The 144,179-nt window shown below is 43.9% G+C and overlaps 9 protein-coding genes across 10 annotated transcripts; 3 read left to right on the forward strand and 6 right to left on the reverse strand.

The window, feature by feature from the left end:
- Positions 1-22,279: 22,279 nt before the first annotated feature.
- nectin3a (nectin cell adhesion molecule 3a) lies at positions 22,280-79,692 on the reverse strand. Its single transcript, XM_036536867.1, has 6 exons — positions 79,577-79,692; positions 37,946-38,293; positions 31,521-31,820; positions 29,515-29,632; positions 28,724-28,875; positions 22,280-23,393 (listed from the first exon to the last, which is right to left on the reverse strand). Exons 1-6 carry the CDS (start codon positions 79,668-79,670, stop codon positions 22,723-22,725), a joined length of 1,683 nt encoding a protein of 560 aa, XP_036392760.1. The 5' UTR covers positions 79,671-79,692; the 3' UTR covers positions 22,280-22,722.
- A 16,531-nt stretch (positions 79,693-96,223) lies between these two features.
- diabloa (diablo, IAP-binding mitochondrial protein a) lies at positions 96,224-102,190 on the reverse strand. 2 transcript variants are annotated; one of them, XM_036535939.1, is made up of 6 exons: positions 101,871-102,190; positions 100,756-100,885; positions 99,892-100,017; positions 99,413-99,523; positions 98,398-98,494; positions 96,224-97,284 (listed from the first exon to the last, which is right to left on the reverse strand). In XM_036535939.1, exons 1-6 carry the CDS (start codon positions 101,996-101,998, stop codon positions 97,082-97,084), a joined length of 795 nt encoding a protein of 264 aa, XP_036391832.1. In that variant the 5' UTR covers positions 101,999-102,190; the 3' UTR covers positions 96,224-97,081. The 2 variants fall into 2 exon arrangements, with proteins under 2 accessions (XP_036391832.1, XP_036391830.1); XM_036535937.1 differs by having other exon boundaries at positions 100,756-100,888.
- A 5,640-nt stretch (positions 102,191-107,830) lies between these two features.
- On the reverse strand, positions 107,831-108,700 carry LOC118783784 (odorant receptor 131-2-like). The gene has a single exon (XM_036537741.1). The coding sequence runs from the start codon at positions 108,698-108,700 to the stop codon at positions 107,831-107,833; it is 870 nt and encodes a 289-aa protein (XP_036393634.1).
- Positions 108,701-112,832: 4,132 nt separating this feature from the next.
- On the reverse strand, positions 112,833-114,723 carry LOC118783633 (odorant receptor 131-2-like). The gene is made up of 3 exons (XM_036537586.1): positions 114,687-114,723; positions 114,312-114,429; positions 112,833-113,930 (listed from the first exon to the last, which is right to left on the reverse strand). Exon 3 carries the CDS (start codon positions 113,910-113,912, stop codon positions 112,974-112,976), a length of 939 nt encoding a protein of 312 aa, XP_036393479.1. The 5' UTR covers positions 113,913-113,930; positions 114,312-114,429; positions 114,687-114,723; the 3' UTR covers positions 112,833-112,973.
- A 4,373-nt stretch (positions 114,724-119,096) lies between these two features.
- LOC118783785 (odorant receptor 131-2-like) lies at positions 119,097-120,065 on the forward strand. The gene has a single exon (XM_036537743.1). It carries the CDS (start codon positions 119,097-119,099, stop codon positions 120,063-120,065), a length of 969 nt encoding a protein of 322 aa, XP_036393636.1.
- A 4,265-nt stretch (positions 120,066-124,330) lies between these two features.
- LOC118783786 (odorant receptor 131-2-like) lies at positions 124,331-126,152 on the forward strand (the record flags this gene model as incomplete). The annotated part of the gene is made up of 2 exons (XM_036537744.1): positions 124,331-124,366; positions 125,229-126,152. Coding segments are annotated over 2 exons (960 nt in total), but the record flags the coding sequence as incomplete, so codon positions are not given.
- Positions 126,153-129,178: 3,026 nt separating this feature from the next.
- LOC118783787 (odorant receptor 131-2-like) lies at positions 129,179-130,180 on the forward strand. Its single transcript, XM_036537745.1, has one exon. The coding sequence runs from the start codon at positions 129,179-129,181 to the stop codon at positions 130,178-130,180; it is 1,002 nt and encodes a 333-aa protein (XP_036393638.1).
- Positions 130,181-134,203: 4,023 nt separating this feature from the next.
- Positions 134,204-135,142, reverse strand: LOC118783788 (odorant receptor 131-2-like). The gene has a single exon (XM_036537746.1). The coding sequence runs from the start codon at positions 135,140-135,142 to the stop codon at positions 134,204-134,206; it is 939 nt and encodes a 312-aa protein (XP_036393639.1).
- A 6,678-nt stretch (positions 135,143-141,820) lies between these two features.
- Positions 141,821-142,759, reverse strand: LOC118783789 (odorant receptor 131-2-like). The gene has a single exon (XM_036537747.1). The coding sequence runs from the start codon at positions 142,757-142,759 to the stop codon at positions 141,821-141,823; it is 939 nt and encodes a 312-aa protein (XP_036393640.1).
- Positions 142,760-144,179: the final 1,420 nt, after the last annotated feature.

A 144,179-nucleotide genomic window follows, 5' to 3' on the forward strand; every position in this document is an offset into this window, starting at 1 on the left:
AGTACTGTTAAGCCATGCTGATTTGGCAAGATAAGACAGTAAGGCATCATGACTACCAGACAACGTCTTTTGTATGCTCTACTGTACTGCGAACACGTATGCATGAAAAACAGCACAAAGGTGGAGGAGAAACGAACGCAAAAGGTGAAAATATCCTCAGCGCTTCAGCAAACAGAACTGTAAAGGCCTGTGGCAAACGATGAGAAAAGCCACACTGGCATTTACTGACAAAATGAAACCATGAACAAAGTTCACCTGAATTTGGGTTTTTTATTTGGCATGAAAATGACCCATCTGACCCAAAGTGCCACCCAAAAAGTAAGTAAGTGCTTAACCGAACCTGAAACCATGGAAAGAAACTGGTGGTGTGGAGTGACACCAGTGTGGCATAGTGGTTAAGGAGCGGGACCTGTGGTTAAGGAGCAGGACTCATAACCCAAAGGTTGCCGGCTTGATTCTCCCACTGGGACACTGCTGCTGTACCCTTGGGCAAGGCACTTAACCCACAACGGCCTCAGTAAATATCCAGCTGTATAAATGGATACCATTGTAAAAACCTGTAACTGATGCAAGTCACTCTTGATAAGAGCATCTGCTAAATGCCAATAATGCTAATGCTAATGCCTGAAACCCAGCTGGGACTGACAGCTCCCTGGGGGCACAGCACTTCACCTGGGCGGCCAGAGCAGAAAAACCCAGCTTTATAAATAGGTAATTCCCTGCGACCTGACGTCATGCCGACTCTGAAAATAAATCCCATAACGTTTACGGTGAAAGAGGCAGCGCTCGGTGTCTGTACAGTTTCACCCAGAGATTGTGACGTAGCGGAGGATGCATGTGACTGGGTCTGTGCTGCCTCACTATGTGTGGAAACAGTGTGTGGATGACTGAGTATGTAGAGGAGACCAAGCCCCCCCCCTTGGTTTCACTACAAGACTGCAGGCCTCAGCAACGGTGGGAAGCCCACCCCCCGCCCCCTTAACCCTACCCCCCCTCCCCCTTCCCTACCCCATCCCTACCCCCCGATCTCCACTAATGACTGACTCCCAATATTAACTCCATGATGCTTAAACCTTGGTGTAACACCACCACAACTTTGTAGATGAAAAAAAAACTATGAACTTTTAAGAGATGAAAAAAAACTGTACAGTCAGCAGCACAGCCCTGCGCTCACCAGGATCTGTAATTGCTCACACACACAAAAAGAAAAATGGCTGTAATGACCTCTGCCCCTCCTCACTGGAGTACTGCAGTCTTGGTTTGGGCGGGATGTAGGTTCTCATTTAAACTTGAATATGATTTTTTTTTCCCCCTTACCCTTATAATTAGTGACTCCACTCCTGTCCAGAGACTGTTTAATGACATCCAGCAATTCTACAAAAAGGGAAAAAGAAAAACACTGTGATCCTATTTTAAGCAACCTTTTACCCCCCTTCCTAATAATCTCAGGACCCAGAAATTTTCTGTCAATAAAAATGGACGAGCCGGAGCCAGACGGAGTGCCAGACGGTTTTTATTGCATTCTAGGACTGTGCAAGCAGACGGAGATGAAAACGCATCGTCACGACTACCGGGGCCCTGCTTTCTCTCTCTCTCTCTCGCTCTCTTGCCCCCAAGAATGACGAATTCGCAAATCCTCCGGGTCGCGCAGCCGGGGGTGAATTTAATAACAAACCTCGGAGTCCAGACAACATCGCGGGCGAGGCGAGGCGAGGCGTACGCGCAAACCAGCCGCGCTGCGTTCGCTCCGGAGCCGACAGAGGAACCAATCGGAGCCGGCGCTGGCTGAATGCGCTCGGATAACTCCGTGTCCGACCCCTCGAGGGACGACCGGAATCCTGATTTTCCATAGCCACTTTTAATAACAGCAGCTTTTCGGCTTTAAACACCTGTCTGGATGTCTTGAACATTCAGCCGCGCTCCCTCTCCTCCGCAGGCTTCATATTCAGCCAATACGGTGACAGGAGAGACAGAGCCGAACAGTAGCCCCTTAATCTGATGCAAACCGACCCTTCAATCTTTCATCTCTCGTGTTTTTTTTAAAGCAGGCAGAGCGAGCAATTTTCATCACGCTGAGAGGTAGTTTTTTCCTCTCAAAACTGCTTGATTGATCGCGATTTGTGGCTCTGAAACAAAACAGGCAGCGACACGGACACAAATGGATGTTGAGAGGCCCGATAATGAAGGATGACATAGTTGTAAGGGGCCGGAATGAAAGCATTTAATCATCAGCGCTCACAACGGCAGCTCCATCTGCCAGAACAATGTGATACTCCTCCGTTATTACAAACACCATAATATAGACATACTGTAGGAAACCCCCTCTGGAGCTGATAAATTATCTCAATTACGTCCAGCTGCTTTCTGACAGATCCCGCTCAGCAGTACATGAGTTCACACAATGTAAAAGCTCCCAGGTTTCAGGGCGAGAAAACTTTTATAAGGTTTATTACTTTGATTTACGTTCTGTCCAATAATGCAACCTATCTCTCTGAGCCGACTGGGAATATGTGTATCCCTCCAGCAGAATCTTGCAGCGATCTGATGGAGATACTGAAATCTAGTGAAAAGTCACACCTGCACACACACACACACACACGCACACACACACACACACACACACACACACACTTATGCATGCCTGCACACCAACCCGCGTGCATGCACACACCCACACCCACACTAAAACTCTAGATAAGATATCTAACGAGGTAACACATACACATTGACAGGATGGATCAGAGATGTTGCTGTCTCCCGGCAGGCAGGACACCTCAAACCCAGGTCCAGCAGGACTGCCTGAGAGCAGCATATAGCCAATGGTGATTATGGAGTGCGCCCCATGGTCCCTCAGAGCCGCTCAGAGTCCCAACAGACTGTGCACGAGCACTCACACACACTGGCAAAGCCACAGGGACCTTCAATTACCCTGATACGCCACTGCTGTGCTCCCATTGATGGCTGCGGTCACTCGCCACAGCTTATTAACTTCCCATTGAATTTACGGGCCTATATTTTATGATTTTTTTTATTTTAATAAGAAAGCTCCATCTGGTTTGCTAATCAGAGGCACTAATGGTTAGCTGGCAGTGGTACGATGGAGAGAAATTATTCTTTTTTTTTCTTCTTCAAGCAATTTGCTCCGCACGTCTCCCTATAACTCAAACAAACATCCCTGTTGTGCGCTAGCTAGGAGCAATCCTGACTCCATTCTGAGTCCCATCATTCTGGCTGGATAAGTGATGGCACTTGTGCACTGTAACAGACACAAATCTCTGTCTGTGTCCCTCAGGAACCTGTGACCTCCCTAGACAGCAATGCCTCACTGACACACATTCTGTGACATTAAGGAGTAGATTTATTTGAGGTTAGCAGGTTAACGGCCACAAAAATCACCACTGTGCTCAAAACAGTCAAAGGACATTTGTGATTGTTACTGTGACGGTCTTTGCAGCCACTGACCATGCGAGAAGTGTGCATTGCTGCAAAATTTTGGGACCAGAATGAATGAATGAATGATGATATACTTTATCACATTTATCAAACTAGGAAACTCTTTTTTGCAATGTAGCTCTTTGCTAGACTATCTTCAGATGTCCAAAGACGAGGTACCAACTTAGCAGTGAGGTGTGAGAAAAATCACGATCAAACAGTAACTATGACTGCAGCAAGGAAGAGGCAACACAATTAAAAACCACAAATAAAAATGTAAAGGACTGCTTTCTTTCCCTATAAGGATAACCCTTTTCTAATGACAGAAAGAGGGCAGCAGGACAGCGTGCACGTCCTCGGGTCACGCAGTTCTTGGCCGACCGAGAGCAACTGGAGACGGGCTGGAGCCTGACGCTGGCTGGAGGGCCGCCATACCTGCAGCAGCTGCGATCGCAGGGAGAAGGTCGCATCCACTAAGCTCCAGCGCATTCCGGAACACTCTCGCCACTGCTGCAGCAGACTCACCGTCTGCTTAATGCACTGTGCAATGCATCGTTAACTACATTACATTTTACATTGCGTTACAGCAGATGCTCTTATCCAGAGTGACTTACATCATTTAAGTTTTTTTTTGCGATGTCATCCATTTATACATCTGCATTACTGAGGCAATTGTGGGTTAAGTACCTTGCCCAAGGGTAATACAGCAGTGCCCCGGCAGGGGAGTCGAACCGACTACCTTTTGGTTAAGAGTTCCTGCTCATTAACCACCATGTTACACTGCTACCAGTGATGCAGATCATTGCCTGTGGTTCTGAATGCCATGCTGAGACAAAACCACACACACACACACACACACACACCTCTCCAGCACCAAAAGTTAACTGCAGTACTGCAGACTCCACTATTGTGGTTGACTGTATCCATGGAGCCAATGAGCATGCCCAGAGGAACAGGAAGCAGTGACACCATGTGAACATGCAGGCTCAGCATGCAGGTTATTTGTGATGCCCAAGGGGACCTTGCCAGTGAAATACCCTAAGCCCCTGACACAGGTCATGCTCAAGAAGACACACATCTTCGGGACGCTGGCTAACAATAAGTACAGAGAAGCATGGCAGAGAGGACAGTGCTGTAAACAATGTCCTTGCTTGAATAATTTTGCACCTACTGTATGTATGACAAATAATAATAACTCCTTGAACATTACTGTTGCCTTCAGCAAGTCCATTGCTGGTGTGTTACTGTCATTTATAATGTGAATTGTTTTTCATAAGGTGATAGCAGCTGCCTCTGGCCTGGCTGGATCCTGGCCCATGCAGAACCCATATTCACCTGCAGAGGGCTGTTACAACCTGGCAAGCTGGAAGTCGTTCTGGATAAGAGTGCCTGGTAAATAATTGCAATTTAATGTAATGTAATGCAACTGCTCTGTTGCTTCTGTCTATAAGCAACAGCTGCGGTCTTGTACAGATCAGCCACCCAGCAGTACATCAGATCTATACCCACTCAGTGAGCAGACGGAGACAGAGTGACACCGTGACTGCAGCTGACGCTGATGGCACAGAGCAGGTGGAGCGTGACTCCTCAGCACCCCGCTACGGTGACGCCGAGCCCGGCGATACTCACACTTTGTCCGTGTAGGCGGGCGGCCGGCTGCGGCCGCGGGGCAGGAGGAGGACGATGGTGAAGACCGCGATGACGAAGAGGGCGAGCGCGGCCCCGATCACAGCTCCGGCCACCGCCACCGATGAGGTCAGAGTGTCCCGGGGCAGGTCTGCAGGTCAGTGAGAGCACAGTGGGAAGAGGGCAGGCAAAATGCTCCGCTCCGCTGAACAGTATGGCACATTACATTACTAGCATTTAGGAGATGTTCTTATCCAGAGCAACTTACATCAGTTACAGCTTTTTACAATGCCATCCATTTATACAGCTGGATATTTACTGAGGCAATTATGGGTTAAGTACCTTACTCAAGGGTACAGCAGCAGTGTCTCAGCAGGGTATTGAACCGGCAACCTTTAAGTTACGAGTTCTACACTGCCATCGTACATTACTGCAGCCACAGGCAAAGGCTGCAAGTTTGATTCTCAGGTTAGGCACTGCTGTTGTATCCTTTGTGCAAGGTGCTTAAAATGAGCTTCATTGGTAAATATTCAGCCGTACACGCTGACAACAAGTAAAGATTTAATTTGTGTAAAATTCCCTGGATAAGAGCGTGCTAACGGCTAAGCAAATTAATTAAAAAAATTAAAAAAGGACATGATAACGTAGCAAACATAACAAACTGAGGCAACATCTGGTGTAACAAGGCGCAGCCTGCTGACAAGGCACAGAGCACTTTCACAGCTCAGGACAGTACTGCACACAGAGAGTCACACCGCATCAGGAGCCAGTGCAAACCACAGGTACATGCAGTGACTGGGGGAAGCCGAGCAGAGAACAGCACAGGGAATGTCAGGCATCAGACAGCAGTGATGAAATGCAATCTATTCAGCCAATAAGAGCTCATCCATTTTTATGCCGACTTCCTGAGGCACAGGTTAAGCACTCGCACACATTTCAAAATAGGATGAAGAAAAAAAAAGAGTGACTCTAGACGGTCGCACCACTGCTCAGTCCCAATGTCCCCTTCAAGTTCACCTGTTACACGTCAGCATCAGACAACAGATCAGATTCCAAGATCACATGTAATGAAAACTCATGCCGTCCAAATGTAACAATTTACTCTCCTCTATGTGTCTATTCGTTTTAATGGCCACGATGTTTATTCCCCTAAGTAAAACAGTTTGTCACCCTCTGACAGCCGCAGAAGTGTCCGTTTAGTCTCCTCTTTACACTCAGTGGCAGGGAAAAGCAGGCCCTGCCGGTCTCAGCCAGCGCACTGCGCTTAATCCCTGTAATTAGGACCTCACGCTGCTCGCCTTTAAAGACCTTAACCGCCTGTTTTATTCCTCCCTCTCCCTCTCCTTCTCACAGTTTAGTATTGCAGTCATTAGGTTTAGCTTAATTTGTGTTTTAGCTCTTTCTTTCTCTGCCGCGGCGGGCTCCCGTGCTGTGTAAAGCGAGCTCGCAGCGCTACCGTGCCGTTACTGGCGCTCCGTCCGTTAGATCTCGCGTTCCGTATCGATTACGTTGGGGAATTTCGGGCTGCGGAGTAGCATAAATTAATTACGGTTAATTAAACGCGAATGTGCTGGCATTTCACGGGCTCCGAATCATCCGTGTTACGCAACATCAAGCGTAATAGGAACACGGCGGCAGTTTCTTGTCATCAAGGGGGATGGAGAACAGCGAGTGCAGATGCTTATGAAGTGAGACAAATTGGCTCCCAAGGAAGTAACTGGACGGGGATGCAGGGTGGGGAGACTTTATTCATGGATATGATTATTTTTAACTGACAGCCGCAAGAGTTCAGGGGAGATATAGTCACGGGAAAGGCTGCTGGACCTGTAAAGAATACTTTCATTTATTTAGGAGAACATTTCTTTTACACACAGCAGTAAATACTGTCTGTGTTTACAACATAGCTATTCCCAGTTATGTGAATGAGAAGGGAGATGGACAAGTCAGAAACCATATCTTAGGTCTCTGCTCTATCCAGCTTGAGAGAAAAAGATCAAACTCACAGATACACTGCAAAAATGTGTGCCTCAGTGATGCTCAAGGATGGCACCGATTCTCTCTCCAGCTACCTGCCAAACCCTATTGAATGCACTTTTTATAAACCTGAACAAAACTGTCAGCCTGATGAATACAAGTAAAATGCAAAAACCTGCGGTAAGTGTGAGACAGAGCAAGAGAATGAGACACAGCGTTCACGCTCACATGCACCGGAGAGGAGACCCTTCCTGACTCCCTTCACAAAGAGAATCCTTGACGGCTTTTCAAAGGCAGGTGGCTGCTTTTAGTGTTTACTCGGTAGGAATCAAATCTGAAATGTTCATAACTCTCACATCTCACATGCACTTTCGACCCTTTTTCTGGTAAAAAAAAAAAAAACAACTCCTTTATACATAGCCCAGGGACAGTGCACAATTCCACCTAAGAGTTCTACCATTCATGGTTGTATCCACAGCTGCTTTTGAGACTTCACCTTCCCCTGCAACAAAGCCTACATTTTTTACTTTGTTACAGCTTGCGGACCCCACAGTCTGTCACGACAGGAGCAGACCTACTTTGGATTCAAACTTGCAACCCATGGGTCCAGTACTCCACGCTGCTGCCTGTACAGTGACCATAAGTCTCTGCTGATGAGCTTGTCTAAGAGGAGGCAGGGCGTTTTCCTGTAAATTGACTATTGACCTGGTTTAATTTTATTTTCACCGGCGAATAAATGTGCCAGTCAGGCCGAATGATGCCGACCCGTTTGTAGGTAATTCCTCTCCTCTTAATTGCCTTTCGTGCGACAGAGTTCATTTTCTTCACGTCATATTACAGCATATAAATGATGAGTTCAATTTAGTAAAAGCAATGTAACCGCTATTGAGACATATTTTAACATGAAAGTGGACATTAATATTGCACAAGCTTTAAGGGCACAGTGCAGGAAGCTTAATTCAGAAAATGGGCACATTTTCATTAGATTCTAATCTGTGTAGACATTAGCAGATCTTTACGCCAATAACATTCTCTGGTTTAGGCACAGAACTCAAAAAGGAACATTAGTGGACATGTTTTCGTTGCCCAGTTTTGTGATGTAAAGAAAGTTACAACAAGATTCAATAAAGAGAAAGGGAATTAACTACCTAGAGGTACAGATTAACCAGCAAATGACTTGATTGTTAATTAAGCAAAACAAGAGAGAACAGATTGAGAGTGATGATCACTTTAAAGGGTAACATCTCTGCCTCCTCTTTTCGGAACTCACAAGCCATAAGTGAACAGTGACACAACCTGTGTCTCTATATGAAGTTATATGTTCCATCCACCTCGGGGAAAAAAAGAGACCCCCCCCACCCCCTAGGGAAAAAAAGTTCTGTTCACCAAGGACAGGGAACAGATTGGACTCAATCAGAAGCAGCGTCCTGTGGCAGCAGACACACGCACCGTGTCACTTTCCCAGCATGCACTGCTCCTCAGCTGCCACTCTGCCCTGTCCTTGAGAGATGGCCGGGAGGCAGGTGAGGTAAACAGGAAAAAAAAAAAAAAAAAAAAAAAAAAACTCCGGTGCTTGCAATAACAGCACAGGAACCAAAAGGGCCCGCCCTCGCAGACGTGCGGTCGGCTCCGCAGACAGACGGGAGAGGAGGCCGAACAGATGGCGTTTGACACTTCCTCCTTTCTCCCTCCGCCTCCGTCTCACTCGGGTTCGTCTTTCTTGTCAGGGCAACTGCTGGCTGCCGTAAAAACCCGAGGAGACCCTGACATTCCGTTTGGTTTTGTTTTGAAGAATGCGTCTGTCATGTAACAGCCCCGACTGCCATTTGGTCATTTGAGAGGATGAATGCGTAGGTTCTGTCAGACTGTCATGCATCACCTGGCCTGCTGCACTGTAAGACAACACTGTCAACACAATATGAAGGAATGTGTTAAATCTGGACTGGCTGAAGGTTTATTTATAGGCCGCACCCTGGAGGATAGAGATGCTCTCTTACGTGCCCTCTCTTCCTAAGGGCCATCACCCATTTCCTCCTTTCTGACTATATTTTTGCTCCATGCTAACATTGCCCGCATGTAAAGTCTTGTGTAAGCAAAGAGCGATATGACTGTTGCTAGAAAGCCACTAAAACCTTCCCAACCATACAGCACAACTCATAAAAACCGCAGCATTGCAGAACAGAGACTTTACACGCTTGTCCTTCAGTTCATGTAGATGTTGTCACCACCCCCAGTAGACATTTGCATGGCAAGAAATAACTGAACAACAGAGTCATACTAAAATGACTTTGTCACAAAGTTCAATTAAGGTCATAATTCAGTTAATGAGATTCAGTCAACTAGACCCCACTCATGGATTCTCCCATGATTCCCTGTGCCATCTGACACTGATAATTGACCTGACGTGAGTTTTTCCCCATATATATTCCCTGGGGACACAGCGGGGTTTAGACAGTATTTAAATCCAGGATTATATCTGTTCACGAGAGATTTTGCATGTGTTTCCATCTTTTCCCTTAGGAGTAACTGTTCACATCACAGTTCTGTTTAAACCCTTCAGACCCGGACACTGTCCACCTTAAACACAGTTAGATACAGTCCTCAGAAAACACAGACAGACACAGGCCTGAAATACAGGGATTTGGCTCAAACGTGCAGAAAAACACAATCCCTTAATATTGTAGAGCAGATTAGCTTTTGCACACAGACCTGGAACACAGCAGTTAAACTCCTACTCACAGTAACTGTCCTGTTCTATATATGCAGAGTAACCTTAAAATCCACACTGCTGTACAGCCAGATACAGAGATTTTAAGAGGGATAGGATCTCAATCAAGATAATTATTTTACTATATGACTGTGTAAGAGAATCCTAGTTTCACATAGATAATAATTACAATGCATTTTATAATGTAGTTTTGTAATTTTACAATAATGTTCTCGCTTTAAAATTGAAAATCAGACCAAAATTAGCTTTAAACCTACTCCAGCAGCTATAAAAACAAGTATAATTGAGCACAGACAAAGACTTCAGAATGAAAAAGAAAGAAAGAAAGCAGAATGTCATCTGTACTAGAGACTGAACTATGATTTCTGCAACACACATCTGGGTGTGCAGTTTGGGTGGAGACTGTAAAATCATTCTTTTGTAGGTTATTAACGATGTCAATCATTTTGAGAGCATTTTCTCTGATTAATGCTTTTATTTAAAATTCCATCTCACAGAAACTTTGATAGGAAGCCCACAAGCCCACAGGTGATTACTGTTGGGTTTTCATGTGATAATATGAAGGTACACTATATGGACAAAAGTATTCGGACGCCTGACCATTACACCAACAAGGACTGTAATGACATTGTATTCAAATACATATACTTTAATATGGAGTTGGTCCCCCTTTTGCAGCTATAACAGCTTCCACTCTTCTTGGAAGGCTTTCCACAAGATTTTGGAGTGTTTCTGTGGGAATTTGTGCCCATTCATTCTGTAGAGCATTTGTGAGGTCAGGCACTGATGTTGGACAAGAAGGCCTGGCTTGCAATCTCTGTTCCAGTTCATCCCAAAGGTGCTCGATGGGGTTGAGGTCAGGTATCTGTGCGGGCCAGGCAAGTTCTTCCACACCGAACTTATCAAACCATGTCTTTATAGTTATTGCTTTGTGCACTGGGGCACAGTCATGCTGGAATAGAAAAGGGCCTTCCCCAAACTGTTGCCACAAAGTTGGAAGCATAGCATTGTCCAAAATGTCTTGGTATGCTGAAGCATTAAGATTGCCCTTCACTGGAGACAAGGGGCCTAGCCCAAACCCTGAAAAACAGGTGTGGCAAAATACTTTTGTCCATATAGTGTATGACTGAATAGTTTAACATGTTCTCCATATATGATGTGCAGCCCATATTAGCGCATAAGGCATAATTAGTTTAAGCATAACCCATGGTATAGCCAGTACAGTTCAGCAATCAGTCCAACATATGAACTTGAATCATATGAATCATGAAGTCATCAAATTTTGTAAAGTTAGACACAATATTTCAGCCAAACAAAACGAAAAGAGTAGCTGTGTTTTATCACACAGTGTAGAACTGAATCACAGACATTAAAAACACTTCCAACTCCATGCATTATGAGCAGAGGTGGCAGGTCGCCCACCCCAACTCCCCTCAGTAAATAACCACTGAACCTTCATCTCACTGCTTTGCCAGAAAATTCTCTGTTGTTTTCCTGACATTTTATTGAGCAATTCTATGTGGGTATAGTCGTAAAACGAAAAGTAACACATAAAATATTTTTCACCTTTCCCACACTCACACACACTGTAGCTCAGATTGAGTCTACCTCTGAAATTGAACTGAAATGGCCAGCCTCCGTATGTAACAGCAAAAAAGAATATCTGCTCAGATGGACACAGAGACCTTTGACTTTTAGTCGGATTGAGGGTAACATATGGCTGTAGAGGAAAAAAAAAAATCTCCTTTGATGACAATTTAAGATGTAAATTTGGGTTTGAGCCAAATCCGTGTTGCTCATTTCTCATCGTGCTTTAAAGAAACCCTATTTTTAACTAAATTACAGTAACTTAGCCTGTTCAGGTAGGTATCTACCATGTTACAGAATGAACTACATCACGCAATGTTGAAACTGAAAACCTCCATGGTTGACAAGGGCAGTTGCAATGTTGTTTTTAAAGGGTGCATTAAGGGTGTTGGGATATTAAAAAGACTGATCCCTAGCTCTTACTCAGATAATTCATTCTTTATCTCCCTCTATTCCACCTGAATGTATTTATTTTGTTTGTCTTCCCTTTTTTCTCCCTCCCCCAGGTCACGCTAAAGGACTTCCTTACATGTCATAAATTAATTTATAATGCAATTTACTGTATTTGTTATTTTAGATTGGTGTAACAATGATCAGCCGGTGAGACCCCGCTGTGGGTTCTCCCATGATTCCCCAGTGCTCTCTGACACTCTGAATGCGGTGGAGTTTTTTTTTTTCCATAAATATTCCCTGGGGACAGAGCAGTGTTTTGACAGGATTTAAATTCAGGATTATATGTGCTCCACCACAGGGGAACAATGGGGGGTGGGGTGGGGGGTGAGGTTTCACCATCCCGTCCCCCGTGAGACGACCGGCCACCCATTTTGCTCTGAGCCCCCTTGCATGCCATGGGACCAAATCAGAGCCAAATCCATAAGCTTGGCGTAAAACCTCATCTGTATTAACATACTGCTCTCTTGACTCCCATAGTCTGTGGGATTTTATCGTAGCGGCTACCAAACAGTTCCACATTAATGACCCGCTTGAAGGAGGGATGCTGGATAATGTCAGCGGTAAGCATCTGAGTGAATCTGCAGCTTCTGCACTGTGAGGGGTACACTGAACAAACTCAGTGACAAACATACTGAGGGCATTGTTGGCTCCCCTTCACACGTGTGTGCCCAGTGATGTCCGTCTCATTCTGAGGAACTGACAGACTGAGATTAAATAACAAACGTTACTCAACCCTCCATTAAAGGGAGTTTTCAGATCTGTAGATCTGCTGAGAACAGCAGCCTGACAGGGCCTAAAAGAGAGCCATCTTTTCAAGATATCGGAACAGAAGGGATCGATAACAGACTGTACAAAGCTGTTCTGAACACATCTACAGGACAGAAACGGAGCGGACAGCACTGGTGAAAACTCTGGACTTTCTTTGCGTTCAGTCTCATGGGAGACAAAGAGACAAAGAGCCCTTTGTCTCCGTGACCTTGTGTAGTATTTTCCATAACCCATTATCTTCTTCACAATAACAGCCCAAAGGATTCCTTTACAAAAGCTTGTATTTTCTTTTGTGAGATTTTACTAAATAATCAGGTTTTGTAGGTACATTATGTGCTCCAGATTCCCAGTCAGAGGCTTGCTTCGTCCCACGTTCTTTCTCCTTTCCCTATTATTCATAAGGCGTATAATTTGCCACACTCACATTGACTGTGAACATAGAAGTCCCAGAGGGACACGAACCCCAGTGCATCCAAAATAAAATCCCTGACAGGCTCTGGCATGAAGCAGGGATCGCCATGGCTCCCCTTGTGCCTTTCACTGCAGGAAGCTATGCATCAGACCTCGTCCATCTGCTAATCAACAAGCACACTCATCTGAAACAGCACTTTCCTCCTTTTTTATTTACATGCGCAAATGTGCTGATATTGGCATTGATATTAACCTCCGCACATACAGGGAAAACGCATTAAAAGAGCAGGACGCAGAAGACAAATAGAACTGTCAAAAACTTCAGAAGCTTTTGCCCAGAGCTCCTCCCCCAGGCAGGGTTATGGAGAGCATTTGGGAGAGTCATCCACAGAGACATCATCAACCCCCCCCAAACACACACACACACACACACACCCTGACCCCCTGCACCCGCCAACTCTCGCTCCCACGGGAAGGGGTGCTGCAGTGACCCATGCTGTAAAAGAGAGAGGGGGGGGGCTCTTTCACTGACAGAGGGGACGGGCCACGACACGGGTCAGACGGGCAGAGAGCAGAGAGATTTGCCACTCTGAGATACCACCTCTGCTCAGGGTGTCCTCTCCATTTCACATCATGCAAAGACAACGTCCCCCACGGGTTCGGCGCCAGGAGAAAATACAGAGGGGTGCGCTTGCAATCCATGGGGGTGTACAAAAAGTCATAAATGCTATGTAGACATTGGGGTACAAGGAGACAACTGGGGGTGCACTGAGGTCCGTCTGGGAGTGCAATGCACCCCTCAGCACCCCCATAGCGCCAGGCCTGGTCACCCATAGCATGACATGTTCACTGAAACTCGCTCCCTCCATCCTGTCCCCCTCCCTAAATGTTTTTTTCATATGCTCTTTTAGTTCTTTTAACCCCGAACCTGTAAGCTTGGGCAATTTGTCTGTATCACTGTGTTGGCCCTGGCCTTTGGTGTTCACTGCCTGTTGCTCTGGCCATGCTAATTGGCTAAGCATTGTTTGATTTCTTTTATTCTAGAGAGTCATGTGAAAATAGAAACATTAACCTCTGCATGGCTGGCTTGTGATGGAGGCGGTGTGTGTGTGTGTGTGTGTGTGTGGGGGGGGGGGGGGGGGGGGGGGGGGAGTTGGGTACAGTGCCGCTTAGTGCAGAGACCTAACCCTGTGTGTTCGGGTCATACAGGGCTAGACGCGACGGTTTAAAAAGAGCTCACATGCCTCGTACGTTAAAAACACAAGACCAAGGTACAGAGGGATGAATAAATCAGGGAACAAAGGCCGTCCAGCAGAGCAGTGCTTAAGCCCAAGCCTCATCATGCTTCATTGCAACCAGTAAATTATTTAGCTTTTCGGCCTAACAAAGGAATGTCACGTCACCTTCATACCAAAGACGGAGACACATGGCGCGTTCCACAGGGGAGACCGCTCGGGTAAATGGTACACAAGCTGTTTTATTCAAGGGCACAGATGTCTGGGGGGCATTGTAGGGTCTGAAACCTGCCACAAGCAAAAGTGGAGAATGCTGTATTTGGGCGGCTGGTCTGTGATGGGACCACCAGTACTGGGCACTCCAATACACGTTTGGCGACAAGACTCTTTTTAGCGCGGGACGGGATTGAAAACAAAACAAGGGGAGAGAGACGTGGCATCCCCTCCCGCGAACTCGCAGAGATGTTTACCCGCTGGCCTGCGCAAACACGCCGGTCTTGGCGGTGATGAATTAGGCAGGGGTCACCTGAGTCTCGAGGGGGGAGATGGACGAGGTGGGAGAGGATTTGGGAGAGAGTGCCATGGCCACTGAAGTGATGACAAGCGAGCTTTCTGTCCGACGTGCTAAGAGCGATTAAGGATTAGGTTTAGGTTTCTCTCTCACCCCCCCCCCCCCCCCCCCCCCCCCCCCCCCCCCCCCCCCCCCCCCCCCCCCCCCCCCATTCTCTTAATCTGGGCTAGAGGGGTCGGGCTGTCACCGTATCCGATAACAACGATACCTCCTAATACCTTTTAAAAATGCAGGTAAACAACCGAGGATCAGACACAGACAGACAGAAAGAAAGGGAGAAAGAGAGAATGAGATGGGTGGAGAGGTAATATGCGAACTGACAGCAACAGTTCTGTTAATCTTGCAATATCCTATGGGTTAAGTGCCAGACTCTTAACCTGATATCAAGATCTTCAACTCCTCCATTGTCAAAAGGTAACTCTAATACTCTAATACAATTTAGAGCATAGAATATAAAATACAATTTAGAGTTTAGACTCTAAAACTCTTAACAACTACTTCTTGATCAAAAGTCTTACCATCGGTATCTGTAACACAGAATGATTCCTGCCTCCCGTCCCCTAGGTTATGCTGCCATAATGTTAGCCTGCCGGGGTCTTTCCTTATTGCACACCTTTTTCTCTGCCCCTCCTCTCCTGCCTCTCTGTTCTACATCCCTGCCATTCTTATCATCCACTAACCACTGTTTTCTGTTTGCTTCCTATTCCCTGCTCCGGGCTCCTGTCCGGAGCTGTAGCCCAAGCGTCTCATCTCGTTTTCCAGTCCTGCTACCTCGCTGCCCTGCCCATCAAAGCCAACTGCATTCCAAGACCCGGACATCCTAGGAGACATTCTTATAATCACTCTACTGTTAACTGCTATTGTTTGTCAATAACAAATGTACATTGCATAATATTGTGTCTAACTCTATCTGCCCAGTGCCGGCCAGAAGCAGATGGGCCCCCCCATGAGCCCGGTTCTGCTCAAGGTTTCTTCCTGATAGGGAGTTTTTCCTTGCCACTGTTGCCTTGTTGGCTTGCTCTCAGGGGGTCTCAGGCCTGGGAACGTATGTAAAGCTGCTTTGTGACAACTTGTGTTGTAAAAAGCGCTATACAAATAAAAATGAATTGAATTGAATTGAATTGAATTCATTAGCCAAGCAGTGAAGTAAAAAATTAGGTTTTGATGGAAAAAAAGGCTTATAAAGCGAATGGAAATGTACAGGCCTCAACACATCACACGGAAAGGTCAGCCATCTTACCTCAGGGATCAAATAAATAGCGTGAAGAGGAACGCAGGAATGGAGCTTTGAAACTCTTTCAGGTGAGTGAGGAATTGGGGCACAGCAAGGGTCGGACAGGGGGGTTCAAGGACCCCCTTGGCGTGGACATGGTACGGACGACCAGGTAGAGGGACAGCGGGGCAGTCTTGTGGGTGGCCAGTGACCTTCCCATCAATCACAGTACAGGTGCGATAGACACACCCAGTTGCCCCAGGTCTTTTCGCTCCCAAGGTGATGGAGCAGGTGATGACTGGAATCTGCAGGGCACACTGACCTGAGGGGGCAGTAATGGGTGACCACAGGTGCGGAGGGTCAAAGGTGCTCAGGCTGTCAGAAAGAGAAATGAAGGCAGTGATGGAGATACCTGCTCAGGGGAGGGGTTTCACCCCACCCTGAGGGCAGGATCTCAGGTGGCAGGGTTTCTGTTCGGACCCTGTGTCCTACCCACCCCTGGGAATGTGCCTGATAAAGTCCTCTTACAACTGTTCAAATGAACAATAAAAAAAAAAATCCACCCATTATCTTTAGTGCAACATCTGGTTTGGGTTCTTTAATTCGATTTTCCTTCCAATCTGTCACTGCTTTGAGGCAAAACCACAGCGTGTCCAAGATAAGTCGTTCACTATAATTAAAGACAGGCTCAAATGTGTCTCATCTACATGGCCGTAATGAAAGCAGGCAGGCCATTAAAGACTCCTTCTCTTTTAACTGCAGTCAGATTGGCAGGATGTGTTTTATTTTGCCTGATTTCTTGCTCTGTTACCATTGTCCTTCACTAGACCCTTTAACCCGGTTCACCACGGTAATCTCCCTCCCACCTGCATGCGGGGGGCAGAGAACAAGCAGGTACTGGACGGCTTGTCTGAAGAGGTGGCCCTTGCAATGGTCGCAAGATGAGGCGGTTGCCATGGGGACACCATCAATGGCTGCCGAGGGGGGAGAGCTGGGCCAAGTTTTGGGTATGAGGGGACATCTGGAACACACGAAGGGTGATTTGGCTGTGTGAGCCTGGCGAATCGGGTAGCGGGCAGAAAGGCGAGTGGGGGAAACACAGCACAACAAAAGCGAGAGGAATTACAATGAGAGTAGATTGGTTCTATGCTCTCCAGAGCCTCTGTCTAAAGAATAACACACACATATACACACACATACACACAGATACAGGCAGAAGGCAAGGGCTGCCCAGCTAATTTTACAGAAAGAGAAATGGCAGCCAAGAGCCTAATGGCAGCTAAGGGGGTACTGTACCCCATATGGGTGTAACAGTTTACTAGGTCCATGGGTCAGTTCATACAATAGTGTTTCCTTATGGTACGGTTCGTATTCTGCTGCACAAACAGACATACAAATTATTCTCAAGAGTAGACTGAACATACATTAAACTTTAAGCTTGTTGTGAGCTCTTTTGTTCATGCAGTTTAGTATCATGCAGTATAGCAGAGGTGCTTCTATCCATACGACAAAAAACTTGTGCAGTTATATGTAATCACAAAAAGTACAGTATTCAACAAGGAGAGAGCCAGATTTGTGGTGTGTTAGTTCGCTAAACCTGCTACACACAAAGGAGAATCACGTTTCCAGCTAACTATCTGGCAGTCTGCCTTGGGATATAATACTAACAAGCGTCTTCTCAGTCACGCCAAATGGAACACAGCCTGTAAAGAAATCACTCACAGACAGCAAAACTGTGAAGGCTACCTTTCATGGCATTCGGAAGGTTTTGAGCTAGCTAGCTTGCATCCCCAACACAGCCTGCTAGTGAGGCAATATTGTCTTCCTCAGGGCTCTGCTAGAACAGCTTGCAGTCACAACAGCTATATCTGGGACATCAACAGCAGAGGTTGCAGCTCATACAGCAACAGTGTTGAAGGAAGGTGAAGTCTCATAGGGTAGGTTAAAGAGCACTCTGGACTTCATTTCCCATGAACACCAGGGAACACGCTGCCTGTTGAAATCACATTGTATTACTTTGCATACGACACACCATTCGATGAAACACTGCTTCAGGAGAATAAAGATGAAGTTGAAGCCCAACTTCAGATGACATAACTGGTTCACTCCTTTAAAAAAAAAAAAAAAAAAAAAAAAAGACCGGAGGATTGATGCCTCTACCTAAAGATAAAACACCCCAGAGATGGAGAAATTCAACAGCCACATTTAAAACAGACATGGAAACATAATGCAGCTGCCTGCAGTGCTTGCAAATGTTTATAGTGCACTTAGGTGTAACACAGCAGAAGACCTTCTCTGCCTGTTTTTGTTCCCAGTTTGTTCAGAGAGAAACTTCAGCCCTGAAACAAGTTATTCAATTGCTAACGTTTTACGTAACTGGTAGCAGGTGCACACAATGGCTGAGAGCACCAAGCCTGTAAACCGAGACCAGCTGGGTGTCAACACACCATTAACAATTATGTCAACATAATTACAGGTGATCACCTCCAGATGACTGTCCTCAACCACATCTGCACTGCAGTACCTGATACGATTACTCCTTTGGGGGTTTCAGCTGTTTTGTGTAACTTTATGGTCGTTTTGTGCTGACCGCCCCCCAACCTCACAAAAAAAACTTAAGCAATAACAATCAGAGAAATATGAGTCAGAGAAAAAAAATGGTGCTTTATTTCAAACAAAAGGTGTCATAAGAATGTGCTAATTTGTCCATAGTTTCCCATCCTTTTTTCCACTGAAGTTGATCTTTTACATTGCTCTTATGTACAAAATAAACAAGTGATCACATAAACTCTGGAGGAGTAATACAAAAAACAACAAAAAACAGAACAGGAGAACACCTCTTATTTAACATGGGGGTGGTGTACTGATGCTTCCCACTGTGAACTTTGCCAGGCCGTGTACAAAACAAAATACTTAATTAGCGGTGACAGAAAAAAAAAACCCTCAGCCAGCATATTTACAAAGAAACATATTTACTTCAGCTCTGGCCGCCCTTGTACTCTACAGCGTCTCCTTTTTGAATCTCCAGTGAAACTCAATCAGCTTTTCAGGTGCATTGTAACTTGGGTGTTACAAATGTCTGTGCAAGAGGATAAGGCATTTACTAACCTCTCTGTCTACAACATGGCTTTAAGGGAGAATAAAACACAAGCGAAGGTGCTCCCAAGTGGCTGAGGCAGTAAAGGCACCTGTTCTCAGTGCCAGCGGTGCCCTACAACCAGGGTTCAAAACTGGCTGTGTCATCCACCAGTGTGGATAAAGTCCAAGAGCATCGGAAGAAGGTGGCTTTGTTCAGCTGCTGATAGGGGGGGTAAGTCAGCCATTCCCTCCTCATGCTCTTCACTCAGCTGTGTAACACTTACTGAAACAGCAGGACCTGTCTATCCTCCACTCAGCGTCTGCCTCCCGGGGCATTGTGGGACTTGTAGTGTGGAAAGTAGTAGCACTGGCTTGCACGTGTAGCAGAGGATTGTGTGTACCTTTAACTGTGCCCTCTCTCAGGTGCAGGAACTATGGCGGGGTGATCTTAATGTGTAATTAATGTTCGTGAGAAGAAAAAGGAAAAATGTACAAAAAAAAAAACACAGGTCCCTATATTACAGTATTAAGGAGTATAAATATGATGTACTGATATTGACAGCAGAAATCATTTTCCAGAAAAAAGTGCATCCAGAACACCCTCCCATAACATTTAGCTAATTGGAGCATCTTTCTTCCCCTCTAAATGATAATGATTCAACAAATAAAGCTGATTTTTTTGTTTTATGATCCTCCCTTTTAAGGCATTAATCTAAAATCCCTGACCTCATTACACCACCAAAAAGCAGATACAGAAAATGAGCATCATTACTATTATTATGACTATGATTATGTCTCTTGTTTATCAGTAATTACCGAACAAATCTGCATGTTCTCCTTCCATAGTGCACCTTTCCAAACATGAAGTCAGCCTGTCGATCCATTTCAATTTTGCAAGTAAAAAAAAAACAAACAACAAAAGATACGATGCGGAAGGTGCTGTCCAGAGACGAAGGCAGGAAATAACATACTGAACCCGAAATCACTGACAACCCAGTCACACTGACAATGCTAGCCTTCCCTGTATGACTTACGCTCATACACATATTTACATACACGTGCACATCAATAGATAAAAAAAAAGGCACAAATTAATTTAATCTCTTTCCAACCTAAAGAATACATAACCTAAATACAAAATCAAGCATTGCCAAAAAATGGCAAGTCAGTTGTAAACAAATGCAACCTCTCACATCTGTAAGTATGGCATACAGTATATTTTTATCTGGATAAGTATCAACAGACATGACCTTCATTAACAGGTTACTTGTGAAGAGATATGCTTGCTGTAGCGTCCATTTATAACTGCTCATCACCCATGTAGCTCAGAAATGGTATGATGCTGACCGCCCCACAACATTTTAAAAACCTCTTTACATTTCTTCTTGTGTCTGCAGGCAGGAGACAGGAACTATCCCAGCTATAGCCAGGAGAAGACTGTCTCTGGGGTGGAGTGGAAGTATTCCTCTCTCTCTGGTGTAAGGGGACTAACAACAGACCAGACTCACATTCATTTCCACAGCCAGAGGCACGCGCGCACACACACGCACACACACACGCGCACGCGCGCGCACACACACACACACACACACACACACACACACACACACACACACACACACACACGACAGGGACCTCCAATCTGTTATACGCAAACCTATCAGGTGGTCTGGGTGAGTTTCTGAGCGGAAACTAAAACCATTAAATGTCGCACCAGTCATTTGACTGTCACTGACTCCACTTCCTAAAGGGTCTGCTCAGCATCTGAATGTTTAGAGCCGCTAAGCTGACATGCAAGAGCACATGACCGGTGGATCCACACATTACCGAGGCGGATCGCTAACTCAGTTCACAGAGTGAAAAATGAAAGGAAGCAGTTTAAGGTTTGAAGCGAGGGCCTGTCTTTGACATTGGGCTTGGGCTGCCCATTCAACAGATGTGCGATGCGTCTCAGATGCAAGCAGTTTATTCTGGGACATCTTAAACTTCTGGGCAGAGGGCTGGGAGGGGAAGGGCAGCTGGGGAAGAGGTAGAGGGGGAAAAAAAGAATAAAGAGCCAAATTAAAAAGGCGAGGGATGCTCTCTTCCCACACGAACCACAACAAACAGGCAAACCTCTGGCTGACGACCAGCAGCCTTCTGGGTCCACCACAGGCCCAGTTAACCCTTCTGCTGCCAGAACGCTCACACCGGCAGTGTTTTTTAACGTTCGCTTTACAGTCTCCCTCTTTACCCTACACGGAATTATAAAAAGATGTTTAAAAAAATTTCCACAGCTTGGCTCTCAAGGGGTTGCCTGAGCTTATACAGAGCTCCTCTGCTGGAACCAAAACCTTGACGTGGGGGTGGGCAAAAAAAAAAAAAACAGTAATTGAAATTTTGAGAGTATTCTGTGCACAGCTGGTAATAATTGTTGATGGTTACTATTTATGGCAGCCTCAGAAAGAATATTCTAGTTACAGTTAAGCGCTAAGGAGGGCTAACTCTCCCCTACCAGGAGTACTTGTGCACACTGGGCCACAGCGTCAGAGACGAGCCCCATTAAACTGTGAACTGTTGGCACAGAAGACCCGGGAATCTCATTTCTTCACTCAGCAGTGCTGTGAAGCGTGCAGTGAATCTCTGTGAGGATGGCTAACAGCATCCAGGCCTCGGGCTCCCAGGTAGCAGATGGTGAGGAGCTTCGGTCTGACCGTGTGGTGGCCACACCTGCCCTCCCTCTCCCTAAAACTCTGACCTGCTCCCATTCTCCTCCAAACACCAGAATCAAAAAGGGCGCATCGGTAGGAATTTCCTCTCATAGGAACAACAGGTCTCCACCTTCCTTTTTTAGTTAACGCAGTTAATGATGAAGTGACACGCAACATTAGTGCGTATGTAATTCTGCATTGTAAAAGAAAAAAAAAAAAAAAGAAAAAAAAAAAACATTCAAATCCCATATGTTATGTCAGGGATGTGAATAATGGTTAGAAACTTATCTGGTTAACCCCTTTCCAAGGTTACAAATCACCTAGACAACCTTTAACAGTAGCAGTTTAGCTCACTGCTTAAAGCATAATTCAACTGACACATCATTCACACCGTCTTGTTTTGTGAATATAGTGACAGTTTTCTTTGCTGACAGCGAGAAAATGAGAATACTGTGGCATTGTGAGCTCACCAGCAGAAGGAAAATGAGGGAGAAATTTTTGCTTTATCTCTCTGGAGTGTCTTCTTTTCTCTTTTGTTAACATTCCTATGTAACACTGATGCACCAGGCACATTACCAGCGTAGACAGGAGCTGCCCTGGCAGGATTGCGCTAACCACTCCCCGGTTAAGCTGAAAGATAATGATAGTCGAAAACAATTCCAGACAGCACTTGTCCCTTGAAGTGCCACATTGCAGTTCGAATCCATTGGCCTGGTTGTCCCTGGGAGCTGGAGGTACTGTCAAAGAGTTTGATCCATTAAATATGACCCTCTAAAGTTTTACCGAAAAAGTGAGGGAGGAAAAAGAAAAACCTGCCTTTTTCACTTTTTGTTTTGAATTGTCTTTTTTGTTCCATTGCATCTATTTAGTAATCTATTTATCCTTTTTTAGCATTGCGCAGTTCTGTAGTCATCATTTGTGTCCCTCCGCACGGAGACTGGTTTCTCCTCCCGCTCTCAGACGTACCACTCCCTGCGCGAGATCACGGACCCGTCCAGGTGGGACACGTAGTCGCTGTCGGTGCCGTTGTCATAGCAGTCCTCCGGCAGGTAGGGGGAGCCGTTGTTGACGGCGGGGGTGTGCACGGGAGCAGACGGCCCCCTCTGGTGCATGCCGTGGGGGCTGGGACTGTGGCGGTCGGGGAAGAAGCCGTCCTCCCTGGGGACCCGGCGGGTGCTGTTGGCTGCCGTGTCGCCCCACTCCTCCCTGTCCTTGCGGTCGGGCGGGTAGTCGGGGTAGATCCCGTCCCCCGCCGGCTTGGGCTTGAGGTCCTGCTGGCTGCCCTTTCCGTCACCGTATACCTCCTGCAGCTCGTGCGGCTGCAGCACGTCCAGCTGCGACTCCTTCTGCATGTCGGACGGGCCCAGGTACTGCTTGGTGTAGTAGTCACCCCGGAAGGTCCGGCGCTGCCTCATGTAGCACACCCCGCCCAGCACCAGCAGCAGCACCAGAAACAGCACCCCGCCCACGGCCCCGCCCACGATGGTGCCCAGGGTGCCGTCCGGTAGGGAGGCCAGCGTCGGTGAGCTGAACTGGGCGCGCCTCTTATTGGGCAGGGTGCTGGAGGAGGAGTCTGCGGAGGCAGGCGCGGGGGTGGTGGGGAGGGGGGCAGTGGTGGAGGGAGGATCTAATGGGAGGGAGGGGTGGTACAGGACGGGATGGGAAGGGGGGGGGGGGGGGGCGAGGGGGTGGAGAGAGAGAGAGGGAGGGTGGGAAAGAAGGGATGGACAGACAGAGAAAAGCACAGAATGTCAATGCCAACTAGGTCATTAAAAAGGGACTGATATGAATGCACACAGACCAAATGAACACAATACTGGACTTCATTTCCGTCTACAGGGACAACAGTTCCAGGTTTGCTCTCAGATAACTATCTCTGGCAAAAGATGTGAACATGATGGAAAAAATAAATAAATAAAGATAGAACGCTCACAATCTCTCACAAAACACAGCGTTATTCATAATTAAGTAGCCTATGCATCTACAGGGGAAACTGAGAAAAAGAAACCTGCAACTGTTGTTAAAATTACAAATGGGGAAGCATTTCTGCTTCTTCTTTGTCTCTGAGAGGCAAAGAGAGGGAGTGGAGAAACTGTGATAGATATCTAGACACAATTAGAGACATTGATTTCTATCAGAGCGCAAAGAGGAGGAGACAGGACTTTCTTGGGACACAAACACAAGCTAGTTGTTAGGAGTATGAACTAAGGAGAAAAAGGACAGTTCCTACAAGGGGGAGGAACTACACTGGAAAAGGAGGAGCAATGGCTGAAAAGGAGGTGGGGTTTCTCAGGAAAAGGGAGTGGCTTCTTGTCTGCCCCAAGACATATTCTCTTCAGAATTCCACATGAACACCAGGTAAGTATTTATCCACTTCCTGGGTGAGGTCTTTGATTTTTCTTAACCCTTTAAAGATCACTGACACCTTTTCCATTTTACATCAACAATGTCGAAGGGTATTTTTATTTGTGGTTGTCACCTTGAAAATCATTGTATGAACGCACTATGAGAGACACTGGAACTGGAGTCAAATACCTCGTATGTGTAAAAGCATACTTGACCAATAAAGTCTGATATCTGATACTGAGTATGCCAGTTTCAAGGAGATGGCTTAATCCGTTGTAAAAGATTAAAGAACAGCAGAACTGGGACACAGAAGAAGGCACCACAGATTCACGATTACTGATCAGCACAGTGTGTGTGTATGTATGTGTATATGCACAGGTGTATGTGCATGTGCGTGCACACATGTGCCTCGGCTCCCTGTCCTGCTGAGGACTCTGGGAAGTCACGCGAGAAGGTGAAGTGCGGGGGGATCGATAGAGCAGGCTGCTGCTTCAGCCTCCCGCTGAGCCGCAGACCTCCTCCTGACCCCTGCGGCCAGCCTACCTTCCACCTTCCCCGCCTGCTTCCAGATGCCAGGGAACAAAATCAGACCTCTCCGAGAAAAAACACACCCTGCGACCACGGGACAGCAACATCCAAGCAAGGCGTGGCCCACATTTGCACTCATTTACATTCCATTACTGCCATTTACCAGACACTTATCCAGAGCGGCTTCCATACGTAACAACTTTTGCAGATTATCCATTTATACAGCTGGATATTTACCGAGGGAATTTTGGGGTAAGGACACAATGGCAGTGCCCCAGCAGGGAGTCGAACCGGCAACCTTTTGGGTTACGAGACCTACACATTACCACTCCGCCACACTGCTGCCATTTGTCAGTTATCAACTGCTATCAGGCAGTCACTTCTAATGCATACAAGCATGTTTCTCTGCAGGTCTGCAGTCGACCGAGACAGCGAATACTGCAATTTAAAATGCACGGCCCCACTAAATAATGAAGGCAAAGGAGCGGGATGTGGGGGGAGAGGCAGCTCAAGGTCACCAGGACGGCAGTGTTGGGAAGCCGCACTCTCCCCCGGGGGGGGGCAAGACCTGCCCGCACCTGCACCCCTGTCCCAAAAGGGCCACGGAGACACCTGGGGGGGGGGGGGCTGCGCAGCAACAGGGAGCACCGAGCGACAGTTAGCGGAGAGACCCCCACGGAGAGACCCCCGCGGGGAACGCAGCGTGTGACACCGCGCGACCGAAGCCCACAGCTGGCGCACAAAAGGCTGGCTAATTGCTTGCCGGGAGAACTACCAGGGCAGAGTGTGTCGGGCAGAGTGTGTCGGGCAGAGTGTGTCGGGCAGAGTGTGTCGGCTGCTCACCGGGAGCGCTACCAGGGCAGAGTGTGTCAGCTGCTCGCCGGGAGCGCTACCAGGGCAGAGTGTGTCAGCTGCTCGCCGGGAGCGCTACCAGGGCAGAGTGTGTCAGCTGCTCGCCGGGAGCGCTACCAGGGCAGAGTGTGTCAGCTGCTCACCGGGAGCGCTACCAGGGCAGAGTGTGTCAGCTGCTCGCCGGGAGCGCTACCAGGGCAGAGTGTGTCAGCTGCTCACCGGGAGCGCTACCAGGGCAGAGTGTGTCAGCTGCTCGCCGGGAGCGCTACCAGGGCAGAGTGTGTCAGCTGCTCGCCGGGAGCGCTACCAGGGCAGAGTGTGTCGGGCAGAGTGTGTCAGCTGCGTCTTTGCTGAACACGCGACTCCAGCCTCACCCGCGCACAGATGGAGAGTGACAGCCTGGTCTGGGAGGCTTCCAGCTTTTTTATTTTTTTTTTTTTGCTGAGAAACAAGGAGGACAAAAAAAAAAAAGGAGCCACAGAACACTTCCAAAAATTGCCGTCAGTGTGTTTGGATACGGATCAAATGGAAGAAACGAAAATATATAGAGTCGAAAGGATCGCGTTTCCCCTTTTTCCATGCCTTCAGAGCGACGCTGTGGCCAAATGAATAAAGAGGAGAATTAAGGAGCTTATGTGAAATTGCTGTGCGTTCCCCCAAAGCAGCGTCTGCAGCAGGCCCCACACTGCGAGAGACCTGCCAGATCTTTAGGTTTGGCCACGGCTCCGGGGCGTCGTGTTGGTTTACCCTGTGCAGAGTCGCTCTCACCACCGTACGCTACTCCAGCAGAGAGACAGCCGGGGAGACGTACAGAGACGGCTAACACGCAGAAAGCTGGAGCTCGGGTGACGCTTTCTTAACATAAACCGTTCCCAGAACAAAGCAAGATGTGCTCATCCACATCAAAGCCTGGCAAAGTGACCTTAAAACCCCAAAACACACAAGAGCTATCAGAACACTAAAGCTGTGCCTAAATGACTACATGTTATTGTGCAAATCAGCAAAATAAACACATTCTTGTTCATCCTGGACTCGATCCCATGACTGACTACCCATAGGCAGGCCGAGCCTAAACCATGAAAGCAAATTTAATTTACAGAAAAACCAGAGAAACACACAGAAACAAATGTATAAAGTATGGCAAGTGTATAACGCCAGATAGACAGACAAACTGTTGAGAACACTACACAGTACCCAGACAGACTGAAAAGACAGGCGCAAACGAATTCTCACTTTGAAACACATGCACACATGTATGCGTGCTTGCACCCACATATGTACATACAAAACATACATTTCATGACATTATTGGCAATTAGCAGACACTCTTATCCAGAGTGATTTAGATCAATTACATTTTCTTTTTTACAATGTTATCCATTTATACAGCTGGATACTTACTGAGGCAATTCTGGTTTAAGTCCCTTACCCAGAGGAATTGGACTGGTAGCCTATTGGTCAGGAGTCCTGCTTCTTAACCACTACGCTACACTGCCGCCCCATAAACACTCGTGCATGCACACACATACAGGGGCACCCATCGAGTCGATGATCACAGCTCAATTTGACTGGCAGGGAAAAAAGGTAGAACAAATACAAGTGAACATGCTGGTGAATGTTTCACGAGCCGGGGGCCGTAATCTCCCCCCGTCAAGGTTGTGTGCTCTTGACTGACGGTCCTCGACAGACAACGCAACGTTAAACAGAGCGCGCTTTCATGGCCAGTCCTCTTACAGCAGGGCACAGAGAACTGGCAGCCGGTGGACGTCTGGGGACAACTGCCCCGGCTCCGAGCTCAGTTCAGCACGTACTCCACTGACAGGAAGGGACAACCATTGTTGACAAGTAAAGTCATTTAAAAACATCAGGCCTGGTTCCTAAAATGAGGTCAGCTTTCTATGCTTCGGTATAAATAATTGCCAAAGGAAGCTTAAAAATTAAAAACAAGACTCAAGCCCACGTTAACATGCAGTCTGGTAGACTTGTGAACGAATGTGGGTAATTATTAGTGGTGTGCAGTTCACGAACGAGTCGCTCTTTTTGAATGACTCTTTTTAGCGAGTTGTTCGTACCAGTTCACCAGCACAACTGAGTCGTTCCATTTTTCTAATTCAGCTGCTCCCAGTCAACTGCATGCAATCTGTCGGAAACCTTGGAAGCCGGTCACCTCTTAAGAAAATAGACTAATTACCTAAATTTACCCCAGTGAAGTAATTATTTTTAGTTTTTGTAATGCAAGCTAAAGGATCTGAATTTAGTTAAACCGCTTTAGTGTCTTGACCATCAGCCTTCTGCAGCTCTGTAGCCAGGAAGCTCGAGTTCGAAAACTCGAGTTCGAAAGCACGAGTTCGAACTTGGACAGCTCGAGTTCGAAAACCTGAGTTTGATGGTTCATGCAGTACACGAGTCTACCCGAACTTGTGGCTCAGCTTACGTGGGAACATTAGCAAAGAAGAAATAAATAGCTTTATTGAAAGTATACAAAGTTTGAGTAGTTATTTTTTTAACATTAGATTTGTATGCCTTTTGCATTCAGCGAGTGCCGTAAGCTGAAGAAACTAGTGAGGAAACGTACCAGAAGTGCAACAGGAGTCAAAACTCAAAACCGCGGTTCAGCTTCTCAAACTGTTCGAAAGAATCGGTTCACTAAAATGAAGCGAACTGCCCACCACCACTCTCCATTCAGCGGGGGAAACTGACTACAGCTGTCACACGAATTAAAAATCCCACTCGATTATAGGAGTTCCTCTCCACACGGTATCGCAGTGAGCGTGGAAACAGAGACTCCAGCACCTGTGGTCAGCAGCGCAAACCCAGCAGATAAATAAGTAAACACATCCACGCCAGTCACAGCTGCAGTCCCGAGCACGGGGCTGGGGGTGGGGTGGGGTGAGTCACGCTTTAAACGAGGGGGCGATTCTGTGCTGCGCTTTGCTCCGAGCCAGACCAACATCTGACGTCACCACGAGAGCAGGGGAGGTAGAGCGTTGAGGTGATCATCAAAGCGCTCCGCTGTACTCCCCCAGCCCGACACCACTGCCGCGGGCAAAAAGACGGGAGAAACAGAGGGGGGGAAGACAGACAGAGAAAGACATGGAGGGAGAGAGAGAGAGAGAGAGAGAGAGAGAGAGAGAGGGAGAGAGAGGGAGAGAGAGGGAGAGAAAGAAAGATGAAGAGAGAAAGAGGAGAGGCACAGTGGGAAAGGCCGGGGGGGGGGGGGTCTCTCCTCACCTTGGATGCGAATGTGCATCTCCCTGCTCCGCATGCCCAGGTCGTTGCGAGCCTCGCACCTGTATACGCCCGAGTCGTTAAGCTCCAGCGGGCGAGTGAAGACCAGGCTGTTATTCACCATCTCCACGCCCTCCGGCAGTGGCCCTTCCAACCTGCGGGGTCGGAATAAAATCGTCACTCTTCTCTTCTCTTCCCCACTCTTCATTACTTTTATGGTCATAATTCTTATGTTTGTGACACTCATCAACCTTTCCTTTTCCCTCTGAATAAGCTGCTTCTCCACTACTTTAAGAAAGCACTAACTACTCTTTCACATTTAGTGCGGGGTTACTTGGAAGGAGATGCAGCACAGTAGTCTCATATATTATATACACAGACACACACAATAATACTGTCTGATTTTAACCCAGGTTTTTGGGATTGGCATACAGGGTGAGAGGTAAAATGGTAGAAGAGGAACACTCAATTCTGAGAGGTTCTATGTCACACTGTCCAGCTCAATGTGTGGGGTGTAGCACGGGTTCGGGCTCAGTGTGTGGGGTGTAAGCACAGATTTGGGCTCAGTGTGTGGGGTGTAGCAGGGGTTCAGGCTCAGTATGTGGGGTATTCAGTGTGTGGGGTGTAGCAGGGGTGCGGGGTGTAGCAGGGGTGAGGGTTCAGTGTGTGGGGTGTAAGCACAGATTTGGGCTCAGTGTGTGGGGTGTAGCAGGGGTGAGGGTTCAGTATGTGGGGTGTAAGCACAGATTTGGGCTCAGTGTGTGGGGTGTAAGCACAGGCCCTGCGGGACCCACCTGCTCCAGCTGAAGTAGTGGGCCGGAGGGTTGGCGTTGGCTCTGCACTGCAGCCTGGCGTTCTCCCGCCCCACGAACCAGTTCCCGTCGTAACCCGACACCGCGATGTCCGGGGCGTCTGCAACAGACGGAGCACCTCCTGTTCAAACTCGCGAGCCTATCCAAAACCACCCAAACACCCCCCACCGCGTCCCAGCTGAGCTCAGCATTATCACCAAACACTGAAGATCCCCTGCACTTAAACCACCCGTTACAGACAAACCAAATCATGATGCCGTTTCCTGAGCAACGCCGCGAGAAGCGGTTCAGACACCCTGACTGGCTCTGATCTCGGCCTGAATCCCAGGCTTGATGAATCGGGTGACGTTGTCTCCTCACAGCGCCTCGAGCTGTTCCTCATTTCGCACATCTGCTGTGCTCTGCCTCACCAGCGGAGTCCTCTAATGGGAAACAGCGCGCAAAAGCACAGCACCTTCAGGGCCCGACTGAGGGGTTCCCAGGGCCCGGGTGAAAAATTAGGGTTTGGGGAGGTAACAAAGGAAACCGTAATGAAACCCAACAAAAGAGGGACAAAATTAGGACAGGGGCCTGGGCTTCAGGGGGAGAGATACACACGGACCGCCATGGAGGTTAGAGCCTCAGGGCTGTGATGTCACCCTCCACCCCTCCGAGGGTAATGAGGAGCTTTAAAGCGACAGGCTTTAAAGCGGCGGTTGACCTCAAACCCCCGGAGTGGCAACATCCAGGGTGCGGATCGGTTTTGAGACGTTCCGCAAGCAGGAACGACGGCAGCGTCACGGGTGAGGGGGAGGGAACTGTGTTCTTCTGCACGTTTTCAAACCTGTCGACCGTGTGGCTGGAGCTGGTGCGCTTTAACGAGCTGGGAAGCCTCCCTCTCTCTCTGTTTCTCTCTCTCCGTCTCCCTCTCTCTTTCTCTCTCTCCGTCTCCCTCTCACTTTCTCGCTCTCTCTCCCGCTTCCTCCTCTTTCTCCTTCTGCATCCTGTTCTTCCCACTGAGGCAGCTGCAACTCGATCATTATTTTTATAAAACGCCTTCATTAACCGGCACTATAACACTGCAAACGGAGACCGTCGCAGGGAAACACGCATTAATGACCATAACATTAAAATGACCGTTTAATGGGCCTTTTATGAGAGAGAGGGGAAGTGGGGACGTGGTCAGAGAGCGAGAGAGGGTGGGAGAGAGAGGGAGAGAGAGAGAGTGGGAGAGAGAGGGAGGGAGGGAGAGAGAGAGAAGGGGAGGGAGGTGATCTTGTTTTCGCATACTCTGCAGAGATAAAATAGGCATCTTTATGTAGCGTGCTCTCTGACAGAGGACTTAAAGGGCTGTCTCTAATTACCACGGCCCGCTGTCTGGACAGCGGCGTACTGAGGCGAAGCTGCAGAAGAGAACAGGCGTCCTCCACAACACGTGATGATTGGCCCGCTGCCAGCAGACCAGTCCTTTCTCATTTGTTACTTTTGGGCATTTAAGGTAATTTTACCACAGTGATGTAGCTGGTGTAAGCGATTCTTAATGGCCGACTCCCACACCCTCATCAGGAATGATAAATTCTGCAAATTTCTGAAAATAATTTTCATGCAATACTGAGATCCCTACCTGAGCGGGGGAATTAGGCCTGCCTTGAACCGGCTTCTTCCTGCACTGATATTTTGAAAGCAATTCCATTTACAAATGGGGAAATATCACTGAAAATGCTGCTATAGTGGTTAAATATTATATTGTAAGTGTTGCTTTCACAGAGGTTAAATATAGTATTGTAACTGCTGTTATAGTATTTAAATATTGTAACTGAATGTTTAATATCCCTGATGAGCAAAGTCCCATTCACAGATCACAGGATTTTGAGGAGACAGGGTATCCTATCCCACCCCCTGCCCCACCCGTGCCCTGCCCCATACCCCACTCCTTACCACACCCCTGCCCACCCCATGCCACACCCCTCCCCGCAATCCCCCGCCCCCTGCCCCGCCCACACACTCACACTGCACGTTGAGCACGTAGGGGATCCGGAACTCCGTCTGCAGGGCGGGGTGGCGCACCACGCAGGTGAGGGTGTGCCCCTGGGAGTGGCGGTTGGGCGCCCAGGTGTAGCGCACCTGCGTGGTGGTGGTGCCGTTGGGCTCGTCCTGCTCGCGCACCTCGGAGCGGCCAAACAGCTGCGACTCCCAGGACACATCGGCCGGGGGCCGGCCCCGCTCTGCCGTGCAGGTCGCCACCACCGTCTCGTTCCCGCCGTCCAGCAGGGGGGCGGAGCCTGCCGACACGTACACCTTGGGCTCCACTGAGAGAGGGAAACAGGGAGGTAGAGGGGAGAGAGAGAGAGAGAGAGAAAGAGAGAGAGAGAGAGAGAGAGAGAGGGAGAAAGAGAGAGAGGGAGAAAGAGGGAGGGAGAAGGGAGAGGAGAGAGGGAGAGAGCCAGAGTGAGACAGAGGGAGTGAGAGAAAGGGAGAGAGGAGCAGGAGAAGAGGAAAGAGGGAGTAAGAGAGGAGAAAAATGATCCCGGAAAAGAAGGGAGTGTGGAAAAATTGTGAACAGAAGAGTTACACAAGGGGAAAGACAGGGGGGAAAAAGAAAGAGAGGTGTAGAGAAATAAGGAAGAGGTGAGAGAAGGAGAGGAAGAGAAGAGCGAGGGGGAGAAAGTTGGGAGAGAGGTGAAGTCAGAGAGAGGTGGGGTCCAGCCAGGTATTGGGGAAGACATGAAGAGGTGAGGGAAAGGAAGAGAAAGAGGGGGAAGAAAAGAAGAGAGATCAGTTACATTGATCCTGTGTAAAACTCTGGAGGGATAAATAATACAGAGCGCAGAGGCAGAAGGATGGAGGTACAGACAGCAGAGTGGGTGCTGGTGAAAGCTTTACATTCAGAAGGTGCTCTGCCCCATCGACCTCGCCGGCCACACCGCGCTCGGCTGACAGAGTCAGAGTGGATCAATACGCTACTTTACATCGATTCCTATGAAGAATTGATGAGGCCAGCGACGGGCCTCTGCAGGAGTGCTGTGGGACTGACGCCCTCGTCCTCTGGGCTGTGAGTGTGTGTGTGTGTGTGTGTGTGTGTGTGTGTGTGTGTGTGTGTGTGTGTGTGTGTGTGTGTGTGGGTGTGTGTGTGTGTGAGTGAGGGAGACACACCCCTGTCCTTGGGGCTGAGTGTGTGTGTGTGTGTGTGTGTGTGTGTGTGTATGTGTGTGTGTGTGTGTGAGGGAGAGACATCCTTGTCCTCTGGGCTACGAGTGTCTGTGTGTGTGAGTGAGAGACGCCTCTGTCCTTGGGGCTGTGAGTGTGTGTGTGTGTGAGTGAGAGACACCCCTGTCCTCCGGGCTACGAGTGTCTGTGTGTGTGAGTGAGAGACGCCTCTGTCCTTGGAGCTGTGAGTGTGTGCGTGCGTGTGTGTATGTGTGTGAGAGAGCCACCTCCACGTGAACGGCTTCGTCGTTGCCCTCTCTCACACGGCTCCTTCACCGCAGAACAGGAAGCATGAGGTGTGGCAGGAAACGGAGCTCTGTGTTTAAACTCGCAGCCTCGAGCGTCAGACCGGGCGAGAGACACGACTGCATCACCTCTCCACCGAACAGTGCCAGCCAAGACAATCAAAGCGGCTCTTAACACCAGGAAAGGAGGTGTGGAGCTGTGTTCCCCCGAAATGACGCACTGGGGCAGCGGAGCCGAAAACGGAACAAATAAAAAAAGGCGTTCCCTCTTGCACTGCTATGGAGCGTAACCAAGCGATAATTGTACCATACGAGATCTGTCTTACTTTTAGTATATTCCAGTTAAACAGATTTCCCAAAGCGTAAATTATCACTTCCCTCTCTGACTTAATGACCAGAGTCACATTATATATGCAGCCACTCTTTAGGTTATGTGTCTGTGTGAGACTCTGTGGTGACGGAGACACACGCACTCATACTCATGTGTTTTTACCTACCCCGTTCTTCTAGGGAAATTAGTAAGGAAATGATAAGTAAATTTAGGAAGTTCCTTTCAGGACTGGTGGAGCTGTGCACGCAAACCTTCTGAACTAACAGCCCAAATCCTACATAAGAATGACTACAGACAGAACTGTCAACGAAACTGAACCGTCATTTCTAGATTCTGCTTTACTGCAGAATGCCGTCTTACTTTGGAAGCACTCTGGGATATACAATAATTCCTCTTGCCATTACAATGAGAATTTTTCGAAGAATTTGGGAATTCTATGCTCACACCACTGGTAACGCTTCAACGAAGACCCCAGCAAGCTTCAGTTCAAACTCAAGCTGCCAAAGTTTGTGTGGTAGTGTTGAGTGATCTGTGTAGTGTTCTGCAGAGGATCATTCAGTTGCTGCATGTCATTTAGCCTTACATTACATTATTGGCATTTAGCAGACGCTCTCATCCAGAGCAAATTACATAGGTTACAACTTTATCTGTTTATACAGCCGAATTATCGCTGAAGTAATTGTGGGTTAAGTACCTTGCCCAAGGGTACAGCAGCAGTGGTCCAGCAGGGAATCAAACCAGAAACCTTTTGGTTAGTTGCTCCTTACAGCTGTTTTACACTATGAACACTGCCATAGTCCTGCAGTGTTCAGGTAATTCAGCAGGTTGAGCTGCTTTTTGGTGTCCAGTGCAGCATATAGTATTCAGTTGCTCTGTAACATTCATGCTGTTGTACAGTGGTTGAGCTGGTCTTTGGTATTCGGGGCTGCAGTGTTAAGTTGCTGCCTTGTGTTCTGAGCATCAGTATTGAGTTTTTGAGTAGCATTGGGTTCTGTGGTGTTTGGCTCCTGTTACAGACAGTTCTTGTGTTGATGCAGCTCAGGTTACTGGGCAGGTTGGTCTGTGACATAGATTTTGTGAAAAGAGTCTTGTGGATGGGGACTTTCCTTGGTAATGTAACTCCTCTTCCTGCTTCCTGCTGTCAGAAATGGGACCGAGGCGAGGTCTTTCAGCCGTACTGCACCGCCGTTAAAACACAGCTGCTCATTAATAATTACAAAGTGCCCTGAGACTCAGAGCCCAACTCCAAACTGACCACAACGCTTCCGTGCGGCAGCTCTCCATTCTGTGATTTATCCTCGGAAAATCTCCCAACTCCCCAACTTTTCCCCTTACTCTTTCACATCACTCCTCCCTTTCTCCCTCTCTGTCTCTCTCTACATTTCCCCCCTCTCCCTCCTTCTGTCCCTCCCTTTCCCCTTCTCCCCGTCTCTCTTCCTTTTTCTCCCTCTCTATCCCCCTTTCTCACTCACTCTCAATCTCTCTCTCTCTCCCTTTCTCCCTTTCTCCCTCTCTGTCTCTCCTTCCCTCTCCCTCTCTTTACCTCTCTCTCCCTCTCTCCTTTTCCCCCACCCGGCCTCCCTCCTGGGCAGAAATAGCCGTGGTACTTCCTGCCAGCAAGTCACAGGGGCACAGCATGTGGGTCACACACATCCACCTAATCCACCCCCGCCAGCCCGTCACCAAACCCCCTCAGACGCCCCCCCCCCCTTTCTGGGAACCTTGCCGTCCTTGGAATGACAAATCTAAATAACCTTTCACCCCCCCCGTCCCTAAAATAGACGGGTGGCACACCTCGTCTGCCGCACCCCTGCACTACGCAGCTCCTGCAAGCATACTGTCTGCTCCAATTATAGCTACCCCTCCACCCTCCCTCGTCATCGCTCCCAGAATGCACTGGGATGTCCAGGGGGATTCGCCCCCCCCCCCTCACCCACCCCAGCCCTGCCCAAACGTGCCAATTTGGAGGCGCTGTCAGGTGGGAGAGCAGCGCCGATCCGTCTTGCTCGGCGGACCGGATAACGATTTCCCGTCAGGAAGGGGGGAGGGGGGGAGCTGTGCCCTGCTCGCGCTCAGCTCTGGTGTCGGAAGCATCGCCTGGGGACCCCCTGGGGCCACGTGGTGGGGTGCTGGGCCAGCAGCTGCACCATCCTTAAAAAAGACCTGCAGAGTTCAAATGCTAAACCGCACAGTCCAAACGCTAAACCGCACAGTCCAAACGCTAAACCGCAACTGCAAAAGTCTAAAATACTTCACATCTGTCCCTCCAAGTTAACTACTGACCCCCTATCCTACTCCCCTCATCATTAATGATGAATGAGATTGGGGTTGGCCAGGATTTACTCACAAGTCAAATTTTTTTTTTTAATCCACGCAGGTGCATACGTAGAGCTGGGTGTTTAAATAGCATATTAAAATCAGATGACACACGCAGCCCATCGTTATACACACTCTACGCACTGACCTTTGCACAAGGGCCACTCGCTGCGCTTGTTTGTACAGATCTCCTCCAATCTTAATTGATCTCTGTACTCTATAGGCTGCAAGACGCTGCATAAACTTCATCCAGCATTCTCTTAAAACAAAGGCGCGCCCTAAACCGGTTGTGTGTAATCGCTCACCACGTAACCATTTGTCCAGAAAAGCTGCTCGCTGGGTTTCGCTGGGTTCAGAGGACGACAGGCTGCAGCGCTGTGTGGAACCCGGCCAGCAAATATTTTGACTCGCTGGATTCCCCCTCGGAGTAAGCGTGAAACCCGAAGCAAGAACGACGCTCCGCTCTCCGAGGCGTCTGGCCGAATCAAAGGGAGAGCTTTGGAGCGAATCGTCCACCAGCGTGCTGGATACAGCTGATAACATTTACAGGATTTATAACTACCATAAAAGGGGGGGCTGAGTTATGCTGTGTGTGACTTTGGCCACAGAAGGGGGGGGGGGCAGGCATGAATGACTTAGTGTGATCCGCAGCTGCAATAACTCAGAAATGAAGGGTGACAGTGTGTGTAACATTGACATTTTCTGCATTAACGCCTGCACTGTAAAGCACTGTGAAAGCCTGTTTAAGAGCGCTGTGCTGGGGCTTTCTGCTGTAAGTGTATTACTTCCTCTCCACGCAATTCTCCGTAAAAGGCCCTTCTAAGCCGTAGTCTCTGGTTATTTCACTTGCCAAAGAGTGTGTGTGTGTGTGTGTGTGTGTGTGTGTGTGTGTGTGTGTGCGTGGATGTGCCCTTGTGTGGGAGTGTGTGTATGTCAGTCCTTGTGCCTGTGTGTGTGTGTGTGTGTGTGTGTGTGTGTGTGCGCATGTGTGTGCATACACATGTGCATGTGTGTTGATGTGCCCTTGAGTGTGTGTGTAGACAGATTCTTCTCACAGGAGCTCTCAACGCCTCATGAGAAAAAAAAAAAAAAAAAAATCCACCCAAAAAAGGGGAAAAACCAAAGAACACACACAGCTCTCACTCTGACACTGAGTGCCTCTGACACCAGAGAAAGATGTGGTTTAGCTGCCTGGCAATCTCCCTGTCCAACCGTTTGGGGAACCACTCACTGCCTCTAATGTAGCCCTCGCTCGTTTAGGGGTGTGTCTGTGTCTGTGTGTGTGTGTTTATGTGCATCTGTGGGCACCTGAGAATGAGGACGCCATTAAGAGAATGCGTGTGCATGTGTGTGTTTACGAGGCAGTTAATCTATAACGGCCTTTAACTCTCTCATGAATGAATGAGCCACAGCTCATGAATATTTATTGTCCTGTTCAATCGGCCCTCCACTCAACTGAGAGGACAGGGGAAAAAAATGCTAAAAGACTGTACTGGTGAGACTAATTTACCTAATCTCTATGAGAAGTATTCAGGCAATACTACAGCTACCAACACTGTCCTTATTTGGTCTGTGCTTCTTAGCGCACAGCATTTTACCTGATATAACCTTATCGTTCATCAGAGAAAGGAAGGAGGAGAGGTCTAAATGAAGGCATGCATGTAAATGAAGACAGCTACATCCTCTCAGCCCCTCCAGTGCAGTGGAGTGCTGAGATCTGAAAGTGAATGGCTTCACTTTAGGCTGTAATTAACAGGGCTGGAGAGAGGTGATGGAGAGACACCCTTCAGGGACCCATCTATCCCATCTGCCCCGGCGCCTCGGACGGCCTGCAATTCAGGGTAGCCGTGTACCTGGCACAAGCTAAATTAGCAAGCCCGTGTCTGTGTGGGAGGGTTTTAAGGGTATGCTGTATGCAGTGTACGCATACATGAATATGTATGCAACCTCTACACGGACGTGCACTTAAGATGTCACACACATTCACTCACACACACAAACAAGTGCACATAAATTCAATGTGCAATACATGCATGACAACGCACACGTGTGTGTGCGTGCATTACAGTACATTACATTGTTGCCATTTAGCAGATGCTCTTATCCAGAGTGACTTATATATGGGTTACAATTGTATCTATTTATACAGCTGGATATTTACTGAGGCAATTCTGAAATAAGTACCTTGTCCAAGGGTATAGCAGCAGTATCCCGGTGGGGAATCTAAGCAGCAACCTTCTGGTTATGAGCCTTGTAGCTTACCACTATGCTATACTGCCACCCACCCACACAGACAGACAGACAGACAGACACACGCTTGAAAAGGGCCACGTACCCATGACGCTGACGACAGTGGAGGCCTGGGTGTTGCCCAGCGGGAAGGTGGCCACCTTGCAGGTGTAGACGCCGATGTCGGCGAAGCCCACGTCCTCCAGCACGATGGTGGCGTCCCGGGCAGAAGGCGCCAGGAAGGACAGCCGCCGCTCGTAGTCCGGGGAGATGGAGATGCCGAACTGGGGGTTGAAGACGGCCAGGGTGACGGTGCCCGAGGGCAGCCGGCGCTCCCAGGACGTCTGGGTCAGGCTAAGGTTGGTGCCCACCTCCACCCTGCAGCCCAACGTGATGTTCTTCCCCAGAACCGCGCTCACCTTCTCCGGGACCAGCACCTGGTTACTGCCCACGCCTGCGAGGGGAGAGAGGGGGGAGACACGGTCAGAGCGCTCGCCAGCGCTCCCGAGTGCCGTAGCACACAATAAGCTCCTGATGGTAAAAACCTTTCTGACACCTCAGACCCAGGAAGCTTCACCTGACTGGATGATGGTTGTGCTGACCGTAAAGGATACTGCTGGAACAGACAGCCCACACCTGAATCAGTACCAGGACCACCGCTGCCATGGACAACACAACAGTCTTCATTCTCAATCTTTGCTACAAGAAAGCAAATAGTCCTTTGATCGTATGTAACAGAAATGGCACCTGTGTGAGTGGCTGGCCTCCTCTATATGCAGCTCCGCTGAGGCTGACAGCAGACACCTCAGCCGTGCCTGCATGTACCAAGGGTGTATTACAATGCCACATGTTTGCTGTTTCTAACTTAAAAGACTTGTACACATCGCATACTGTAGCTGTTGTTACCCTCTTTTTGAATATGATGATAGAGAGAGGTATAGGGTTAGGGTTGGGGTTACCGAGGGTGCATTACAATGCTGCTGTTTCTAACTGGAACGGCCTGTACACATTGCATATCACAATGCACAAAACTGTATGGAGATAAGAAGGATTCACACTGTAGCTCTTGTTACTGCTAGAGAAGGAAGGAAAGGGAGGAAAGGGGGGGGGGGGTGGTTTTGGGCCGAGGCGATGTCATCAGCCCTGCCCCTCAGGCACGCATACCGTCTCTCCCCCCACCCCGGGACACTCTGGCTGAGCCCACTGCTAATTATCAAATCGCCTTGCGCTCTCAATGAACAACCAAAAAAAAAAAAAAAAAAACCTCCTAACTCAAACTCTGGAACGAGATTAAACATCTCAGGCAATTTTCTGTTTTTCCTTTTTTTTTAAAAAAAATTCCTCTTTGTCATTTTAACGGCCTCTTTAATCTGCGCCCCAGTCCCGGCCACGTTTATTTGAGCATATTGGAGTTATTGTCGGCTCGCCGGAGCGTGTAAACAGGGTTTACACGAAGCCCGGCCGTAGGGATGCCGTAATTGGGTAAAGGTGCGGAGCGCGAACCGGAGAGGGACGATGAGCGAGATGCCGAAACGGGCCGGCCAAACCCCGCTGCCACGGTGCACCCTGCACCGACACCGCAGAGGGAGGGGAGGGCCAATCCTCCAAACTGCTCCCTATGCACCACAATCAGAGTGGGAGTGAGTGTGTGTGTGTGTGCGTGTGTGCGTGTGTGCGTGTGTGCGTGCCACACGGGTGATTCTGTGAATTGTATGCACGTGTATGTGTGCATATGTGCAAGTTTGTGCAAAGGGGAACATGGTGATGTAATTGATGTATAAACAACAAAATTACTTAGATACCAATATCCAAATAAACCGATAAACTGAGACAATATGAGAACGATTCCTCTTTGTTTTCAAAATTACTCACATACTGATATCCAAATAAACCGATAAACCAAGACAACGTGAGAGGGATTCCTCTTTGTTTTCAAAATTACTCACATACTGATATCCAAATAAACCGATAAACCAAGACAACGTGAGAGGGATTCCTCTTTGTTTTCAGCTGACAGAACTTGGAGAGACAAACAGCAAGGAGCGCTTACGTTTCACATTTCCTACACGTTCCCGGCTTTAACCGGACCCATTCAGATACGTCAATCACAGGAACAGCATCCGGATATTGCCTACCACTGTGTATCAATACAGGAAGTAGCCATTATGAAACGCAACCCCAAAAGCCTGTTCAGGATGCTCGGCCAATGGCGAGAGGAGGATGCAAGAGAGAGCGAGTAGTAAGGCGATATGGCAGCCCATTAGAAATATTAGCTGGCGTCATTCGACGTGGCAGGGAGAGAGGGGGAAACAGAAATAATGTTAATAAATTCGATGGCGGGTGCTACCTGATACTCCTGCCGCGTCTCCGAGGGTCCTGCAGGTAGTTACGGTAACAGAATCTGCCGATGCGGAGAAGCGTGGCTCGTTTGTCGATACAACCCCCCCCGGTTCCTGTTTTCTGTCAGCCCTCCCCTGCCTCTCTATCCATCTCTCTGCCTCTCCGCCGCATAAAACGCTGAACCCTCCACCCCTGACAGCGTCGGCTACACACCCCATGCACACTGCATTTTAAAGGCTGCTCAGATGCGCGCTTCCCTGTCCAACAGAAGTAAACCCTCCCCCATTCTTGACACCTCTTTGTAGACTGACAAAGACTTTAATCACTGCAACATGTAGACATACAGTTTTTTTTGTTATTGCCCATGAAATAAAGTCTTTCATATAATTTCAATATATATTTTTACATCATGGGGTCGGCAGAGTAGCACAGTGGTAAAGAGCAGGGCCTGTAACCGAAAGGTTGCTGGTTCGGCTCCCTGCTGGGGCACTGCTGCTGTACCCTTGGCCATGGCACTTAACCCACAATTGCCTCAGTAAATACCCGGCTGTATAAATGGATAACATGTAACAACTGTAACCTATGTCAGTTGCTCTGGATAAGAACATCTGCAAAATGACAATAACGTAATATTTTTATATCATGAGTACCTGGGAATTTGACATGTATGTCTTTTTTTTTTTTTAGAAAAGGCTTCTGGAGGGATACAGGAGAAAAGGCGTATTCACCTATTGGCAAATTACCTTCATTTGATTAGCAGCCGATTTGTCACTTTAAACTCACTCATTAACTCTGATCTCTCTTAGTCTCAGTAATTTGCGACGGCAGTTGTAGTTGTGATCACCGAACAAGTAAACCTAAAAAAAAAGCAGTCCTGAAACACCTGCAGGCAGCAATTAAGAAGAGACAGCAGATAACACAGAGAGGACTGTACGTCCCTCGGGCAGGACTTACATTAAATGGAGTTTAATTGCATATATAATTAAGCGCTGATAGTGACTTGAGTGTTTGGACCAAGGTGTGCAGACAGAGGGTAAACGCTGTAAAATGAGTTCAGACTCCAGTGATTTTTTTTTGTCTCAGTGTTCAGACACTGACAGCTACTGGCAGCCTTCTTCAATATACAGGCAGGAATCAAACCTCACACTTCCTTGTCTATCAGCCTCTCTCAGCCCCTTTTTCCCTCTCCCACATTTGCTGGTGATCACTCTGTGAGTGTGACCAGACAGCGCGTGTGTGTGTGTGTGTGTGTGTGTGTGTGTGTGTGTGTGTGTGTGTGTGTGTGTGAGTGAGTGCGTGGAAACTGTATGCGAGACCACTGTATGTGTGTGCGTCTATATGTGTATGTATGAGTGTATGTGTGAGTTCCGGGGCTGATACTGTATTATGCTGCGTGGTTTAGTAGAGGTGCCAGGTAATGCTGTGAGTGTGTGTGTGCGTGTGAGAGTGTGTGTGTGTGTGTGTGAGTGTGTGTGTGAATGTGAGTGTGAGTGTGAGAGTGTCCGTGTGAGTGTGAGTGTCCGTGTGTGTGTGTGTGTGAGTGTGAGTGTGAGTGTGTGTCCGTGTGTGTGTGTGTGTGTGTGAGTGTCCGTGTGTGTGCGAGTGTGTGTGTGAGGGGGTACGAGGACGTCCTGCGGCTCCTTTCACCCCGTCCCGTTCCACGCCTTCCCTCTCCATGGCGGCCTGTCGAGCGCGTATCATATTTCAGCCCAGCGCAGCGACGTTCTGTCACCCCGGCTGCACATGAGGAAACTCTCCTGACCTTATTTACTGAATCTTTATTTACTGCCCCACACTGTGTGTATGTGTGTGTGCGCTACGCACGTCAATCTGTGTGTGTGTGTGTGTGTGTGTGTGTGCTACACACGTCAATCCGTGTGTGTGTGTGTGTGTGTGCTACACACGTCAATCCGTGTGTGTGTGTGTGTGTGTGTGTGTGTGCTACACACGTCAATCCGTGTGTGTGTGTGCACCGCGTGCGTGTGCTGGATGTGAGCCGGTGTGTGTGTGTGTTTCTGTAGGTGTGTGAAGGCTGCGAGTGAGCGTGTGTGTGTACGCACTGTGTTTGCGCACTGCACGCGAGCTGGTGCGTGTGTGTGCTGTGTGTGTGTTTGTGTGGGCGTTCGCGTGTGTGAGAGAGAGAAACAGCCTCCCGGGAGGTCTCTGTGCTGGTGGGGATGGGCTCAGATGGCTGGCTGTGTGGTGTTATGTTTGGTTGCTGACGGCTGGCTGTGTGGTGTGGTTGTGAGGGTTGTGTTTGATTGCTGATGGCTGGGTTGGTCTCGCTGGTGTGAGAGGGTGGGGGTGGGGCGGAGGGTAACGTCCCCACGCCAGCCTGAGCAGCGGGGACAGCTGCACCCGCACTGAGTGACACTGCTGCACCACCTCAATCCCTCACAAACAGCACAATACACACACACACACACACACACACACACACACACACACACACACACACACACACACACACACACACACACACACACACACACACACTGCTGCTGCTGCTGGCTGACACATACACGCAAATATATACACACACTGCTCTACACATACAAATACATATACAACATGCACGCACTCTCACATACAAACTGGAGCACTGCCACCTCCCACGTCACTCAGCTGACTCACACACTATACACAACACGACCCAGAGAGTCAGACACTCAAAGGGTCACGCATTCAGACATCCATACACACGCACTAAGCACAGAGACACAGAGTCCCGTGCCAGAACTGAATGAGAGGCCACAGAAACGCCGCCTTTATGGGCAGCAGTGCTTTAGAGTGCACGGCATGCGTGACTCTGCGCTAATCCAGCAACGCCACACGCTAACCGCAGCCAGCTCCACATCACACAGGGCATGACCTGGCACCTCTACTGACCCATACTGCACTTCTCACTCTCTCACTCTCTCACTCACACACTACTACCAGCCCAATATACACACATACTACCACATTTTGGGCTTTCACAGAAACAAAGGAAGTGGATCCCCATCTCGGTCATTTTGGGCTCTAACAGCGAGCAGGCAGTGAGGTGGGAAAGGGGGGGGGGGGGGACAGATGGCCTCAACACGGGACACCCGAACCCAGGAGGGAGGAACGACTTGGTGTCCAGCCATCCTCCCCAACACCCACGGAGGAGAGAAGCCCAGAACATGAGGGAGAGGAGAAACCAAAGCGCAGAGCCAAACAGAGAGCAGAGAAACACAGTTCAGAAAAGACAGCTTTCAGAGAGAGAGCCAGAGACACGCCAACCGGAGGAGCGGCAGCGAAACCCTTTAAAGATACTCCTCTCCATAAAAATGCCATCTGTCCTGTATACTCAAAAAGATTTGCTTCAGACCTCAGCATTCAGTGATATTTATTTCTAATAAAGATCAGCGTTACTCCAGTGAAAATGAGACAAGCTTAAACATAAATCTCAACGCATGAATTTGATTTTCTGTTAAAGTGCGGTGCAAGATCAATTCAGGTTTACCATTTATTCGCAGGAATCTGATTTCAAAAAGCTATGGAACTGCAAACACCATGTTTCTTGCAGGAAAAATGTAGGCTACTCAAATCACAAAACGTTTTCATCCTTTTGCTCTTTCTCCCCAGCAAAGGACCACAGTAAATTACAGCAGGTAAAGCAACGGAGCTGAAAAAAGGAAAGAGAAGTTTTAACCATTCACTGAGGCTTGTAATAGATTCCCAAAAAGTCAATGGCTGGATATGATCACAAAAGATCTCCCTTTCGTATCTTGGTCTGAGCATCGACAGTGGTTTTAAGCCCTACTTAAAAACTGATGAATATCCATAATTACCCATATATACTTATACAAATAAAGGATAGCTATCCATAAGTGCTAATATTTGATCACCTTGATGATTAACAAGCTCATAAATGTGGTCACATGACTGCCAAACAGCAGTCACATGACCCAAAGATGACTGAATATGTGAGTCACATGATAAAACCAAAACTAGGTCCCACACTGTGCACAGCACTGGGAACCCATGCAACACCCATCAGAGTCCTGCCCACGACTGCCCAATAAGGAAACAGACCAGGGCAGCAGTGAGCAACAGGGACCACATACCACATCAACATTTTAGGCTTATACCTTGACAACATATTGAATGTTTTGACACAGGTTTACTTTACTTAAAAGAGCTGGCATGGGTGGTTTACAGAGTTTATACAGGACCACATACCATTTCATTATTTTAATGTTACGCCAGGACATCACAAAGTATCTACCGTTTTGATACAGGTTTACTTTACTGAAATGAGCCGGTAAGGGCGGGAAACACAGTTTACAGAGGACCAGATTCTGCCTGATGCCAGTGTGTCTGAGAGCGCTGAGCTTGGCCCACACTTCGGCACCGGCACATCTGTTTCACGTTTTTCTCGGCCGTTAAAAACTCCTCGTGCGTAATCACCTTTTTGAAGCGCTCATCACTCCTCCACGAAGAAGTCGTGGTTCGGGCCACCTTGCCGAACCGTCTGTGAAGTTCTGAGCCACTTTGTATTTCTGCCGCTTTCATTCACAGTTTCCTGTTGCGGCTTGATAGCACTGAATAGCACAGCGCTGGCATTTGGGAATTAGGAATCTGACCGGCTGCCAAAAGCTCAGACTAACAGCCTACTTCCCTTCATTCGGCACAAACACAAACCGTAACAGATTTGCAGATATGTGTGCTTATGATAAATGGCACATAAATATGTTGTGCGATGTTATTTAATGATGACATTAAACACCTTAAGTGGATAATATGAAACTTATCTGTACATATTTAGCAAAGTAATTCTTCACAGGAGGCATGTAAATGTCCTGCAGTAGGTAGCCACTCACGTCATTGTTTATGCTCTGAAAATACCACAAAATTGCCTGACCTCCCTCGTTACGGAGAACGTATGTGTGTATATCGTAATATGACACATAAATGACATATTGTCCACCCTGATAGCAGGGGGTTTGCTAAACAGAGGAGCAAAAGATATACGCACAGAATCCGCAGGTCTGTGCTGCATTAGAGAGGTGAGGCTACTCTGGCAGGATTATTGAGCACTCTGACACTAAACGCTTATGGAGTTTATGTTCTGCACTCTCCTCCCCTCTAACTGGATGACAGAATCACACATCATCCTCATCGTTTTCCCATTCCTGCCCTCCCTCCATCCCCCCTTTCCCAGGCCTGGTCACACCATCATCCTCACATCCTCACATCCATCCATACATCTTCTCCATACAGCTCATCCCTGCTCGTGCTCCGCCCCTACCATTCATCAGTCCAGGGGGAGGCTGGGAGGCAACTACATCACCTCCACTGAAGGCAGAAGCATGTCTCAGCACTGCTGATCCCAGAGGGACAATACAGGAGGGGAATAACAGAGGGAGAGAGAGAGAGACAGAGGAAGGGAGAGAGAGGGAGAGAGGGGGAGAGAGAGGGAGAGAGAGAGAGGGAGAGAGAGGGAGAGACAGACAGAGAGAGGGAGAAAGAGAGAGAGAGACAGACAGACAGAGAGAGGGAGAGAGAGACAGACAGAGAGAGGGAGAGAGAGGGAGAAAGGAGGAGACAGAAAGAGAAAGAGAGAGAGAGAGAGAGAGGGAAGGAGAGAGATAGAAAGAGAGGGAGGGAGAGTTAGAGGGAAGATAGAGAGAGAGAGAAAGAGAGAGGGAGAAAGACAGAGAAAGAGGGAGAAAGAAACAGGAAGAGAGACAGAGAGGGAGAAAGAAGTAGAGATGGGGGGATACAGATGAAAGAAAATGGGAAATACATCAATAAAAATGCTATTTAAAAAAAAGAAATGAAAAGCAGGATAAGGACATATTAATGGAAAAGATATGTTTCCTCTTTGAAGCGTGTTTAGCGTTTGTTTTGCCCCCAACCCCCTCCCCCGACATCACTAATTGCGACAAGCTGCTCGGAAGATGTAATCGTAAATCAAAACCCTCCACATCGCTTGGCAACAGGCTCAAACATTCCACAATGGCCACTCGACGTGCCAATCCCCCCCCAGCTGCACCTTCCTAAACACGCTGTCCCTGATCTACCCCCGAAAAAACCTCTGATCTGAGCTCCGTGGATGAGTGACATTTTCCCCTGCAAGCTGCCTTCCAGATGGGGGGGATAGAAAAAGATGGAGGGGAGAGAGGGAAGAGGGAGAGAAAGAGAGTGGGAGACAGAGAGAGAGAGAGAGTTAGACCTCCGCAGCCTGAATAGCTGGTGGTCAGACAGTGTATGCGTGTGTGAAGGCAAACTTTGCTAAAAGCCTGGTCTGTCAAAATAACACTCACACAGGAGACAGCCAAAGACCTCACATGAGAAGAATGGGAACAAATGAGATTTTTTTTTTTGTGAGAAAATGCACAGGAATGCCTTGAGCTGAGACCGCAGGATTGATCTATCCAACACAGGAGCAGGGAGAGGGCAGGACGGAGTCAGAGAGAGAGAGAGAGAGAGAGGGGGAGAGATAGGGAGAGAGAGAGAGAGATAGGGAGAGAGAGAGAGAGAGAGAGAGAGAGAGATAGGGAGAGAGTGAAGGACAGAGGGAAGGACAGAGGGAAGGAGAGTGTAAGAGGAGTAGGGGACAGCGACAGACAGAGAGGGAGAGGGAGAATGAAATATATGAGGGATGGAAACAGAGTGAATGAGAGAGAGAGTGAGGGTAATAGAATGACGGGTCAAAAGAAGGATACCAGGAGAGCAGGAGCTGTATTTGTATGGACTTAGCAAAGTACGTAGGGTGAAAGCCTAAAAGATCTACTGAAACACTCCCATGCACAACCACCCGCACACAAGCACCAGCGCAGGCACGAACGCAAAAGTGAAAGGAGAGCAATCTCACACAGGTAAGACAACCAGGTGCTTACAGGTGAACCTTCAACATGAGCCGTTTCCCTCTAAGAGAAGTAACATTCAGTAGAGGAAAGCAACAGAAAGCTAAAACAAACCACCGAAAAAGCTGCACACCCACCTAACGCCCCCTAAAATCTATTAATACAAGTAATAACACCTGGAAATGACTGCCTTCTCTGAAGAGAGCACTGGAGAGAGGGAGAACATATTAAAGAAAAGTATAAAGTGAAAAGAAAAAAAAAATGGCTGGTTGACTGAAAATGAAATAATCATATCAAGGGAAGCCAAGTGTACATTTAGTACACTCAGATGCAATTATGCCTCCTTCAGAAGAGGGGGGAAAATGAATCACTTAACATCCATTCTGCGCCCTCTCTCAGAAACACTCCTCCGGAACATTCCTGATGGATGAATCAAGCCGACAGCGAGTGAGTTGGCGCAGGTGTAATTGATTTTAGAACAACAATTAGCCGCCATCGAGCTGTGCTGCGGCCCGGGTCCTGTCCCCCCAGACGCCTTCTCTTAATTGAATTGTTCCCCATGAAGTAGCCAGTGGAGGTCATTCACACACATGCGAACATTCACATGTATACACAAACACACACACACACACACACACACACACACACTATCGTACACTCTCTCACACACACGCACACGCACACACACACATACTATCATACACTCCTTCTCTCTCTCTCGCACGCACGCACGCACGCACGCACGCACGCACGCACGCACGCACGCACGCAAACACACGCAAACACACGCGCACACACACACACACACACACACACACACACACACACACAGGATAAGGGCAGAGGGGCAAGGAGGAGAGGGTGTTGGGGGGGGGTGCTCTGGTCTCTGCCCTCGGTGGCTCGTCTTTGCCACACGTCATGGAGGTGACGATTCGCGGCGTTCCCACCTGCTCCTCCCCACCGCGTATGTGTCAACACAATAAGAGCGAGGGGACGATTCATGGGAGCAAACGTCCTCTGTGTCCTGCCAGCTGACCCCCCCACTCTTCCTGACACAACAGAAGCCACTGGAGCACAGAGGCTGGGGTGCAGTTCGGTCCCAGAGCAAGGACGGGGGGGGGACATCACGGTGTCAATTCTACTGCGTCAGCTTTAGTTTCGCACGAACATGGCGGGGTGAGGGGGGGTGAGGGGGGGGCTTACAAACGGCTGCCACCCGACTCTGAGGACAGCGGAGAGTGTGTCGGACCGCCGGACAGGGAGGAAGCTATTAGTTAGGATGTTCCACCTGTCAGAGTGCAGCGGCGCGGAAAACGAAAGCGGAAAAGGACTGAGAGCGAGGAAGTGGAGCGGGGAGACACCAATGTGCCACTCGGGCAGATTTGGACGTGTGTGTGTGTGTGTGTGTGCCTGTGCTTGTGTCTGTGTCAGTGTGTGTGAGAGTGAGAGAGAGAGAGAGACTCTCTCCAAACCCTTAAAGCCGGCCTTTTTATTACCGGTTAACCCAAACCGGAAAAACAGAGTCACACTCTGAACTGAAGGGCAGCCCATCCGGGAGACCGAAATAAAGCAAATAAAAAGCATTTATTCTGTAGTGTGGCGTGGCAGTAAGGAGCAGGTCTTGCAGCCCAAAGACTGCAGGGTCCATTCCCAGGTGGGCCACTGCTGTGTACCACTAAGCGAAGTACTTAATCTGCATTGCTTGAGTACACATCCAGATGCATAAACGGATGATATGTGACCCATGCACATTACACTGGGTAAGGCTGTCTGCTGGTAATGTATTGTAAAAATTCTTCTTGAGGTTCTAGTATTCTACAGAAGGTAACTGAGGAGAGAAGACCAACAGCTTGTCACTCCATAGAAGACCGATGGCACATGTTCTGGATGTTCTGGAGTTGGCAGCGTGGGGATTTTGGGGGGGGGGAATCGAAGCTGACATATGGAGGCAACCCTGCTTGCACATGTCAAACGCAGACGTCACACTCGGGCACAGTGACACATGGTCACAATGGCACACTGCTGCATAGGGGACAGCAGGCACAGAGATGAATTCATATACTGAAACACGTGCACACCAAAATCTGCACGCACACACACAAATGAGGATCAGTTCCCCCCAGTTGCACACGATTTCCGATTTAAGGGAAACTATAAAAAGAGCCCATTCATCTCGTCCAACAAGGATGTTTTGTTTTGCCTCCTTTTCTGCAATATACTAATGAAGGAGCGGACAGATGGATGGATGGCATCATAAAAATGTGCTCGCTCCTCTGGCCGAATAAATAAGGGAGACTGTCAGAGAGGCAGGGCAGAGCTTTCAAACTTAATCACTTCATTTTTAACCTCCTTCCTGTCACCGTTTCCTACTTACCCCTCTCAATTCCAGAAGTGTATTACTGGCATGGGGCTTCTCAACTTTTCCACAGTAGCTTTTTTTATATATATACACAATATTTTCACTCTCTCTCAGCTCTCTCCTCCACTTTCCCCCCTCATTCTTCTTCTCCTAACATCTCTGACAGGAGCGGACACGACCCCCGTTCCCCAGCTACATGGAGAGGTTGGTCAGGCTTTCTCTGCATCTCAGCATCTTTCACAAACGTATACCAATGACAACGGAACCCCAGGTGGTCGCAAACAACGGAAGTCAAACGAACGGTCATGATTATTTAACCAAATCCCAGTAAATTATTTATTGTAAAAACTCAGGAAACAGGAAATGAGATATAACAAAGTACACTATAAATAATTGATGTATACAAATGTATTTTTTATTCTAGGTCACGACATAAAGGTCAGAGCAGAGTGCCAGACTACGGAGGTGGGTAGGGTGGGGATCAGTCCACGTCGTGAGGTTAACATCCCTTCGAAATTAGAGGAGGCCTTTGCTTGCCTCTCCCACATCACAAACATCTCTCAGTTTCGGGTTTCTTTCTACTGAGATCTGCAGTCATCTCCTGCTCTCCTTCCCACAGCCCTGTCAGTCAGAATATGGGGGTCTTCAACGGCATGCACTTCGGCTCGACAACTACAAAAGCAGGCTCATGTCCCACGGACTGAGAACACCAGGGGTGTATGGGAAAACCTTCATCTGGGACTTCCACTGAAAGCTCTTTCCAGAAACTTCAGTGCCATTCCCAGACCTTGAAAGTGGAATGCCAGGCATCTAAGCTGGGAGATTAAAGCAATCTCACTGCCAGGAGTCCGCCATCACCAGTTTTATGTGTAACCCACTCTCCTCCTCATAAAACGCTGCACCCTTGGGATTACACAGGGAGAAACTGTAAACCATTTGGACTGGCCCTGCTGCTTCCCGGCCAGACACACGGTCTATACAAATCCCAGAAAAAACAATGACCAGGAACCACAAGGAGGCGGAAAAAAAAGAAGACTGTGGTCTGGTAGGTTTACGTGGCCATAAATCTGCTGGGTGGCACGGGTTTGACTGTTAGCGTCTGACTGCAGCGCGGGTTCGAGTGTTAGCGGTTGGCTGCAGAGCATGTGAAAACGGCAGGATTGTTCAGGTCCACTCCCGCCAGCCCACTTCCTTCCTCGCATTGTTGCTTGGAGGGTGTTGAAGCGTTTCGGCGCACTAATGCACTCCAGAGACAAGTGCAGTCCGCCGAGCCCTTTTCCCGCGATCCAGTTTAATAGAGCCTCTGCTGAGCCAGGGCCCCTCGAACCCACGACCCTTTCCCCTGGCTTATCTGGAACACCCTCTGTAACACCCTGGACCTGTCACATTTGATTAAAGACCACTGTCTAAGGAGAGGAGGAGGGGAAAAAAAAAATAAAGCAGGAATCGATGGTCCTGGTGAACAGAGTCAGGGGAGGTCACAACCTCACAACATGGCAAATTATAACGACACTCTCGGACTTGTAAAGGGCCATGCCTGGCTGTCATTAGACAGCGCAGGGAGAGGGGAAAGAGAAAGACAAGCCCCGCAGACAACCTCTGGGGTGTCTTCAGACAAATTATTACAGGATGTTACATTATTTATCTGCTCACCACACGCCCTTATCCGGAACGACAGTTTTCGTTTTATGTATTATTCATTCAAACAGCTGGAGTGGAAATTACAACCGGCAAGCCCTGCTCCCTGAAGCACTCACCCACACTGCTGTCTGAACGGGGCGTTGGTTTGGGGCGTTGTCTGTGAGACCTGTGCCGTTCCGAGCAGGACTGCGGAGTGAAGCATCTCTTGAGCCTGTCAATTTGATTGCTCTGTTGATGCATTTCATTACATCAGTTTAATTGATGTCATGTGATGTATGGTATTATATTTGGCTTCTCTTGTCTAGTCAGGTTGCACAAGTTACTTCGTGGTAGGGCTTGAAAAATGTTATGCTCACACTCACTGGTTTAGGAGTGACAGGGACTGACACTCTTTCTCATCCAACTTGGATACACTTGGATACACTCTCATACAAAATGGATACACATCTGTTCTTTTGTGCTGAAAGTCGCTCTCAATAAGACTGTCTGCTAAATAAATGTAATGCAATGTCTACAGAGACCAACACCCTGACGCTGCTGTCCATTCAAAACCGGTACAGTTTTCTCATTTTATTCAGCTGCGTAAGGAGTGAGTTCAATGTGCTGATTTTATTTTATATTGAATTTTATATTCAGTCAACAAATCACTGAATTGCACTCCATCATAAACATGAATGCCACCCACCAATAAAGGCATAACCATCCCTAATGGCAAAGGCACCGACAAGCTGGGGTGAAAATCCACATCTTAACTGCAATATGTTCAACGAGCTTCCATTTTTCATATCAACTGTTGCTTTTTTTTTTTTCAAAAAGGCTTTGATTCATTCCTTCCTTGTGCTTGCAGAGGGGAGAGTTTTTAGGATAAGAATCTACTAGTAGGGAAATGTGACTCCAGACGACCAAAGGCCGGAGGGGTTTCACGGGTCGAACGTCTCTTTAGAGCAAGGACCGGGGTCAAACTTATCCAATCAATTTGTTAGTTAAAAATGAATTCGAGTGGCTTCCAGGTTCAATAAAGTCCTTCAGGCTCTTTTAGCGTACCACTGTGCCAGCCTACCACAGAGAAAAGTCACCTTCAGAGATACCACATTAGCGGCAGGTCTTATTTTCACCTCACTTACTGTGAAGGGGGTCACTCCAGCACTTAATGATGTAAAGGAATTTACCAGATCCCCATGTACAGCTGAATAAACTTTCAGTTGTTCAGCTACTCAAAAGGACTTTCTTCCTTTCTTCCAACCGCAGGCCAGCAGTCTCACAGGTGAGGGCGGGGCAGAGGTATCGGACTCACCTGGAATTCAGCAACCTCAGGCACTGATGTTCAAACTCAGGCTCTTGATCCTAAAAGATCCTCACTGTTATGCTGTTATTCACCCTCATCCGCTGTGATCCTCTCAAACACAGCCCCTTCTCATATTACTCACTCCCAAGAAAAGCAAGTTAAGATTTAACATTTCAGATGCAAATCAAGGGGAAAAAAATCCCCACTCTGGACTCATTCAAGCGGTCAAATGACCTATAAACAAAGCAGCTGACCCTGCTAAGTCTGTTTTTTTTTTTCCCCTCCTGATTCTCAGTTCTCAGTCTTAGGCTGTCGCTTGTGTCAGAGCGTAGCTTTTTCGTGTCCCCGTCCTGAGGGCTGGCTGCTGACGCAGTGAGTGGGAAAGGAATGTAAGTTCACGTAAAAAAAAAAAAAACAAAACAAAAAAAAATCAGAAAAACAGAGAACCGCACTGGCAGAAAAAACAAAACAGTCCTCCAACTCCTCAACAGCTACGAAGGTGGCAGGGTGTTGACCAATGCAAGAGGGTACAGCTAAGTGACGTGGCTGTGAGTCGTACTCGAGTGTCTCGGCTTCCCCTCTGTGGAAGAGATAGTAATTAGACAGGGCTAATTTGGGAGCCGCAATCTCAGGTCGGGCTAGGATAGGCCGTGAGGCCAGTTACATTACCCTCTACAGAAACGACGTGGCTGGCGTGTGGAGACGGACAGCTCCGAACAGCCTCGCCTCACCGTGTTAAACGTGCTAGGAGACGCACATTAGTGCCGTCCCCGTTCACCGGACCACCGGCCTCCGCAACAGGAGCCCAGGATTCAATTCGCAGTGGCGGGTTTGGATTTATTGCCTGAGATGCAGAAATAAGACTTGGCACAGTGAGGAGGGCTCTCTCCCTCTCTCTCTCTCTCTCTGCCGCCCGACAGCCGTGAAATTCACAAGCCATTACTTTGTAATGACATAAACAGATAACAAGAAAATTGAATTTACCTTTTATTTTTTTTCTGGTCTCCCCCTCTCCTTGTACAATCAGTGCTTTGGTGTCCTTACCCATCAATCTCACGGAAACTACTCAAATACTTGTCAAAAAAAAAAAAAAAATCTCATTCCCTGGTCTTGACATCAACTCAAAGCAAACAGAGTTATAAAAGGCACAAGGAAGTATTTTTCATTAAATAATCCTTCTTTCTCCATGTTCTCTCATTCCTACCCCACCACGTTTCTTTTTACCTGAACCCTGCTTCAGAATAGCCAAAATAGCAAGTTCCAGCTTCTTCCACAATAACAACACCAGTCCAGGTTCGACACTCCACAGATGAGCTCTAGCTGGTGATGGAGTTCGCTAAACAATCAGCTGAATAAAACACAAGGCTGTGGGAAAGAGAGAGAGAAATATGACAATTTCCCCCACTGTTTCCATTTACTGTCTGCCGAAAGTTTTCCCCACACTCACGCTCTCGCTGTATCTCGTTCTCTTCCCCCATCTCCCCTCTTGCTCAGCAGTTTTCTGAAGAGCTATTTTTTCCCCCACCACTTTGAGAGTCATTACCTGTGTGGGAGACTGTCTGTCCAAAACCAAGACACTGTCAAACATAAGAAATCTCCCATAATCAGCAACAGAAAGGGGGGGGGGGGGGGTTACCAAATGGCAGATATGAGGGGAGTGCTTTGTCAACAGGATTCAGACAAAACAGTCTGAAGTCACACAATTCCTCTCAAGTTTTAATCTCAGGTTCAAATGGGAAAAAAAACTCAACACAACTAGCTGAGAGGAAAAAAAATCATCATTCCGGACAGCCCTGTTTCCAGTGCTTAAACATCCCATAATAAGCACCATGAAAGATAATACATGGAATAACTTGTGGGACACAGTGAGAAGAACAGTAGAAATGAGAATCTGTGGAGCACCATGGGAAAATGAGATATTGTTCCACTCAAAGGCCAAACAATACCAACTTGAGGCAAACTTGCTTGTATTTAAACCTGAGTGACATCCTACTCACTCTATCAGAAACATGAGAAAAAGCCAGACAGTAGTGAAGTCACAGGGAAAAAAGAATGAGGTAGGCCATTCGATTTTCACCAAGCTGGTCTCTGGCACTCAGGGGCGTGTACATTAGGGGAGGAAACTAACAGAAGCAGAACACTCAACAGCGCTGTAGGCAGGCATTCCTTTTCCCAACTCCATAATTTACTTGGCAAAAAAAAACAGCAGAACATCTTGGAAACTGTGTTAATTACACTTGTTGTTTTTGCACCGTTTAAAAATAAAAAGGGGGGCGACCATGAACTCGCTTTAAAGAGGAACCCCGCTGTTCCAGAGCGAGAGTTCTCATCGGGACTGCGCACACAGGACATGGTTAGACCGTGATGAATGACGCTAAAACTCTCTGATGGACGGGCAGTTCGCTGGACGTGACAGGCCTCCAACTTCCTCGGTTTCCCACGTTTACACAGGACCCGGGAGGAAGAGGGAGCTTTGGCTTCGGGCTTCCGGAAGGTTCCCAGGACTTTCAGATGCCTCATCCAGTCAGGAGCAGCGATTTTTAACATACGGGTCAAAGCCCTTCAACGATCAGTAGCAGTTTTTGTTGCTCTCTCTTGCTCCCTCAAAGCAGACTCGCATATCCATCCTCACATATGTGGAGCAGTTGGAACTGTGGGAGCGAGAGGGAGATTTTTATTAAACAGAGGGGGAAAAAAGGACTTGATGACTCAATCTTGGCAGGAGCAAAGTGGTTTGTTAACAAGCTCAGCCACTCTGTGATATTTCTGCAATTCATCTCTCCTGCTGCAGGGAGCAGCGATTTTATTTCACATTCACTGTATCCGCGAGCCTGGGGAGTGCTAGCAGGGGGTGGGGGATGCCGTGGTACAGTGGGACCCCCCCCCCATCGATAATTGGGCTGCTTCGTTCTCATTTCCATTTTAGTTTAAAGAGAATATGTGCCTTTAATCTTCCAGTAACTTCATAAAAAGTTCCACAGTCTTCCACTTTGTACGTGTATCCGTGTGAATGTACTGTAAACTGCAACTATTGCAAAAAAGACCTCAGAAAGATGCAACTCTACAGGTTTTTTCCCCCCCAATTTATTTTTTACAACGTATACCTGTGCCTGCACATGCGTGCAGACAGGCAGACAGACACACACACACACACACACACACACAGTCCCATGCACAGATGCGCGCACACACGTGTGCATACACACAGACAGACACTCACATACACAACAGCTTGGGTGTGTAAAACATAAATGGAGAATAAAGGTAAGTGACAGCAGGACTATGAACACTATACAGTACATACCTGCAAACAACCACAATAAAAAAAAATGACCTTTCACCTTCAGAGAGACAATACGCTGAGACTACATTCTACATGGAAGCTACGAAGGTGTTTTGGGCAGAAAGACATCCCTTCTACAGTTACAGTGATAAGCATTCTGTTCCTGCATGCAGGAAAGCAGGACAACCTCCTCAGGCTTTGAAGCAAGAGGCTCTTGAAGACAGAACAACAGAGAAAGAACATTAGAGACGTTTGTCAGTGAGGAAGATGACATAATTACAGTGATTCATAAAAACGCTCTTTTAGAGGATGCCATTAACTCAGTCTTTGTAGCCTCTGATGTCATCAGAATTTCAGTAAATCAGACAATCATGACAAAAAAAAAACTTTTACACAGAGGAAAATGCTGAGGAAGAAAGTGATTATGGGTGTTTATCAAAGCCTCTTCAAGCTTACAAATGCTCTCTGCCTAAAAGCAAGAACAGCATATGTGAGCACTGGGGTTGGACATCTGACAAGTCCACTTTGGCTATCTTGATGTTTCCCTTGTTTTAGTTTTACAATTTCCTCATGTTCAGAACTCATACATTCAGAGGTCTGCAAATCCCTTATTTTGTACTGTATCTGGATGAAATAACCATACCCTTCTGCGTTTACTTTGTTTATTGGAACCAAAAAAAAATTGTTAACAGCTCTGGGAGCGGTCAACAGACAATGAAGCAATCCGAGACCGACCGCATGAGAGAGCCGGCGTTGGCTCCGGGTTCTTAAGAGACTGTCTAGAGAGGAAGTCAGAGGGGAGTCCAGAGGACACAACTAAACAGAACCGCACAACTCCAGGAAATATCGCGTTTCTCTCACTCTCCCGACCTTATTAGCCAAAGAATCTGAGAGATTTCTGCCCATTTAACGGACAGCGTTCGCATTGAGAGGGGGGGGGGGGGGGCATTCCTCAGCACTGAACTAACAGGAAGGAAACCGCTCTTTAATATATTCCTCATTGTCGCTAAATGACACACACATGGAAAGTACCGCCAGCCGACCCCGGGCTCTGAGCGATTTTCCCCTTGTTTTGCATCTTACTGCATCATTCAATACGCAGCGCCAAGTACTGCCTGGGACGGGATCGTTTTGATGAAGACAGAGAACATTGGGGGGGCTGAAACAACACCAGTTCACGTGCAGATCACTTCCATTTGTGCTGATCTTTTTCATGTGCTTGTGAGCTTTTCCCACGCGTGGGGATGACAGATGACAGAGCAGCTTGTGATGAAGGAAAAGAGAAGTGAAACTCCATCATTGTGACATGTTGTGGGGTGGCAGTGAAGCACAGTGGTAAGGAGCAGGGCCTGTAACCAAAAGGTTGCTGGTTTGATTCCCCACTGGGGCCATTGCTGCTGTACCCTTAGGCAAGGTACTTAACCTGGAGTTGCCTCAGTAAATATCCAACTGTATAAATGGATAACATATCAATACTGTGACCTATGTAAGCTGCTCTGGATGAGAACGTCCGCCGAACGGCGATAATGAAATATAATGCACTGTAACATAACGTGGTGCGTTATTCCTCACACACCGAAGTCCAACAGGGTCAAGCAGCGCCGAGGGTAAAAAGTGATTCCCCACAAGCAAAAAAAAAAGTCTAGCGTGAGGTCTACCTTAAAGAAGCGTCCCCTCTTCCTCTCTCTCAGGCTCCTTCACTTCTCATGGCTGCCCACACCACAAACAATCAGGGAGAGGAGGCAGCAAAATCAACACGCAGAGGATTCCACGCTAAAGCCTTCGCTAAATGCAGGCGTCTGGTCCATGTGGCATTCGACCAGCATTCTCTTGGTCAGGAGGAGGCTTTTTTTTTTCCGCCTTCCTCTTTCCCTTAGCCACTCCCCCTTTCCCGTCTCCTCAAACGGGCTTATTTCTGCAGCAGCCTCTCTTGATATACCACCCACTTTGAACTGTTCTGAGGTCAGGCTTTCTATATTATTATTCCCCCTGAGGGAGGCCATGCCACATTCAGCGGAGACACAGCGGGACGAGCTAAGAAAACTCTGTTCTGTAGTTTGTCCCGGTTGATTGATAGGTGGGAGAAGTGTGGGCGTAACCCCTATCCCCTCCCACCCCCACTACAGCCACGCCCTGCAGACTCGCGTCGCTGTTATGACCATCATCGTCACCATCGTCTACTTTCTCATTTATCTCCACTATTCCAGTTCCCGCCCAACTTTGTTTCTCCCTGTTTGTTTTCACACCGCGTTGCTTTTTTTAGTCTGTGGGGATAATTGGAGATGCACCAACATTCCTCTCTGACACCATGGATAAAGAGCTACACGGCCCATTGTCCCCTGTCCTTCCTTTTGTTTTGCTCCCTTTCAAACCCGCAGTCCTGGACCGCTGGAGAAACGATTCCGCAAATTACAATTACGGAGGGTTTGCGCGAGTCTAATTAGCTGCATCCATCTTCTCTGCTGTAATGGAAACAAGTGCGGGACTGCAGGAAGGTGCTTGACTGACAATGCTTGCATCGGCCGCAGAACAGTAGCCTTTATCTCCCGTCTAACGGTGCTAAAATTCTCATACACGATGCAGAGTCACTCTGGTTTACCTTAAGGACCCTGACAACACACACACACACACACACACACACATACAGCCTCTGAGGTGAAGCCCTGGAACTCCATGCAAAGACATGACAAAGAGAAAAAACATGGCTAGGGTTTAGGCCGGTTCGAGCCTAAAATTGTGCTACAGCATTTGGGTTTGCGTCCTGTAGGGCTTAGCATTTGTGGATGTCAGGTTTTTGAATGCAGTTCTGACTAAAATCTGGGCAAAAAATCTCACTGTTAATTCATGACATAGACCCAAAGGGAATTAAGGTTTTTAAGGCTAACAAACATATCGACCTTGAACAGAGGATTAATTTTCTTAGACAGGAAGAATTTATTTTTTCCTAAGTGCACTCTGTTTTCATCAAAAGGAATGTTGGTTTTGTTGAACTGTTGAGCCAAACTTCCCGATTTTTATTTGTTTACTTGGACTTAGTGCACTATACAGTGAATAGTCCTCCCAACAAGAATGGACTGTATTTTGTTCATCTGTAATGCTGCTGAATGATACACAGCTGTTAGATTTATTATTGTTTTCTTTGTATTGAACTTTATTCACTGGCTGCGCTGTACTTTACCAAAGAGGAGAGGCTTTGGTACATGTATTTTGATACATGTAAGCTGCTGAACATGACTTTGGTTTGTCTTCATAATTGGCAATGGTTTGGTAATTGCCAGCATTTTTGCAAAAGTTGGGTTAAGGGCTGGGTCGGGTTATCATCACAGGGCCAGGATGGACTGGGTATAAAAGTACATGTGTTAGGTCGAGCTGGGGTTTCAGTTTTAGGCATCTGCAGACCTTTACATTAAAGATCCAGAGATACTTCCCTGCAGTGACTGAGTGGTGAGTAACAAAAATTACAGAAACTAAAGAAATACAGGCACTAGATTCACATGAAGTCAATGTGAGAAGAGACACCTTCTTCCCACATTACTCATGAGCAAACACGAGGACCTGCGCTAGCAGTGGCGTGCTAATCCTACCAAAAAACCCACTTATGTTTTGCGCTGTGATGCTTTCTGAAACAGTTGATTAGATTAATACTCTGATGTAGCAAAGACTAGTGGCAGCTAGCGGCTTCTGTTCTGAGCTGATGTCCATGAACGAGCAGCAAGACTCCGGCTTAAGAAGACTATTTAAGGGGTTACTAATCTCGTACACATAAATAAGGAGACGCACTTCCTGTTCAGTATGCACAGCCCAGAATTCAAACAGAAGACCTCCTTTTGGATCTATGCTGTTTCCCACAACTCCCATCAGCGCTGAACTGCACTCTGATGTTTGCATACAGCTCAGAATTGGAAAATGGGGGTGCAAACCGCTGTTCCATTCAAATTCTGGGGGCACACAGTAATGTGAACACGCCCCCACAGCCTATTGTCTGCCGCTAGTCATTTAGTTTTGCTCCCTTTCAAAATCGACAGGAAACACAATCCTGGACTATTATAGGTTATAGTTATAAGGTTATAAGCGCAAGCGCGAGTGAGAAAGAGTGAGGGAGGGAAAGAGAGAGAAAAAGAGGAAGAGGCATGGATGGAGGCAGACAAGGAGGGGCCGGAGCACAGTGAGAGCAGATTTAAGAGGGAGGGAGTGCAGGAGTAGAGAGGGGGGGGCAGCGGAGTTCGGCGGAGCAGGGCTGAGACTGGGAAAAGGGCAGTAGATGGACTTGTAAGAGCAAGCTGGCAGCGTCCCAGGCAGGACACGGTGGTCCGAAAATCCCATTAGGACCGTGGCTGCTGTATATTTCATAAAAGCGGCAGGGTCACTCCGCAAGCCAAATCAATTACACCGTGTTGGAGGACAGCTCTTTCAGCTGCCCGAGCCAGGGCTCTGCTGTCTGACACAATCAGCTGTGCGCTGGGTTATAACCACGAGCCGCCACTTTCTGGAAGTTTAAGATTACTGAAAAAAAGCTCTCAGAATAAAGCATCAGCTGGAAACAAGAGGGCGAATACACCTGCCTGTACGGTGAGAGTAAAAAAAAAAAAAAAAAAAAAAACCTGCAGGTTACTCTTTAGCAACACATGAAACACCTCAGTGAATATATGAGGGGTACAGGGGGGCCAATCCTCGGGGAGAGGGGGACCAATCGTCCAGGAGAGGGGGTCAAATATGAAGGTGCATGGTTGAAGCTTCAGGATCGGAGTGCTGCTCTACTGTGAACACTTTACATGTTGGAGCAACTCTTGAGAGATCTACTACCCAGAACATGTGATCCTCTGAGCATCAAACATCAACAAACTTATCATATAAATTATTTAAGCCATTCTGTGCGTGTCATCGTGAAGAAATACAGGACAGATGGTTTAAATAGTGCGATATGTAAAGCTGAATAAACACTTGCACTCTTCAAACAAAAAGACCTTTATAGCTTGCCATATTTTTGTTGGAGATCCTAATTCTCACTTTGCTATTAAACTTCTGCACTTGACTTTTTTGAAGCAAGCTAATACTTTTAGCTTCTCATATCTTTTTGGGCTGTACTGGGATAGCTGGCGTCAGTGGTCCAATTACAAGCCCAACAGACACCACAGCGAGAACAGGGTACTTCCCCCCCACACCCCACCCAAAAATCAGCACCCACCCCACATACCACTAAACACAGGTCGTACAGACTGTGGGGTGCTTAGACAGACTCGGAACGGGGTGTCCCTATAGCCACCCCCCCTGAGCCCCTCCTTCCCCCCGTCAGCCCTCATTCACCACAATGCTGTAGTGCCTCATTAAAAACTTCCAGGGCAACAAACAACTAGAAAGGGAGAGGACGAGCTCCAGAGAGCTGCAAACAAGCAAGCCTTTTGTTCCAGGCTCGCTGGCAACAGGGACAAGGACACAGCCTGGTCAGGACTCATTTTTTTAGGCTTCTATACCTGGGAGAATGTGAGAGGGAGACCCTGTAGGAAAAAAAAAAGCAGAAGCAAGTGCAACAATTTAGCTTTGCCCTTGGAGGTGTCCACAGAAGTGTGGAGGTGGGGCTCTGAGCAACAACTCTCTAACAAGCAGCAACTGATCATTAAACCTCTACTATTCTACCGAGCAGTAACTCTAAACCAATCTAAATATGATCATTTTTGCAACTAGTGACTGCTAGTACTTAATAATCATTCTTATTTTCATCACTGTCATCACTACTATTATTATATTCACTATACATAATAAATCAGTTATGGCAAGATGTGCAGGGACTACGCTTCGAGTTCCAAAGTTCCAATCCTTGAAGAATATGTAAAATTAAATCACCCTCATGTATATTCTGCCGATACATGACAGTGATGTAATTTTACATATTCTTCAAGGTCCACCTCAAAATAAAATACTTTGTAATTTTTAGCCAGAGCACAGTGCTAGAGGCCTATTGGAACATCCCTCTCACGTGTGCCGACATGGTGATCTACTGCCACAATCGCTCTGACTTTTGGTGTGCAACAGATCCTATCTTTCATATTAATTCTAATCAACTGAAGATTCTGCACATTCATCATTCTCCATGACACTGTAGCAAGAGTTGGACAAGCTGATTGCTAAATAATGCATTCTTTTCAATGAGATTGAACAGTTATGAACATTTATTCATGATAATCGCAATTATAATTACAGCTAGAGTCATGTATCCCTGCTGTCAGCTCTACTGTGCTACAGAGAGGAATGCTGTTCTGATACACAACACCCGAAGAGTAGACATCATCAAGCGGACTGCCCTCCGCGGAGACGTCCGCTCCAATTTCCATAAGAAAGTATCCGAGTAATGCAGAGTTTTTGCTGTTAATTAATACACTTCCACAGACACGAGCTCTTAATAAATTTCGCTGTGTATAAATTACCTCGACGACGCCGTTTTAATTTCGTTGCAGGGGCCTGCAGATGGAGCCGGAGTGAGCCGGCTTAATGAGGGGAATCAGAGCACTTTGCAGGGGTTTCCACCAAGAGAACCGAGAGGGAAAGCACATTTACATGGATTTGCTTGGAGGGAACCTTCTGTAAGTCACATGATTGAATAATCAGCATTATGCCAATGCGAGCTGGTCCAAAACACACACACACACACACACACACACACACACACACAGACACAGACACACAGACACACAGACACACACACAAACACACAGACACACACACAAACACACACAGACACACAGACACACAGACACACACACACACACACACACACACACACACACACACACACACAAAGGTATGCTATTCTTGCTTGTCCAACCTGTTGAACTTCGCTGCCATGACTAGAGCTTACTGAAGTGAATATAATCCATGAGGACGCGATTCCCTTACAGCAACATTCACATCAGTAAAAAAAAGAGCCCAGCTTGGTACGCTGAACAGATTATCACTGTCAGTCTTTATTACAGATCGCTGTCACCTTCACTGTGAATGGACACCATTCACAAAGTTCAGATTCAGATTCAGATTTCCTCTGTTGTCTTTTTATCATGCACTTGCAAGTACAATCAAGAATGAAATAACGTTTCTCCTATACCAACAGTGTACATAAGTTAAGAAAAAGAATTAGAACAACATATATCTATGTACAGTATACAAGTTATTAATGAAGCAATCCACAAACGCTGCCATGCAAAGTCAGAGCCAATCCTGTACTTTGGACTGGAAACTGCAACCTTCTGTTACAGAACCTTACTACCACTCAGTAGATTTATCAAGTATATAATCTGGTAGGTCTTTTTTGAGTTCTGATGATGGAAGTACCAGAGATGGGACTGGCTCACTGAGATAAATACCAAGGTCTCCTATTAAGGGAACCCATTACGTGCCTGTGCCGGCCCTAGGCGGTGATGTCACCTTCTGTTGTGAACGCTACCATGCTTAGTCACACTTTGAACTTAACTCCACGGGCTTCACCCTGGCATGTATGTCAAGGAAAAAGAAAGCCGTGAAAACAGAGAGAGATGGCTGATGCAGTATGTGAACAGCAAAGCATCCACCCAACTTCCCTGACCATTCAGTTCCACGAAACACTTACCTCTTTATGCTGCAAGACCTCCACCATACAAAGCATCTCACTGGTCCGCAAAGATGGCTTAATGGTGCTTTTATGTACGCATTTTGCGGTGACACTAGTTATTGCTGCACTGCATGAGGGGCTGAGTCGTATATATAGAGGTGGCCAGTTATGTTGATTCTGGAACTTTGTAAGACTCTCTGTGTAAGAGCATCTGCTAAATGACTGAACATAAACGTAAATGTTTTAGTAGCGACAGGGTGGGTGATGGGGCCGATGTCGCTGGAGACTGTTTTGCAGGAGACGAATGGAGACTGCATGACAGTTAACATGACAGCATGCATGACAGCTCTGCTCTCCACATGTTGCCATGACTTATGACAACTGCATTCTGAGAACCTAAAATTTGTAGGTTCACTTTCTCACTGCAGCCAATAAATTTCAGAGGCTCAATGATTTCTTACATGCAGCTCTTGACTGCCAACACAGAAACACCGGGATAGACAGAAGCCATGCAGGACTGGAAAGGGTTTAGATTTCCAAATGCACTACACAAACCGCTGTTATGGCTGTTCTACTCAATGCACCAGAGAGGAGAGATCATCCATCACTCACTCACTCCTGAAGCAGGAAGTTCACCTCCTCACTGTTAATTTGCTGTCTAGAATCACCATCGCCGGGCCGCTCATACGGTTTGTAATCAGGGTGTCAAAAGGATAGGAAAACACAGACAGCCGTCACAGCTGAGGAAAGCAGCAGTATCTCTCCATCTGTTAGCATTACATCTGCCCCAGCCTTGAATCAGAAACCAATCAAGCGAGGAGAAAACAAGCGCAGACTGAGCGTGTCCCATGAGAGGCGTCGCCGCAGAAAACGAGTTTTTAAACGAATGCCCGTAAGCAGATTAACAGCGCGGTCTGTGCAGTCAATGATGCACCAAGAAAGCAACTGCAATACAAAGGGAGAATATCTCACAAATCAAAGGGTCAGAGAACAAGAGAAAAAGGACAGAGAATGAGCCAGAAAGACCTCCTGAAGGCTCGGAGCCAGCCGGCAGAGATCATTCTCACAGGAGGCTAGCAGCGGAGTTTCCATAGGTGGTTTCCGCCTTGAGCTGATGTTGGTTTGCGTTAAACGCTTTGAACGTTCCTTTACCGAAAAAATCCCATAACTGGGGTCTCCACATGTAGAAAAAGAAAAAAAAAATGGGAGTCTCGAAGCAGGGGGGTCATTCGGAGGTAGGGGGCAGACTGTGTGTCCCCTGCCGAGGACACGGTGGCCCCCAGCCCCCCTCCTCAGGACACTCAACGGCGCGACTCCCCTGATGAAAACCAGGTGAGGAGCTGAGTGTTTGAGGCTCCACCAGACCAGCTCTGAGGAGAGTTGGTACAGGGCTTCTTTATAATACAGACTCCGGGGCAGGGGGTGGGGAGGGCTGGGGGGGAGGTCGAGTGGGCTGGGAAGTTTGGGGATACTGAAGACGTTTTACAACCAGCAGGGCTGCGGGTCACACTGAAATGGTTGCTTTTTTCTGAGAATGAAAAGGTGAAAAAATGAAAAGCTTTGTTTTTATGTGATTCTTGTCTTCACATGAACTGGATGCTTGAACAATCAGTCAATTTGGATATGCTTCTTAGATGCAGATCATATTTACAGGGGAAAGTCAATGACAGCAAGCACAAGGAGGAAACTTCCTTCAGGCCTCTCACAGCTCCTCACTGCTTATTCAGCATCTCCTGAGAGGAACAACACGTGAGTGACACATTTTTCTGCTTCCTCCTTTACCGGGTCACAAGTGTCCTGACCCCTCCTCCACCCTGCCAGCCGTTGTCTTCCTCAGACGTGAAAAAAAACGAGAGAGCTCCCGACAAGAACGAAACAGTGCCACATTAAATGCCCAGTCATTCTAATAACACATTCTAATTTCACGTTCTAATTCCGCTCTCAGGTTCCGCTCCTGAGCTCCGAGGCCACGTGCTTCACACCCCTGCTGCCGAGAGGGAGAGCACCCATCTGCCAGGGCAGCCTGGTCCTGACGGAGGCCTGGGGGGTGCGCGGGCTGCCCCCTCTCACTCCGCGAAATGACCGGCACAGACCGGCGTGCAGACTGCTTCCAGAGCAGTCTGGTGCAGGGGAAGGAGGCTTTTTTCTCCCCACGCAGGTTACACCCTGGTACCACATGTGGGGCCTTGAATGGCTTTCACAATAAGGCAGGGCAGAGAATGTTACAGCTGCTAATTGTTAGTTGCAGGCACACCGCTAAACAGGCTGAACGTCAGGACTGTGAGAAAATGCAGAAAAAAATCACTCCGACTCAGGCCTGAGGAACAGACTCAAGGGGAATTATTAACAGTCACTGTTAACTCTCACTGCACGTGCTCCGGTTAATCACTGACCTGAGATCAGCCAGCCGCTATAGTTAAAGGGAGTGGGGGAGGAAAGAAAAAAACAAAAAAAAACACACACTCCGGTAGCCTTTTACGTGTCTGTCTGTTTATTTGTTTGTTGGACCGCCTGCTGCTTTTTCCACGGCTCGCGGCCGAGCAGAGACGGACGAGGAGCAGCCCTACAGGAGAGATCGCACGGGCTCACAGCTGGTGGAGTATGCAGCGTGGAACTGGCGCCACTGTGGAGTTTACACCGTTTCACTCCGAGAAAATTACAGGCAAAACAAATCAACAAACAAACCTTTTAAGCTGGGGGCAGGGGGTGTGCTTATCTCAACAATGAGCAGGAGCCCTTCGCAGATTACCGTGCTCTTTGAGGTAAAAGCATTACAATAGATTATTGACATTTAGCAGACGCTCTTATCCAGAGCAACTTACAATATTACCCATTTATACTTCTGGATATTTACTGAGGTAACTGTGGGTTAAGCTACCAAAGGGTAAAACAGCAGTGACCCAGCGGGGGAACTGAACCAGCAACCCTTTGGTTACAAGCCCTGCTCATTACCACTACACCACACTGCACCACACTACAAAAGACACAAAGTGATGGTACACAGAAGGCCCGAGAGCCTGAACTGTCCAGGACCGTACATCATCCTACACAAAGCTTTACTTGGGCAAACATCGCACGTCCTAAGCACGGATGACATTTGTTTTATTACATAAAGCCGAGCCAAGCTAATGTCTACTCGTTTAATATCCCATTCCATTTACGCTATTATCATTTTTCAAATCACTGGTCAGGCTCGTATCATCATTTATTCATTTATTTGGCAGAGGCTCACACACAGGCTTTAGAAAACACCAGCACAGCGCAGGACGTAATCCTGGTTGCTTGTTGCGAGAATACAAATAGCAGACACACACACACGCACACTCACACTCACGCACACTCACACTCAAGCACACTCACACTCAAGCACACTCACACTCAAGCACACTCACACTCACGCGCACACACTCTCACACTGTCTCTCACACACACACACGCAAGTGCACACACCCACACACACATGCAAGCGCACACATGCAAGCGCACACACACTCACACACACACGCACACACACATGCAAGCGCACACACACTCACACACACACGCAAGTGCACACACGCACACACACATGCAAGCGCACACACACACGCGCGCGCACACACGTGCACATGCACACGAGATGACTAATACCTTTCGCACTGATTCAGCTGTGCTGCTGTTTAAATGCCAGAGGGCTGCAAAAACACTGATAAGGCCTTTTATTCACCAGTGATGTAAAATTTTTCGCAGACACATGCTGAGGAATAGGTCAAAATAGGCTTCTCTTTTTCAATGTTAACGAATGGCTGAGAGGAAAGCCTCATGCCAAAATGATTACGAGCTTTAAGCTTTTAGTTTGCCAGAATGAATTTAGAGTGAGGAAGTAGGCCGCACCATACATGACAGCGGGCGGGTTGACTTAGAAAATTGAGTCAAAGTCAGTCCCTGGTGACATCAAGCCCCTGGTACCCGAAACAGAACAAAAACAGAAAACAATTGTCATCAGCTCACTTAATCACAGGGCTCAACTTTATCCGGAGAGTCGCCGAGTTTAATTTCATCTCTTCGACAGACATATGGTCCCAAATAAATGGATGCACATGTGGGACCTAAATATGGATTTGCAGAGAAGTAACAAGCATGAAAATTCTCACCTGCTGCCTTACTAAAATGGGTAACACTGAAAAAATCTTAATCTCAGCTTCAGATAGGCTGGGTACTTGGAGGGCATAGGGCACAGCCTATCTCTGGGCATCCCCACCCACACCAAGAGCACAAACCCGTATAACAAGAACATGCTGAGCAAATGCAATCAGTCAGGGTGCGTATCCTTCCTGGAGAAAGAGAGGGAAGAAAGAGAGGAGACAAGAGGAAACAGAAGACCCAATGGTTTCCGTTGCGAGGGGGAGAGGGGAAAAAAAAAACAGACAACGGTAGAGAGAGAAAAGCGCAGCCTCGGCGGTGCCGCGACACGGCGAGCGTTTTAATCTCCGTTAGAGCTGCGCGCGGCGGGCAGCCGTCCCACAGTGCACCCTGCCAGGGCCGGAGGTCAGACGCCACACATTCACTAATGGACTGCCGGGGCGGCCGCCTCCCCCCCCGACAAACGCACATCTGCCGGGGGCGGGGGGTGCGGAGTGTTTCTGTGGCCAAAGCCTGATCTTTCACCCCCCACCCCGGCACCCACCCCCCGCAATAAAGCACAGCGCTCATCTGCTGATGGGCTTCCTTCAAAAGGCCGCTTCAGTGCAGCCGGGGGATCCAGTCAGCCGCCTCTTAAGTGAAATTAAGTTCAAGTCGAAAGTACAGATGGATGAGCCATCTGCAAATCACTGCGTTGCATCCTGCCATTTCATCCGCCGTCTTTTTTTATTCTCTTAATATCCTCGGAGCTGGCAAAAGATAAATTAGCCTGGCACCAAGCCACTGGGCCGTGGCCTCTGACGCATAATATCCACCCTGTACCAATAAATGCAATCTTTACCGACATCATGTTCTGCAGCGTACTGATATTGACAGTGGATTAACTCAGGAAGGCTGGTAAAAAGAATAAATATTAAAAATAAAATAGGCATTTGCCCAACTAAAGAGAGTATCTTTTGCTTTTTTAAAGAAATATGCATCAATCTTTTCAGGTTCCATTTGTCTTGGAAGAGGATACAGAGTTTACAATTTCATATGTTCATACACTCCCTGACTCAGTTACTTCCTCCCGAAGTTGTACATGTCACTTCAGAATTCCTGACTAGAGGCCCATTTTACAACTTAACATTCATCAGACCTGTTCTGCACACACTTTCTGTGCCTTAGCTATTTTTATCTTCAGCCTGTAATTTAGAAGACTCCACTACTGCTTTATTTATTTATATTTCAAATCACGCCGCCTTTTTTTCTGAAGAACTGAAACCCCAAAACTACACTGTTTAATTACAGATCTCACAGTCTAACCAAGGCTTTTTTTCCCCTGCACCATCAACATCTCACTCCATGCCGTGGCTGCACCAAAAACGACATGTCTGGGGCCAGAAATTAAACAAAATCTATAAAAAAAAAATCCTCCATCTTCACAGGCAGAGAAACCAGCTCACCTTCCAGTGCTTGGGCCTGCAGTACACACTCATATCACACACATGCCCTTTGTCAGGTTTTACGGCACTGACATGAGCCCTCTTAATCTCCAGATTTGTGACCGCTATGATGTGAAGGGCCTGCAAATCTCTGAAGTGGAGCAGCATGCTTGGATGAGAGAGGAGACCAGGAAGTTCCACTTTGTAGCCAGTAGAACTCCAGCCTCGTCTGGTGTAAAACACTACACTTCAGCACACGGAATGGGCGGCAGTGTAGCATAGTGCTAAAGGAGCAGGGCTCATAACCGAAAGGTTGCTGGTTCAATTCCCTGCTGGGCCACTGCTGCTGTACCCTTGGGCAAAATGCTTGACCCAGAATTACCTCAGTAAATATCCAGCTGTATAAATGGATAAAATGTAAAACTTGTAACCTATGTAAATCACTCTGGATAAGAGTGTCTGCTAAATGACAATAATGTAACGCAATGTGCACGCCATCACTGTCCCAGTAGAAACACAGGGCAGTAATGAGTTGGACTTGTATCCCAAAGGTCAAAGGTTCAATTCCCAGACAGGGCAGTGCTGTTACGCACTTCAGCAAAGTGTTTAACCTCAGCTGCTTCAGTAAATATCCAGCGGGATAAAATATGTAAAAATAAATGCCACGCAATCTGCACTGGAGAAGGACACCTGTGAGGTAAATGGCAGTGTAACATGACGACACTGCAGGGAGGACACAGCACAGAAATGATTGTACTGTGTAGTCTGGCACAGACACACACAACCAGACATCCGCATCTCAGACTTCACAGCGTAGTGAGTCCCCTACCTCTGAACTTACCTGTGAACACTATGAGTACAGACTACCCACAAATCACTTTTTTAACACATTACATAAAACCACGGCGTGAAGTTCTTTACCATCACCTGAAAATCGCACAGTGGAAAATTATTTCAATCATTCAGCAATTTAAAAATTGTTGTAATGTTCAAAAACACTCAGGTCCTTAATCTGATACCTTATGACACCCTGTTCCAGCACACAGTTCAGCCACAGTGTCGTATTTCCCCCAGCACACATCTGGAGGTTATCTCAGAGCCGCAAATATGCTCTTCAGGAGTACAAAGCCTGGTCACGGTCTATACACAAGACACAAACATATTTTGTTACAGTCGGTTGCACTGAAGTGTGATTGGCCTGAATCTGTTACTAAGTGGACGCCATGCCTTAAATGCGTAACCTTAGAGAGGCTGAAGTGTGGTCAAGCACTTCTGGGTTGATGTTATCTTCTGAGCTGTTGATGTTATCTATTCAGCAAATACAGAAACAGTGTTTACATACTGGGCTGCTTTGGCTGAGATGACTGGCCAGTAGGTCAGAGAAAATTAAGATGGTAAGGATAAGGGAAAAGACTGAGGTGAGAGGAAAGTGAAGGTGTGATATGCCTTTTCTCTAGGGTGTATGTTAGAGGTGTGGACACTTCTTCCCATGACCTTGGGAGAGAAACTGGAGAGGAACTGGGTAAGTGGAGACTTACCTCTCACCCATTCTGGGTCTCTAGCCACGGTAAAGAGAATAAGTACAAATACACAATATAACAAAATGTTACGTAATGTTATGCAGAAAAGAGCTGTTTTCATTTGCGCTTGAAGGTTTATAAAGTCATTTTGAAACCTAAAATTTATAGAACGTTCAGTAGCTGCAACGAACAGTATCTCAATCTGAGCTGAGGAAACAAGCCCACAGCCTAAACCTAAATGTCTTAAAAGCTAGGCAAGCATAAAATTGCCAAAACATAACTTACAAGATCAAAATATAATTTGCCCTTCACAGTGCCTTTATGGAGGACTCAGGTCAAAAAATTAAATATGATATTTTATGATGGTATCGAGTTCTTACACCCGTGGCAAAGTATTCCAAACCATGCCCTGCAAGCACAGAACCTCACCCTACTCAGGCCGGTGATGTAACCAAGCCCTGCTACCAGCCAGGAACTTTCATTCACATGAAACAGAGAAATACAAGACACTATTGGTAAAGGATGTTTTTTTTCCAGGGACTGCTCTCTGATCACTTCAAAGCTGCAGGTCATGTAGAAAAACCTCTTAGTCAATCAATAAGCGGTTTCTGTATGGTGGTGATTTCACTGTTTAGAAATTGAGAGAAAATCTCGACAGCTAAACCACTGTCAGAAAACTGGCAGGAGATTAAAGCTGCACTGATGTATTGGTTATACGTCAGACAGGCCAATTACATTTTATTTCCAATATCTCAAGCTATGTTATGATGTATAAAGCAGCAAAAATAAGCTAAATGAACTGAGCACAGGGTATTACTACGACACTAAATTCAGAAAAGAGTAGTACTGACAAGCAAAGGCACTGCTCTTTTATCTCAGCCAAAGTTCAGATCTTTGAAACCCAAGTTTTGGAAACTGCTCAACAAATGCAAGCTTTGTTTATTGTTGTTGGTTTTTCAACAAATACTAAATTGCTAAGATACTACGAAATGAAGTAATGTGTGCTACATACTTGATTGCTCAATGAGGAACTGCAAACAAAGTCTGCATCTCACCATGAAGTTCAGTAACACTAAAACAATCTTCATTCCCTGATTTTTTTAGTTTGTTTTTTTTTTATCAAACACAAAGCTCTGGACTGTTGCTGATGCTGGTGAGAACATATGCAGATCAATCCAGGAATTTCTGCTTTCCCAGGACTTGCATGAGAAACCAGCTCTCTGTAGTATCAGTATTGGTAATATTGATGCACGTGGCTATACAAACATCTGCCACCCAACCTGAAAAATCTGTACAGCGCTAACAGAGATGATGCTGGTAAATCTGCTCAATGCCGGATGATCTGCCGAAAGCACAATCCTTGCTTTCCACTCAGCTGCATCCTGCTTGCACCACGAAACAGAGAATTATGGACAGGTTCTCTGGCTACAGCACACAGTTACGGAATAACCAATCATGCCCAAAGAAACCTGAGAACACTTCCTGGAACAGCACATTTTATGTATTCATTAACAGATTTTGCCTTTAAATGGAGAGACGTATGCAACAAAAGGGTTATGACAGAAGCCAGTTCCCCCACAGAGTGACCCAGAGCACAACGTAAAAATCACAGATTTACTTTCATGCATAGAGTGTCCTTGCTTGCTGTGGGTAGGCGGGGGCAAGCGTGGGCGTGGGAGCCCTATCCAGCTCCCATGAGCTCGACAGCAGGGTTTGGAGGGTGGTCTGGCACAGGGCCCAATGGGAGCTCAGTACCTCCAGACTGCACACTCCCTTTTCCTCTCGCAGTCACTAAAACACCCCCTCATTTCCCCTGCCTCAACCCCACCTGGACCAAAGATGCTCCACTATAACTCTCTCTCTATTCTCCCCTCTCTTTCACCCGCTCTCTATCCATTCCTTCCTTAATGTGGGCCTGATTTCCTGATTTCCTACTCGCCTTCCTCCATGTCCACCCCTCTGTTTCTCTCAGTACTCTCGCTTTCTTTTCCCCCTGTCAACAACAGCACTGACTGGCTGACAGGGAAACTCAGCATGAGGCGATGAATGCGAGTCTAAATCAATCCGCGCTTCTGCTCAGCTCTCTGGTTTTCCCGGAACTTATGTCACTGTCATGACAGGCTTTTTAGAGCTGCGTGCATTTAGATTTAGCATCTAGAGTTAGTCTCACAAACAAAATCTAGTTCTAGATCAGCAGCCCATTAGCAAATAATGAACCCACACAGAAACTAAGCACAAAACGTGAAAGGCTGTTGTGTTTTAAATATTTTGTGAAACAGGACATTTTGGTCTTCCAGGAGAAAGGGTCATTATTTTGGAAATTCCTAAATCCCTTTTTTTCATCATTACAGATTTTGGAAAACAACTCACTGAATGTCACGCCAGGAAATGAACCATTGGCAGGAGCTGAATAAGATAGGCAATTATCTAAATAGCTATCCGATAAGCCTCGAGAAGCACAGCTGTATATCACTGGAGGGTGTAGAAACACACACCCTACAATGCAAGTGTACACACTGCCTAAAATGCAACAAGTTTTATGAAAGAATGGTGGTAAAACTGGATGGAAGGGGTCCCTTTAACAAGTGTCATTGTAATCAGTAGTGTGGCGAGAGTCACTGACTTTATGGGTATCAACAATGTACGAGCAGATATGAATAGTCTCAATGAAATCTGAGGCTTTATATGATGGTCTCAGAACTACCACACATGTAATTTGAGCCAGGTGAACCAGGTATTTATGGCACACTATCAGACTAAGAATAGCAGTGTGTGGAATAACATTATAAATACAGTGCCAAAGTTGTTTTCCCAGGCAGCTAGCTAGATTGACAGAATACTCTGATTGAAAGACTGACATGTGGCATTTCAGCAATAATCTTGGTTATGTGATGGCAGCTAGCCTGCCACTAAACTTTACGCTCTCTCCTGTCACTGTTGTGCAAAGTACAAGTACTATTTAGTTTTGCATTCTTTACCTATGATATTGTTTGGGAGTGTCAGAGTATACTATCATGTTAACTGCTGTTGAACAGTTTGAAGCTTATCAGTTAGTAAGCATATCTGCTTGAACACTTTTTCCACTTCTGAAAGCAAAAGCTAGCTTTGGGTGGTAAAACAGCCACCTGCTACTGGCCATGTGGTTTGTTGGTTAGATGACCTGACACGGGAGGCCATGGGTTTGAATCTGTTATTTTCTCAGCATGATAATACTTTAGTTCAAGGGCAGTATGTTTATGGAGGAAAAGTCACTTTCTGGAGTTAGATATCAAAAGATTGCAGTGTCTCCCTTCTTTTACTGGGAGGTCCGCTTCCAACAAGCCAAGGCACAGCACCAGACTGGAGACGGAGGAGGGAAGGATGAGGGAGGTTGGGACACACAAGCAGCACTGTAATATGGCAGCATCACATATCCAAACAACGTGACCCAGGGGTCAGTGTGTCCCCACGACCCCACCCCAAAATTATAGTGGTGCAATTTCCATTCGTAAGAACTCAACGCGTTTGTACGGTCAGAAAAAATTAAGAGTAATGTCGTGAAAATAACATAAATCTGATGTGGGAATACCGCTGACTTTGCATGAAGTTGCCAACATCTACCTAGTCTCTACACGTTTCTTTCAGCAAGAAACACAAGCCTGTCCACTCTGCAGACTGAAAAAGGGACTGTGTCTCTCAACTTCATACTGCAAGCAACACACCCGTAATAGCAGTTCGCTGTACTTATTTGCATGACAAATATTCAATAATTCAAAATATGGTCCGATGTACCAATTGTTCTTTGGAAGCATCAGAACTGCAGAACTCCTGAGCAGGTACTTCTGGTTTAACAACAAATGCAAAAACAGATCTCGGTGCCGTGCATATTAAAACCTTTACCTTCAGTTAGCAGTGTGCCTGCTCATCTTCCTCTGTAGATAAGGCAGTACAGTTTGCTCATTGTGCGGAGAATACAGAGTACTGAAACAGCCAGAGACAAAAGCAAATAAATAAACAATTAAATGTATAGGTTTATATATAGATTTTAAAAGCACAGGTCTGCAATACAAGCATTGAATTTGAGGTTTTTTTATGCAAATCAAGACTACAGTACAACTGCAAAAAACGCATCAATCAAATCTGTCAATCCTCTCTTGACAGGTTTTGTAAACTCACTGCCCTTGTGAATCTGGTCACATCTGGATATTCTGATGAACTGGCGGCAGCCTACATCGAGCACACTGTGTTCTGCCTCCACGGTGTGTGCAATACCCGGGGCAGCCACAAATCTCCCCTGACGAGGGTCGGCGCAAAGGCTTCCAAACGCTGATAAACAGCAACAGGGTTGCGCTCTTTTCCCAACTCCCAAATGCACGCTAAACCAACGAAGAAGCCTTAGGACATGCGTTTTAAAAAGGGAATCCTCTGAGCACAGAAGAGTCAGAGTTTAAACCAACGGGCAATGAAAGCCGCGGCTTTATGGCGGGGGTCTAGGTAGCTTTGGGGGGGACAGGGTGTTTGGGAGACAAGGCGCCTTTTGTCCCCCCCCACCCCCAGGACGGGACGGAATTTAGGAACCTCGCCGAATGCTTCTCCATTAATCCTCTTAGCTTTCCTTTCTCTTTATGCGAGCGGGATGACCACTTAATCCAAACTCTGACGAGCAGCCGTGATGGGGGGCTGAGCAGTGTTTACTGGGAGCTGCGCGCCTGTGGCCCCAGCGCTGAGTTTTCAATGTGAACCAAATGACAATGTGCTGCTCACACTCTCTGGACTGGGAGCGCTGTTAGACTGGTCTGGCACTGTTGCTCGTTTAAATTGAATGGTTACACTTATGTTCTTCTATTGTTACAGAAATCGCTCTGGATAAGAGCATCTGCTAAATGCATGTAATGTAACGTAATGTAATGTAATGTAATGTGATGTATTGTAATGTAGCATATAAGACAAGCTGAGAGAAAAAAAAAGTCATGTGCTCTGATACAGCAATGCAATACCAAGGACTGTGACCAACTCAAAATCAAATCACTGCATCAAATAAAAAACATATTTCTGGATAAAGTATGAATGTCTTTTTTTTTTTTTTTAAACAGACCCTATATTTTATACTTTATATACACCCATATCTGCACTTTTAAGAAATTCTGATAGTCATACTTACTTAATTTACCTTTAATTTACATGCAGTTTCCACTGTCACTTTGGAATAACACCAATAGCTGTCAATAAACCGCTTTTACAAATTCAAATCCAAGTTCACCCTGAATAACACGCACCAGCCTTAACACACAAACCCAGCAAGGTAGAAAAGAGCTGAAAACTTCATTTGAATAAGAAGATACTGTACGTTCCATAACCATGTGCACTCACAACTGTTCTTTTCGGCACAAAAGAATAAGAAAGATTAAGCATACTAAGTATCAACAAAAGCTTTGAATACTAATCAGTAAAGGTGATTAGATTTGCTGCTACAAAGTTGACAAGCAAATTTAAAGTAGTTCCCACCACTGAACTTGAGCCTCATATTCTGAAGATAACTAATGTAGTATTCACTTGGTTGGGTGAATAATACACATCACAACGGGACTGTTAAATCTGTTACAATAAACGGTGAATGCAATGTGCGCATAGGATTGTTTTGATTAGTTTTTGTCTGCGTCATTAGTGACTCTGCGCATAGTTGCTTGTTTTTTTTTTTTGTCAGACCACAGTGGTTTGGAAATGGCCAGAGTGTGAGACTCAGAGATAGGACCAGAAACAGCATGGCCACTACACTCACACTTCAGCTTTTCTGCCCTTTTCCCCTCCTTTTTTTCCCCTGGCATTCCCTGCCTGTTGACACTGTCAGTCGTCACAGGTGCTTAATGACAAAGCCAGAACTAATGGAGGGGAGGGGGGGCCCCCTGCCCCCCCCCAGTCACAAGGTCATGAGAGGTTTGGGGGGGGGGGGGGGGGGGGCTACATTACCTAATAGATGTCAAAGCAAAAGCTAGGTGCTGTACAGCAGAGAGGATAAAGTTCTCAAAGTCACTGCACCACAAACGACAGCACCAAGCCACTGTTTATCTGTGCTATTCCCAGGTGATGACACAGCAGGCTAAGGGAGGTGCATTGTTTCCAAAAACCTGTCCGTGTTTTCCGCCGTCATACTTTCTGATACTCAGAGCATTAAGCGCTCGCCGGACAGACCTGAAAAAAGCCCTACATCGCTTTATTACTGGAAGTACAACTGCTTTTACGTACTCTAAAACCACTTACCCCACGATGGTAATGATGGGAAGTTACTGAGAGAGAGTGCTTCCCGTTCATAAAACAACAAAAAAAAAAAAACAAAACAATTCAATAAACCCTCTATGGAACCGACCGGCTATGTTAACAAAACGCTAATGTTGAATTCTCCGATGGGAGAAACGTGGCGCGGGGCATTTGGTTTTCACTCGAATTTTTGACCAGAATGCAGGCCCCGGCGTGTGAAACAAAGGAGGAATTCACCCGAACAGAAAGAATCGATAGGACACAAGGTCAACAGTGTCTACACTGGCCAAAGTGCTCTTGGCTCCCGCCTGAGTTCGCTGGGAGAGAACTGCTGGTCATGAGGCTGGGACCAGAGACGTGAGGATGACTCATTAAATTACACTGCGTTATTGGCATTTAGCAGACGCTCTTATCCGGAGAAACTTACATGGGTTTTTTTTATATGTTATCCACTTATACAGCTGGATATTTACTGAGGCAATTGTGGGTTAAGTACCTTGCTATACCCCAAGGGTACAGCAGCAGTGGCCCAGCGGGGAATCAAACCAGCAACCTTTCGGTTATGAGCCCTGCTCCTTACCACTATGCCACACTGCTTCCCTCACAACTCTCACAACTTTATGCATTTTAGTAGTAGTACAGGCAGAAGGCAGGACCACAGTAATAATATCTGTGGTAGCAGTAGTAGTCGTAGTGAGAACAACAACACTAACCATACTATTACTTATTTGGAACAGTCTTATCCCAACACAACTTATAAGGCGACCATAATAGGCCTACATGAATCATATGTGAACAATAACACTGACATACAGAACAGACAACCGCAGAGGAAGTCAGACCATCAGAGCAGATTTTTCACTGCACACACATTCCTCTCTGGAAGGACACTGCTCAGGTACATTTCTGAATGTGTATTTCAATGCCTGATTACAATACAGCAGACTGAAGACGTGATCCTCATGCAGAGTTTATCCACAGAAAATAACATCATCTAGTGATTATTTCATGCTACCTACAGAGTAGTGTTCCTTCAAACTTTGGATGAAGCAGAAAAAAAACCCCAAAGGTTTTCTTTATTACTTCCAAAGAAACACTGCATAGATAAGTTTTTCACATATCTGAATAGCACTTTCATGTTTCACAAGAATATTAATCACAGGAATGCCTTTAAAACGATGAACTTGAATAGATTTTGAAATGTTCTGATAAAAAAACTGACAAATGCAACTATCATTAGGTTTAGTAATTTTAAGACAAACTGCTCCTTCACTGGGGTTCCCTTCCTGTCACTTTGTGAATTAGATGCAAAAATCTGATACTGTCCAGCTACGGGATAATCAGCTGCACAGTTCCTATCAACCTACGATTCATTACCTGCCCTCACACCTCTACCCGCACTTGGGAACCTCGACTTGTCTGGTAGTTCCTTCCCCTCCCGAGTACCATTCCCAACTTGGCTTTTTTCCTCAACGGCCACCTAGTGGTGGAATGAGCTACCTGCAACCATCGACTGCAGACTGGATCTCCCAAGTTCTGGCGACTAGGTGAAAACAAACCTGCTCAGATTTCACACGGTCCCACGCCTACCGCTCATAATACCATCACTCCAACTCCTGAGAAAAAAACTGAAATAGCCAAATGTTCAGATCACAGGCACGATGGATTTAGCTAGCGTCATGGTGGAGGGTAGCTCGCCAGTGTTGCTCTTACGGGTCACTTGGCAAAAATACGAATATTATGATGCGAGGCTGGTCTTTATCTGCTTGATTATTAGACTAATTGCATGTTGGCATGACATATTCATATTTCATTTTTTAATTTTCTGAAGAATAGTTGCTAGACATTATGTGTGATACAATAATTACGGTTTTACATTTAGCAAGAGTTAGCGGAGTCCTTGTTCACAATGGCACGCAACTGCAGTGATTTATTTTAAGTCGATGTGGATAAAAGCCTACAAAATAAATAAAACAGCAATGCATACGTGTCGATGAGCTAACTTAATACATGGCTTGTTCACTCTATTCTATAGGGTGTCATTCTCGCCAAAGCCAACATGTAAATCTATCTTAGTTTAGCTCACTACCGTTAATTAGCTAGGTAGTAACGTTAACTATACTTTTGTCATGTTACAGTTAGCTAGTTGACTAGCTCCCACTTTGTCCTTTCAACTTTCAAATGCAGTTTCCATGGCAAAGTCCCCGATTCCTGGCAAAGGCCACCCATCCACTGTTGTTAAAGCATAATCTTATCTTAAATTATTGTGCTGACTAGCTAGCGCGCTAAATTAACTGAGGTTAGCTGCCTATCTGGATGGCTAAATTACAGTCAATCCTGCAACACTGGACTACTAAAACAACAATACTGCGTGAGTCCAAATGAAATCTTTTTTTTTACATTACTGTCACTTAGCTCGCAAATATTACATATCGGCGGATTACAAGACCTACAATTTTCAGTAAAGTTATCTTAGCCTACTAATGTCGTGCCTCCTTCTGATGTTTCATTTGTACAGCATTTCCCTGTAACGTGCTGCCAAATGTAACCCTTATGTGCGCAGTTCAATTCCGCTATCTCACCCTGTAATGTTACAGTAACGCTGACGTTATCGCAGATCCACGCACAGCATAGTTAACAAGCGGCCGTGTATCGTCCCCCCAGCCAACTAGACTGGCAATCAACTCAGCCGTGCACAGCCGGAGCACAGTCCACATAGCTAGGCACATTCCGATCAGTAGCCAGCGAGCTCTTGGCTACGTATAAAATCGCCAAATAAACAATCAGTATAGCCTGTTAGCCAACAAAGCAAGTCGAGCGCAGCAAAAACCAGCGAACTGTGCTCAGTGGCTGTTCTCCTCCGTTAATCACCTTTAGGACGCAACTATTCAAAGAAGGCGAGATGGTCTATTAAGTTTCAGCATAACTTCTTGCGCCGCACGATGACATTCCCCGGCGAAGCTCGCTAGCGACCAGCTAGCTGTTTGAGCATCAGCTCCGAACTTCAACGCGCAACACAACACACTCAGTGCAAGCAAACTTAATTTTCTTTCGGAACAAGCCGATCTCTCCCAAAGTCATCCCATAATACTATTATCCGAGCGTGCAACTCACCTGACGCGCTGAAAAGTAGGATCAGGATCGTGGCTCTCATTCTCGTGTGAAGCGGAGTAGTCCTATGGCAATGAAACGGCACTCTCACCGCCATAATTTCCCTTCGCAAACTCCGTTCTCCCCTCTCTCTTCTTCTAAACTCCGGTGCCTCCGCAACTGCGCTCCATAGGGACTGGGGCTCATCTGGGATGTACCACTTCTCTCGCTGAAGTGGGGGGCACACCTGACTTCGAGTTGTCATCAACCAAAATGTTTACTAATAAGGCATTCTCGTGCATGTACGAATGTGTCGGTTTCATTCATAGTTGACATTAACTAAACTCGCAGATGTGATACATTCCAGCAAAACTGATCACGAGTTCTCCAAAATTGTAAAGAGTTTCTCAGAAATCAGATCGCTGGTTTGATCGGCCGACTGGCTTCCCTGGACAGATTCTGTCCGATGCACTGATTGCGGATCAGTGTCTGTCTGGTAACACAAAATACGCTGAATGGGATTCTGTGAGTGGATAATCTGAACCTGGATCGGTTCGAGCGGCTGCCACACCAATTTTACATGTCGAGGAGGAATATAATCCTTACAATGGGCGTGCACATGCTGTACCATTATATTAGCGATTTGTCTTTAGACCATGGGCTTTTTGTGAAAGCAATTAAAACAATGTCTTTCCTTAAGATGCGGTGCTAATGTTCAATGCCGAGAAAGACTAAAGATCCCAGAGGTCACTGTAGGGATTTCACAGTTTGAAAAAGGAATTTGTCAGATGTATTTAAACAGGTCGCGACATTTCCCAGTTTATTTGTTAGTAAAATGACCTAAATAATCCAACATTACAAACGAAGAAGTCGCCTTTATTATGGGCTAATTACCTTAATGGGTTCAGTTCCAATATCGAGATCCCATTCAAAGTACTGGTTTGCATCACTTTACATAACACATTATTATAACTGCGCGATAAAGACTCTCTTGTGAGGTTTCCTGATTATAATGCTGATGTTTGCCTACATTTCTATTTGTGCACGACACTCAACATGACAGAAATCCTTTCACTGTTTACTAATGCAATGGAAAGGCGCTTCAACATGCTCTACTAGAAGGATATTAGTGATGTTCATCTTCCTCAGAAGATGGTAGACTAGCACTGATTGGCTATGCTCCTGTCCTACCTGCTCCTGCTTGGTTTTGCACAAGGCACACAATAATAAGCTGTTAACTGAGACGGTAAGACTTTGGCCAACAGCTGACTTCTTAATTGATGTTTTGGTTATTAAATGAGGATTTTTGTCGGCCAGGGCATTTCTGAGCAAACATTAATACTGTTCATACTGACCTCATGTCTAACCCCAATGAGGTAAATGTGTAATCCAAGTCAAAATATGTTGCAGCTTCCTGGAGTAAAGATTAACTCTCATCCACCAGCCTCTGTATGGTTTTATTACCTCTCTGTAATGAAGGACCAGCGGGGTAGACACTTTTAATATCCCCTCTAGTTCACATTGCAGACCCGTATCACCTGGCTACCCCAAAAGTGCCCCTCAGTTTCCCGGTGGGGGGATGGCGTTTGTCCTCTGATTCATCAATGGGAATGATACATTTATTTCCAAAGCCTAATAACTCACTTGGGCCCCGCAAAGAACATTTATTGCCTACCATTAAAACCAAGACAAGGGAGAAAGTGTTGCTCAAGCAAATATTTGTGGCATTCTTCCTGCATGTTTTCTTGTGCATATATTCCTATTGTGTGAAAAAAAAGCTGTAAAGAATCCACAGGGAAACCAAACATATGCAGAATAATCTGTTTTTATTGAATGACATTGTGAATGGGATGTAATGTGGGGTAACTCAAAGGCTTCAATGTTTTGATGGATACAAAAGCAGAGCTTTGGTGGAAGTACAACCTCAATAAAACATCAGTTGCAGCCATAGGTAGTTCAGATGTGTTCTTCCTTTTGAACAAAGGAAGGGTCAAGTCAAAAATGAATAAAAATCAAGTCTACATGCATACACGCAGTGAAACACTACTGAGGTGTAACAGCGTGATCATCTTTTTTTCTGCGTCATTTCTAAAGGCATTTAATTGTAAATTAAATCTAGCCATAATCATCAGAAAGATGATAGTGATGATGATGTTGATGATGATGATGATGATCTGAGGGTAACTGTTCACTTTGTCTATTCTTTCTTTGAACAGTGGCCTAGGTTTGAAGGGGAAGAGTGCATTTCTGAGAGCATCAGTGTTAATCCCAACCCCCTGGTATTCTCCTGCAAACTGACCACTAAAAACCCACCTAATCCACAGTGACCTTTGTGCTCATAGTGCCATTTCTCATGGCCATTATTCTCATTATTCTAAATGTAAACTGGGCATGCATCTTCTCTCTCTCTGTGTGTGTGTGTGTGTGTGTGTGTGTGTGTGGCTGGAAGGGGATCACAGTAAGGTCAGAAATAAAATTTAAACAAAGAAAAAAAACAGGGATTTGTGGGATTGTGTGCCCACTAACTCTCATACTCACACATTCCGGCTCACATGCCACAAGGATTTGGTAGAGGCAGGAAATCATAGGTTACTTTGAGCACCTCTCAACTGCAAAGTAAAAACAAAAAAAAAAAAACTGGAAAAGACTGTAAAATTAAACGGAGCATCAAAATGTGCAGCTGGAGATACAGACACCGACATGGGCACCAAAAGCTGTTGTGGTAAAGGGGTAGAGTGGAAATTTATCCAAAGGAGGATTTTATCTTGCCAGTACAAGCGTGGTGCTATTTTTTATTCAAGAAAGCATAATGCAATTATGACTGTTTACAGGTAGGGTGTCTCCAGGCAGACTTGCTGAGCAGTCGCATGCCTCTGAGGCATTCCACACCTCGATGAAGAAAGGCCGACACCGATCAACAAGCTGCTAAAGCTCTGATTGCACCTTCGAGGGCCGAACTAAACAAGAACGGAGAAAAAAAGAAAACAATTTCATCATCTAAAGAGAAACTGACATTTTAAAAAAGTTAAGAGGGAGGTTTTGGGGTTGAGTTTGTGTGACTGAAATCTGAGAAAAATCGTGCAACTTCAAGAGTAGTATTTGGCAACTGTGAAGCTTCTGGGCTCCCATCCGTGTTTTCACCTGATCGCCTGCTTTAGCAAGCCCTACTTTAAACCCACAATTTCCAGGCAGGAACGTGTTGTGGCTGAATGTCTCAGTTTCACACTCTGAGTCACAGAAGAATTGTAGCCATCCAACCCTGGAAGCATAATCCAGAAAATGGTGTCGCCATCCACACGGGAGCCAAAGTCAATGACCTGAGCGTTGTGTGTCTTAAACTGAGGTTTTAAAAAATAAAAAGGTTAAGATGTAACAATATTTTCCAGTTTTATTTCACAACAAAGCTGCTGCTAAGTATTTGCTGTACATCTGTAGCATTGCTGCACAGTTACCAGCTTCTTCAATGTCTTTTGTTACTGGTGAGTACATGTTTTCACATTTAATAAATCCTGCTCCAGGTGCATTTCTTCACGCATGTTATTCTCTCTCAGGTTTGGATTAAATCACTTGGAGATTTAATCATATATACTGCAATGGTGAGCTACACATCACAAAGCCAATCTCATGAAACATTTTACCACCATGAAGTAGAGCAACAATCTTCAGTTGTATCATATTATTTCAATCTGCATGTCTTCCACAGTGTCTGGTTCTCATTTCATCCATCCAAACTATCAAACTATTTTTTTTTTTATTTTTAGCAGCCTCCTATGATATATCTCTAGACCTGTGGTCCTGGAGAATAGCAGCATTTTCCATTCTTTGAATTTTATTTTCCTCTTGTGGTCATTCGAATTTTTAACTCCTTTTCCCATTCAATAGGGTCTAATACTTTTCTCCTGATCCTAAGGAATTGTAAGAAGCATTCTCTGCTGTGGGTATACTGTTTTGATTTGTTGGTTTATGGTACAGGCAAGTTCCTATGAGACAGTCTTACTTGTACATCTAGAAGGCTAATAAAATATATGACTCATTGCTTCAGTGAATTTAATATTAGGGTGACTAGAGCGGAAGATGAACTTGCAAAGTAAGTAACAAAACTAGAAAGTGGTAACTTCTGAATTGTAGAGTGAACATTAATGTTTTCACATTTGCTGCCAAGCTTATTACTGCTTATGTGGTACCTCTACAAATACTTAATTTTATATTTGAGTTCATCTCATTTGATGTCCCTGCACGGATATCAATAAAGTGCTGAACTTGTGCTTATTTTAAATGTGATATCATATTCTATCTGGCCTGGATCATGCAGGCACACACAGCACATGAAATGCCACAGGACAATACACCCTATGTGTACATAAGCACAAATAATGTCCCCTCTTATGGTGTTTTACGAAAACAAATCACCACGTGTCCTGTTCTACACTTTCTTTTTTTCCTAATGAAAAGGCAAAGGTGGCCGAGACGAGGCCGAGCTGGGAGAGGCACGAGACCTGGGCGAATCCCCAGGCCTTGCTTAGATGTTATGGGGTTGACAGACAGAGAGTGTGTGCAGCGCTTTTGGCTGAAAAAAGTAGCCATTTGTGATTTACGCTGGCTTAAGACCAGGACAGTCACATACATCAACCCGCTATAGTTCTGGTTGTGCTGAAACACCTACAGTATGTGCTCTTGGTTGGGGGATGTCATTAGCACCTGGTAGTCAGTTAGCTAGTTTTATAGCTAACTCAGCTACATTGAATGCATTTTATCAGCCAATACATACTGCACATCAAACAGGACAATTGTTTTAAAATACGCTTGCAAATGACCAAGACACAGTACCATGTGAGAACTGATACAATTGTCCAAGAACAGTCAGAAAGTTTGTTGGACTGTCTGAACTGCTAGTAAACAGGTTTGGACCACAGGCCCAAAAATGACATGGACCCTCTCCATCAGTGTTCAGGACTGTGAGGGATGTTACAACATACAGGTGCCTTCCAAAAAATAAAAAAGACAGTTTTATATACACAACTCAATATATTTAAATATTGTTGTTGGTGTCTATGGACAAAATCCCATAGCGTCTACTACTGTCACTGTGGTAATTATCTGTCTGTCTCTAACTAATGTGAGAGAACCTTTGAACAAAGTAGGCCATTTTGTTTTTCTTTTTTTTTTTTAATTATATTGGAATTTGGCCATAATTAAATTACTAAATGACAGGATCATGTTGCTATCCATTGTAGTTCACTAAATTCACACTTAAATGTGTAGTATTTCCAATACAAAACAAAGCTGGCAAGTACAGTGAATAACTCATTATATATATCAGTTTCATTTTGGGTTACAGAGAATTGCACTCTCTATACCCTCACTGTGTGGAATGTTGGTGCACAGGCTAAAGGCTTGATTAACCATGACTGAGATATGAGATATGTGCTCAATACCATTCAAACAAAACAAAACTAAAAACGACAGCATCACTGGAGAGAGTTGTGAAAATTACTGTAAAAGGAGACAACCACCCAGTACTCTCAGATACAGGGTCATAGTCACAGCCAGTAAATTAGCAGTAAATTATCATAATTGCCCTCTAACTGCAAAATTGCCATCTTATCCAAAGGATGCAACTAACTTTCTGAATCATCTCAATAATAACAAACTATCTGAGGTTACAGCTGCGGTTAATCTGGAAGCCTTTAGCCCGTACACCAACATTCCATACATTGAAGGACTAGAGAATGTAAGATGTTCTGTCTCTCCCAAAGTGAAAATGATAGACGTTATGAATACATACTTTATCCAGCACTTTTTGTTTTGCACAGATATTACATCTATGTGTGAACTGTACTTACAAGGAACAGCAATGTGTAGCACTGACTTCATCACATGTTTCTAAGAAAAGAAATAGGGGCACCATTACTGAATTTTTAAAAGCTTTGGAAGTATGTGCACATGCCTGTGTTTGTATGTGTGTGTGTGTGTGTGTATGTGTGTGTAAGCGTGTGTTTTCACGTGTGTGTGAGTGTAGTACGGTACATGATCATCACAGAGTATTTTTTCACAGCTTCAATGGCCCAAGCAACCAGCTATTCATTTTACTCAAGAGGACAGACGCCATTCAGCTCGTCTTTACAAAGCCCCCCCCAGCAGATCAGCATTCTGCAACTCTTTTCCTTCATTCTCTGAGGCTCTGTTTTTGCCTCTGCACCTATCCTTCTCATTCTTACATCTCCCCCTGCATCTGTCTCATGCTGTTAATGTTTTATCTTCATTTTACACATACTAGTGAGCCCCATCCTCTCTCTCATGCTAACACTGATAATGTTCCTCTTTGTATTTAACAGAGTTCTTCCTGTTTTATGTTTCTTTGTTGGGGTTTTTTGATGGGTTCATTTTGTGGATTCTTTGCTTTTGGGATTTGGTGTGGTTGATGCTTTTTTTTGTCTATCTGTATTGTTTTTTTTCCCTACCTTGCAAATATGTAAATAGTATTTTTGTACAATCTCGCAAAATTAAAAGTCAAAGTCTTTCTCTCTATATATCTATCTGTTTTTCTCTCTCTCTCCCTCATTCTTTTCACCTCTTCCACTCTGCCCTTGTTCTCAGACTCAGTTTCTGCCTGCTTTCATCTCCTCCTCACTCTGCATCACTCCCTCTTCCTCATTTTCTTCTAAGCTTCCAGAGTGACCTCACTGCTTCACTGGTGTTAAAAGCAATGGTAACAGAACACGTGTACAGGAACACAACCACTGTATCACTGTATGACAGTACCCCTTAACTAGCTGAACAACACAGGGGAGAACAGACGAATCCCATCAATTAATAAATGACCTGTGCCACAAGTAAATGCCAGCTCAGTCTGCTTACAAGCAGTGTAGAAACCGTGTCTGCTGCAGTTGGCATCCTGCTACGTCCGTCCCTGTTTCAAGTTGCTGCTGTTGCTACCAGGCCCCTAAAACCCAGCTACCAGCACTGCATTGTGTTGTATAGTGCATTCTAATTATCTAGTAGCACAGGATGGAGGTCTTTCCAACGGGCTAATGCATCACAATTACATTATGAAGTGACTGGAAGGAAGGGAGGTGCAAGGCATTTTCAAGGTACGCAGACAAGCCAGAACACTCAAGCCAAAGGAAACACTTAAACATGCCTTTCTCATTCTACATTTTTTTTTTTGCTCTCTTATGATTCTGCTATTTCTGAATAACAGTAAAATTTAAAAGGCTTTCTCAAGGTTTTTTTTTTTATGCTGTGTAATTCTTTTGAGTGTTACTTTAAAAATGCATAATTTCTTCCTATAAATTGGAATGACTTACAGGTTTCCATTAAGCGTGGCTCTAAATCAATGGTCTTTTTTTTCCCCTCTCTCTGTATTCATTTCCCTATTTCAATTTAGACTGACATCTTCATTAATCAGCAAGCTGGGACCGGCTCCGGGTTCCCCCAGGGGGGACAGTGACTCGGTGGGGTCCCCAGGCTCCTGCAATATTTAATACAGTCCCACCGAGTCTCTGCACTATAGCACGGTGACCCAGATTCACTGTGATTAAAGCATCTCCTATAAAGTACCTACGTTCCATATCTCCCTCCATGCCCTCCTCTTGGATTTATTTATGTCATCAAAGCCTAATAAACCGCAGCTGGAAAACGATGCCATTTTCTCCAATCAATTTCTCTCTTTATTGCTCTCTCTGGACTGCATGCCATTTTAATTGTATGTAATGCCATGGTGATCAGGTAGGAAAAACACTGGCAAAATCTGTATCATTGATTAGTTTATTCACTGAAATTTAGTTTATGTTATCAGTTATGGAATGCAAATGCATTTGTAAGATGAGTTCATAAACTTTTAACTGAAATAAAATGAATGGATTGTTTTGCACTGATTCCTTATGGGAATCAACCCTATGCTGACGTTTTATTTGCTTTTGTTTTGAATGATGTTTTGAATGTAAAAACCAAGGACATTGCTTTGGTAGCAAAATCCAGGAGCTCATTTCTCTTGTGCTGTCCTGCCATAAGATATCTTCTTTTTTTGTTTGAAAGTAGAACAACAGGTTATTCGGCTGCATCAAACCTAAGCAAATCTCCATTACCATTACTCCATTGTCATATAGTACACGTGTGTACTGTTGTTCTGTAGTTGTTTTGCAATCCCAAATTGACGTGGAAGTTTTTGTTACTGAAGCTGACACCAAAGGTGCAGTGACTGTCTCCGTTTCTGTCTCATCCTCCCCCGCGTTCCCATTCGCCCGAAATAGTGCTGACCTTGCTGGGATCTCTTACCTGGCTAAACTTTTTTATTGTGTTATTAACAATGAGGAGCTGGCAGCCGAGGCGACGCTGGCGCTGCGTCTTCCGTGACCTGAAGCCGAACATCCCCGGCCTGTCTGGAACGCTTAGTTTTATAGGCGGCGAGCTCACCCGTAATTAAGGCAGGCATTCCTCTCCGGTCACATTGGCAAACCCCGACCACCACCACCCCCTCACCCCCTCCGCTGCACGTCCTATTTGCCAAACTAGCGTCCTGCCCTCAGAGATCCACGGATAGCTGTCTGATGGTGGCACCCTGCACCTCTTTATTTACGGCTCGGCCCCCCGCCAGCCCGCTCTAATGAGCTCTCGCTTTCCAGCGGCATTTTCGGTCCTGGCGCGCAATGCAACACGGATGAAGCACCAGACAAACAAGTAGTATACCGCGAGTATAATCTGTCGGTAAAACTCGTAACGTTGCAAGAATTTACTTTGATAGTGTGAGGAATGCTTCAGATTGCTTTCACTCGAAACCAGGGGATTATTTGTTGAGACTATTCAGTCAATACTCAGCAGTCCAATTTTAAATAATAAATTGCGATGACAGTCTCTGTTGAGCATCCATTTACTGAAAAAATCTTAAACTGTAACTGAGGTTAACAAAACGAGTTGCAAAAAAAACAATCCCCGTGCCGATAGTCAAGTGTTACCAAAGGCGTCGTGAACTGAACTGAACTGTAGTCTTTTGTAAAAGTCTTTCTTGTGAGTGCATATATATAAAGGCTCAAGATTAAAACAATTGTAGTAAAAAGGAGATTGTGTATTTAAATTAATTAATTCAAAGAATCTTCAATTAGTGTCAAGTACCGTAATCTAAGTAAATAAATAATACATAAATAATCTTTCGGTGCATCTTCGTTATAATTTCTTTTTACTCCTTCCAAGTTTCTAGGTCCTAATATTATAAAAAGACAAAACGTTGTTTCTATAGCTTTTTTGACATATTAATACACCACGTATCTGTGTCAATGTTTACGGCCTGCTTTGAACTCTCTGGTGACGAAGCTAAGTGACGGCCATCGGAATGTAGAATAAAAAAAAGGGTATAATGTATAACAAATGAAAAAATATAAAGGTATTTCAGCGGTGGCTAGTTCCCACATCACATAGGTTATGCATTAGCTGTCCTGCCATTCATCAACATTACAGTAAATCTTCTGAAATCTGAGTGTTGTTTAGTTTTGTTTGTAAACAAAATACAAGCACGATTATACTGAGGTACAGTCATATAACGTAATTACAGCTTGTCCATCATAAACGCATACAGTGTAACTGCATATATACTGCATTTTGAAAAACCAGTTTAGACTATGTCTCAAGAATAGGTTATTAATTTTGTTTTACGTCATTTATCAAAACACCAGAACATTTTTTTTAAATGTAGGAAATAGTAGGAGGAAATAGTCCTCAGAAAGAATCACGCTGCACACTTAGAACAAAGAGCCACTTTTTTTGGTTTCGCCTCCAGAGCTATATTTACTCACTGTTCAGAAAAAGGCGCTGATTAAGTTTGACGAGGACCCTGCAGACCGCACTACAGCACAGAGACATGCAACAGAATGGGCTCCCACCCACCCCTGTCTTCCATGAAATAGCATACATGTCTGTCCTGCACCTGCCCAATATGCCAGCGGTCCAATTAGCGTCTCAAGCGCTTCCGGGCCTCCGCATCAGAACCCACACGCTGTCCACTAACAATGTGACAGCTCTGCTTTCCACCGCCCTAACCTGCACCAGCGTTCCAATTATCTTCACCTCTGGTACCTCGCCAGGCTTTTTTTTTCCACCAGCTTACATTTTCCTCCCTTATTCCACTGTGCTTTTTAAAATGGCAAAAAAAGGTACATGACTAAGTACAGTGAACTCAGGAAATGGGGAATGAAGCCTTATCATCTGCACTGTTGATGTTAAAAATTGTAATAATTGAACTATAAGTCTATCACCGTGCGTTTTCATTTTTGAGAAAACAATCTGCATGTCCTTTCAATCATGTGATATATACAATGACAATCCCATAAGAATGTCACATTGAAAAGTATTTGAAACGTACAGAACAGAAAAAATAAGTCACCACCGACATTAGTATAGTGGAAAGTGTTCTCTTCCTTTCTTTCCATCCAGCTACCATTTCTTTTTCACTCTCAGTTCTTACAAAAACATACCTTTCCACACTGCCTCCTTGTAAATGGTCTCTTTCAGCCTAAATCAGGTCTGGACCTGGTCTCCTAAATGTTTAATGTAAACCTATGGGTGTGGGCTGGTGGAGAGAGAGAGGTGAAAGAGAGAGAGAGAGAGAGAGAGAGAGAGAGAGAGAGAGAGAGATACTGACAGAAGGGGAGAGATAGAGAAATAGTTTTTCACAACCCAGGCTGTGTTATGCAAGTAGATTTATTCTGTAACATAATCAGAGGTAATGCTTCACAGCAATGAGTAGACAACCCCTTATAATTAATTGTAACTACTGTATAATTAGTGTGTGAGATAATGGTTATAAATGATTTCTAAGGTAGTTTAATTGTAGTTTTACTGGTAAGGCCTATCCTTTTTTTGGACAGGGAGATCACAACACAACCAACCCTATCCTAGCCACACACTGCCACATGCATATACAGAAACTCCACCATTCAACCTCCACCCTTTCGCACACAAGGAGGAATACAGCAACAGAGACAAAAGTACTCTAAATTAACAATAAACAAGAGAGAAAATAACCATCCATCCACTAAAAATGCAGATTAAAACACAGTCAATTTAATGAAAAACCACATTCGGGAGGTTTTTAGACTGTAGTAACATGGCACGCAATCCTTCCTTTCTGCCACTTTAAGGAGAGCCAGGCAACAACCTTTAATCACATATCACCATATATTAGCATATTAATCTGTTAAAAGAACAGTGAGTCTGCCAAAATTAAAGCCTGCTATTTGAACATGGTTTGGAATTTGTAATTGGGGAAAAAAAAGCAGGCAAGCCAGTGATGTTCTGTTTGATCTGCTCTTTCATATATAAAACTGCACAAGTTTGCATATTGAAGCCTAAAATATGCATGCTGTCATTGCTACTACCACAGGCCATACAGAGCTGCAGGGGGCCCTGCGTACTGTCTTAGGAGGAATTCAGAGCAGGGAGCCCAGGCGGTGAAAGGGAAGGGAGAAAGGCATCACGGATCTGGCTGCATCCAGTGTCACCAGTCACCTCCCCAGTGCCCCATCTGTCATCTCTCTGAGCCTGACCCTGACACCGGCTTCAGCCAGGCTAACCCCAGTAAGAGCCAGGCTGGCCATCCCAGCAGCGCTCCTGCATGCCCACAGATGGATCACATGTAGGGTTTAAATGGAGGAACCCTCCTTCAGCAAACACTCACACTGCATCCTTTGTGTTTGACATCACAACCAAGGCGCCACAACCAAATTATTCAAGGTGTATGTCACTATGCGCACTATCGTAAATGCCAAGGAAATACTCAGGCCAATTTCATGAATCTGACTCTAGGGAAAAAAAAAAAAACTGTTTTTGAAGAATACTTGATGAAAAACCTAGAACAAAAATCATTTGATGGAATTACATTGTCAGAGCTGCTATATGGTGTGCAGCAGCTTCATATTATTACAGTTGTCAAGACTTGAAGTGAGAGATTAATCTTTCACCAGAAAAATGAAAAATCCCTCCTCCCTCAGACAGAAAAAGGAGGCAAGACATTGATAGCATGGCTTTGAAATTCAGGTTGCACTGTGGTGTAGTGATTAAAGATGATTTGTTTATAATCAGAAAGTTGCAGGTTCAGTTCTCAGGCAAGGTACAGCTTTTGTACACTTATGCAAGGTCTGAAATGCTTCAGTTCATATCTATCTGTAGATGTGCATTAAATGCGAAATGAAAAAAGCAATGAGGTCAATGAATTAATGGGATAAGGGTGTGTGCTAAACAGTGACTTAATAGTAAGTTAATGCATGCTGACTTGCATTGCATTTTATGTAATATTCATTCAGAAATCTCAAATGTCGCTGATGCAATTCAGGTTCACTGCCTTGCTGAAGTACACAACAGCAGCGCCCTACCTGGGGCAAGTGGGATGCTACGCTTTGACCAACGTTCCCCTCTCATCCTGCAGTCATTGCAGTGTGGAATATGTAGGGCATCGCGACCTTCTCAATAATCAGTAACTCTGCTCGCTGAACCTCTCTGCACACACGTCCGAACGGAGGGCGCTTTACGGAATTACCGTTCCTGGTTTTGCTTTGCATTTGTAGCACGTGCGTAATTAAACACCTATCCGTGTAAAAGGGCCCCTTTCCAGGGTCACATGTGCATATCCATGAACCTGCCTTTTTTGATGAGGTTTTACATTTCTATATTTTCAACTGAAACCTTGCAATAGCTCATGGCCATCCCTAGCAAGAACTAATGTTAAAATAAATACACAGGGCGGTGCAAAGCTATTGATTAACAATGTTAAAATATATTTTCTTTCTTACTTAAGAGTATAACATTTTGAGGGAAAAGTTATTCGGTTATTTATCGCCTAATTTTTTGTATGACGTTGCTGTTGTCATACATTAGTATTATATCTTTCAGCAAAGGTTAATGAACAACTTAACTGCCCGCACATCGGAAAGGATGTAGAAAAGCGCACCAGACTAGACCGTTAACATTTTAAATGGTTTTATGGCGCCATCTGCAGGAATTTTGTGGAATCGACGCGCTTTTCATGCGAAACACTGTCGGCTAACGCTAAAGGGTGACTTAAAACATTTGCAGTGGAGATTAAACTCTTCCCTGAACATTGATGAGAAATTTAAAGAGTTTTTAGATGAAGAAATATATACATTTTTGTCCGTTAATGAAATTCCAAATATTTTCCATAATATATCTGTAATGTGACGGTTTAAAAGTCGTTATTACAGCCTTAGGGCATGTTAAAGCCTTTGTTATCTGCTAATTTTACCGGATCACTTGACATTTTTAGACATTTACCTATAATTATTTCCATATTACCTATTAGACATTTTACATATAAGTAATGGAACTTCAATTAGGACAGTCCACTACCAACAGCGAATCAATCAGACAAGATCCACTGTGTGTGAGAAAGGTGAGACAGGTTCACCCATTTAGAATACAGGTCAGCTCTTTCAGCCACTAGAGTAATTAATGATCCATGATGACCATGTAATCTGACTTCCAAACCTGGTAACCCCCCCCCACCCTTAGCTAAACCACTGGGCCCATCTCTCTGCAGCTCATTAGCCTGTACACCTGCCTGCAGGGACACCTTGCCCATCGATCCTGTCGTATATACATTGAAGAGTACTTCATGTGGAACACCGTCATATAAGAAGGGGTCAAAGGTCAGGAGTTACTCAAGCAGTTCCCATAACATGAACTTGTGTGAAGCTGCTAACAGCTGAATGAGGCTAGCATGTTCTGAGTTAATATGTCTAGATGCCAGTACTTGACATGCTGTCTCAACTGACCAATGTACCTCCAAACTAATGTTTCGAATTCAAAGGTCCTGTGCAAAGATTAAATTAATCAAACAAAAGGAAATCCAAGCACCTCTAACCGACTTCGATTGTGTGATTTGGTTCACCTTTGAGTTCTTACTTCTTTTTCTATTTTTTTTTTTTTTCTGTAGGGGTGAAGGTCATGTTTCCAGTGACCTGCTGTATTTGGTGAGGACATGGTCTCTCCCTTATCAGCACTGAGAGAAGCGAGCTTACAACATGCTGTTGGGCAGCGGGACAGAGCGAACAGAGGCGGCCTGTCAGCAGAGAATAAAAAGCGATGAAGAGGTGCTAATGATGCAGTGAAAGCATGGCAACTTACATGACAAAAAGCCTAGATGTGAATGACTGAGAGTGACCGCCAGATCTATTGACAAAGACAAAAAACAGGATGTGGGCTCAGGTTTCCAAAGAAAACAGAGGGAGCCTCAAAAATAAATAGGAACAGGATGGACAGAGGAGGCTGGATCCGGACCCTGAGAGTCACAACACAGTCACTGGACTACCAAGCGGCTCTTTACCTGTAAAGATAAACGGTTCACACCTGGCTCCTCATAAAAGATTCCCCTCCGAAAGACTGACTGGAGTCCTGTAACTGCTGAGGACACCTGGAGAAATTAAGAGGCTAATCAACCTATCTTTGTGACTCAGAATTAGCAGAACCAGGGAAGGCAAAATGTACACTGCGAAAAATAGCCCTTCAAAAATAAGAAATAAAATAATTAATACAAGGTGTTTTTTGCTAGTAATAAGTGAAAAAATCTGCCAATGGAACTAGTGGAAATACACAGATATTCAAGATGCACCGTCTAAAAACAAGTCCTTGTAGCTCCAGGAAATTTTGCTTGTTTGGTGACTGTGTCTTATATTAAGTGTAAAGAGATATTTTGACTTGAAAAGAGACAAATATGCTTGGTGAGATTTGGATTTTTTGCAGTGTAATCCTAGCCCCAGTGATTGATACATAGGTTTTCATTGGCTCAGTTATCGATTCTTATGTGTGTTGCCTGCTTATTGATCTCTGTGGCCCTGAAGGTTTTAAAGAGGGCTTTCCAACAGCAGCTGAGTGATACTCAGAACAAGAAGTGATTCAAAACCACATCCAGTCAGTGGCTCCAACTGAGCAGTTAAGCCCTGAGTTTGATGAAGACCATAAACCCACAGATTCCCAGTGGGCACTGATCAACGCTTAGCATTTTCAGAATAGCAAACAGTGAAATATGCTCTCTTCTCCACTAGGCCCTTTCTAAAGAGCAAATGTAAATTATGTGGGGAAATTTGAGAATGGTGTTTGCAGCCTAGAAAGATGCCGACGGTAGAGTGGTGACCAACACTCCAACAGAGAGGCAAAGAGACACAGTCTAAAAAAACAAGATTTTTTCTGCAGTTTTCATTGGCTATCAGCAGAAACACACAGTGACCCTCACCTGATTCTATTGCAAAATGGACCACAGGACATTGAACCAAAGATCTGAATGAAAGTCTTATTCCAACTGTGCAAAAACTGAGAGCACCAGCAAAAACAAGAAAAGCTAGATTCACAAGAACTGAGCTGGCTTCCCACTCTACATATTTTGGCAAGCGCCACACCTTCCATTGGTCGATGACAAGGTCGATGGTCAATGACTAACGCAAAGCACGTAAGAGAATGGCGTCACAAATTTTTTATCAGTTGCCTGTCCTACTCTTTAGCAAAGGACAAACAGGTCACAAACTGGTCTGTAAATACAGCATATCCCAACTGAATTGCTTTAGGGGTTTTTTGTTTTTGCGGTTGGTTAGCCGGGCAGAATTCCCAGGTATTGCTTTCTAGCAATAAACAGCAAAATATCTGCACAAGCATTTAGCTGAGTTTTACAAAATGCAGGCACACATGGACATGTGCACACTTAAAACAGGATCAGAAGGCAAAATAACGCTCATTCTTTCCCTTGTCCTTGCTACGGGTGTTCTAATTATATGTGATCACAGCTACTCATCTTAAACAGATCCTGGTACATTTCTGTGAATATTGAAGTTTCATAGAAATGGATCTTACACCTTTTTGCACTGGCCCAACATGTTACAATACAAGTTACACTTTGTATGCCAAATTTCTGCACGCAAGATCCTAAACCCAGAAAAATAAATATAATTAAAGAAAACCTCAAACAATGACAGCATGAGTGAAAGTTAATATGTTTTAAACAGAAATTATATAAATTTTATTTCATTCACTTTTAAAGCCCCTGATTTTACAGAAATGGCATTTCTTGACAACCAGGCACATCATGAGGACTGATGGTAATGTTCTAAGTGAATCTTCACTTCATCTTTGGGGTTATGGTAGGGGAATAGTGGGGAATCTCCTGTTCTCTTTAATTTGGAATTTCTGACCCAGACGTATCAATTTCACAAGCAAAAACAGAACACACAAACAGTGTACGCACAGGAGAACTATATGGAAGTCTTTTGTAAAGAGTCAATAACCATGTTTTAGGGAAAATGATTGTTTAACTTACTGAGGAGCAGGGTGGTAAGAGATTGTGTGGAGTGAGGTAGAGTACAACACAAGCAAAAAGCCATTTCCAGTTAATATTATGAACAATGCTGAAAAAGTCTTGTTTTTGTAGGCGCAACTGCAATCACCTTGGTCAACTTTCATCAGCAGAATATTAACTTCCTTAAGGCAATATTTTGTTTCAGCATAATCTGCTGTATGTTCTGCATTGTGATATTCAGTGTTTGTAGCTACAACCCTGCCTCTGAACATCAGGGGTTTCCATGTTTATGAGGAGAATTAAAACAGCAGGAGTCTTCCTTCGCACCATCAGAAGTCAATATTTTCTGTGACAAGCACTGAGAGAAAGCATTGGTAGGAAAATATGCTTTATTTGTTGTTTATTTCATGTACCTTTGAACAACAAATTCACATTTAACAATGTGTATTTCAACTTCTACACATTAACAAATTAAGTGAAATATCACTTGCTTATTTTATATCCTCTTTGACTGTGCGTATTACATATGCATCCATGACAGGTAATCCTTGTTACTGACTCAGTTTAGACAGTTTACAACATCTAAGCCATTGAACCCTTTGGCATTTGAAGCAATTTATAACTACCTCACTAAATTGCACACTGAACTGGTAGTGAATAAAAGTCACATAATTCATCCTTGATGTCTGGGCAAACATTTTGGCATCAATTTCACAAAACATTATTATCTCCCTTTATGTTATTTTGTGCCTTTAAAGAGAAATGTTGACTATCAACTTTCCCACTACAGGTTGTTGTGTTGAGTAACAGCTAAGAAGTAATTCCTGTATAGTGTAAGACACCAAAATACACAGTTGAAAGGGCCTTCACAAACGGATTAATTCTTATTAATCTCAAGAGCACTCCATCTCCCACTGTACAAGGACATTTTGACAGAAGTCCATGCTGGACATTCAGCACAAGCTGAGAAACAGGACATGACTGTCTAGTGTCAAGAACCACTGGGGCAGATGCTAAAAAATTCTGCTCACTCCCATATATGGCCATAATCACCGCCCTGTAACCTCACTGCCTCATGCGCTGACAATCACGCTCGCTTATCCATCTTGCATAATCGGTCAGATTGAGAGAGAATTTAAGGTTACACTTTAATGTTTTCCTTTTTCCTCTTTTGCGTTTTTTTTTTACTCTTATGGTCTTCCTTGGGACCACCGGGACAGTGTTAGCCACAGGTGTCACGGTTAGTCTTCCCGCAGGTAGGCCTCTGGCACTTCCTCGGCCATTTTGTCCATGGTGGAGGCGTACTCTGCCATCCTCTGGATCTCCTCGGCCTTGGTCTCAGCCAGCTTCCTCTCCGCATCCAACGACAGCTGCCGCATCTGTTCCACCTGCGACTGAGCCACCTGCAGGTTGTTCCGTGTGGTGATGGATGCAGGCTCCACCCCTGGGGACACGCACACAGGGGACCTCCAATCAGACACTCTATATCATTAACAGACGCTCAGCTCTTGCGATCCTTCTGTCCTCAATATCAGGAAGCACCAGACAGCAACAGGAGGTTCCTGTGCTGACCTCTAATCCTGTCACAGTCAGAGTGTGAGGGATCTACCACTGCATCACACAAACAGGCTTCACCACTCTGTGGCTAAATAGAGGTAAAATGTTTTTAGGGGAGGGGGGTGTCCATCTCCCATTCTATCTTGTTATCTTACAACAGATCATTTCTCACCTCATCAGTGTCACGGAACCCCCCCCCCCCCCCCCAAACTGACAAACTGCATGTGTGGGAACTAATGAGGTACTGACAGTCTCTGAAAGGAGGGAACACCATCCCCACAGAGTGAAAACCCGAACTGCGCACTGATACGCGATAAGAGCCCAACACCCAAAACAAGGAGCCTCAAGATCAGGGGCTCCATTCTCTCAGTGGGATCAGGGCCTTCCCCTCTCCAGGGTGGCAAGGGGTGCCGCTTACTGCTGCTCTGACAGATTTATGTGCCGGAGAAACACTAAGAGCACCTGCTTGTCAGGGCTCAGTCAGTGAGAGGGCCAGGGTGAGCTGGCTAGGAGTGCCCCAGCCCTGTAATGGCTTAGCCTGCTTCTTCTGTGAAATACCGAGAAAGTCGTGATTGATCTCCTTCTTTTGTTTTTCCAATTGGTCGGTGAAATTTGCAGGTGGGAATGTGTTTAAGGCTTGCACTTCACATGCGAGTTAAAAACCCGTGAAAACTGAAGCCCGCGTTGATGAAAAGTGCCACTGTACTGCAGACACCCTGCAGTGCTTACAACTTAATGAATAGAATTAAATTAATGCAATACTTATAGTGAAGAGATAGTTGCAATACAAGCTGTTTGCCTGTAAGCGTCTACACATAGTTTATTTAAAAGTGTACCCACTAACTTTGTTTTCCAGCATTAGCAATGTAGTAATTTGCAAATGTTCGACAACTGAAGCTAGCGAATGAACTATGCGGAGCAGCAAAGGCACGGCTGTGAAAAGGCTAAGCAGCTAAGCACAAGCACGAACCGCACAGAGCTCGCAGCGCGTAACACACACCTGCGTTGTAGGCCGCCTCAGCTGCTAGCTCGCACAGGTTGATGGCGTTCAGCCAGTTCGACTCAAACCGCTTGCATTCCTCCAGTTTGTCACCTACCTACCAAAGACATTGGGAGAGCAAGAGAGAGAGAGAAAGATGGTTACATCACTGCAGCTCTGCAACATAATCCAATATTACCAGCAATTTTAATATTTAAGGAAATGTGGCAACCATCTTAGTAGGAAAGCCGATGAGGTTCAGAACCTGTTATTGTGCAATATCATAGTACACTTTTGGTGTATTTATGTGTCTGTATTTGTATTTTTTTTCTGTTTTGTTTTTGAAGACCATTGAAGACTGCTTTTTTGAAGACTAATAGGCACATGTTTATAACTGGTACGTTATTATGGGCATATGCACTGGAGACACATAGAAAGTTAAAATTATATTGAACTACAGCATACTGTAATTGGAAAGTGTCATCCATTTTTAATTGCAAGAAAGACAATTTTGCTCATCACAACCCTGAGCAGCACTAAGCGCGTGTTACTTGCTGGGGAGTATCACAGTGAACTCCAGGTCTTACATTTCATCACTTTCCTGAAACAACACTGGCTCCTGAAACTCCACTTTAAAAAGCTTGTCTTTTTCTGATTGACAGAAAGCTCATCATACACCCAACAGATAACCTGGTGCTGGCTGCATGTCTCTGGCGGAGGCACAGTAAATCTATGCCTGTAATGTGGAGTAGTGATAAGTAGCAGGGCTTGTAACCAAAAGGTTGCAGGTTCAATTCCCCACTAGGGCACTGTTATTGGGCCTTACCCTCAGGCAAGGTAGTTAACCCACAATTGCATCAGTAAATACCCAGCTATATAAATGGATAAAACTGTAACCTATGTAAGTCACTCCAGGTAAGAGAGTCTGCTAAATGACAATAATGCAATTTAATGTCATGTATGACTTCTGCTCAATTGCCTGTGTTTGGACAGGCAAGTCCCTGGCCGCCTAAGCACAGCAAACAGAGGGGCCTACCTCCACGCGCTGGCCAATGATCACTTGCCAAATAGAGTCCTCCTCTGCAGGGGTGAGCTTCCCAATGGAATTCAAGTATCTCTTCTGCAGTGCAATGAGTGTGTGCAGAGCCTGTGATCACAAAAATGCCCCCGCCCACCCAAAAGAAAGAGTCAGCAATACTGCCATGTGGCATTACCCTCAGTACCTGCTTACATAACTGGGGGTTATCAGAGTCTGGCCGGAAGAGTGAAGGCCGAGATAAGACTAGACTGAAAAATACAGACTGTATAACTACATGAAGTTTAACTCTATCGTCCAGTCCAACACGCGTCCCAACTGTCACAACAATAACAACAAAGAGATCGGCTGAGGCAGGTTTATATACATGTAATCATATTTAAAAGTCTGCCGAAATTTCACAGCTAAAGGCATTATCTCACAACAAACTGCATAGTAAACCATGGCTTCAATGGACACGTTGGAGCATGACGACGTACTTTGGAATACTGTGTGAGTGAATCCACAAGAGCGAGTGTGGTCTGGGAGAGGTAGGTGTTTGCGCTGTCCGTCACCAGGGAAGACGCTCTACGGATCAGGGCATCATGGGAAAGGTTTTCCACTTGCTAGGAAGAGAGAGAAGTGGGTTCAGTCCAGAACCAACACAAAACTTCATCTAATCTCACACTGCTCTGACAAACATGTCTGACAACGTGACTGAAATACTGGTTTGGCTCTGCCCTGTATTATTTAGTGAACTGACCCATGCTATTATAGTTCTGTTACTGGTGTAGCACAGCATGACCTGAACTGGATAACCCATCAGTTTGCCTCTTCAAACTGGAATGCCTTGCCCAACACCTATTTATTATGAAGGCTGTCAGAGAACCAAAGTCTAGATCAGTGTTTCTCAACCCTCTCCTGGAGTACCCCCTCCCCTTGATGTTTTAGATCTCTGTGCTCCAACACAGCCGATTCCAAGGATCAACTCGTTATGAACTCCTGAAGCTGCTTAATAACAAACTGATCATTTGAATCAGCTGTGTTGGAACAGGGAGAGATCTAAAACATGCAGGGCAGGGGGTCCTCCAGGAGAGGGTTGAGAAACACTGATCTAGATCACAAGGCCATGTTTCATAGACGGGAAAAGCGCTTTTCTGGAACTTCCAAAATCAGGCAAACAGATATGCACAATCCCGAGAGTTCAGCAAATCAGACTACGCGGTCCTGACAGCGCAGCCAAAACAAACCACTTGCTCTGAGCCGGGCTGTCACGTTCGCAAACCTTTTTCGTTCAGTCACTTGTGTGTGCGCAGGGTTTGGTATCTGGTGAGCGCAGGAGGGGTGCGCACAGTGACCCGTACCTGTGAGAAAGGGATGGTGCACAGGCCGCCACCCACACTCAGAGAGATCCAGTTGCTCCGCACCACCGTAGGAAGCTTCCCAAGCCGCTGGCGTGTGAATCTGCTGCTGGTCGGGACCCCGGCGGTGTTCCTGCTGTCGGGGTACAACAAAAACAGCATGTCCTCTGTCTTCCAAGCCACTTCTTTACATTCACAGATGTGTGGCATATTACTGGCTTCACTCTGGGATGCAATTTTTAATAAACGTTGACCTGCTAAGGGCAGTATCATTGCAAAGATCAATGTCTAAGCTAAATCAAACAAAATAGTTATAAAAACTATTTTATAGTTATACCTGGGATGGATGGAACCACCACTCCCAAGACACAGCAGTTTGAGCCATCTCAGGTTTTACCAAAAATAGATGCCACTTCAGTGCAAATCCCACTTAGCACAATAATCTGATATCAGTCAATCAAATTGTATTTGTTTTTATGTATTTTTACAATTGAGATAGTCACAAAGCACTTTAGATGTTTTTTTTTTTTTTTTTTTTTTTTTTTTTGGGGGGGGGGGGGGGGGGGGGGGCATGCAAATTTATTGATTAACCCAGGAAAAGGGCAGTCCAAAAGAAGCGCTGTTTTCATCACTACAGTTGTTCACATTGTGTAACATCAATACAAAAACACAACTTTTACATACGCTAATTTATCTTCACATTTCTGTAACTGGGAAACTAATATTAATTTGCTACTATCATGTCAGATGCTGATAACTAGTATTTCAAGATGATCAAGCACAAAAATAAAATTCCAAACTTTTATAAGTTTAATCTTATTACATGAACTAGCTAACTACAGCCAGATATAAAAGCAATTCTCTAACACATACTACAGATTCTGACAGATACATCTCATTCCTTATCGTTCATTTTGCATTATCTGACTTTTAAATTTGGACTTAATTGACTTGACGTGCCTAACGTTAGCAAACTAGCCTGCTAGGCATCGCTCTCAATAATATAGTCATATACAAATCTATGCATCGTTTCACGTTCAATGTCAATAAAGCATTAATAGTACATTCTACACAACTGGCAGCTACTGTATATTGCTTATGATCAGCAAGCAACTCACCTGAGTAAACTGACACATGCGAGCGTTCTCCTAAACGCCGCCATATTGGCTGCGAGTTGCAGGAAATTTGTCCGACTGTCTAAAAGTCCCCTAGTAGAACAAACCAAACAGTGTCGTGTAGCTTGCATATTTTCAGGTGGGTTTGGTGGATTTACTGCTAAGAGATAACTTTTGTGTTTTTTAAAAATAGAATAAAAATTACTATTTCAGTTTAAATACACCCGTTTAGTCTTTCTAGATAAAATTGTTGTCCAAGACTGTCGCCACCTAGCGGATAAAATAAATGTTGAGCCGCTATGCGCTAAACATTCCTCCACACACCGTTCTGCTGTGTTTCCCTGAGGGAGCCCGAGTGGCATTTATATGACTGAACTGACCGCCATATCGATCCGCTCTCTCTCAAAAACAGGACTTGATATTTACATGCGAGTCGAGGGTGACATGCACTCGCGGCCAAATGGCACACATACACTTTGAGAGACGTCATCGTTCACGTACACGCCGAGCTCTGCTTAAATACAGCCGCACGCAAGCACAAGGTGAATGCACTCAAATCTGTTTCTTTACTTTCTCATGCTTTGCTTTTGAGCGCACCCTACCATAGACGTCAATAGTCACTACGTGTACTAGCCACCTATCTGTTCTGATTATTTTAGGGGGAAAACAAGATTGAAAGGGCTCTTAACAGATACAGAACTCACCAAATGTGGTCTATAAATTTTCTGAGGTTGTCTTGTTTATGATACCTCTCAACCAGCAATCACAATTTGCAGTATGTATTGTCCATATATTGTCCAGTAGTTTTCATCACATTTTGAGTTAGTGGTTCTAGAGGATTCTGGATGAATTATCTGAAATCAATTGTTTATAGCTGAGACATTTTAGGAACACGTGTAATGGTTTGGTCCTGCAGAAAATGGCAATTTACTGCTGTGCAAACTAAGTATGTTGCAAATTAGAGCGCTCATGTAAATGACCACAACCCTGCAGTAACTGCAAAATGCACAGAACATTTGCAGATTCTTGCAGACAAGTTAGACTTGTAGTGTTGTAAGCAATACATTGGTGTCTTGTCAGTCAGGTTGGTTCTAAGTGCTTGGGGCAGGTCCTGGCCTTGTTGGTGTCGATGTGTCTCTGGATCTGTCTGTCTTTACTCACACTGGCTGCTCATAACCTCACAGCCCCATTTTCTTACCAGAGAGGTATTTGGGGCACCCCCACAGAGCGGACCCTTGGAGATGACCCATCCAAAGGGCTGTCCACATACAAAGGTGCAGTGGTGTGGGTCATATGTCTATGCAGACGGTCCCCCTGGAGGTGCCCCTCTCTTCTTTTGCGCGGGTTGCATAGGCCCCTCAGAATCTTGTGGGCCATGTTGCAATAGCTGCACCTCAGTAGGGTTCCAAAAACCCTCTGGTTCACCCTCTACCACCACCCTCACCCCTTCCACCCCTTGCACACCACTTCCCTGATGTTTTTCAGCTTCCAGCACTGTTTTATCTCAGATCTCCACATCTGAGGTCACATTCTGTAATAACAATACAAAAACACAACTTTTACATACGCTAATTTATCTTCACATTTCTGTAACTGGGAAACTAATATTAATTTGCTACTATCATGTCAGATGTTGATAACTAGTATTTCAAGATGATCTAGCACAAAAATAAAATTCCAAACTTTTAAAGTTTTATCCTATTACATGAGCTAGCTAGCTACAGCCAAATATAAAAGCAATTCTCTAACACATACTACAGATTCTGACAGATACATCTCATTCCTTATCGTTCATTTTGCATTTTCTGGCTTTTAAATTTGGACTTAATTGATTTGAAGTGCCTATCGTTAGCAAACTAGCCTGCTAGGCAGCGCTCTCAACAATATAGCCATATACAAATCTAATAATATAGTCATATAGTCAAATCTAATAATATAGTCATATACAAATCTTCCAGCACTGTTTTCCTCAGATCTTCACTTTTAACAGTGGTGGCAATGTGCCTGTGCCCCATCCACTGCTGCAGATACACAGACTGCAGTTTTGTCCTCAGCCTCTTATGGTAGGTGGAAGGTCGTTCCTTTTAAGCAGATAGAAAAAGGGGTGAGGGATTTTATTCTGCCTATTTCCTTTTACACTGGAAATGACTCACAAGCTAATAGAAACGCCTGGGCCTGTAGTCACACACTCTGGCACGTGTCATTGCATTCATTCAGGGAGGACACCGGTTCAAGACAGTGGATATACACAGCACCTATTTACATATCTCAGTCCATTGGGTCCATTGGCAATACCTGCATTTTGTTTAGCAAGTGTTTTCTTGTGCATATGTGCTGCATGCTGCACTACATATCCACTCTATACTGCAGTGGGATCATAGATGCCTCTCTAACAGAAGAGAGAGTCAGAAGGGAGAGGGGAGGGGAGGTCCCTCCGGGGTTGGTGAAGCAGCATGTGGATGGGATGTAATTTAATCTGTCTTGAGCTGAGCGCTTGGTTCCCTCTGCTGGCAATTTATGGGAACTGTGAGGTAACCAGGGTGGACAACACCACTGTCCTGTCACACAACAGTCACTGACGCGGTGTGAGATCGCCTGCTTTACATGTCCTGGCATGTTATGGGATCTATGGCGTCTAACATCTGTGTTGTGGTATCTGGAAGTGGGTGCACACTGTCCATCTTCCAGAGTCATCTGCAATGCTATTATTTAGCATTGGAAAACAACTGGAATAGAAAGAGTATTTTTTTTTATCAACCTTGTTTAACCACAAGATGGCGTACAACAGCCTTGGAAAGAGCTCTTAAAAATGTTAAGAAAGCCTGTAGGTTGGTGGTAGGGGGGTAAAAATGGGGAAATATTTTGAGATGTAATCAGACAGAAGGTGTGGTCTACACATTCAATGACTGTTATGAGTATTAAACATGTAGGACTGATTACTGGGTGGGTTATTAACTGTTCATTTAATTTTATAGTGTATTTGAAAACCCTAGGATCAGCTTGCCCAGCCAAAATCCTAACCCCCTCCATTCAGTGTAATATTTTACTTCTGATCCAGGATCAGTTGCCAAGCCCTGAGCATGCCCACATCAAGCAACAAGAAAATTAAAATGGAGAAGAAAAGACAGACATGGATGAAGGAAAGTACAAAATCGTCCATGTCTGGGCGTTTATTGTGTAGCCACCTGAAGTTCTGTCTGAATTCTATGTGTTTCAATGAAGTTATATGGTACATAAGTAAATATTTGGCAGACCTCAGGGTCATTGTGGTTATTTCTGTGGGACACCTTGAAAAGGGCTTAACTTTCAATGCTATATACAGTAAGAATATATGGTATACCCTGCCAACCTGTAACCTGTGTGTGTATGTGTGTTTGTTTACAGTTAAAAAATTTTATATTTGCGGTAGTTTAAATAGTCAATGTTTTGCTTCAACAGGTTATGTAATAAATTGTGATAGTATTCCAGCCACTGCCAAGGTTCCTTTGTATCATTTGGGTGTGGGCTGAATTCTCATTCTCTACAGCTGTTGCATCCTTGCTGCATCATCTTCCATGGACTTCCTTCTCCCTGCAGATGCAGGCTGATCCCCCACAACCCCCTTCTGTCAGGAGATATCCCATGACCCCCTTCGGTTAGGTGATATCCCATGACCCCCTTCTGTCAGGAGATATTCCATGACCCCCTTCCTTCTCATGCAAACAGGTTTATTACCCCCTGACGCATGCCAGGGAAGGGAATTTTTACTGTCACGCTGAGTGACCGCAGAAATCAGAGAACACCATGAAAAGAATACCCAGGCCTTACTGAAGCTGGAGGATTTGCACACAGACTGCAGGTTGCTTTATCAAATAAAGATGAATGAAGAATGTAGATGTATGATATACATATTGTGTCAGGTGTCTTTTCTGTCTGCAAAAGCATGAATGGATCTGAGAACACACTATTTAATATGTACATTTTATAGCCTTCCCTAATAACTGGTATAGAACATGAGAAAAAGTCATCTCTGATGCTTGAAATGCTTCTAAAAAACCTACTCTTAGTCTTAGAAAAAATAGAAAAGTACAGAAGCATTAACAAGACCACATGGAAACAGGAAGGATTTCTGCATTAGCTGCAGTAATACTATCGTGTGGCCATAACAATTAAAAGATGGCATTATGCTAAAAAAAATCTTGCTGCCTTCCTGACTGAAGCCTGACCGATGGCAGTGGTGTGTATAGGCCCAACATCATGTTTCTCCTCTCAACAGAGAAACATTGTTTGCCCAACAAAAGAACAAACAGGCTTATGCACACATCTCAGGAGTTCTCCATTAATATTTAATGAGTGTGTTTTTGACTGGGGAGGTTGGCCAGGCGAAGGAAGAGGCAAAACTCTCTAACACTCTGGAGTGTTCTGACTGTAATCCCCACCATGCATGGTACACTGAGGTCCACAGAAGTGGGACCAAGTGTACTGTAGCTTCACAATATCCATATTCATTTCATCATGCAGTGATTTGCTGTCTCACTACTGATGGGCATTTTGACTCCTTTCACTGAACCAAATAATTTCATCCAGTTCCATACAAAGATCTGGTTCATCTACTCACTAATTTGTTCAGTAATCACCCCCACACAAGACCTTTGCAGGTAGTAAATGAAATTAATAAAACATTAATTTGTAAAATATTGTTTCCTTCAGCAAATGTGGTTCATTTTTCATTCAGTGGTTCATTGGCATATAAAATCAAACCATTTATATTACATCTACCAGGACAGGTTACCATTTCAGAGATACAGACAGTTTTTTTTTTTTTATTTCTTTCCATAAAATGCACTAGGGCCCACTTTAGCAGTATCCACAGCAAGAGTCACACATTGAATACATAACAAAAAATAAATAATCAAAAAGCTTTGTCACTACAATGTAGTCTTGTAATCTTATTTAAGTGTGTTACAATTTTGAATTTCTCATTAAAATATCAACACATAACTACAGAATGTATCTAAATAATGATACTTCCAAAAATAAGTATAAATAACCACCTTAGTATTAACCAACTTAGTAACAAGCTTTATTACTAATTAAATGAAAGATATATGGAACTAATTTGATTGAATGTTGTAACCTCAGCTTCGACATGCTTAAGGATTACATTTGTACAAAATAAAGCACTATTGCAGTATGAAAATAGGGCACAGTTTCACAAGGGGCGGACAGAGAGAGACAATAATCCCCGTATGACCAGAAAGAATTGGCCAACCCACTTGAAAAGAATTTGTTCTTTGATTACATTTACTTTTGAAACATCCAAACAATAATATCCAAGATACTGTAAATCATTACTACAGCCAGAATAGCCAGAAGCACTGCACAAAGAACTCAGAAACACATTTTATTTACTTTACCTGTGTATAAACACACCTTGCTAGTTTAACCTACAGCAGACTTTCCCCTTTATGTCTGGGTCTTTGGTGTATATAGTGACGTCTTTGTATACGTGTAAGAGGTGAGCAGGAGGAATCCAATCACAGGGACCACACAGTAGCACAGATGGGTTGTGAAGAAACAAAGTAATTTTACTGAAGACTCAAAGACATCAAGCTTTGTAGACAGGCCCATACACAAGGCAGAGCAGCTCAAGATTGAGCAGAGAATCAAGCAACGGGCAGGGTTTATATAGGGCACCAAACAAATGAAGAGACTAACTACACACAGGAGAAAATGATTAACTGGATTAGGCAAGGAACAAACACGAAGATAGGACCTCTGGTGAGAGTTTGGGGAAGCAGAAGGCAACAGGACGAGACAGGCTGTCATGAGCCTGCTGGTTGTTGCGGGAAGCAAGAAGCAAGAAGAAACCCTGACAATACAGTAATGATTACAAGATGATATCAACGTAGTGACACAAGCCACCTGTTGTACACTCACGTCTTCTGATGTTGCAGTTTCATCCCAGATGAATCTCTCAGCAGCTAGGTTTTGTAAGAGATACGATTCTGTTTGCAGCCCGCATAATATACCAATGCAGTGAAAAACCTTTTATCCCTGAGACCATAGATAAGTGAACTGAGGGCTCTTGAGATGATGGTGAAAACCAAAAAATTGAAGAATCGGACAGTCAAGAAGACCTCCAGATCATATTCCAAAAAAACAGCCTCAACATAGGGACACCACATGTCAATCATACTCAAGAAAAACTGCACTGAGTGGAGCAGGAGCGTGCGTCGTCCCTTTGACGCACATTCCTTGTTATCTCCAGATGCAGCCTTCGCCGCCAGCATGATTTTCACATAACAGAATAGTACAATGACCACAACCACTGCAAAGTCTGCCTGATTTGTGGCGGCCCGCATGTAGCGATGCCACTTGTTGAACAGCATGATGTCGTAGAAGCAGAAGACGTTCAGAGCAAAGTAGTCTGGTGGGGCAACAGCAACGAGAATGAAAAGGTCCACAAAGGACCTGAGTGAACCGACTGCAGAGATGAGGGCGATGGCAGCGTAAGTCCTGCCAATGGTACTCATTTCTGCATGTCTCAGTGGCATACAGATGGCCACGTAGCGCTCCACACACATGGCTGCGATGATCCCGTGTGTGTTTATGGTGACAACCTCCATGACGATGCAGATCGGGATGCAGTAACCCACAGGAAGCAACATATTAAAGTAGGTCTGCAGCACCACCAGGTCTGTGGACAGCAGGAAGATGAAGTCTAACAGCAGGGTGTGGGCGAAAAGGATGTAGCGTGTGTCTCCCCGGAATGTCTGCTTACTGTAGAAGGTGAAGAGCATGAAGCTGTTCATGTAGAGGAAGACCCAAATCACCACCTGCAACATGGCCATCCTCAGCGTCACGATAAATTCCTTGGAACTTCTCATAAGCAGCTGTTCACCACTGCTATTCTGATTCATGGTTCATAGACCTGCAGGCTGTCATAGAGAACAGGTACTTCATACTGTGTTTTATAAGACCTGCACAAAACTCAGAACTCTGTGCACACCTGCTGAAATGTAAATGTCTAATATACGATGACAGATTCAGTTAATAATGAATTTAAAAAAGGAGAATACACTCAACTCAAGTCATAAAAGTAATTAAAAGGAATATTTGTGTATTATAATGTTGCATCTTATGAATTTGCACTTTATAATAGTTTCAAATATGGAATAAAAGTGAGGCTGTGTTTTTCTTTTAAACATGCTTCATGTTAAGCTCCAAGTGACTCAGTCAGTTAAGACGCTACTGTTGAAGCTGGACTGTACAGTCAAAGATTTAAGTTCATGGCTGGGCTGCATCATTAGCTGAAAATGATAAGTCCACAACAGCAGAACATAACTGGTCTCATTCTACCAGGGGTAGTGTGAGCTTTGTTTTCCAGAGTCTCCTTGCCTGATAACTCCTTAGAGCCTTTCACTGGCATCTGTGAGTCATTCGGATAATGTCAGTGGAGATGTGCTCATCCTCCAGTCGGCTTCTGCTCAGCTGTAGTTCAATGTGTAAAAAATAGCTGTTGGCTGCATGTGAATGTGTTAGAGGACGGCATTCAGCAAGGCAAGCTTACCGGATAGTTTGAGATTCCAAAAGGTTGAAAAAGCAGAAAAAGCACAGAGAAAATACTGAGAAAAGCACTTCAAAGCGAAGACACTGTGTACTAAATTTTAAAATCATCCATACAAGTCATCCATACAATATTTCACCAGTTATTATCACTAAGTCCAATTTGGTTGACTTGAAAAATAAAACTACAAGTAATAAGTAGCGAAGTGTTACTGGATATTTGTCTGTTGTTTTCAATTACATAATACAATCAACAAAGCAGCAAGGTTTACATGTTGGTAAAGATGAGAGTTTAAAGCAAAGCAACATAATCAGATTTGAATCATCAATGATATACATTAATTTCAAAAGAATACTATCAGAAGATATTTTTTTCAAATTGTTTTCAAAAATGTTATTCAACACAGGCTATGAAACAACTAAATTACTTTCTTATCTTTAAATTAAATAAAATATTATATGTAAAGATACGTAGAACTAAATTCTCATTACCTTTAATAATCTTGAGGTGAAATCCCCAGTAAAACTGTGCAAGAGCTAAAAACTCTGTCTTATATAGTGTGGCAAGCAGGCTTTCTGACCAATGGCTTAGTTTAAAATAAATGTTTTGCATAATATCATACAGTTCGCAAAGGCAACAAACAGGGCCCGTTGAGGATACATGTTTGTTGCATGGGGCTATAATTCTAGTCTAAAAATACGATGTAGATATGACATCACTGCATTAAAGAAACATGTTTCTCAGAACTGATATTGATCAAGAGAATAAAAAATTGTATTTGCAGTTTGGAATTTAACTTTTTGCCTGACATAATTGCTTAGCAAATACTACCAATATGGTGATGAGTGAATTTCAGCCCATGCTGTATGTCTCAGTGAAGGTAGTTGATGTAGTAAGGTGTCTTTAGTTATACTATGCTTATTTCTCTGGCTCTTGGTTCTCGGGGCCATCAGGCATGAACATTGATTATAGTACATTTTCCCCAGACAACACTTCCGTGTTCTCTGCCTCTCAGCAGAAGGCCAGTGGAGTTGGTCTGCAGCATTTTTACTCACAGAGTGTGCCCTAGTTGCCTTTCCCCACACATCTTTTGTTCAACTTTACCTCTTCATTAGGGAGAAATAGTTTTTGATTATTGCACTGTTTTTTTACCTCATCTCTAAATTAAACTGTAGGAAGCTCTCCCAGTGGAGGAAAAAGCAATATGTCTAAATGGAATGATAACCTGTATAACTACTGTTTTTCTGTCAGCAAGCTCTAAGAGAATTTATGCTCCTAGGCCCCAACTGGTCCATGATAGCATGTGATAATGGAACATGGATGACTTTTTATTAGGTAAACAGAGCTGTCTTTTTCATCTGAGCAACATCACAGGACTAAAACTCTTTTAATCTTTTACTTTTGTGTCTCCATGCCTTTCTTTCCTCTCATTGATTAAGGTAATTTTACCTTTAATTTTATTTGACTGTCTGGTTGTCCAAACTATAATACTTTAGTATGTAATTAATGTAGAATCTTCCTGCAAAGGCTGTAATTACAATTAAAATTTGTTCATGTAAAACCTGTACTAGCCTGTCATCACTGACCTCTCATTATGTATTTCGCAGAAATTCAAATTCTGTTGCTTATTGTCAAAGCACTAAATTGAATGGCACTGTCACAGATGAGTGACCTCATTATTCCATGCATTCTGACTAAAACTGTAGAGCTCCAAGAATGTACTCTGATATCTAGATAACTTAAAACCTGCATCAGGGTAATTTTTCTTATGCCCTTTCAGAAGCTCTCTCATTACTAAAATCCAGATTGACAATCTGTGTTGAGTGAAAATCTGTCAAATGTTTCAAAGCCCTACACTATGAATGTGATTTTTAACCCATAGCTATGATGCTGGATTTCAGCCACTGCCAAGGTTCCTTTGTATCATTTGGGTGTGGGCTGAATTCTCATTCTCTACAGCTGTTGCATCCTTGCTGCATCATCTTCCATGGACTTCCTTCTCCCTGCAGATGCAGGCTGATCCCCCACAACCCCCTTCTGTCAGGAGATATCCCATGACCCCCTTCCTTCTCATGCAAACAGGTTTATTACCCCCTGACGCATGCCAGGGAAGGGAATTTTTACTGTCACGCTGAGTGACCGCAGAAATCAGAGAACACCATGAAAAGAATACCCAGGCCTTACTGATGCTGGAAGATTTGCATACAGACTGCAGGTTGCTTTATCAAATAAAGATGAATGCAAAATATATATGTATGATAGACATACTGTGCCATGTGTCTTTCCTGTCTGGTTTTCTGCTTGTTTTTTTCTGTGTGCAAAAGGAGAGTGAGAGTGAAAGGAGCCCTTGCTGCCATTACTCCAATGTGCGCGCGCACACACACGTATTAGCGTAAATGGATCTGAGATCTAAAAAACAAATCTTGCTGCCTTCCTGACTGAAGCCTGACCGATGGCAGTGGTGTGTATAGGCCCAACATCATGTTTCTCCTCTCAACAGAGAAACATTGTTTGCCCAACAAAAGAACAAACAGGCTGATGCAATTAAGCACACATCTCAGGAGTTCTCCATTAATATTTAATGAGTGTGTTTTTGACTGGGGAGGTTGGCCAGGCAAAGGAGGAGGCAAAACTCTCTAACACTCTGGAGTGTTCTGACTGTAATCCCCACCATGCATGGTACACTGAGGTCCACAGAAGTGGGACCAAGTGTGCTGTAGCTTCACAATATCCATATTCATTTCATCATGCAGTGATTTGCTTTCTCACTACTGATGGGCATTTTGACTCCTTTTTTATTATTGATCAGATAAAAGTAATAGACCCCCCACCACCACCACCCACCCAGTGGGGACCAGTTATTAGGAGAATAGGATACTACGTGTATAAAAACAAACAGCAAGTGCTAAAACTCACCTCTCCTTGCACTGGCAACATTTGGAAAACAGTTGCTAATCCCTTGCCATAGACGCAAGTAATTACCTTCTTGATTGACATCAAATTGGGCAATGCAGTGATATCACATTATTGCACCTGAATTACTGGTTGAGCGTTGCTATTTGTTGACTATGTAATATTTCAGCCATTCAGTGTGAATATGAAATGTGATTCCTATTTAGCATTGACATACGCAGTATATCTTTTCTGATGGTAGCTTTAACAAACAAGGCATGGGTTGACACAAAAAGACCCCTAGAAAGACTATGACTAGGAAGATTTGAGTGATGTGTCCACTTTAAACTAATCTGTTCTTTCATTACATTTACTTTTAAAACATGCAAATGACAACATGCAGGATAAGTCATTACCACATGTTGGAGGTAACAATGTTGTAAAATAACAGCTAGAAGCACCACACAAAGACTCAGAAACACAATTTTATTTACTTCACCTCTGTATGAAGACACTCTGCTAATTTAAACTATTTTCTGTTTTATGTTTGGGTCTTCTTTGTGTATGGGGTCTTTTTTGTATATGAGTTTTTTTGTAACGGTCATGATCAAGAAACAAAGTGTCCTTTGATGTTGCAGTTTTACCCCAGATGAGTCTCTGAATTGCTATATTTCTAGAGAGATACGATTCTGTTTGCAGCCTGCATAAAATACCAATGCAGTGAAAAACTTTTGATCCCTAAGACCGTAGATAAGTGAACTGAGGGCCCTTGAGATGATGGTGAAAGCCACAAAATTGAAGAATCGGACTGTAAAGAAGACCTCCAGATCATATTCCAAAAAAACAGCCTCAACATAGGGACACCACATTTCAATCATACTCAAGAAAAGCTGCAGTGAGTGGAGCAGGAGCGTGCGTCGTCCCTTTGACGCAGATTCCTTGTTATCTCCAGATGCAGCCTTCGCCGCCAGCATGATTTTCACATAACAGAACACTATGATGACCACAAACACTGCAAAGTCCACTTGAATGATGGCAGACCGCATGTAGCGATGCCACTTGGTGAGCAGCATGATATCGTAGAAGCACAAGACGTTCAGAGCAAAGTAGCCAGGTGGGGCAACAGCAACGAGAATGAAAAGGTCCACAAAGGACTTGAGTGAACCAACTGCAGAGATGAGGGCGATGGCAGCCATAGTCTTACCAATGGTACTCATTTCTGCATGTCTCAGTGGCATACAGATGGCCACGTAGCGCTCCACACACATGGCTGCGATGATTACCCTTGAGTTTTTGGTGACAACCTCCATGACAATGCAGATCGGGATGCAGGAAGCCACAGGAATCTGAACATTGAAGTAGGACTGCAGCACTACCAGGCCAGAGAGCAGCAGGAAGGTAGAGTCCATCATTAGGGTTAGGGCAAACAGGATGTAGCGTGTGCTGCCCCAGAATGTCTGCTTACTGAAGAAGGTGAAGAGCATGAGGCTGTTCATGTAGAGGAAGACCCAAACCACCATCTGCACTACGGCCATCCTCAGCGTCACGATAAATTGCTTGGAACTTCTCATAAGCAGCTGTTCACCACTGCTATTCAGATTCATGGCTCATATACCTGCAGGCTGTCATAGAGAACAGGGAAACAGGACCAGAAGTTAGTAATAATCTTTACTTCATACTGTGTTTTACAAGACCTGCACAAAACTCAAAACTCTGCTGAAATGTAAATGTCCAGTGCACTATGACATAATTAGTTAATTCCTCTAATGAGGAATTAGAAAAAAACAGAATTCACTCAACTCATAAAAGTAATTAAAAGGTATATTTGCATATGCCCAAAATTTATAATAGTTTCAAACATGGAATAAAAGTGAGGCTACATTTTTTCATTTAAACATGCTTCATGTTGGGCTCCCAGCGAGTCATTTGGTTAAGGTATGAGTTTCAAAGCTCAGCTGCACAGCCAAAGACTTTGTAAGTTCATGGCTGGGCTGCATCATTACCTGAAAATGATAAGTCCACAACAGCAGAACATAACTGGTCTCATTCTACTAGGGGTAGGGTGGGCATTGTTTTCCAGGGTCTCTCATCTGATAACTCATTAGAGCCTTCAACTGGCATCTGTGAGTCATTCGGATAACATCAGTGGAGATGTGCTCATCCTCCAGTTGGCTTCAAATAACCCGTGGTTCAATGTGTGAAAAACAGCTGTTGGCTGCATGTGAGTGTGTTAGAGGATGACATTCGGCAAGGCAAGCTTAACGGATAGTTCGAGATTCCAAAAGGATGAAAAAGGCAAAAAATATATAATTAATACTAAAAAGCCCTTCAAATCAAAGATACTGTGTACTAAAATTTGACAAGCTATTACAACTTACAAGTAAAGTGCAGTTATATTTCTTTGATTGATAAAACACCAAGTAATAAACAGCTGAGTTTTTCTGGAGATTTTCACGTTGTTTTCAATTGCATAACAGAGTCACCTATGGACCAAGAGTTACATATGATAATGAAAATACAATTTATAGCCAAGCATCAAAACCAAACTTACATAAACAATGATAACACAAATGAACTTAACAATTATTAGAACAATGAAAAGAAAAACAGATAATGTTTTAAAAACTGCTAAACACAACACTCCTTATAAAGTAATTTGCTTTATGATAGCTTTAGTTCTGATTAATTTTTGGACATATCACATTTTCAGTTTTTGGACCTGAATGACTAAATAGCAATAGATGAAACAAATAGTAATCGATAAAAAGCAATAGATAAAACAAATATTATGATTCACAGATATGTAAAATTAGTTTCATATTACCTTGAGGTGAAATCCCCAGTAAAACTGTGCAAGAGCTAAAAATCTCTGTCTTATATAGTGTGGCAAGCAGGCTTTCTGACCAATGGCTTAGTTTAAAAATAAATGTTTTGCATAATACTGTACTGTTGGCAAAGGCAACAAACAGGTCCCATTGAGGGTACATGTTTGCTACACAGGGCCAGTTGAGAAGGCCTCATGTTTCTCTGTGATGTTGATCAAGTTAGTCAAGAGCATAATTAATTGGATTTGCAGTTTAGAATTTAACTTTTTGCCTGACATAATTGCTTAGCAAATACTACCAATATGGGGATGAGTGAATTTTAGCCCATGCTGTATGTCTCAGTGAAGGTAGTTGATGTAGTAAGGTGTCTTTAGTTATACTATGCTTATTTCTCTGGCTCTTGGTTTTCGGGGCCATCAGGCATGAACATTGATTATAGTACATTTTCCCCAGACAACACTTCCGTGTTCTCTGCCTCTCAGCAGAAGGCCAGTGGAGTTGGTCTGCAGCATTTTTACTCACAGAGTGTGCCCTAGTTGCCTTTCCCCACACATCTTTTGTTCAACTTTACCTCTTCATTAGGGAGAAATAGTTTTTGATTATTGCACTGTTTTTTTTTACCTCATCTCTAAATTAAACTGTAGGAAGCTCTCCCAGTGGAGGAAAAAGCAATATGTCTAAATGGAACGATAACCTGTATAACTACTGTTTTTCTGTCAGCAAGCTCTAAGAGAATTTATGCTCCTAGGCCCCAACTGGTCCATGATATAACAGCCTGACATAACAGCAGATAGTACCAGTATGGGGAGGGGGTGAATTTTAGCCCATGCTGTTTGTCTCAGTGAAGGTAGTAGATGTAGGGTGGTGTGTTAGTTGTAATGTCCTTTTTTCTCTGGCTCTTGGTTCACAGGCCCATCAGGCATGATCATTATTTGCAGTACATTTTTACCTATATCAGGTATCCATTCAGAACTCTTTTCTATTCTCTACCTCACAAAAGAAGGACAGTGAATTTGCTTTGCAGCATTTTTACTCACAGAGTGTGTACTAGGTGCTTTTTTGCCCACATAGCAGCTGTTCGTCTTCATGTCTTCATTTAGAGGGAATCTCTTTTTTGATAACGTCACCAGTTCATTAGTTCATAAATGAAATGAAACCGGAGGAAGCTCTCCCAGTGGACTAGCAGGAAGTTTGTCTCATGGAACAATAACAACTATTTCCTCTGTCAATAACCTATAATTGCTTTCCTTCTGTGAAAGACATTTTGTGCTCATAGGTCCCAGATAATTAAATACTACATAGACATTCAAATTCTGTTTTTCACCTTCAAAGCACAAAACTGGCTGACATTGTCATAGCTGACTGTGCTTGTTATTTTATGTAATCTTCCTAAAATGTGCTTGCCATTACGGTGTCAGGAATCTCTCTTCAACTTCTGCTGTGCTCTTCATATTAAACACAAGAATTTTTTTGAGTCTTTACCTGCTTAAACCGAAGTAAAACATATCTTGATTGTATTACTCACCAAATTAGACATAATAATTAGAGTAGATTGTTAGATTGTTAAAAGTTTCATCTGAGCTGGCTAAAAGGGGATTTATGATACCTTTTCATTTTTTCCACACCAGATTTTCAGCTTTTTAGTGTGTGTATGTGTGCTTCTTTATTTGTCTGTACTATCAAGAACAAATGATTAATGTTTTATCATTTATGATTTATATCATTTCAATGACCTCATTTTAAAAACATGTTAATATAGGTAGGGTACTCCTGTAAGACATCTCATGACCTGTTTTTTTACACACAGTACTTGTAGCCTCCCCAGTAACTGTTATGGAATAAGAGAAAGTATTTATGATGCTTGGAGAGTTTATACAGAAACAAAGGGGCACATTGATATGAGCCTGCACATATATCAGATTGAAAGGTGGGATTTCTTCATCAGCTGTAGGGCTACTCTCATCTAGCCGTAACAGTTAAAAGTTGCCAGTGATGGATCTAGGCCCAACATCATGTTGCCTCTTTCAACAGAGAAACAGTGTTTGTCCAACAGAAGAACAAACAGGCTGATGCAATTAAGCACACATCTCAGGAGTTCTCCATTAATATTTAATGACTGTGTTTTTGAGTGGGGAGGTTGGCCTGATGAAGGAGGAGGCAAAACTCTCTAACTGCTCTCTTGAGTGTTCTGGCCATAATCCCAGACATGCATGGCACACGCATACCCAGAGAAGTGGGATCACAATACCCACAACGTGTCACAATATCCCCAATTGTTTCATCATGCCGTGCTTTGTGTTCACTGATCATATACTGTTTAATTGTTAGACTAGAAGCCTTAGCCTGAAGGCCTAAAATGTATTAAATTTTGAAGGAAGGCAGTTTTAGAGGGAAAAAAACAAAGATTTTATTGGTTCAGATAAAATAATGGATCTGCGTATTGTGGTAGAGTGCCGTATTACCTCATTTCTGCTGATCCTGGGCCTTTGAGGCCTCTGTCCGGGAGGTTTTCTGTCTGAGATCTCAGCCAGTCAAGTGGGATGATTAGTGGGAACACACAACCCTCTGGTTCCATGTTTAGTACCATTCCTGGTACCCACACTGCCTGTAACTATCCTGCCAACCCCCCAAGCCTCCACCTGCCTAAAAAAAACACCTGTCATAAAGTAGTGGACTGAAAAGACTCCCTGACTGTGTACCTGATTTGAGGTCAAATGAAAAATGTGCTGTAAGTAATGAATATACCACCGAACCTGATGAGGGTCTTTCTCCAGGAAATGAACACAGTAACATTATTATTATTATTAAGTTTCTGTTAGCATCCCCCCACCACCCCTCCCAAGATTTACCTGTGTAGGGAGAAAATACACAAATACACAGATACCAGGAAAATGAATAGAGTGCAAGCAAAGGTACTATCCTACATCCAGTACCTGTATTAATATAAAATAAATAAATAAGTGCTAAATCTGACCTGCACTGACCTTGCACTGACAACATTTCCCAAACACATGGTAATTCCTTGCGGGCTTTTTAAAATATTGTTAATATTCAAATCATGTTCCAATAAGGTATTGGTTGAAACACCTGCTGGCAACACTATATAAAAAGCTACTTTTGCCTCCTTGTTACTGTGACGGTGGATTGACCACAAAGCATATTAAAGGTAATATGAATTTGCTATCATAAAAAATTATTGATCTTAATACTTTTATTTTATTTATTTTTTTGCTGTTACTTCATTTGGTAACAGTTGTTTTTATCTTAAATCTCATAACATCTGTGTTTTTCTGATGTAATGCTTAAGTTGATATATTTTAATTTGCAGTACATTATAATTTTTTATTTCGTTGTTCTTACGAGATGTCAGTATACAATGCAAATTAAATAGTATTTTGTACTTATTACAACGTGTTCAGTAACACTTTTAGTTATTGTGCAAATATGCATAAGTAAATTAACAGATTGGCAAAATTAAGGGAGTATAATTAAGTAATGTAACTAATAAAATGGATTGCCTTTACTTTGCTTTAAAGTCATATTTTTGCTATGATATGTAACTCATACTAGTTCATGACTTACAATGCAATGTACAATTTGTGCTATAATATAATCACTTATTATTTATTAAGTGCTAATGACTTGTGAAAATGGGAATTATTGTACATACACAAGGTCTTGCCAGGAAGATGAAAGGAAAATATGGAAATGATTTTATTTCTTGTTGTAAATATTTTTTTATTTTATTTATTTTTTGCAATGCTTTACTATGCTTTTTGAATTCTTTACTGCCTGCCAATGTTATAAGGAAATAGAAATGAAGAAATTAAGTGTTAGAAAGTGAAATTAAGTTCACCCTGTTCATATGGCATATTGAGTCTTAACAAGTACTGTTTCAAATATAACCTGATTATTTTCCTGTCGCTCTCTTGTTTTTTCTGATAGCCTGTTTGTATATGCACCATGGTTCAGAACAGCACCCAGAGTCAGAACAGCAGCAGTGAGGAGCTGATTCTGCGAAGTCTCAACCCCTTGGAGGCGAGAGTGCGGATGGCCACAGTGCAGGTGCTGGTGTGGTTCTTCCTCTACATCAACGGCCTCATGCACTTCACCTTCCTCAGCAAGCAGGCCTTCTGGGGCAACACACGCTACGTCCTGTTCGCCCACACCCTGCTGCTGAACTCCATCTTCCTGCTGCTCACGGACCTGGTGGTGCTGCTCACCTACTTCTTTGTGATGATGCCCATGGGCTTCTGCATCCTGCTCTGCATTATCATGGAGTCTGTCACCAGCGGGGCCCCGTTCACAATCACCGCCATGTGCCTGGAGCGGTACGTGGCCATCTGCATGCCGCTCAGGCACGCCAACATCTCCACCCCCGACAGGGCTGTGGCTGCCATTGTGGTCATCTCCATCTTCAGCCTCATTAACCCCTTCATGGACCTCTTCGTCCTCATCGCCATGGCTCCGCCAGGGTACTTTGCAGAGGCGAGCTTCTGTCACTACGAGATAATGCTTGTGGCCAAGTGGCAGCGCTTCACACGGGCCCTCATCTACCAGGTGGACCTTGCAGTGATTGCGATCATCATAATGTTCTGTTACGTGAAAATCATGCTGGCAGCCAAGGCTGCATCTGGAGGTAACAAGGAATCTGTGTCAAAGGGACGACGCACACTCCTGTTCCACTCACTGCAGCTTTTCCTTTGCATGATTGACATTTTGTGTCCCTACTTCGAGACATACGTGCTGGAGAACAGTCCGCAGAACTACCTGACCATCCGATTCTTCAACTACACAGCTTTCACCATCATCTCGAGGGCCCTGAGTGCACTAATCTACGGCCTCAGGGATAAAACATTTTGCGTTGCTCTCGTATATTATGTCAGTTGCAAGATGAACCAGGTCACTGTGAAGAAGTCTAACGGCCCATAGTCTCGTTTGGAACAAGTAAAGGCCATGGGAGCAGTAATGGGTTCAGCATTGGTTGCTTGGCACCTGTACAGGGGTCCTGACCTTTTGCAATAAGGGCATAATAATAAAGGGGAAAACAGCTGCATTAGCATGTATCAGGAAAAAATGAATAAAACATGATCCTATATTATGTCACTATGCTGTAGTCTTTGTGTACAATTTCTGGTTTCTCAATGTATATCTTACAGCATTGCACCACTTCCAGAAGTTAAGTAAGATTTATGGAAACTGCAGTCTGGATCATTCACATATAATGGTAAGAACAGAAACCAGTAAAGGGATGGTGTTGTTGCTATTATGTGTGCAAAATGCATTATTAAAACAGACTCCTGAGAAAAATTAATAAATATGAAGCTGCCAGAGCAACAGGGAAGATTACAGAGTGGCTTTTATATCTGAGTCAAAGAGAGGTAGAATGATCAGCAAAGGGAATAATAATAGTAAAATTTTATAAGATGGATTCAAAGAATTCTGTTTATTGAACTGAAGATTGTCTACAACTGAATCTATTTTCTTTGTATTGAGAAGTATATATATTTTTTGCAGAAATACTTAAATGCTGTATTAATGATGGGTTCCCTGAATTTTCCCTGTGTCCCTGCATAACACCAACCCCACAGCATTCCCCTCTTGTTTTAAGAAGCATAAAGTGTTTATTCGCATGTAAGATTATTAATACTGAATTTATTTTCATTTCATTTTTGGCCATTTTGACTCGTTGGAGGATATTTCATTTCTCAGAATTGCTCTGTCTAATAAAATCTTCAAAATATCCCATGAGAGATTAGGGGAGATGGCTGGGAGTTTTATTAATCCAATGAATCTAAAATGAAGTAGTATCACCATTAGGACCTTTTTGTGACTCTATGAGTGTATATCTAATGGAACCTGGCAAATGAAATCTGAATCTGAAATCTGAATCTGTTAAATATTTGAATGTATAATATAATGACAATTTCCCAAGAAAGACTCATGCACTGGGAAGAAATATGTTTAAACTGTAATAGAGGGGTCCGTAATATCCGCATATGTTTAACCTGCAGTTTATTTATCATGTTATTCACTGACAGACCGTTGCAATCAGTTTTTCTAGGAGGATTAGAAGTCTAATATTGGGTCAGGAACAGTGATCACATCTACAGATAAAGTGAATGGTACTTGATCAAATTTGATCAGGTTTAGTAAGCATTTCATTATAAAGAATTATTATTTATGTGTGTGACACGTGCATTGCCAGTCATAGATTCTTACTGACCAAATTTAATTCTGAGGGCTAAAAAACTTCTTTCCTGCGACAATGGCCGGTAACAGTGTAACAGACTGGCTTTGTTTCACCAGGCTAGAGGGGTATGCTGGCGAGAGTTTCCTTGTCTCACCCCTCTTATTCAGCATGAATTCCAGCACAAAAGAACAGGTCCTGCAGGTTCTCACAGGTCTCACAAGACAATCGCCTTCTGCTGCGTGCTCAACCCATATTCTGCCCAGCAGAGTTATTCGAGCGCCTGCACTGATGCGCTCTTTTGAATTCTTATGCTTTTTGCATGACTTACAAAATTACAGAGACACTGTTCTTGACTGTGTGGTCAGACTGAGCCAGCAGTACATTCTCTAACAGGTGAGCAGGAGGGTCCCAGATGCAGAGATCATACAAAAAAAAAAAAACACCAAAGGGTTTTAAAAGACAAAGAATCTCTTCTAGAAACACATGAACTGGGGCCCAGGAAGGCACACAACACAGAGTAGCTCAAGACTGAGCAGGGAACCTAGCCACAGGTAGGGTTTAAATAGAGCACCAACACATAGAATAATTACACACAGGTGAAAATAATTTACCTCAAAACAGTTCAGGCACAAACAGGAGGACGGTCCCTCTGGTGGAAGTTCGGGGAAACAGCAGACAACCGGGCAAAACAGGCTGTCACAAACCCTGATACATTTGCCTAGCAGCTATGCTATCACTAAGCCACTCTACCATCTTATACCAGAAGGAATAAAAAGATTGATTTCTACATCCCAACTTTTGACCTGCTCTGATTTCATGCGATTTTCTTCCACGTAACTAATGGATCTAGTCATGTAAAAACCCAGTCCACAGTGTTCTCTGTCTACAGCTATGTAGGGAATTTGTTAGTCTGCAATTGCAATTAGTTAGTCTGCTTGCCAAAGTAGCTAGCTAGATAGCGAGAACTAGGCAAAGCTGGCAGTTAAGTTAGTTAGCTAAATACAGCTGTAATTCTGAAAAACTAACCCTTGACAGCAATGAAGACAATCAACATTTGATGATCATTCAAGAGTAAAATAATGATTTAAATTTGATTTCCCAGGTAAATTATGCCAGCAATTGCCTCAATTCACTACACACATACAAGGGGCTTGGGGTACGTAATGGAGGTAGCATTCATCAAAAGGTATGATTGGTTGTCTATAAGGTTGCCTGACCTTGATCTATGACCTACTGGTCATCATAATTTCCCGTGTCAATGCCCCGAGCCGGGCAGACGGGTAGAATTAAATTATCATTATGTTATTATCATAATGTTGATATCGTCCAATCAGAGCTAAATAAAGCATCTCATTGACTTCAGCTAAAATCCATTTTAACATAGGTTTGAAGGGGAAGCCGGGATTCTAGGTGGAACTAAATTCTCATCACAAAAAAAGAAAATGCTGGCTGTGGGCTAGTAGACCAGGAGTCAGGGTTAGATTGTATTGCAGCGCAAAATCACTATCTAGAACTTTCTCTGCCATTGTCCCGCGATGGTGGAATGACCTTCCACACTTCATCCGCTCTGCTGAATGCTTCACTATTTTTAAGAAATATCTGAAGGCACAGTTCTTTGCTCACCTGATCACCTGAATCATTACCACCTAAAGCAATTTCTTACGTCATAAACTCCGTTTTCCTTAAAAAAAAATAATAAAAAAAAAAAAGTTTAATGAACTTGTTTCTCTAACAGCTAGCTTGTACCTTGTCTGGCCAACTATTGAAACTTGGTCATGCAGCACTAATGTTGTTGACTCCTTGTATGGCTTTTGCTTGTGTTGTACTCTGCCTCACTTGTAAGTCACTTTGGATAAAAGTGTCTTCCAAATGAACAAATGTAAATGTAAATGTACCATCCTATCTGAGCCAGACAAGGCATCTCATTGACCTCAGCTGAAATGCAATATATTTCAATGGGATGACCAATCTCATGAAATATATTATTTTTCTAATATACAGTGGCTTCAGAAAGTATTCAGACCCCTTAACTTTTTGCACACTTTGTTGTGTTGTAGAATTAGTTAGAATTAGTATGATTAAATGTATTACTTTGGCCATCAGTCTACACACAATAATAAATAATGACAAAGCAAAAACATTTTTTAGAAATTTTTTGCAAAGTTATTAAAGATTAAAAACTTAAATATCTCATTCATGTAAGTATTCAGACTGTTTATTCAGTACTTTACAGAAGAACATTTGGCAGCTGTCACAACTATGGGCCTTCTTGGGTAAGTCTCCACAACCTTTGCGCACCTGGATTTGGGCAGTTTCTCCCATTCTTCCTGGCAGATCCTCTTAAACTGAGTCAAGTTGGATGGGGAGCATCTGTGTACCACCATCTGCAGGTCTCTCTGTTTGGGGTTCAAGTCTGGACTTTGTCTTAGCCACTCAAGGACATTAAGAGACTTCTTTCAAAGCCACTCCAGGTTGTCTTGGTTGTATGCTCCCAAAGCCACTGTATTTCTATGGAACAAGAGGGGATTTTAAGATATTTGATAGTTGGTGCTATTTCACCAAGTATTTCAAGCCAATAAGACTGCCACAAGGGCATGAAATGCTGATTTATGTTTACATATTCTTAATTATGTAACAAGGAAAAAATGTTGAATATTTTTAAAATAATTTTGAGATCTTTGAATCTTGGCTCTGTTCTCAGCAGTCATCACTGATGGAGGTAATTTTTGAAATGATTTTGCAGTTACAGGACCTGTCCCAGACTACTATGCCACACTGCTGCTGTATCTAATGATGCATGTGATATACTGTATATGGTAAGACAAATATATATCTTTGCAATTATGGAATTTAAGGTCCGCGAAAATTATTGTATGTATATTATTGGCATTTGGCATTTTGGCATAACTGGCATTGGCATTGACAGGCATATCATTAAACATTAACTTGTTTCTTCTTTCTTCCATTCCCTTAATCCATTAATCTGTTGATTTACCTTGTTTCCTCTAAGGGTGACATCAGCAGTGTAACTGTTGCCAAGGCAAGCATCTATAAACAGTTACAGCACAACATGCTGATGTCATCTGACCAGTCCAAAACTGATTCAGTATATATATATAAATAAGTATGATGTTGGAATGATTGTCTTGAAAGAGCATCTTAAGGACGTAGCCAAAGGATCTGAAAGGTACTGAAAACCACTAAATCATAAAAGCTTTTTTCAATCAACAGGTTTGTGTGGAAAATATCAGACAATAATAAGTGTTAATAACTGTCTTTTATTTACATTGATAGTTTTCTAAACTACAGTAATGTGCAATATAGTTTAGGTTAGTGCTTTTATAATTTAGTCTGATAGTACAGTACATGTGTGTGAAAAATAGACACAGAAATGTTTCATTTGTGGTTGATTTTGTTCCATGTTTTAAATGTACGTAATTGTTAATCCACTTGTTTGCAAGTTTTCTTCTTTGAGGAAATTTTTTAAAAAGTGATTCAGGGAGAGCAATGTTTTCAGTTTTACTTTACTTATGTAAATTGATTATGTTGCCTCTATAACAGACCACAGTCATGTTTCCTTACATTGATGAAGGCAATTTTTTACACATCAATACATCAAGACATATTTGGTGAGAAAAAAGGCAATGCTCTACATTTTTGGCGTTCTTTAATTTCTTTGTGTAGCAATATTTCCTATTCTGTTAAACCTGATATACTAAATACTAAATTTTAATCTTAAGCAGCAAATTTAATGGTTTTCAGTTTTGATTGATTATGCTTTAAATGCATTGATTCTTCTTTTCTGTCTTTATTCCAGAGAAACAATGACTCAAACCATCCCTCAATACACCAACCTGAGCAATATTCCTGCACCCCTCCTCTCCAAACCTTGGAATGTGCAGATAGTGCTGGTGCAGGTATTGGTGGGAATTTTCCTCTATGTGAACTGCCTCATGATATGCACCTTCTTCAAAAAGGAGGCCTTTCGTACCGACACTCGCTACATTTTGTTCGCACAGACTCTGTTAATTGACTCTGCCTTCATGGTTCTTTCGGATTTGGCTGCGCTTGGGAGTTACTACCGGATCCCAGTCCCCTGTATTCCCTGTGTGATAATGTGCACCATCATGGTCTGGCTTTTATTAAGCACACCACTGACCCTGGTGGCAATGTGCCTGGAACGCTATGTGGCCATCTGCATGCCTCTGAGACACGCCAGCATCTCCACCACTAGAACCAGGCTGCTAGGCTTTGTCCTCATCTGGTGTCTCTCAGCAATACCTGCTCTGATTATACTCATTGCATTTGTCTCCTCTGTTCCTCTCAGCATTTATACCTCATACATGGTCTGTAGTGTGGAGATGATGATGACATACAATTGGCAAATACAGGTCAGAGTGGGATTATTTCAGTTTTACTTCATAGTCATGTCTATTATCATAGGCTTCACCTATGTTAAAATCATGGCAGCTGCCAAAGGAGCCTCAAGCAACAAGAAATCTGCCTCCAAGGGTCTCAGGACTGTGGTTCTTCATGCCTTTCAGTTGCTCCTCTGTTTGATTCAACTGTTGTGCCCTTATGTAGAGATGGCTATCATGAAGATTGATTACATGATGTTTTTGAATGTGAGATACTCCGATTTCATTTTGTTTGTATTAGCACCACGTTGTCTGAGCCCACTGATATATGGTTTAAGGGATGAAAAATTTTTTGTGGTTTTGAGATACTATGCAGTTTTTGGTTTGAATAAAAAAGAATTCCATTTTTGCAGATTCTGTCCACTTCATCTAAAAAGTGAAAAAACATGGCCTTTGACTGGTACATAAAAACCACTGAGTGAAACATGCTGAGGATACGTGTGTGTGTGTGTCTGTGTGTATGTGTGTGTGTTTGAAGTGTCTGTTTATGTTTGAGGTGTGTATGTGCTTGTGTTTGTGCCTGTGTCTTCGTAAATGTTCTGTGTGTGTGTGTGTGTGTGTGTGTGTGTGTGTGTGTGTGTGTGTGTGTGTGTGTGTGTGTATGTGTGTGTGTGTGTGTGTGTGTGTGTGTGTGTGTGTGTGTGTGTGTGTGTGTGTGTTGCTGTATCCCCGGTCCTTGTGTCCCTCCTCCTCAAGGCTTTCTCTTACTCCTCCCATACAGGCACAGTTTATTTGGCTCTAATAAATGTGGCTAAAATTTGCAGCAAAATGTAATTTTTCATGATCACTTCTTATTTTTACATTTTACACTACTACATCAGTCCATAATATGAATTTTCAGAAAAATCTGTTGGTACAGAATAAACAGTCACTTTAGACCCAGTGGGTAATTTTTTCTCATTTTAAACAGACAATAGTAACATACACTATGATTTAAGATAAAGTTCTTTCTATGAAATGTAATGCTTAATAAGAATTAGAATAAGAATAAGAATTTGTTATCTGTTTAAAATCAACATGTGATGTTTGTTTTCCCTATTGATTTTCAAAAATATGAGATGTACAAGCAATAGCAATAAACTGATTGTCTTTATGCTCTTTGTGTCTTGATTTTCACACACTCAGATTAACTCATTAGTAAGGTGTGCAAACCTCTGCATTATTCAGGACCAGAAAATAGCATAAATAATATGTGTAAATATTTTATTTGGTTGGGTTTTTGGTCAGTTTTTTTTCTTTGGATGGAAGTGGCTGTGAGTATGCTTCAGTGTCACAATAATCCATTAGTACTTTTACATTAGCATATCAATTAAATTTCCAAAAGACAGGAATGTAGTATTTGGAAATAATATGAATGGTCTCAAAACTTTTTTAAATTATGCATCTATTTTTATTTTATACCAACACAAAATATATTTCAATGCAGACACTGGAATATAAAATACATACTGTCACCATTGACAAAGGCTAGTCTGCCCCTATGATGTTATTATGACAGCCCCACCTGGAAAGGGTCACACTGATTGATTTAGTCTTGTACATTTTTCACTTGTACTCAGAAGGTGTCTGATTAATGTGCTGTCAGTCACACATGCTTCTGTGTGAGGGCAGAGACAGGCATAGACACAAGGAAATTTAGCAACTGTGATTGAACTGTGCCTCATAAAGGTCATCCTATCACAGGTCAGCAATGTACAGCAACCATTATGACATAATATTCTGCAAGACAGACTAGGCCAAAGCAGCATGAAATAGAGGTTTCCAGTGCATATCAATCTATATGCATTTTCAGCAATGTTTTCTTATGAAGCTGGACGAGGAAAAAGGCAAAGCTGCATGCACTGTCAGGGATTTGGCTGCTGCTTCCAGTAAAGACCACCAAATGCCCTCATAACTTCCTCTGTTCTATGTCTCATTTAGTTAATGTCTTCCACCTGTATTTCACCTGTGTCTTCTGTTATTTAAGCCATACCCTTTGTCCCCCCACTTCCTCCTCTGTTGTAACAGGTGGCTATGGCATAGGGCGGTCAGAGTGTTTGGCGGGAAGGGAGCCACAGCTCCTCACACTCTCATTAATTCACATGGAAGAAATTGACTTTACTTTGTGATTTTGAGCATTTTATAGAAAAATCAACTTTTTTTCAGTATTTGTGTGGCAATGTAGCAAGGTGGTAAGGAGCAGTGCTCATAACCAAAAGGTTGCTGGTTCGATTCCCCATTGAGGCACTGCTGCTGTATCCTTGGGAAAGGTACTCAACCCAAAATTGCCTCAGTAAATATCCAGCTGTATAAATGGACAACACATGAAAAGTGTAACCTATGTACCTCGCTCTGAATAAAATATCTGCTAAATGACAACAATGTAATGTAACTGTTTATAATTCTAACTTTAACTTCAAATGATCTCATAATGATGCACTCATTTGTCTTTGCTGCAAGTGAATTGTCTCATGGTATGTCACAAATAACATGGTGCTGATGCAAACATATGCTTTGGAAAGGTATTTCCCTAACATGAACCTATTTGTCTGTTCACTTAACTCCATCTCCTCTGAGGCCCCTGCTATTGATGCCACAGATTCTCCATAAAGATGACATCAGCAGTGTGACTGTTGCCAAGGCAAACATCTGTAAACAATTAATCACCACAACATGCTTATGTCATTTGACCAGTCCAAAACTGATTCAGTATATATACATGTGCATGATGTTGCTAATGCCTTGAAAAAGCAGCTTAAGGACATAGCCAAAGGATCTGAAAGGTACTGACAACATGCTGATCATGAAAGCACTTTTCTCAGTGAACAGGTTTGTGTAGAATACAGCAGGCAAGTTTAGTATTTAACAACAATTTAACAGTTGACACATTTTCTACACGACAGTAATGCATGAGACAAATACTGTACTGTGACAATCTAGCCTGGCAGTACAGAACATGGGTGAGAGTAATGTGCATAGAATTTTATTTGTCGTCGTTTTAAACATTTTTCAAATGTTTGAAGTTTTAAATGACTTTTTAAAATTCACATATTAGCAAATTTTAAAGGAACATAAAGTTGTTCAGGGAGAGAAATGTTTTACTTATTTGTTTGATTTTAACTGATCTTTTGTAAATTTATTCTCCTGCTGTCCACCTTTTATAACAGAACACAGTAATTTTTCCTTTTTTTGATTAAAGCTTTTTCAACATTAATATTTATATTTAATAACTGTATAAACATGTTGAACGAGCAGCAGCATGGCACTACAGGTTTTTTGTATCTGTACCTGTTGCATAATTGTGGTATTTCCAAATGAAAGTAACAGAGATACAGTATAGGAAATGTATGTATTTTATGTGAATTAGGGAATTGTACTGTTTTTTCTCCTATAAATTCTTAAATTATGGCCAAAATGCATTCACTTTTCTCTTCTGTCTTTCCTCAAGAAACACAATGGCTCAGTCTATCCCTCAATACACTAACCTGAGCAATATTCCTGCACCCCTCCTATCTCGATCTTGGAATGAGAAGATAGTGCTGGTGCAGGTGTTGGTGGGAATTTTCCTCTACGTGAACTGCCTCATGATATGCACCTTCTTCAAAAAGGAGGCCTTTCGAACCGACACTCGCTACATTTTGTTTGCGCAGACATTGATCGCAGACTCTGCCCTCATGGTGTTTACAGACTTGGCTCTGATTGGGAGTTACTTCCAGATCCCAGTCCCCTGTATTCCCTGTGTGATAATGTGTACCATCATGGCTTGGCTCACTATCGGCACACCTCTGACCCTGGTGGCAATGTGCCTGGAACGCTATGTGGCCATCTGCATGCCTCTGAGACATGCCAGCATCTCCACCACTAGAACCAGGCTGCTAGGCCTTGTCCTCATCTGGTGTCTCTCAGCAATACCTGCTCTGATTATACTCATTGCATTTGTCTCCTCTGTTCCTCTCAGCATTTATACCTCATACATGGTCTGTAGTGTGGAGATGATGATGATATACAATTGGCAAGTACAGATCAGAGCAGGATTATTTCAGTTTTACTTCATAGTCATGTCTATTACCATAGGCTTCACCTATGTTAAAATCATGGCAGCTGCCAAAGGAGCTTCAAGCAACAAGAAATCTGCCTCCAAGGGTCTCAGGACTGTGGTTCTTCATGCCTTTCAGTTGCTCCTCTGTTTGATTCAACTGTTGTGCCCTTATGTAGAGATGGCTGTTTTTAAGATTGATTACATGCTGTTTATTAATGTGAGGTACTCCAATTTCATTGTGTTTATATTAGCACCACGTTGTCTGAGCCCACTGATATACGGTTTGAGGGATGAAAAGTTTTTTCTGGTGTTGAGATACTATGCAGTTTTTGGTCTGAATAAAAAAGACTTCTATTATTGCAAATTCTGTCCACTTCATCTTAAAAATGAGAAAACGTGGCCCTTGAACTGTATATAAAAAACAGATGAGTGAAACAAGTTTATCTGTGCATGTGTGTATGTGTGTATATATTTGAGGTGTACACAAGCTTGTGTTTGTGTCCATGAATGTCTGTGTAAATGTATATTTAACCTGTATGTGACCTACATTTGCCTAAGTGTGTGTGTGTGTTTGTGTGCGTGTGCGTGTGTGTGTGCACGCGTGTGTTGCTGTATCCCCAGGTCTGGGCATTCTCTCCTCCCTTAAGCATAGTCTTCTCTGGCCCCCTCTGGTACCCATTTGCAATGCTGATACAGCACACATGTACATTTCATCATAATATGCTCTAATGGTGTCATTTACCAAGAATTTGCACTATTACATAAATGAATACTCTGAAAATGAAGAAAAGTTTATGTGTGGATGTAGAATAAATGGTCAGCAAACACCCAACGGGTATTTGCTTTCCTTATTTAAACAGGCACTAGCAGTACACACTGTGATGAAGTGAAGGTGTTTCTATCAGATCTAATCAAATACACAATTTGTTTAAAATTAAGGTTTGCTGTAACCTTGTTAATCTGCTTCTTCTTTTTCAAAAATGTGAAATGCACAGGCGTAAACAATAAAATTACAGCCATTATAATCTTTGTGTCTTGGTTTTGATGAAAGATGAAAAAAAAAAATAGCCAGGTTGTATGAAATCCTGTCTTTAAAACCGGTTTGCTTTGAAATAGCACTTGTCCAGTTATTTTATGTAGCTTGACTTCATCTTGGTATAAGTAAACTGAACAACAAACCTATTTTTGCATTCAAGTATCTAGACAAGTTAACTCAAACCCAGAAGTTTGAGTATAGTAAGTTCAATTGAAGCAGCTGACAGAAAACCATACAAAGCTAGCAAGCACAAACAGTGCATTGTTAATATTCTGTGATATGCGGCTGTGTAGCAAGCACAGTTAATTATGAAGCTTACGGTCTGGAGCTGACTCCTTACAGCTGGTGAGTGAACTTGTGACCCGATGACGTCTCATTTTTGTGCTGGTAGTTTGCTAATGGGCGTGACAGCTTACAGAAAAGAAAGCAAGCTAGCTATCAAGGTAACAAGCAGAAACAATGCTCACATTATGTGCAATGTAAGAACAGAGGAGGCAAACACTATGAAGAAAATGAAAGCATGGATGCCTGCAAGACACCAGATGAAGACAAGGCCTAGCAGCCTGGTTCTAGTGGTGGAGATGCTGGCGTGTCTCAGAGGCATGCAGATGGCCACATAGCATTCCAGGCACATTGCCACCAGGGTCAGAGGTGTGCTGATAGTGAGCCAAGCCATGATGGTGCACATTATCACATGGGGACTGCAGGGAGCTGGGATCTGGTAGTGACTCCCAATCAGATCTAAGTCTGAAAAAAATTAGGGCAGGGCAAGTAAAAACATGTGTGAGTAAAGTAAAACTGGCCAGTGACTTGCCCAGTCAGGAAACTGACGATTCAGAGCAAATTTAGCATGTCACCCGGCCAGTATGCACAGGTTCTGCGCGCACAGTTTCTGTGTGCAGACTGTCGGGCCAGCACATCAATAAATGCGTGTTCTTGTGGGGCAGCAGTGTGGTGTAGTGGTAAGGCTTAGGCTAACTATCTGTGACAGTGAATATGATTTACATTGACTGCCAAGTGTCAGACTGTTATACAGCATGTTTCCTGCTTTTCCTGAGCACTTTTCACAGCTTCTTACAGGATTGCCCTCCTGGTCCCTCAAAGCATGCTGTCCTGGTTGAAGACATACCGATCTCATAGATTCCAGCACATGAAACTAACTGAAGAAATTCCTTTTCCTTCTGAAGCTCAGAACAGTGTCCCACAAGGCTATTTTTAATGATAAGTCCCTGAGCCCTTGTTGTTTTTACTTTGTATGCTGCCATTTGGAGATGTCATTCGTAAGCATGAAATAAACTTTGATGCCCTTACCTATATATGAATTTGATTCCTATTTATCTTGATTTTTATCTTGACAGATCCACATTGTTAATATCACATGCCCCACAATCCTAACAAGAAAACAAACATTTTGATTTTCAGTATCAACCACTGTTCTGTTGCTATGAGCGGTTAATCACAGTCCTGTCGCTATGGGCTGTCATCCATTCTGTTTATACCTTCCTAAGCATCTTCTGTGAGTGTTTGCAGTTCAGCACAGATAGTAGTGTATTTCTGGAACATTAAGTGTTGTATATGTGTATAATTATATTGTGTCTTCTCTTTGAAAGCTGTGTAGATAATCAGGATCTGCATTATTAGCCTAGCCGCTATTGTTATTGCTTATGGCCTGAATATTACCTAATACTACAATTCTTCTCACTGATTTTGTTACTTTTAACCTTTTGCATTTACATGTATAACTAATGTGCTATACAGCCATTCTTTTTGTTTTTCTACATAAGGCTGTTCATACAGTACGTTCCAATAGCCATGTAGCTATGACAACCTCATAGCTATTACCCAGCTAGGAGTGTGCTGTAACCATGTAATATTTCTTCATTTTTTTGTTATAGGCTCACTCCTGTTCACTCTGTACATGAGTGTACAGCTCAATAAAGCATTGAGGCTACATCCTGACTCTTTTCAATTGCGTTTGACTTGCTGTTCTTGGGATATAAAAGTTTGTTGTAGATGCCCCCCCCCCCCAAAAAAAAACAAACAAAACAAAATAAACAAACTAAATAAACAACCCCCCCCTTGTATCTGTTTGGTCCTCTCTATCTCAGCGAATCCTTAACCGAACAACCAAATTTTTACATTATCCATTTTTGTACGCCCTTAACCCCTTAATGCCCTTAACCCTTAAAGAATTGGATGTGCCTACAAGGATATGTAGGGTGAATGTCAACAATGAACAAAACACCCACTTTTAGGAGGACTCATATATTTCTCTTATCTGTCCATGATGGAGATGATGTCCAACATTACTATTTTTCTTGGTGCTCTGCTTTCTCTCACATTAGCCAAAGAGGCATACACACTAATTTATAGCGTCGTAGCATAGGACAGAAGGATATATGGGCACACAGGTATATAAACTATGGATTATAGGGGTACCACTCCACTTCACTCCACTCCACGCGACTCTTCTTGGGACTCCGGACCTGATGGTACACCCTCCTCGCTGAAATTATTATTTTCTGAAGTGCTGCACCCCATGAATCTATATTTTTACATGTTATCCATTGATACAGCTGGATATTTTCTGAGGCAATTCTGGGCTCAGTACCTTTCCCAAGCGAAGAGCAGCCCCAGCTGGGAATTGAACGAGCAACCATTCAAACTTCACAAGAAGTAAACACAACTCAAGTTCATTTATGTAATGTTATAAAATATGAGTTACCTGCACATATTACAGCACAAGGAAGCATTCCATATTCTCAGAAACATTTTATTAACATCCATATCTCTTCAAAATACACGAAATAAAGCCACATTCCTATACAGGAGGTCACAGAGTTACGATGGGGTTCCGTTTTTTTGGTGTCGTAAGTTGAAAAACGTTGTAAGTCGCTTTTTTGTCTCTAGCGGCGCCTATATCGGTATGTAGTGGCAGTTATGCTAACATTTATCATATATTTAACAATTCTTTTCATAAAAAACTTTAAACAAACATTTATTTTCACTAAACAATGCACATACCAACCTTTGGTGAATATATTTACCTATCAAATACAGGTACCAATATATGTATACAAACCTTTGACAAATAAATACACGTATCAATACACATTCCGCGAGCCTGTCTACTGCCATGGCCCAAGACTTTACTCTCGCGGACAAAAGTAGTGCGCCAATTGTCATTCGTCGTAAGCCATATTAAAATCATAATGGGGTCTATGGAGGGAGCGTCATACCTTGGAATTTGACGTAAGTTGATTCATCGTAACTCGGTGACCTCCTGTACTATGTCCTCATTGGGACATGATCTGAAGTGCATGTGTGCAACAGGCCATGCAGAATCCATTACTCTTCCTCTGGGTTTTGCTGGCACCTGCTTCTGACACCTGAGTTTTTGAGCTTCTAGGTTTCTGCTGAAATGCGATTCATCTTGCAAGTGGCATAATATATCAGCACAATGAAAAACTTTTGATCCCTGAGACCATAGATGAGTGGACTCAGGGCCCTTGAAAAGATGGTGAAAATGGTGTAATTCAAGAATTGGACGGTCAGGTAGTTCTGTGGACTGTTCTCCAGCACGAAAGTCTCGATGTAGGGGCACAGAATGTCAATCATGCAGAGGAAAAGCTGCAGTGAGTGGAAGAGGAGCGTGCGTCGTCCCTTTGACGCAGATTCCTTGTTATCTCCAGATGCAGCCTTGGCCGCCAGCATGATTTTCACATAACAGAACAGAATGATGACCACAATCACTGCGAAGTCCACCTGGCAGCTGATGGCCCGGAAGAAGCGATGCCACTTGACCAGCATCATGATCTCGTAGTGGCAGAAGCTCGGCTCTGAAAAGTAACCCACCGGGGCTGTAGCGATGAGGATGAAGAGGTCAATAAAGGGATAGAGGGAGCTGAAGGCCAAGATGATGATGATAACAACAATAGTCCTGCCAGTGCTGGAGATCTCAGCATGTCTCAGTGGCATACAGATGGCCACATAGCGCTCCAAGCACATGGCGGTGATGGTGAAAGGCGTGCAGTTGGTGACGATCTCCATGGCCATGCAGAGCGGGATGCACAGACCCACAGGCGGCAGCACGTAGAAGTGGGACAGCAGCACCGCCAGGTCTGAGAGCAGCAGGAAGATGGAGTCCACCAGCAGGGTGTGGGCGAACAGGACGTAACGCATGTTGCCCCGGAACGCCTGCTTGCTGAAGAAGGCGGTGAGCATGAGGCCATCAATGTAGATGAAGAGCCACACCAGTAGCTGCACTGTGGCCATCTTCAGCCTCTCAGTCACGTGGTCAGCAGTCCTGAGAATCAGCTGCTCACTGCTGCTGTTCTGAACCATGGCTCATACAGCTGCAGGCTATCAGCGAAAACAGAAAAAAGAATAGCGAAATATCCTTTGTTTTTCATTAGAAATTTGCAAACTTATCAACATATAAAAACAATTAAAGATAAGACATACATATGCCCACATCCATAATACTCTAAAACAATGAATAAAATTGTGTCTACATTTTGCTTTTAAAACAACTTAAAGAAAAATGTAGTTTGATAAAATTCCAAATTCCCCCCTCAACCCTGATCCTGTACACCCAGTGTATCTTAATTTTTGTTGCAACTGAGATTTGATTATGGAGATCTTTGAAGTCTCATCTAAACTTGACATCACTTGACATCATATTAGTCCTGTGGTTATTTATTTATATAAACAAAGAGGACAAACATATATAGCAACAATTTCTTTCAAAATGATTCAATGCAGATCTCATTCACAGATGTCAAATAAAGATTGGTGTTTAATTGACAGCTTAATCAAAGCTAATTCATTCAGTTTGGAAAGAAAAGAGTCATCAGGACCAGGGCTGAGAAACATTACCGTAGAAGAAAATTCAGATTCTGATTGCTGCTTGAATGCAATGAGAAATAATATACATTTATGTTGACAAAAAAATACATGCTTAAGTAATAAGCAGTTCACTTTCAAAAACTATTGTAATATCATTCTAAATTGTATTATAGCTTGTACTGTATACCTGCACAGGTGCATTGATTCTATGGGTGTACCAAAAATTATAGCAAAAATTATTTATATAGATCCATGACATATTATACTATATTACTCCTTAATTTTTAATGTCTTAATTTGGTATTCCTACTAGCACTTTTCAGAACCTAATGTATTTACATTAATCAGATTAATTCTTTAGATAAGGTCTCTGATACACAATAAAGAATAAAAAATGTATTTGTCCAAATAGTCCAATTTTAATATATATATCAGAAATAAAGCAAATTTCACAATATTAATATTAAGGTTAATACTAATAGTGATACCAAATACAAACACTATTAACACATTCACAACATCCTTAATGAAATAACTGACCAAAATAACATTAACATGTTTACCTATTACTTGGTTTTAGTTGAACTTCAGTTTTTTAAATGAAATATGTATTGTTAAATGATATAAATCAGTGAATACATTCAACGCATTATTACCTTTAACATATGTGCCCAGATCCTCAGCAAAAGCATGAATAACCAAAAGCTCTGTGTTATATAGTCTCATGAGCAGGTTTTCTGACCAATGGCCTTAGAAGGGTATATTTGGCTTATTGTCATGCTGTTGACAAAACCTGGAACAATGGCCCATTGAGGGTACATGTTTGCTGTATGGGACTAATTAAGAAGCTTTCAAACATGAATTCAGGTGTAATAATATTATTCCAGTATGATATCATAACCTTTCAAAGACTGATTAATTAATAGGGTTTTGGATAGTTATTATTTGGATTTGTTGCAAGGGATTAGGCTTTCTTTGACTTATGCAATATCTTTGCAAATGTTACTAATACAGGGAGAGGTAGACTTGGAGGTTGTAGATGTGTGACGCTAGCTTTAGCTGTATAGTGTCCATTTTCCTGGAGAATGGCCCTGATCAATGCCAGGTAACATATTCATTACTTACAGTACATTTAACATTTGACCTGAAATCAGATACCCACTCAGGGTATCTTTTCAGTTCACTACTAGAGGGGTGTTTATTTAGGCAGGGGGAGGGGATGGTTGTTGTCAGGATAGTTACAGGTGCTACAGGTACTAGGTGTGGTACTACACATAGAACCAGAGGGTTGTGTGTTCCCACTAATCATCCCACCCGTCTGTCTGAGATCTCAGACAGAAAAACCTCCTGGACAGAGGCCTAAGAGGCCCAGGATCAGCAGACATAAGGTTGGGGGGGGGGTTGTTGTTTGACTTTCTCTCCTCTAAATCACTGGGGCACATCTTTACCTCCACATGAAGAAGTCAGTAATATGTTTACGAGATTAAATGTGAGTGGGGAGGTTGAGACACGTGGTTATGGCACATTTCCAATCCAGCGTGTGCTGTGCCTTTCGATAATTATTACCAGGATGCTCCAGAGTACAGTAACAGCAGTTTGCCTCCTCAGCCTTCACCCCCCCACCCACCACCCCACCACTCAATCCCCAGTCAAAGACACACTCATTAATTTTTAATAACAAACACCTGAGGCGTGCGCTTAATTGAGCAACTAACTTTGTTCTTTGGTTGGGAAAAACAAGCTTTCTCTGTGGAGACGTGTAACATTGTTCCAGGGTTGGGTATATCTCCAGTATCTGTCAGGCCTCAGTGAGGAAGGCAATGCTTTTTCAGAAAGGTGTCATTTCTGACCTTTGTAGCCCGATTAAAACTGGTACCATACAACTGATACAGAAGTCCCACCTGTGTATACGTACTCCCACTATCGAGTATATATGTACAGCAGGCTCATATTCATGTTCCCCTACTAATCCTCTCCTAAAGATACTGAGGGTGGGTTTCTGTATAAGCTCTAAACAGGCCTCGGTAAGGCAAACACTTGGAGTTCTTCAAAGTAAGACTTTGCTTTATAAATGAGCTTCACGTATTGTAAAGGGCCCATTTTATTTGACTCGATGCCCCTTATCTTTGTGCAGATCATAGCAGGCACCTCAAACCTTACTTGAGTGAAATATGGAGTCCCATGAGGAGTTGTTCTTTGTTTGTTGTTTTTTTCAATGTTATCAATTCTGAAGGCATAGTATCTCTTTTTCAACTGTTTCAACTGGAACTTAATGTCTGTATGAAATTCGAAAGATAATCATTCTTTTCCTTTTTCTTTCTCTTTGCCCACAGGTCCCCTTTTACTATATGCCAAAAAAATAAAACAACTCAGCCACAGTTTCTTATCCAAGCAAGAAAAATAAACCATCGGTGAGCATCAAGGCCATTAAGATCTCACATCCAACTTAAGATCTTTTGTGCTCTGGATTCACGCAGAAAACTAAAACCCGGATCAGTGCAGAGGCCCTCTTCCACAATGGAACTCCATTTTCCTTTGCTTCAGCTGTTAATACCTGATAATACAACAAGATGTGTTCCTGTATTGCAGTCCAGTTTCATCTTTATTATATTTCCCATCCGAATAGATTTGCTCTTAAGGCCTGTCATTAATGGCATTTTGTTTGATCACTTGCCCTCAGTACTTTGCCTCAAAATGGCACTGGACATTTCAGTTTTGTTTGAAAGGTGTCTCAGTCAAGAACAAAAAACTTTCAGTTGCCTTCCAAAATTCTCCCTGTGTGTACACTTCTGACTGGTCTGACATCCTACAATTCCTTTAAGCTGGGTTTCTTCTTTTTTATTGCTAGGACTCACAATTTTCTCCATTTGTTTGATTTTATGCATTTAAATTCTCCGTCACCAGGAGGTTGACAGAGCAGCAGTTTCAAGCCAATTGGAATGCAACACTGCAAGATATGACAACATGTCAGATGATTTAGACTCAAGTTGATTTCATAAATAAATGCCCACAAATTTCATGATTGCATTTTATTTTGATTCTTTTACTTACTCTTGCTTTGAGAGATTTTTGGTTTGAGATCAATTTGTGCCCATTACTGTTATCTCCAAGATTGTTTGTTGAACATGTAATACTACTTCTGTGTTTTTATGTATGTATTTTACATATGTATATGACATGCTAAGAAACAGGTACAAATGAATTAGTGACATTGAAGTATACATGGCCACTTTCATCCTCTAAAATAGGAGTATGAACAGATGACATTTAAAAAATTGAAACTTTATGATCACAAATAACGTAGAGATTGAACACCTCAGATTTATTTATTTGGCTTTGCAGTAAAGAAAATCGAAACACAAAAATCATAATGACAATCATTTTACTTTCATGTCTGTGCATATCACATTTTTAAAAAATATTACTGAAACCATTAAGCAAGGTCTTTACGTTACAGGTTACGTTATAGGTATATATATATTACGTTATATGTTCACTCCTGTTCACTGTGTACATGAGTGTACAACTCAATAAAGCATGGGGGCTGCATCCTGAATCTTTTGAACAGAGTTTGGCTTTCTGTTAAATTGTGTAAAGACACACAAGGAAAACAACAAAAAATTTTGGTTTTTGTGCTGATGACACACAGCTACATGTCTAAGTGATGGCTGGTGAATATCTCCAGACTTGAAGTGTGTCTTAAAGACATAAAGCTTTGCATGAGAGCAAACTATTTGCTACTAAATTTAGGCAAACACAAATTGATAGTCCCCAGAACAAAGAATACTCACTGTACTATGGCACTGGCCAATTTTGGGGTCAACTTCAATGGTCCCTTATCCACTCCAAACTTACTTGTTAAGGACCCTGGAGTTATAGGTGATCCAGTTCCCTTAATTCAGCTCCATGCAGAAAATATGTTTGGACTGACATTTTTATAGCTATGAAATTCAGTAAAACTAGGTCTTTTCTTCCAATGACAGAGACAGGAAAACTAGTTCATATATTTATTCTGTTTCAATTACACTATTGTGATGCCATTCCAACAGAGATGTTTGATGTCGCTGTGGAAATTGTACAAAATCAAAATTTTGTTGCAAGAATCTTGATGAGAACAAAAAGAGTTGAACATATTACTCCAGTTCCTGCATCATAAAGTTTTTTTTTTGGTCAATGACTCAGCAGATACCTTTATTTGAAGAAAAGCCTGATGTGACTGGCTGCTGTCAGACATCCTGCAATCTCCCAACTTATGGCAGACTTTTATGGTCTTGGACAGTAATGGCCTTACTAATAGGCATGCACAAGTTCATTCATGTAATGCTGTGAAATGCTGAGCTGGACACCCCGGCTTCAGAAAGTAAAAGTCCTGCCACGTATTTGTTCCACCCATGCACTACACCAGCTGAATTTAATTAGCACAACTCTTCAGCCAGGTAGAGGAGCCAGTTAGTGAAACCACCTTGTTTAGTGAATGGCTAGAACAAATACATGGTAGGACATTTACTTTCTGAAGCCAGGGTGTCCACCTCTGGTGAAATGTAATGTGAGTTTAGTCACAAACAGTCAAAGAGGCAATCCTTCAGATGGCTCCTGCATCACCTGTCAGTGGTACCAAGTCCAGACAGCCCAATGGAAGATGCATGGGAGATGAAATGTTCCCCCTTTTTGTATGCCCCAGTCAAGGATAATTTACAACTGCCAGAGAAACCCTTAAAGAATCGGATGTGCCTACAAGGATATGTAGGGTGAACGTGAACAATGAACAAAACACCCACTTTTAGGAGGACTCATGTATTTCTCTTATCTGCCCATGATGGAGATGATGTCCAACATTACTATTTTTCCTGGTGCTCTGCTTTCTCTCACAATAGCCAAAGAGGCATACACACTAATTTATAGTGCCGTACGTGATATAGGCACCTAGATATATAAACTATGGAATATAGGGGTACCACTCCATTTCACACGACTCTTCTTGGGACTCCGGACCTGATATTACACCCTCCTCGCTGAAATTATTATTTTCTGAAGTAGGGACAGAATGCTGCACCCCATACATCTTAAGTAGTTCCTTCTAAATTTATTCATAACTAGGGGTCACCGTAGTGCTACTGTTTTGACTTTCCAGTGACCATTTTGCATGTGTGCTGCTGTTGGTTACAAGCGATCTAAGTACATACAAGACAAGCTCCATGCCATCCTCCATTAGGGTATCTGGAATGTATACCATTACATTACATTTACATTATTATCTTTTCACAGATGCTCTTGCCCAGAGTGACTTACATAGGTTATCATTTTTAAATGTTATCCGTTGATACAGCTGGGCAATTCTGGGTTCAGTACACTGCAAAAAATAGCCCTTCAAAAATAAGAAATAAAATAATTAATACAAGGTGTTTTTTGCTAGTAATAAGTGAAAAAATCTGCCAATGGAACTAGTGGAAATACACAGATATTCAAGATGCACCATCTAAAAACAAGTCCTTGTAGCTCAAGGAAATTTTGCTTGTTTGGTGACTGTGTCTTATATTAAGTGTAAAGAGATATTTTGACTTGAAAAGAGACAAATATGCTTGGTGAGATTTGGATTTTTTGCAGTGTACCTTACCCAAGGGTAGAGCAGCCTCAGCTGGGAATTTAACCAGCAACCTTTCAGTTAGAATTCCTGCTCCTTTCCCACTGTACTACACTGCAGCCAGTGTACCAACGATAAGTGATGCAGGAGTGAGCAGCCTGATAGTCATGGACGGGCCTCTAAAGGTGTCTGTGACCACTACCTGAAGCTGCACAGGCCAGAGCACAAGTGTTTGTCATTTCAGAAATATTTTATTGACTCCTCATTATTGTATCTATCCAATTTTTCCCCCCACCCCTGAACAGCAGTGGCTTCACAAGTAGGTAAACACACCTCAAGTTCATTTATGTAATGTGGCAAAATATTACCTGAACCTGCACAGATTACAGCACAGGGAAGTATTTCATATTTTCAGAAACATTTTATTGACAACCATATCTCTTCAAAACACACCAAATACAGCTACATCTCCCATATTATGTCCTCATTGGGACATGATCTGAGGTGCATGTGTGCAACAGGCCATGCAGAATCCATTATTCTTCCTTTGGGCTTTGCTGGCACCTGCTTCTGACACCTGAGTTTTTGAGCTTCTAGGTTTCTGCTGAAATGCGATTCATCTTGCAACTGGCGTAATATATCAGGACAATGAAAAACTTTTGATCCCTGAGACCATAGATGAGTGGACTCAGGGCCCTTGAGATGATGGTGAAAACAGTGTAGTTGAAGAATCGGATGGTCAGGTAGTTCTGTGGACTGTTCTCCAGTACATAAGTCTCGATGTAGGGGCACAGAATGTCAATCATGCAGAGGAAAAGCTGCAGTGAGTGGAGCAGGAGCGTGCGTCGTCCCTTTGACGCAGATTCCTTGTTATCTCCAGATGCAGCCTTGGCCGCCAGCATGATTTTCACATAACAGAACAGAATGATGACTGCAATCACTGCGAAGTCCACCTGATAGTTGAAGGCCCGCATGAGCCGATGCCACTTGGTGAGCATCATGATCTCGTAGTGGCAGAAGCTCGGCTCTGAAAAGTAACCCACCGGGGCTGTAGCGATGAGAATGAAGAGGTCAATAAAGGGGTTGAGGGAGCTAAAGGCTGAGATGATGATGATAACGACAACGGTCCTGCTAGGGGTGGAGATCTCAGCATGCCTGAGTGGCATGCAGATGGCCACATAGCGCTCCAAGCACATGGCGGTGATGGTCAGTGGCGTACAATTGGTGACGATCTCCATGACCATGCAGAGCGGGATGCACAGACCCACAGGCGGCAGTACGTAGAAGTAGGACAGCAGCACCGCCAGGTCTGAGAGCAGCAGGAAGATGGAGTCCACCAGCAGGGTGTGGGCGAACAGGACGTAACGCATGTTGCCCCGGAACGCCTGCTTGCTGAAGAAGGCGGTGAGCATGAGGCCATCAATGTAGATGAAGAGCCACACCAGCAGCTGCACTGTGGCCATCTTCAGTGTCACGGTCACATGATCAGCAGTCCTGAGAATCAGCTCCTCACTGCTGCTGTTCTGAACCATGGCTCATACAGCTGCAGGCTATCAGCGAAAACAGAAAAAAGAATAGCGAAATATCCTTTGTTTTTCATTAGAAATTAGCAAACTAATCAACATATAAAAAGAATTACAGGTAATAATTACATATGTCCACATCCACAGTAGTCTAAACCAATGAATAAAATTGCGTCTACATTTTGCTTTTAAAACAACTTAAAGAAAAATGTAGTTTGATAAAATTCCAAATTCCGCCCTCAACCCTGATCCTGTACACCCATTGTATCTTGATTTTTGTTGCAACTGAGATTTGATTAAGGAGATCTTTGAAGTCTCATCTAAACTTGACATCACTTGACATCATATTACTCCTGTGGTTATTTATTTATATAAACAAAGAGGACAAACATATATAGCAACAATTTCTTTCAAAATGATCAAACAAAGATTGGTGTTTAATTGACAGCTTAATCAAAGCTAATTCATTCAGTTTGGAAAGAAAAGAGTCATCAGGACCAGGGCTGAGAAACATTATCTTAAAAGAAAATTCAGATTCTGACTGCTGCTTGAATGCAATGAGAAATAATATACATTTATGTTGACAAAAAATACATGATTAAGTAATAAGCAGTTCACTTTCAAAAACTATTGTAATATCATTCTAAATTGTATTATAGCTTGTACTGTATACCTGCACAGGTGCATTGATTCTATGGGTGTACCAAAAATTATAGCAAAAATTATTTATATAAATCCATGACATATTATACTATATTACTCCTTAATTTTTTAATGTCTTAATTTGGTATTCCTACTAGCACTTTTCAGAACCTAATGTATTTACATTAATCAGATTAATTCTTTAGATAAGGTCTCTGATACACAATAAAGAATAAAAAATGACTATGTATTTGTCCAAATAGTCCAATTTTAACATATATATCAGAAATAAAGCAAATTTCACAATATTAATATTAAGGTTAATACTAATAGTGATACCAAATACAAACACTATTAACACATTCAAAACATCCTTAATGAAATAACTGACCAAAATAACATTAACATGTTTACCTATTGTTTGGTTTTAGTTGAACTTCAGTTTTTTTAATGAAATATGTATTGTTAAATGATATAAATCAGTGAATACATTCAATGCATTATTACCTTTAACATATGTGCTCAGATCCTCAGCAAAAGCATGAATAACCAAAAGCTCTGTGTTATATAATCTTATGAGCAGGTTTTCTGCCCAATGGCCTTAGAGGGATATATTTTGCATATTGTCATGCTGTTGACAAAACCCGGAACAATGGCCCATTGAGGGTACATGTTTGCTATATGGGACTAATTAAGAAGCTTTCAAACATGAATTCAGGTGTAATAATATTATTCCAGTATGATATCATAGCCTTTCAAAGACTGATTAATTAATAGGGTCTTGGAT

This window comes from Megalops cyprinoides, chromosome 9 (assembly GCF_013368585.1).
Source record: "Megalops cyprinoides isolate fMegCyp1 chromosome 9, fMegCyp1.pri, whole genome shotgun sequence".
In the NCBI taxonomy this organism is placed as follows: domain Eukaryota; kingdom Metazoa; phylum Chordata; class Actinopteri; order Elopiformes; family Megalopidae; genus Megalops; species Megalops cyprinoides.

What these genes read in the sequence shown, in the direction of transcription:
- nectin3a (XM_036536867.1), bottom strand. Translation starts at nt 79,670, where the DNA reads ATGGCGGTGAGAGTGCCGTTTCATTGCCATAGGACTACTCCGCTTCAC. An exon ending in CACTGTCGTCAGCGTCATGG is followed by an intron (nt 31,821 to 37,945) that starts GTACGTGGCCCT and finishes TCCCTCTCTCAG; the next exon opens with TGGAGCCCAAGGTGTACGTG. An exon ending in CTACGTGCTCAACGTGCAGT is followed by an intron (nt 29,633 to 31,520) that starts GTGAGTGTGTGG and finishes CGTCTGTTGCAG; the next exon opens with ACGCCCCGGACATCGCGGTG.
- diabloa (XM_036535937.1), bottom strand. Translation starts at nt 101,998, where the DNA reads ATGCAAGCTACACGACACTGTTTGGTTTGTTCTACTAGGGGACTTTTA. An exon ending in CACTCACACAGTATTCCAAA is followed by an intron (nt 99,524 to 99,891) that starts GTACGTCGTCAT and finishes TTGTGATCACAG; the next exon opens with GCTCTGCACACACTCATTGC. An exon ending in TCATTGGCCAGCGCGTGGAG is followed by an intron (nt 98,495 to 99,412) that starts GTAGGCCCCTCT and finishes TGTCTTTGGTAG; the next exon opens with GTAGGTGACAAACTGGAGGA.
- LOC118783784 (XM_036537741.1), bottom strand. Translation starts at nt 108,700, where the DNA reads ATGGCCATGTTGCAGGTGGTGATTTGGGTCTTCCTCTACATGAACAGC.
- LOC118783633 (XM_036537586.1), bottom strand. Translation starts at nt 113,912, where the DNA reads ATGAATCTGAATAGCAGTGGTGAACAGCTGCTTATGAGAAGTTCCAAG.
- LOC118783785 (XM_036537743.1), top strand. Translation starts at nt 119,097, where the DNA reads ATGGTTCAGAACAGCACCCAGAGTCAGAACAGCAGCAGTGAGGAGCTG.
- LOC118783787 (XM_036537745.1), top strand. Translation starts at nt 129,179, where the DNA reads ATGGCTCAGTCTATCCCTCAATACACTAACCTGAGCAATATTCCTGCA.
- LOC118783788 (XM_036537746.1), bottom strand. Translation starts at nt 135,142, where the DNA reads ATGGTTCAGAACAGCAGCAGTGAGCAGCTGATTCTCAGGACTGCTGAC.
- LOC118783789 (XM_036537747.1), bottom strand. Translation starts at nt 142,759, where the DNA reads ATGGTTCAGAACAGCAGCAGTGAGGAGCTGATTCTCAGGACTGCTGAT.